The sequence below is a fragment of the Pangasianodon hypophthalmus genome, chromosome 1 (assembly GCF_027358585.1).
Source record: "Pangasianodon hypophthalmus isolate fPanHyp1 chromosome 1, fPanHyp1.pri, whole genome shotgun sequence".
Lineage (NCBI taxonomy): Eukaryota > Metazoa > Chordata > Actinopteri > Siluriformes > Pangasiidae > Pangasianodon > Pangasianodon hypophthalmus.
In genome coordinates this window covers 21634409-21756115 of record NC_069710.1, presented here as the reverse complement: position 1 = coordinate 21756115, position 121707 = coordinate 21634409, and the positions used below count along the sequence as shown (strand labels likewise).

At 38.7% G+C, this 121707-nt stretch overlaps 3 protein-coding genes and 1 long non-coding RNA gene across 9 annotated transcripts; 2 read left to right on the top strand and 2 right to left on the bottom strand.

Moving 5' to 3' along the window:
- Positions 1–14008: 14008 nt before the first annotated feature.
- Positions 14009–16376, top strand: twist1b (twist family bHLH transcription factor 1b). Its single transcript, XM_026939556.3, has 2 exons — positions 14009–15618; positions 15946–16376. The coding sequence occupies exon 1, from the start codon at positions 15038–15040 to the stop codon at positions 15569–15571; it is 534 nt and encodes a 177-aa protein (XP_026795357.1). The 5' UTR covers positions 14009–15037; the 3' UTR covers positions 15572–15618; positions 15946–16376.
- Positions 16377–16513: 137 nt separating this feature from the next.
- LOC113542610 (uncharacterized) lies at positions 16514–30645 on the top strand. 2 transcript variants are annotated; one of them, XR_008300625.1, is made up of 2 exons: positions 16514–18111; positions 21605–30645. It is a non-coding gene; the product is annotated as an uncharacterized LOC113542610 (long non-coding RNA). The 2 variants fall into 2 exon arrangements; XR_003404318.3 differs by lacking the exon at positions 21605–30645 and adding an exon at positions 18843–18955.
- Positions 30646–40010: 9365 nt separating this feature from the next.
- On the bottom strand, positions 40011–78447 carry hdac9b (histone deacetylase 9b). 5 transcript variants are annotated; one of them, XM_026940036.3, is made up of 12 exons: positions 78317–78445; positions 77371–77493; positions 53709–53950; positions 53387–53537; positions 52812–52935; positions 52381–52502; positions 47282–47413; positions 46666–46781; positions 45071–45193; positions 43882–44053; positions 43030–43247; positions 40011–41544 (listed from the first exon to the last, which is right to left on the bottom strand). In XM_026940036.3, the coding sequence occupies exons 1-12, from the start codon at positions 78330–78332 to the stop codon at positions 41200–41202; spliced, it is 1884 nt and encodes a 627-aa protein (XP_026795837.1). In that variant the 5' UTR covers positions 78333–78445; the 3' UTR covers positions 40011–41199. The 5 variants fall into 5 exon arrangements, with proteins under 5 accessions (XP_026795837.1, XP_053088737.1, XP_026795838.1 ...); XM_053232762.1 differs by lacking the exon at positions 45071–45193 and having other exon boundaries at positions 78317–78447; XM_026940037.3 differs by lacking the exons at positions 77371–77493; positions 78317–78445 and adding an exon at positions 61664–62248.
- Positions 78448–85486: 7039 nt separating this feature from the next.
- Positions 85487–119168, bottom strand: ahr1a (aryl hydrocarbon receptor 1a). Its single transcript, XM_026939547.3, has 11 exons — positions 118526–119168; positions 116022–116209; positions 102497–102588; positions 102052–102141; positions 101786–101909; positions 100669–100799; positions 95666–95868; positions 95080–95189; positions 94686–94827; positions 93174–94572; positions 85487–88136 (listed from the first exon to the last, which is right to left on the bottom strand). Exons 1-11 carry the CDS (start codon positions 118588–118590, stop codon positions 88008–88010), a joined length of 2673 nt encoding a protein of 890 aa, XP_026795348.3. The 5' UTR covers positions 118591–119168; the 3' UTR covers positions 85487–88007.
- Between the last annotated feature and the right edge of the window lie 2539 nt (positions 119169–121707).

Here is a 121707-nt window from a genome sequence, read left to right as displayed (position 1 = left end):
GAATATTGCTTATAGAAAAACAAATAGCTAATTCAATAAAATTACAAAAATGCAACAGAAAGCCTTTAACGACAGCAACAGTTTGTTGCTATAAAAAGATACAATGGTTTGTGGACAAATCTTTGTATCTAATTACATGACATGGTATAAACAAACAAACAAACAAGCAAACAAACAATAAATAAATACATAAATAAAATGCCATACAGACTGCAGGACGTCAACCCCAATTAAAACAATTAGAAAACTGCGCCTCTGACTGTTAAAAAATCTGTATAAACCTGTGTGTGTGTGTGTGTGTGTGTGTGTGAAGGAGACCCAGACTCTGTTTCTTTTATTTTTCTTTTCATTATTTCACTTTATTTCATGAAGCACAAAATCAAGCGGAAAACAAAACAGTGAACCTCCACGGCCTACTGCTAATTTTTGATGTTGGACTTGCAGTGTGAATCGTTTAGGCTATGTACGATGAAACCCACAAAAGTGTACGGATGAATGAGTGGCTAAAATGTCAAGAAAAAAATTATTCTCTTACTAGCTGTTTTTTTTTTTTTTAACAACGGGCTGGAAGCGATAGTTCTTCATTCCTCAAACACCAGAGACGCTAAGTCAAAAACTGAACAATTGTTTAATGTGACTTCAAATTCAATTTCCTGTTGAACAAGTATGTGTTCATACTTGAGGTGAGCAAAATTTTCTTATTTGAAAAGTAAAATAAAAAATTACACATTTTATGCAATAAAACGTCTATTTTATAGGACTAGTGAGTAGAGTTGAGAATAAAGTGTGTTTTGATGCATTCTTACTAGCACACGTTACATGTGACAAGGAACTGGTTTTCTGATAATTGTATAAAATGTTATTGTCAGCTGATTATCATATAATTGTACAGTACAGTGTATATAAAATGTCAACACCCATTATTGAAAATGCAAGTTTCTGTGATGTAAAGCCAGAAATCAAGATTAATCATGTCAGAACAGATGTATTCAAACCTTTTCCCCATGAGCCCCATTCCCCATTTTTCTGAGAACTATAATGTCCTTCCCCCCACCATGCCATGGCCAAAAAAAAAAAAAAAAAAAAAAAAACCTTGTGAAATTATTTCCCATTATTACCTGGAAAACAAGATTAAATAAAACAAAACCATAGTCTTATAGTACAGCAGAAGGGGCTGATAAACGCCGGGAACAGAAAGAAACATAACACAGTAGATTGTCAATATAATCTTTTTACAAAAACATTACTGTATAATGTCCCTCCTGAAACCACAATTTTCAGCCTTTTTAAAAATTTTGTTACTATTTTTGGCCAGAATATGTCAGTGGCATCCCTAATAAATATTATAGTAAACTGAAGTTGTATATTTATTTAATGAGAGTTAAGTCAGAAAACCCATTGATTTTATTTCACATTAATTAACCTGTTCAGAGGGCAAAATAGGGTAATTTGCTGGGTTTTTTGTTTGTTTGTTTTTACTAATTCTATTTAAGCCTTACTGTCCCCAAATTTAAACATGCTACCTAAAAAAATCTCCATTTGCTGTGACAAAAAGTGAGAGCACCACATCAGTGCATCTTTCAAACAGAAAGCTTAAAACACCTGCACAACTGTCAGTCTTTCCAGATTCACATGTGGAGTGAATCATCTGATGTTTTTATTAGGGTAAAAAATAAGATTGGCCTTTTGGCATATTTTGGGTGCCTTTTTTAAAATGTGAATATTATCAAATTATAAGGAAATTATCAAAAAATAAATATTTAAAAGACTGTTTCACACCTGCCAACCACATTTTGTGTAGGACAAAATGTGGTTGGCAGGTGTGAAACAGTCTTTTAAATATTTATTTTTTGATAATTTCCATCTTACCCACACCCCTCTTTGCAATTCCTTGGGATGCACCCCACAGCTTGAATACCTCTGTGTCAGAAGATTTCCCATTAATGGGACCTTGAAGCCAACAAAATTCAAGAGAAAAAAGATAATAATAAGAAAAAATGATTAAAATGTAAAAAAATCCTACAACACTCTGATTGCATAAGTGTGTACACCCTTTTATATTGGAGGCTGTCGTGATATTCAGCATTAACCAATCATGTTCAAAATCATGGCCAAAGGTAAGTAGCATAAATTTGCCATCAGTGAAAGAGATTTTGATTAACCCCAGATAAAAATCAGCTGTTTATAGCTGCATCTTCCTGCTGTTCCATCTGTTCCACAGATGTTTTGACAGCTGTTTATAGCTGGCAAAACATCTGTGGAAACTTATTGTTGAAGGGTACCAATCAGGTAGTGTGAAGACCGTCATCCATAAGTGGAGGGTCAAGTTGACTTTCCAAAGCTGAAGACAAGCAGAAAACTGTTCAGTGAGGCTAAGAAGAGGCCTACAGCACCCCATATTCTGCATGTATCTGGGCTATGAGGTTGCAAGAAGGATTCGGATGTCTTATGGTCTGATGAGACAAAAGTTAAATGTTTTGGCCATAATTCTAAAAGATCTGTTTGGCACAAATACTACGCATCTCATCATCCGAAGAAGACCACACCTACTGGTCTTCTTGGATCTGGTCTTCTTCTTGGTGGATGCGATACACAAAATATTTTAAAGACACTTCTATAATTATCTAGTAATATATTGAGTGAGGCACCATTTTCTCCACGTGCAAGTGATATTTATGATTTCTATGCACTTGGCAAAGGTTTGTTTACATTTTTACATTTTTTGCAATTTTATTTCTGAACAATGAATGAAGAAGTTTCACTCAAGTTTTCAGCCCTTAGCCAACATTAACAAGCATTTTCCATTTCAGTGCAAGTTATTTGCTGTATATAATTGTGTATGTGACAAATAAAAATCTTGAATCTTGAAATCTTCAATCTTGAAAGCAAAAGTATTAATTTCGCTCTGATTCAGACTCATCAACCAGACTAACAGGTTTGAAAGCACAGCAATCTTTAGGGCGTGCCTTGGTTGATCTAAAGATTGCTGTGCACATGAGATCCCCTGGCAGTTTGAAAGGGCTTACAATTTTTTGCAAGGTATAGTGGGATAAAATTCCATAAAAGTCAGTGTAAGCAAATATACAGATTAATTATTAAAAAAAAAAAAACCTAGTGCTGTAATACATGCAAAGGGTGCACAAAAACATGCAATTTAAATAAGATTGTCTAGGCTTTTTATATCCACAGTATATCATAATGTATATTATTTATGTTACATTATACACTCCTGGGCAAAAAAAAAAAAAAAAAAAAGGATCAAGCCCAAAATGGCAAATATTAAGCTTTTAATGGGTTTAACAACAAATAATTGGTCAGAAAATTAGCAAGAATTAAACAGATTCACTCCTGAGAGCTCCTGTGCCACCATTTGCTCATTTACTTTTGCTGTTTGGGGAAAAGCTAGAAACAGGGAAATTCACTTATATACTCTTTTTGTACGCAAAGGTAAAATCATGATAATGATTAAAATGTTTGATGGAAAATTCAAACTAACACATGTCTGGGTGTACAAAATTTTCCAAAAATATCTTCTGGGATGTTATTTTTTTCTTAAAAGATTAGTCATTATTTGATTATCTGCCACACCTGATGCAGCCCATCAAGCACCACAAGGCTTAAACATTTAGAGAAATCAATGGGAAAAGCTCTCTCATACTAAATTCCTTTATCTATTTGTTTAATTCTCGCTAGTTTCCTGACAAATGATGTGTTATTAGGACCACTAAAAGCTTAATATTTTGCTATTTTGGGCCTGACCCTTTTTTTTTTTGCCCCGGAGTGTATATTTACTAAGCATATGTGTACTACTAACACACAGATTCAGGCACTAGTGTGTAAAGCAGTATATCCACACAGCCATGAATGTAGTGTGTTATGAATTACTTTGTGGCTGCAAGGATATTAAGTAGGCATGATAAGCCTGTAATTGTAACTGTAATGAGTACTTCTGGTTTGAAGGAAGGAAGGAATGAAGGATAAAAGTGGTGGTGGTTTGAATGATAAAATAAAGACAGAAAGAAAGACAGAAAATGGCAGCATTTAATATTAGGTGGTGATTTGCTACCCACCAGGTCTGTGTGAAGATGCTTTAAGTAAGGGGTTGCCACAGTAAAAGTGTGACCTTTTTGATTGATTGATTGATTGATTGATTGATTGATTGATTGATTTATGGTGCAGCATAGGTACTTAGGGAAGCTGCAGCCCAGGTAGCCACGCCCCTGCTACCCAACCCTTCCGGATCTAGCCCCACTGGGTCATTGTAAGTTGTATTTGGTTTTAAATTTGAAATAAAAATTTCAGTATTCACAATGACTTGGTTGTGTCTTTATGTGTAGAAAAATCCACTTGACCCAGGTGGGCTCGGGCACTAACATCACTTACCCACTGACAGGGAAAACTATCACAACCCTCTACTGTCTATAACTGCACACTGAAATAGGTTATAAAATATAGTAAATACAAAATATGTGCATGAGACTTCGTTCTTTCACTTGGTGTGACATTTATTTCCCTGTGATATATGACGCCCAAGAAATCTAAGAAAGAGCGAAAAGTGTGACAACATGCCCCGCTCTCCCTTCTAAGCGGGGCAGGGATGCCGCGGTGCAGTCAGGGCAATTGCCCCGGGGGCGTGTCCCAGGTGCACCCGGGAGCTGACGCTGTGGTGCTGTGAAAGCGGAAGCGACCTCACCATGTTCCACTTAGTAAATGACTTCCGCTAACGGCTTTAACGCGTTCTGTCCGCTTAGTAGTAGAAGTAGATAAAGAATCTCCTTCATGGTTACTATTACTACTTTATTATATTTAATGCATTACACCTCTATATTCAACTGACGCTTTCCCCTCGTGAAATATTGCATTATTTTGAACTAATGTTGTGTAATTGGAAGATAATCTATAGTTTCACGATTTTGTAGAAGTTTAAGAAAAGCGCATTATATCCAATAGGATGCGTCTAATTTGATCATGTGATTAGAAGGCGCTAATGGACTGTCCAATTACGTCGCGTTGCTTTGCTTTGAAGTTATTTGTTTTTAACAGAGCAGCAGTCAACAGCAGGGCGCTCGTTTTCAAAACTAGGACTAGTTAAGAAGTGTGTGCGGAGCAGTATTTCTCAGGTTAGATTAAAGATAGATAGATATATAGATTACAGAAAGATAGATATGGTCTGGCAGTGAGTGTGTGAGAGCCTGGGGCTGTGAATTAAAAGAGCACCATCCACAACATTGCTGAAATCAAAGAGCATTAAATGTGTGAGTAAGCTGAGTGCTAATGTTGGGTCATGGCCGCCGTGCCAGCATTTGCATTCGTTTTAAATATTTATGTTCACATTTATGGTTTTCATAATCATTGATTTATCCTGTTTCATGTTTGGGGTTTGAGTTACCTCTTTGTATGAAAAAACAAAATGCTTTTGCTAGCACTGTACTGAATTACACTCCTTTGTGGGTATGTGACCAAAGCACCACATGGTGTCGCTAGAGTGCACAGAGTAGACTACAAGCTGCACCCTACAACTGCCCCTCTGGCATCTCTCTCACTTTCCCTACTCTATTCATTTCTATCTGATAGGGTTTGGATTCTTCCCATTAATCGACAAACTCGTATGGAGTCAGTATGAGCATTATGAGCTGCTGTATTTGCAAAATATTCCCACTATATACATATATGGTCTCATGTGCAAGTGCTTAAGAAAGTTAACTTTTCTTTGGATATACTGATGTGAAAACTTCTTACTGATCAGGTTCATGAGAATTCCCCAATGTGTTCATTTCTTTACTCAGAACACTGCAGTGACACATTAGGAAACCTGGTGTCATACCAAATGAATGAAACACAGTCTAAGTTATAGGTTTATGTTCCTGAAGATAATATAGGTTTATGTTTCTAGATAATTTTCCATTTTCCTGACAAATTCAGTTTAGTTTTAGTCATAAATTCCACTGAGAATTTGACTTCTACTTATTTTTTTAATTAGGTAATATTTCAGTAATTGTTTTTGATGGACTTTAAGCTTTTGTCTCTCGTCATCAACCGTAAAATAGCAACCATGCATTAGGATACTCATTCTCTGCAAATGAAACAATTATTTTCGTCTTGTTGTTGTTTTTTAATATTACCAATTATTAGATTTGAATTTTGTTTCAATTTCTAATGCATGGAAGTTTTTATTTCAGTTAAAACCTGGTTGTGCTGCACTGGGTTAGTGCTCATTAGCAGTGTATACTACAATTCGTCCAGTGGATTCGCAGCTCTGACAGCCAGCGAGCCATCCACAAATCACAGTTACGAACAGAAGCATTCCTGCGTCCTCCTGAATACAGAGGCCTTTATTTTTCTCACATGATGTATGCCAGGGCCAAGGAGTCATTTAGCTTGCAAATTTATTAGCTGTGTTATTTAAAAGCTCTTTGGTGTCTGCGTATCTCTTCTACCAAAGCACTCTAATAAATGTGTGACTAATGATGTGCCCATGGAGAAAGTACAACAATTAGAGAAATCAGAACAAACAGACGATTGCAGTTTCCTCAGCTAGATTTCATCTCACTTGTGGTTTAGTTTTCTCCTGAGGAAATAAGCACTGAGCACAGTTTCTTTAATTTTACCCTTGACTAAGAATCATTTTTCGACCCTTTTACCATAAACCCCATTTTAGTCAGTTAATGAGGTGTGACACTGAGGATTTCACTTTCGCTTTAGAAAAGTAAATGTACATCTAAGTGATTTATAATGTGTCACTGATGCTAAATACTTCTCAGCATTGATATTTTACGTGTTCTATCAGTAAAACTATAGATTGCACTTTATTTCAAAATGGTTAAGTGTGTTTTTACGAGCAAGCCATATTGATGACTTATGACATATTGCTCCTTCCAGCTTTTTTTTCTCATGTGCATTTCTGTGTTGTTGCAGAATCCCTGTTCTAGTGAATCATCTAAGAGAAACCTTTGTGACTCACTCTTGGCAGTGTGGGATAATGGGTGTAAATCATCTTACCATTTTTCCTCCCAGATACAGGGAGAGCTCTGGAAACCTCTGTGAAAGGGAAAAGTTTCCTCCTGAACCTCTTTTGCACACACAAGCATCACATGCACAAACCCATAGCTATGGCCTGCACTATGAGTGAGGCGAAGGGAATTTTAAGAGGCTTCCTTCACTGGGTCAGTTACTTTGTCCTTTACCTTTCAGAATTAAACCTCTGTGTAGTTATCACTAAACTGTTGACTTTTTCAAACTCGTAAGACTTGCATTATTTACATCTTAAAAAAAATATATATATATACATACATTTTTTGAAATTGGCATATAATAGTTCTTGTCTTTATTTTTAAGCGCTCATGTTGTTCACTGCTAAGATAATTGTTGGCGATATGTACAACATGTAAACCTGGACTTTTTTTTGAGACTCGGCTAGCTGTCAGATAACAAGCATTATCTAATGCTCTTTTAAATAAACTCAGATGATAACTATTCCCGTAATCCTTCACCATGATTGTGATTTCCAAATACTTTTCCTGGATTGCAAGTTTTCTCACTGCCATTGTATGGATTAGCATTTTTTTGCTAGCTAGGTGACTTTCCCAGAGTGTTTTATTCCTCTTATACCACAATTTTTATATCATTCACCCTTTCATGCATAGTGTCCACACTCATAGACAGTCAATTTAGGGCTCTTTTTTTTTATATTTTAGGAAAATATAAGATGTAAATCACCCCCAAATCACTTGAGATCATTACTGTAAATTACTACCGGAGATCATTACTGGAAACTTCTGTAGCTCTCTAGACTATTTATTATTCTCAATTTTTATTAGCTTTCTACATAAAATAAAAAAATTTAAATAACAAAAAATTTAAGTAAAATGTTTTTGTGCAAGACTACACTGAATGCCTAAAAATTGTTATTGTTTGTTTGTTTTAAACTAATGGGATTTTTTTTTACCTCTTTGCATCATGCAGTAGTCCCAAACTGTAAATTTTTATGTTCAGAAATATTTTCTAAAACAAATTTTACTTCATTACATATTTTGGACCTGAATGTTAAAATCTAAAGTATCTGGATATGCATATAAATAGTTTGTACATGAAAGGGTTAATGAGCAAACACGCCTTTTTAAATTAGTCTATTATTAGCCTTAGATTATGTGGAGTATCCTCAAGTCCCTGTGAATGTGCTGTTATTATAGAAATGATAACTATTACAATGAGTGCTTTGATATCACCCTGTGATTTGAATTACAGCCTGCACTACGGTCAGAGGTGTGCTGTTATAGAAAATTTATCAATGTCTCCTGACCAATCAGAATCCAGAATTCACCAGTTCTGTGGTATAAAAGTAATAAACCACTCTATGGCATATGGTACAGTGATTTTTTTTGCGTACAGTGATTGCGTTCTTAGGCACAATGTCAGGCGGTGTGCCCCTTACCTGTGATAAAAATCACAATAATGCAAATCCACAAGTAGTTCACTGCGTTTATAAAATAGCCACAAAAACTATGTGATAAAATACAGTGTTCAATAATTAATTTAATTCATTATTAATAATATTTGCTATAAACAAATTTTCTACCATGCAACTCTTATTAACAGTAAGCTTTAGTTGCTAAGCAACATAATGTACAAAGATTAGGGTATGCATGGACAGAAAAGTGGCTTAAGCATAACAGGTTTTTTGGTTTAAAACCTGGGACATTAGTACAGAATTCAGTTACTGTGATGTGGCGCTTATATAGATGATTTTACGACGGCTTTGAACGTGGCTCAGCCAATTAGATTTTAGAACTGAAACTATCCGTTTTATGGGAAATGTTTTGGCAGTTTTTTAAGGGACCTTGATAATCTGTGGCTAATAAGCTATTGTTTACTAGAGGTTGTTTGCTGTTTTGTTAGATACTGTTAAGTGGCTTACTGTTTTACTGTGTTGACCAACTGTTAAAAGTTCATGCTTTATCAGGTTAGCTGCAGAGTCAGTGTTTTACTTCAGCTTTGATTTCCAGGCAAAGCAGGTGATCAGTTTGTGGTGCTGTGTGTGATGGAAACTGGCTGAAGAAAGAGCCATGCCGGCATGTCTTGCTAACACTGCAGCTCCCCCACCCTGCCAGTTCATACTGTAATGGACAAAACACATGGGCAGAATGGTGAGAAACACACTGAGTGGTGTGGTGAGGGTTTTTTTTTAATGATTCACAGAATAGCTAAGAAGGTAGATGTTTCTCACAGGCAATTCTGAAAAACTGTGTGTGCACAGAAGCTTTTTGAATTGAATAAATTTTTTTAAAGAATAGAATATCATACAATAACACTGATACATTTTGTTCTGGCAGCAACATCTTTACTATTATAGCATATGTACTTGTTTGGTGTTTTACACATAATTATGTGTACATGAACGTTGATAAAATTTTCAGCACTGCCCTCACACCATGCTTTTGGGGGTCAAACATAGTTTTCAGGCCCTATCTTTATAATGTCAGCCTCTCTGACGATGTTCAGTAGACACTCTGACCTGGTGTCACCTCATTTAATGCCCAGCAGATGAGTGCTGATAGGCATGGCCTGCAGGTGCACACACTTGCACAAAACAAAAATACCTTTCTGTCTGGAAAAGCAATGACGGATACAGCAGACCTTTCCCCAGAACGATTTAGTAAATTTTACACTTGGCTTGATGGCATTAAAGGTGTTTTTATGGTTCATGACTTTCTAAAGCACCAGACTGATGGAGAGACGTTCAGGTTTATGGAGTTATTGGTATATATTATGGAAGTGATGGCAGAGAAAGCTTGTGCTCTAACCAAAAATCTGCTAACTCTACAAATTGAATGAGTATAGTAATTGGATAGTTACTTGGATAGACCGAAAACACACACACACAACCACTTTCTGAGTTATGGTGCTATAACATGATTTTGAATTGAGGTTTGGATGGAGAACATGAGACCAAACAGAGATATGGGACTTCTGGAGTTAGCAAATCAGGGCAAAATTGTTTACAGCTGCTTAAAATGTGCTTGAGAATACAATTGCCAAATTTAAATTTACTATTGTACAGCACAATGTCGCTTTACAGTAGCAGCCTGTAACATTCTCGAGTCTCCACATTGATGGCTCCTAAATATCCCCTTTCAACATGAGAGAGACGCTGCAGGCCTATATAAGTTCAAAGTCACGTTTCCAGGAACTGTGGAAAACGGTTGCTGTGAGATTAGTCCAGTCGGGGTTTAGCTTTCAGCGTCCTGCAGGGAAGGGCTGGAGGATGGTGGAGCTCTCACTTCTCTCTCCTTACTCAGCACATAGCACTCTCAGCCTGTCTCATGCTGCCCCAGACTTTGTGTGTGTCTCTCACACTCTCCTCCCACACACACCCTGTCTTACCTTTAGTCACTTTGTTAAAGTTTGACAAACAAACAGCCCATAGTTCTTAGTGCAGCATGATATTCAGCCCAAAATCTTAAACTCAGATTGTTATTCTTCACTTCACAGTTCTGTTAATGCATAAATAAAGGAACTGTGGCTGACTGCATATAGTTCCAAGAGCAACACAGTGAGGGGAGCCGGTGATCGTACGCTGACAGACAGGAGTTGCTCCTGAGGAGGGACGCACTCTGAAAGTGAATTTAGCAGTATGAGTGGTGGAAAAATCACACAGCTGCAGACAAAGGGAGATATATTGTTGTCACTCCCACATAGTTTCAAGATCATCTGCTCATGAATTTTTTTTTACTACTTAAAGCTGACCATATTAGAATATTCAGAGGACTACTATTCTGCTTTTCTCTCTCCCAGCTACAGAAAAGTGTTGGGTAGTGTCAGTGGGTTGGACACCACGACTGAGGTTCTCTCAAATGCCGACTGAGGAGACAGCAGGAGCATCCGTCCTTCTCCTCTGTTGTTTTTGGCCTGGGCTTAGAAGTTCCTCCCCTGCACATTATGCTCCCCCCACCCACACACATACACACACACACACACACACACACACCTCAGTCTGTCACACCACCCTTCTTCACTGTGTTCGACACACACACACAGCTGCAGCACTTTTAGTGACCCTGACTGATGCACATACACACACACAGTTACCCATACAGAAACATGCACAGGAAATCTAGTGCACTCTGTTGTGTAATTATCATCCAGATAGATCCTTGTGCAGAAAGAAGTCTGAGGAATTGTATATTCATCAATCCTTCTGAAGATCTTTTCTTTTCTGCACAGAAATGGAGTCTGACTCACTTGATTATCATGTAGTAATATCCAAAAAAGCATGGCTTCCTCTAACTCTGCTGAAACACTGCCAAATATCCGGCACTGCTTTATTTTGCTAAATGGCCTGAGCGATATCATTAGCATTTGGTCACTGATAAAAGTGATCAAGACTACCCCCCTACCCCAACCCCTAATTTTAGTGAATCCAGGAAATAGTATACTTTGGAATGCAAGAATATCATAAATTATGTAATGTAGCGACTACGAGGATTAACTCAGTGTTATTGTAATGTCCATTGTCTTTCAAATTATTATTCTATTACAGTTACAGTAATTATAGTTACTTAAAAAATGTGTGATGTTTTATGACTTTTTCTGGGGTGAAACGTTGAATCTCTGTGTTTGTAATGGCTTCATTTCTTGATTACATTAGTGACAGAGAACTGTACGCCCACCTACCAGGATATTGTTTGGCCAATAAAATTAGACAGAGTTAAAGCAACAGTGAGAATCCTGCTGATAATCACAGTACAGATAATGTGTTCTCTAGAAAAATGCATTCATAAATATGATTTTATATTGATGCACTTACAACAAACAAAACATTGATCTGAAAATTACCTGTTTTCTACAGCGTGGATGTATGCTGAGATATTTGACTATGAATGTGAGTCCGGACATGCACATACAATTACATGCTAACTTTAATTTGTGCTAAATAGATAGTTCAGTTTTTGCAATTAATTAACCAAGTCAGTAATATTAGGCCACATAGTTGTGAAGGAGAAGCTTAGTTTTTACATCAAACTCTGTACATGAACAACTCATGAACTTCAAGATGTCTTTAGACCTCAGTGTACTTTTACACCTAACAAATGTAATTTGTAGGCATTTTCACAATCCATTTTCACAAACTATTTCATGAATCATTCAGATATATCATAAGAATTGGCCAGATTTGAGCTTCCTGAAGAACACCAGGCTGCTATTACATTACTTAAATATCAATCTTTAAAGTGGACAGAACATAATTTTCCATTATTTATATATTTACAAGATTTATAAAGAACAGTGTGTTTTAAGAGGTTCTCTGTTATTTTTGTGGATTTGAGATATTGACATTCATATCAGCAAAGGCATGAGTAAATAAAACTATTATCTGTACGATTTTTGACTATACATTGGCCATTATTAACAGTTCTCAGTTATTTATTTTTTAGATCCTAAAAAAGGTTTAGGTATCAGTGACAACAAATTAATTTCTGTAAGAACCAATTCCTCTAAAGCAATTAGTTCAAAGATTATTGCCTTTATTCAGACAGTTCCACAGTTTATTTATTCAAACTTGTCTAATCTTTAGCAGTTTCCCCATTTCTCTTGGCAGAAGGCCTCTATCAGTACTGATATGGTGTCTGAGTGCAGTCTGTCTGAGAACTGCTCTTTCCATAGACTCAGGCTAAATGGTGCCAGCCACATCTGGATAGCTGTCACCTCTCCTGCCTGATAGAAGATACTGTAAGTGTTGCTGGTAGATGCTTCACATTGAGGATGTGTTCTTACAGTATTGGAATGTCATCCAGAACTGGAACTTGACCCTGTCTAACACCTAGGGCCTCCTGCCTTTCACTTCATTTAACAGCAGATTAGTCTTACTAATCAGCCATGTGTTTGAACAACTCACTAATTCAGTTACTTTCAGGGTGGGGTTTGTGTGGGAGAGTAAATGTTTATTAATTATCTTAAAAGCTTGCTGAAATGCCCTGTTATTTTTTCCCCTTCATATGTGAAATCGTCAACGGAGAAGCAGTTCTTTCCACAGCTCAGCTGATACATAATAAAGCAAATAGCGAGGCTTTCATTGATAGGCTCTGGCTCCAGTAGATTTGGCTGTGCACACACTGCTTAGGGAGAGGCTGTGAAATATTTGGCTCCTGAACTCCTCCTGGCTTTTGAGTCAGTACATGAATCATCATCACTAACTTAGTCGGAGTCAAAAAACCCTCTTGTTCACTCACAAGTCATAAACAGAGAAGTTGATCTTGTATGACATGTGGCGTTTAGCATACAGAATTTATCCAGCATACTTTGTGGCTTGTAAAAATCTACAAGTATTATCCTTAAAAATGAAGAGAGCCAAGGTCATTTTACAACTCCTCATCCATCTACACAGCCTCTGTGTGCAGTATAGCACTGCAGTTTGTTATGTAAAGGGGCAGACAATGTACTTTATCCACAATAATCTTGATTTCACTGGAACTGTATAAATCTCCATGGTATTGCAGCAGTCTGATGTAATGCCAGAAAAGGCTTTCTGCTTTGTGATGTACTGTATAAACATGCAACCATGTTAACACAAAGGCTTCTGCCCACAACACAACCTGTCTTCACCTATGACACAGAATGGACTCTAAGCTATTTCTTTATGTTGGGCTCAACCCTTCTACGTGATTATGAATTCATTTTGGATGTTTAATCTACCTTTTTTTTAAAAATTACTTTTCTTATCAGTATGGAGTGTCTTAGTAGCCACAGCACTGATCTCTTATGCATGAACTCTCACATTAAAAAAAAAACACTTGTTTGATGTTATTTTCCTCACACCATCTTGACACTTTTTAAATCTCATCTTTATATTAAGTTATGAAGCATAATAGAATTTTAGGTTTTAATTATATTATTATCTATTTGTAATGTAATTACATTTTTATATTGCATTTTATAACAAAAGAAAAGAAAATCATGACCTCTGGTGGGAAAAAAACATTTTACAAAGATATCTGATAACATTGCACAAGACAGTTTTAATATGTTTAAATCTTATACTCCAAGCAGGAACTTTTTTGTGCTAATCTGATGCTGTTTGTGCATTCGTAGTTAATCTAAATTCCCATGTTAAGTTATTGGATGAAATGATATCTACAGACAAACTAAATTTCATCTGACTATTTGATTGTACACAGACTCACAGCAACACACACACACCTCAGTTTTTGAGTGACCTCTATTTATATTTAAAAAATGAAAAAGGGCTGTATCTTGCCACAAGATAATTCAAAACATAAGGCAAACTGAACAGAAAAAAATAGTGAGGAAGTTTTGCCATGACCCTCTTCGTCTCCAGACCTGGTTTTGAGAAAGGCAGTGTGTTTCACCTGGAAGATTTATAGGATATGTCAAGAAGAATAGGCACAAACTGGCCAAACAGTCTGACAAAGTTAGAGTGAGGTGTCAGGGAGAATGCAGGCGAGTGTTACAGCTGAGAAGATCCAAAAGCTTTTCAGAGAATACAAAAGAGGCTGGAGGCAGTTATAAAGACAAGATATTAGAAAACATTTGTATCACATTTATATTGCATACAAAACTACTGACATATGCACTACTTGACCGTTTTTGTTGCTATGATATTGACATTAAAGAGACGTGAGAGCTAACGTGTGAATATATGCATTTATTTGCACTAAAATGTGCATTATAACAGAATACTAGGCTGCTAAATAGTACGCAGTGTATGGTGCACACTTTAGACACATGCCTACTACTGAGATGGATAGTATGAAGAGTATGTAGTTTTGGACGCTCGTTCTCTCACCCCTCCTTCTCACGTAGCGGCCTACGCTTCCTTGGCCAATCAACTTTCTCTCCTCCAGCTATAAGAGCGCCCCAACTTTTTGTCCCAAGTCAACTTTATTCTGGCGCCTGGAAATCTGGATACATTTTTTTTTTTTTTTGTTCTTCTTGTTTAAAATTTTCATCCAAAGCACATTATTCCAACGCAAGCCAATGACTGAATAAACGCGCCGTTCTGCCGCGCCTCGGAAGTAAAGAGATGCCCGACGAAGCTGTGCAAGACGGATCGAGCTGCCCTGTGTCTCCGGTGGACAGCGTCCCGAGCAGCATCGAAGGCGAGCTCGAGCGGGAAACCAAGAAGAGCGTGCGGAAAAGACGCTCGAGCCGCAAGGACGCCGAGGACTCGGACAGCTCTGTGCCGGGAAAGAGAGGGAAGAAGTCGTGCAGCGGAAGCGGCGGAAGCGGGGGAAGCAGCGGCAGCCCGCCGTCTTTCGAGGAGCTTCAGTCGCAGCGTGTCATGGCTAACGTGCGCGAGCGGCAGAGGACGCAGTCCCTGAACGAGGCCTTCGCCGCGCTGCGTAAGATCATCCCCACGCTCCCTTCTGACAAGCTGAGCAAGATCCAGACACTTAAGCTCGCCGCGCGCTACATCGACTTCCTGTGCCAGGTACTGCAGAGCGACGAGCTCGACTCAAAGATGGCAAGCTGCAGCTACGTGGCCCACGAGCGCCTCAGCTACGCGTTCTCCGTGTGGCGCATGGAGGGCGCGTGGTCCATGTCGGCGTCTCACTAGCGCGCGCCACAAACTCAACGCGCATGGGACGGCTCGCGCGCTGGACGGTACGCTTTTTCTTTTTTAAATAAAAATATCCAAAAGCACACCAGGCAGGATGTTCTCTTATTAGGCCATCTAGAGTAAATCACAAAAAAGCCCAAGCGCAGACAAGTTGGGTTTGTGTACACATAGGTTTCGCAGTTACTGATATCTGTGGCATTACTGCCCAAAAGATAACATGAACTGATGTACCTCATCCCTGGCCTAAGTCCTTCTGAGTTAAACAGGCTACGCTTTCTTTATTTTCTGAAGTGCTAATAATATGTGATGCACTGAATGTCGGCAGGAGCTGGAAGCTGTATGGTTAGTCTAATGCATTTTCTGATTTACAGGTGACAGTCGTCTTTGCTGACAAGGCAAACAGGAGCGATGTTTGAAAACAATGCTGGATACTTACATTACTTTCAGTAGTGCGGAAAAGACTGTTATGGACGCTTTAGCAGCGGAAAGCAGAGCTTTATGGAAAGGAGGCCGCAGATGATGTCTTCTGAAGCGCTTGGCCCAGAGTGATAGCGTTGACGCTGAATGTCTGAAGTGTGTGTGTGTGTGACGATGCGCACCTTTACACCAGAACAGCACAAACCGCAGCCTGCATCCAGGAGCTTGGTACTGAAGTAAACTAGGACATGTACTTCCAAATTTATTTATTTATTATTGACACGAGTTGTCAAATGTGCCAAATGTGTTTGTGTCAAAATGAATCCCTATTTTTATTACTTTTGTAAATAAATGTGCATTTCTGTAATAAAGGTGACGAATTTTAAAAGAACAGAATCATTTATTTTGACAAATGGAAATTCGTTTAGACCAATAGTCATATATATATATATATATATATATATATATATATATATATATATATATATATATTAGAGAGAGAGAGTTACTTAAGTTTGGTTGTGTTTCTAAAATAAATAGTATAAATACTAAGAAATAAAATAATAATAATCAGATCAATAAAAAAATAATCAGTATCAATAATACTAATTTTATAGGCTAACAGAAAATAATTTATTGACTACTTCAAGTACGTTTTATTTCGGGATGTATTTATAAGAGTTTGTTTTTCCTTATATATGCTATATAATTATTAGCAAAGCACAGTTTGCACTGTAACTCAAATAAATAACTGAGAAGGGGTTCATTTGTTATTTGCAGTAGGCAGTGAGGGAATCACTGTTGCAGCGGTTGTTTACTCTACAGCTAATCAGGACTGCACTGTGGTCCATTCAGCCTGTATTACAGCCACTCGGGATATTTGGACGCTATTTTAATTCTGGGACTCTTCAAAGATACAGACCACAAATGACATGTCCATATAGCAATACATTTTCCATTCTCGTCTCTTGAAGGCACTTACAGGGCAGTTTATTGGTAGTGTGTTTGTTTGTTTGTTAAGTTTAGTTTCACATATTATTTGAGTGTCATCATTACTTCCCCGGTTTTCGTATAATTTGCCTTTTGATATAAAAAAAAGACACGTACATTTTGAATATCCAAAAAAATATATAAATCATAATTATTCCCGTGCTTGCGAAACAAGTCAGTGTTCAGTAAATTAAACCTGAAATCAAACGCTAGGAGACTTTTCCCTTTGACAAGCTACACATTTTTGCTGTGTGTGTGTGTGTGTGTGTGTGTGTGTTTACACCACGCTGACGGCCTTCAGTCTGGTAAAGTGCTTTAGCTCAGCGCGCGCGTGCTGGAGTCGCTGGCCGAAAAGCGCGTGCGCGTTTGAAGGTGTGTAATTGGCCTTGGAGGCACGTACGGAATTTCCAGATGTGTATGAAACCGAAGCTGCCTTCAGCGGCCACTGGAAGGTGGACTATAGGTTAAACTCTCATGTACACACAGCTTGCTTTTACGACGGCAAGCCTAGGCCCAATATTAACATAAATACTATTACATTTCTCTTAAGGGAAAATCACCAAAAGAGCTCCAAATGTGTTTAATATAGTCCCATTACCCCGTTAGGTTCCTTGTCATAATAGCTTAACATAGCGTCTTATAAATATAAGCAGCATATTTAGAGCTCTTTTGGTCATTTTGTGATTTCCCCTAATATGATTTATTTTAATAATAAAATATATTAATATATAATTTTTTTCTCCAAAATATTTATTTATTTTAAAAAACTGGAGTGCGTTTCCAGTTGTAAAGGATTTGGCAGATGCACGTTAGAGGCACACGAACGAAGCTTATTTTGAACAGATGTTAGCATTTTCGTGTCACGTGAATGGAACAGATGTTCAGAGGCCGAGGACCGCCTTTGAATTCACTCCACACGAAAAATGAGCTTTGAAACAAAGCTTTTGCTTTCGCTCACGATGAGAAAGACTGCTCCGAGTGACTCCGGCTGTCTTCAGGGACTCCAGTGTGCAGAGATGAAACAGATTTGTGTTGCAGAAGGCTGCAGATTAACGGTGTGGAGGTGCGGAGCTGGAGACACAGAGAGAGTGGGATGAGCTGCTAGTAGAAAAAAAACCTCTGCTTTACAGGTACTGCTGCAAACAGACTTAATTCTGCTCATCGGTATACAATAACCCATAAAACAAGTATCAGTGTGAGATCCACAGTATTTTAATTCTGAAAATATGATTTAACATCAGTATAATGTGCTGTGGACAGTCTACTATATAGATATGCTGGCTAATGCCTGCTGGTAATTCATTTAAAGCTAGAAAGAAAGAAAGAAAGGCAACTAGCTTAGGCAGCTAATTCATATCAATGTCTTATTGTGTTAAATATAATATTGCCAAGGTAATCTCTGATGATTATAAACAAGCTGACTGATATCATATTAGATTGATACTAGACATAGATGCTAAAAAACATCATGGAAGAGTTGGAAAACAACACTGACAAGCTGATCAACATTCTACACCTGGACCAGAGACCTGACTCATGTGTAACATATAATTGGTCAAAATATTTGATGTATAATAATTATAGCTTAAGTTTAATTAATCGTAAAATTAAGTTTTAACCATTTAAAAATATTTATTCCAGTTAAGATGCATCGCTTTCCTGGTCGACTACATATACTCTTAGGAAAAAAATTGTTAAATATTCTGGAATATTTTTCCACTACATATTTGGTTTTCACAAAAGATATTTGGCAAACATCTGTACTCTCTAAATCTGCTTCAGTGTCAGGTTTTTAAATATACAGATGGATATATTTCAGTAAACAGGTCCTCACTGTCTTATTTCATGTGTTTAATTCCAGTTCTGGCTTGCTTGTACTCAGATGTCCTGAGAAGACTGATGTGTATTGCAATGATCATATATTAATTCAGCTTTGGTATTTATTACTTGGTATTAAAGGAACATTAAATAATGCTTTTTGTGTTTTTGTAAGTCATTTATATTGCTTGCTCTTAGTTAGATGTCATACCATAAAAGAAGAAAAGTCCGGGAATTTTTACTGTGTGAAAGAACAGCTGTGAGCCATTTTGTCATTTTGTAATGTCTAGATAACCAATAAAATAGTTTTGCTGATTCACTAATTTTTTTTATTAATGAAATAAAATTTGATCTTGTGCACTTTTAAATGAAACACTGTGCCTAGGACACCACTGATGAAATGTAATAAATGCACAGTTCATGAAGACACAGCAATGCAATAAAAATGGCTGAGAATAGCATAAGTATCACAGTTTAGCACAGTTTAGGAGTCAGAACAATGAACAATAAAGAAATAAACAGGCAGTGAATTATGTTGCACAAACCTGTCATTGTGAGCTAAACGATAAATGATTTTACAGGACGTTATACACCACTGACGGAAGGCTTGCCTAATACCAGATACCATAATCCAACCAAGATCTGGAAAATACATGCGTATGTTCTATTTGAAAGTTTATTCCAGTGGGTATCAGTAAACCCAGTGGCTTATTTCTCAGTTTAGCCCAATAGAACCAAAAAAAAAAAAAAAAAAAACATAAGTGCACAGTCATTAAGGTGGAAAAAAGTTTATCCAAAAGTCAGTGAGTGATTGCTTAGTCAGAGAGCTGGTCTGATTCAGAGAGTGTGCTGGTACTTGAATATGTCTTGATGAATAGCTATGGCACAGTCATCACTCATGTTACAGTTTGGCCTGGTGGAATAGCGCTGCTGAGGATTGAGGCTAACAGAGTGTCAGAGGTCCTCTTTCAAAGCCGTCCAAAAGAACAAGTGTAAGGAGGTTTGAACATTGTGTTTGCTCAGTGCTCTACGCTCGCCACCCAGGCAGCAGACAGCACACGCATCCCTCTGCCTTTGGGGCATACACAATGATGTCACACACAGGAAATGGATGGAGAGATTTGGCACCTCTCAGGTTTGGCTGAGCATCCACTGGCTCCGTACAGCACTGTAAAAATAAACGGGCAATCAGAATGCCGCACAAGAAGTACACAAAGCCGTTGTGGAGTTTCATGGATCATAAAAGTAGGGTTTTCACATCAAGAGGACTATTTATTTGTGCAGGCTGGTTGTCTGTAAATAACCTTGTGTTTCTCAAGATGGACTGTCTAAACATAAAGCTGAGATTAAAACAGTTTATATCCCAAGCTACGACCTCAAACCTTCCTGTTAATGTTTAGTCATATGACTGGATAATTAACTGAGAATAAATGAGAGAAAATTGGTTGAGAAAGGATTACAAGGAATACATCATGGTGTAGGTTAACCCTAGTCATAGCCCTTCTGTTATGACTGTATGCCCAAACATGCCCTTGCATTTTATCCAATATTTTGCTTAAAATGTAAGTATAATATATTATGTAAAGCATAATGAGGGATGTTTTTATTTTACGCACATATAAAACTGTTGGCAGCTTTCAATAAATATAAAAAATCACAATAAGCAAAATAGTTAAGCACTAAAATATTTTCCATATAAAACATAATAATTCAACTGAATGAACAAATGTGCTTTTATGGACATTCCACTTCAGATCACGTTGAGTATGAAATGGCCATGGCAAAAAGTTATGTTAAAAATTTCCCTTTGACCAAGACACTGCCTACTTGCCAAGACATTCAGGTTTTTTAAGTTTTAGAGAATGACATTTTTTCACTCTTTTATTCATCCCTCCTTTCATGCCAAACATACGAGTGATGACAAAAAGTCAAAAATATTTCAGGTTTGATCAAGCCACATCACATCACCTGCTGTAGTGTTCAGAATTTCTCTGAGACTAAATGACTGAAAGCGACACCTAGATCTTGTATTACTTAATGTAGACTTTGGAGTTGTCTTTGCCACTCATTATTCTTATGTGAGGAAAACATATTCCTATGTCCTCTTCCTGGCCGTTCAAATGTAAAACCTGTGGTGACATTTTAAAACTTTCTCCATAGGTATTTTTTTTTTTTTTTTTTTTTTTTCTTAAAAGATGTTATTTATTCCATTTTCTGGTATGTGAAGATCAGTGGTTTGCCCTATTTCTATTGGTAGTTCATTTGATTTTACTGAAAAGACTATGTATGACACAATGCTGTATACTCTGCTCAGCTTCTGCTGAAAGTTTCTAGGCCGGATTTAATAAGAAACAGTAAGACAGTAAGTAACGCATTATGCTATTCTGCTGTAACAAGTTTCTTTGGCCTTTTTGCTTGGCAGTGAGAGACTTCAGTCTGTGTAGGACAAAGTTGTGAAGTATCTGGTATTAATACTTTCTTTTATATCTATTTTAGTGCAACATAATGATAGAATTGCAGCCTCTAGTGTGTGTTTGTGTGTTATTAATACATACAGACTAAGCAGCTGAAAATCCATTAATATAAAGAGTTCAATATCACTAGTATAACTAATTCTATTTTAACATCCTTTTATTATAAGCAAGCCACCATAAGCTCGATATTTCATATGCAGCCTGACCAGTGCTTTGATTTCTGTCCTACAACACAGACATTAAAATTACCATTTTAATTAGCACTTTAACTGAATTTAAAGCTGCTCTAAGTATGACCAGTTTGGTCCATTAAATCACTTTTTTGTTTCAGAATCAGACCGTATACATCTAATGAGCTTACCAGTCGGATGGCCTGTGCCACCCTCGGTGGCCTGAGGGTAATTAGCCTAATGACGCTCTCAGCTCCCTCCCAGTGGGGTCGGCCCCACACCGGCCACTAATCTCCATGCACTCATTAACCTGGAGCCCACCGGAGCCCCTAAGACAGACCACCTCTTACTGCCATGAGGCCAAGATAAGTGACGTGTTGTTCTTGGGCATTACAATGATTCTCCTTTTCCTTCCTCTGCATGTCAAGAAGCTTAATCTGCACTCACAGGCTAAAGAGAGGCCTTGTGACAAAACTGAGTGATATTCTTTTAAGTAAAATGTTTTTAAGTAAAACACTGAATATCTTAATGATTCATTTGTTATAACACACATGAGCATCCTGGCCATTTGTGTAATTCACAGTGGACACTATTGTACTATATTCAGCATATCTGTTAAGTAAGTACATAAGTACATTAGGCCATAATTAGGCCATAATTTCATTTTAGATTATAATTTATCTTGCTTTTTACATAGACTAGTGTAATAGCTTTTTTTGGTCTAGGGTTGCATGACTAAAGTTTTGAAATATTTTTGTCTGGTTTTGATTGTGTGTAGGACCTTTGCATTTTTTTGAATAGCTAAGAGCATGAAACAAATATTAAGCGAAGCAATGACATATGATGATGACATATTCTTTCCTTCTTTGCAAACTTTTAACAAGGTTAAAGATGGCTTGTGATGGCACACCAGACATTAGAACATCTTTATTTCTGCACATTCATCATAACATTGCTAATAAGCATGTGCTGGCTTGACATTTTCAGGTATGTCACACAGCGAGTGAATGGAGGATCAATTACTTGTGTCGGATTGGGTCACTAAGTATGTTAAATGGATGTTAAGTGGATTGTCGGTATCTTGGTTTTAGGCATGGCCCCAGGCCACAGTCATCAAATGTCATTGTATTTTTAAGTGCCTTTATTCAGGATCCTGGTGCAAAAACTAAAGACTATTTTTGCTCAACATTTACCACTGTTCCTAGTCAATATACAGAATATGATAGTGTTACTATTCTCCTTTCTCCTTTTTGGTTTGAAATTTCACATTGTTTAAACAATGCCAAAAAGCAATACAAATGTAAAATGCACTGCTATTATAAGACCAATATAGAAAATGTTGTTGGATACATTTTAAATCTTTCTATATTTTCTCTCTTTAAAAAAAGAAGATACAGAGTTATGATTGTCTTTCTATAATGATGTATAAGTAGCAGTTAGTTCCAGGTTGTAAAGAGATTTATCTTCTAAGCACATTTCCCATCAGAATGACAAGGTCACCATTTTAAAAATTTGAAAATCACCTTTAATAAATAATAGAAGGCCACAATCAGATTGGGTAGCACTTATGCAGTAATAGTGTGCATTTACAATAACAACATTATATGCTATTTCAAAAGTTTATGTAATGAATTGGAGAAGCAATGTGCATTATGTGATGAATATATCAATGGTAATTTCAATATTACCAAAACTATGTTTTCAACATTCAATTACAGCTATTAATAAACTGCATAGCAACCATACACTTAATGAAAACCCAGCCCTGTTTATGTGGACTAATGTTACACATTTTGATTAGAAGCCACTGGATGTGTTCAAAATGTTTTGGTGTGCTGCTTTGCACATTGGGACTAAGGAAGAAATCAATCATTGTTGACTAGCCAACAGTCATGTTGTGTTCAACACTGGCATAGCACGGTAAAGAGCGTTCAAACTGTCCTCAGACGTTAAAGCATAGCAAAGCACATCTGTTCCACAGGTTACACTTTAAGGATTGCAAAGATAAATCAATATGAAACTGCTATGAAATGTACTTTACTCTCCAACCACCATAAAGAAGAACATTTGTGTTGAGTTTGTAGAACGCATTGCATGGGAAACAGTTTATTGGAAGACAGTACGATGATTGATGGGCACAATGGAAGCTTTTCACTGATCGAAGACTTGTATCAGATGTTTAATCTGAAGTTTATTTTTTTACTGATTGCTTTAGTTAAATATCAATCTTAAAATGCAGTTTTGGCAAAGAAGAAAATTGCATATGCTCATAGAATGATCCAACAGTGGGCTCTGCCAGAGAGACAAACTAAAGAATCTCTAGATTTAACCATTTTTTTTTGTAAGAGTGTACTTGTAGCCCTATAACACTTTTTTTCATTACAGGTTGCAAATACTCTAGTTTTCTTTTTTATAGTTTCTTTGTCCTGTGTCTTCCTCCAGGGTATCCAATGATATAAGCTAGCCACACTGTTTTCTTTCAAGAGTATTAACCTATCCATTTCCATCTAACCTAACCTATTCTCCGTTGGTTAAATCAGCGCTATATCCTGGGGCGACCATGGAGCTGTTTCAGCAATTCCTGATTGTGGCTTTAATAAGGCCCTGATAGCACTCATAATGCTGTAGTGTTCTTTGTCCAAGCCTCCAGTGATCTCTATGGGACACTTTCTGTGGAAACGTGCAGGATGACACCAACTTCTCACTTATCTCTATGCTGAAACACTGTGTCCCTGGAGCGCTGGCTCCGGCCCATGGTGTGGTGAACCTGGCTGCTGCTGACCTAGGTACTAAATCAAGTTCAAAGCAGAGCTCTGCGTGCTCGCCAGTATTGTGTTACATGTTTGCTGTTGGGAAGTGGACAGCCTGCCTGAAGTTTGGTCCACGTCTGGGCTCCCCTTTTGACTCCTCCTCACAGCATGAGCTCGGTTTGTGCGACACGACCTTAGGGCAGGATGTACTGCATTTCTCTCTTAACCCAATAACATTAATCTGGTCACGGTGGAGTTTTCCTTCCTTATTTTTTATGATTTTTATGGCTTTTTTTTTACATTTTGTTTTTTAACAACTAAAAAAGACCAGAGACTCATTTACTTAACCTTGAGAGATTGTATGGACAAAATGACGTATGTAAAAAACCTGGCTTAAAATGGTCCGTTAGGTTATTTTAAAAAAAAATTGTCTAATGTCTCAACCCAGACTGCTTTTATATTCCAACCGCACATACCACATGGCTGATAAGATAAAAGTATGCAGCGGTGCAGACTGGAGAATGGAGGCAAGGCAGAACATAACGCTATTTTAGAGTTCAATTGCCTGGTACTCTGATCATGTTGATAAGGCAGTCTGATAAACACGGACACTCACGCAAAGTGTAGTCTGTGCCACAGCACCTAGGGCCCCTAACGCTATGGTGGTATGGGAGAGTAATTACTGCCTCTTGCCCCATGCTACACCACATTAATTCTTGATGGGCTGCAGCTCAGTGCTAACTACCATCCTTGAAGGAAATTCATCTCCACTGCCATCTCACCCATAGCCCCTTTCAAAAAGATGACCAAAAAGTTACTAGTAGGGTTAAAGAGCTGAATCTGTATCTTCGTTTGAACTTAAATAAATGTAGACGATAATGTAGTGCTGGAGGGCTGTGTAAATGTGGCGTGTCAATATTGTTAAGCATTTGAAAGGTTTTCTTCAACCTTTAGTAAAAATAATGATGTTGCGTTTTCATTCAGAGACAAATTAGAGTGTAAACATGCAACACACATGTTACTTAGTAAGGATCAGAAATTAAAAACCATCACAGAAATGAAAGCTATTTTCTTTGTATATTCTTACTGTATATCCTATTTTCTCTTAAACCTTTATAAGAAGTTGGTAGATAAAAGTTACTTTTTATACAGCAGTCTGGTTATCTCCCAGAGGCAATGCAGATGCAAGCTAAGAAATTGCTAATCATCATGCCAGAAAGAAAGGGATAAAACTAAGACACGGTAAGGAAGAAGCATTGAGAGTGACTCTTAGCTAGACACTTTAGCTAGTTGAGTTTAGAAATATGTCATTATAAAATAGTAACAGTTTCATCATAAAAGAGTATTGAAGTATGTTCAGGTCAGTGACATGACAAAGTACTGTGTAGTTATTTTAGTGTGTTGAATACTTTTCCTTTCGTTTCACATCTGATGGGAAAACTCAACATTACCAACAGTCTCAAGGTGAAACAGTTGTGCTTTTCCTGCAGTGACCTTTGAACGAGGGCCTGAAATATGAAAAGGCCCACAGCACATAAAATAGCCGCGTTCCTCTGTAGTAAAGTCAGCAGTAAAGCTTACTAATTAGAGCTACCATGGTTACTGCGTCAAACAGCGGCAGCAGGGCTGAGAACACTTCTACGACATCAAACAGCCTCAGATCGACAGACTCCTGCACGGGCTGCACGGGACCTGGTTTGAATTAAGCGACTTCCACACTCGCCTCACAAATGCGTACTCCAGAGGGAGACAGGGGAAGAAAAAAGGGGGAGAAAGAGACAAAGTGAGAAAGGGCCCAAGCTGAACTTTGCTGGATTTCATTAGACTCAATTATCTTATCTGTTTCGTTTCAAAGGCTGACCTGAGGGACGGACAGCAGTTGGGCGAGCTCACTGGTATGTTGAGACTGTGTTCACTGAGAGTCTGCATCCCGCCAACTGGGTCATTACAACACTCAGACTCCCTGCCTGAGGTGCTCAAATATTTGTGTGCTTTTGTAAATAATTTTAAATTTTTTAACCTCCCTCAAGCAAACAAGTCTTTGGTTTATGTGCCTTTTCTTTTCTTTTTTTTTTTTTTTGGAAAACGTATACAATTTCTCCCTCTTAACCAATTCCATCTGACATTTCAGCTGCATTTGTATCTATTTTTAAACATTACAATCTATCCAAGATTTATTTTGACTCAGTCTGTCTACTTTAAATTTATCGCTGAGTAAGATAGAATCAGTTCACCTCTTATCTACTTCCTATCCAGCTTTGTTCGCCTAAAACACATGGGCCAATCTACTTTTATTTTAACACAACTTACACATTGAACATAATGTCTCATATTTTAAAAGTATTGCACACAAGGTGAAATTTGGCAAGCATTCATATGTTCTGTTCCTAGAATCTGTCTAGGGCTTCATCTGTAACTTCACTGTGACACAGGGAATGCTTTGGCAAATTGATATACTGTATTAGATGGCAGTTCAAAGCATCCACCCAGTAATTACATAACCATTTGCTCATTTAGACTGTGATTTTCCACACACATTATTCTTACTTCAGTACAAGGATACACATTTCTTTGCGTGGGCCAGTGGGAACATTTCTTTGTATATTCAGTGGATAAACATTCTGAACAAATGCCTTTAAAATAATTACATTTATATGTCTTATTACACACCCATGAACAAATACCTATTTAGTGGTTAAAACAGAGTCTGCATTATTTAGCTGGTCTCTAATTATATATTCCAGGAAATTATGCAATTAGCTATTATAGTCAGGAAAACATTGTTCTTGCAGGCTATGGGAATTCAGTGCATTTACAATACAAGTCAGTGTTCTCTAATGTACTCTTACTCTGCAAGCTGAGCTGTTCACTGTAAAGTAGCAGGCCAGCTGTCCAAGTAGTATGGGCGCTGTGTGCCTGCTCCCACACTGTGGTTCAGAGAAACACCAACCTAGAAATTACACAGCGTGGTCAAGCTCTCTAGAGAAGATCATCAAACACAATGTTAAGCAGGGGCCTCTTCATGAGCCCTGACAGTGCACCCACTCTTTCTTGATATCGACACCTGGGGCTTGCATGGTCCCACAGGCCAATTTGGGTAATCAAACAATGCAGCAACCCTGTCACACAACCTAGAGAAGGCAGAGCTAATCAGGCAGGAGCTCAGTGCTCTTAGATGGAGGGAACAGGAAAGGCTAGAGGACTTGGGGCTGAAATGGAGAAGCCACCTCATCAAGGGGCTCCTTTCCCCCCTCGGACGAGGTCGTCTTCATCATGGGTGCACCAGGAAATGCACAGGACGGCAAGGTCACCACCAATTGGCCTGCTATGTGTTGTTGCCATGGCAAACGTCCCAAGGGCCAATGAAAACAGATGACATGAACAATAATATGAGGTGTAATCAACAGGGTCTTGGCTTCCACATTTCATCTGCCCACCCCTTTTCATAAAAAAAAAAAAAAAACTTATCTTGGAAGTGCTTGCTAGCTTTGCTCAGACAACTTCATATAATTAATGGCTGAAAGAACCCAGGCCTCACTTTGCCAATACTAAAAATGGACTAAATACTAGGTAATGGGCAAACTGTGGTGAAGGCTCTGTTCCATTGTAGATCATTGATTGCAAAATGACACAAAACGAGGACTGCGCTCTCTCAGACAACCACATATGAGCAATTGCTGAGAGATCCCAGTCCTCACTTTGTGCCATTGCGTAATGGACACTCCACAATACAACTCTGCCTTCACCATTAATGACTTATTAACTGCCAGCAGTTCATAACCTCTATATAGCTATTACAATGGGTTCCATGGCCCCTGCAAATGGATCATGTTGAGAAAAGATAAGTGTCTTTTACATGTTTAAACAACACAGTGTATGTAATTACTCCAGTTCAACAACTCATAAACTAATGTGTTATCTGTTACAATCTCCCCTGCCTGCTCTATGCATTGTATTAGATAGAGAAATGAGATTGCCATGAAATGAAAGCACAGTCTCAAAGTTCCATACTCAGAGTAAAAAGACTGACCTCTGACCATTTAGTCAAACAATCCAAATGCAACCTCCTCCCAACTCTTAACACTCAACATTAAGGACGTATCAGTGTTGTTCTCTCCATGCGCTGGTATAGTGCCAAAGTATTTTGAATTACTGCACAGCTTATAAGCGCATTGTTTGGCCCCCTAGAAATTATGTCAGCATTGTACGCCAAAATCTTTTATCACTTGCCAAAAATAATGAGGGTAAATAATTGCATCCAGATGTGGCCCATTTCAGCTGATAGCAGCCTTCATTTCCTGCCTCTGCTGTCTCAGACGAAGTACTACACCTTAGAAGAAACTGCCACTAACACACCCCCTTTCTTTTATATCAACGCTAACTTCCTGTGTTTGCATGTGCACTCAGTTTGGATCATCTAAACATGTGAAGAAATCATATTTGTTTTTTTTATATGACAAAAACAACTCTGAGAATTAATGAACATTTCGCATAGTATCAATTACAGTGTCTACATCTCATTAAAATAGAACAATTGAGACGAATAAAGGAGAGGCATGATTTAAAAGGGCTGGGTTGTAATATTTGTTTGAGTTAGGGGGCGGGTAGTAGGCGGGGTTCCCCTAAGTGATGGATGAAAATGTGTGTATTATCTGCACAACCATATCAGTTTTCTCAGGTCTTCCAACTACATGAATTTCAATATTAAGTGAATGCTGCTAGGCCATTGATTTGGGTCATTTATAGTCCTCAGGCCTGGAGCACTGCCTGTGTTGTGGCTTTTTAGAAATCTGAAGTGAGTAGAGTTAAAAACAAATTATTTTATAGTGGATACTGAATTCTATGCTGGAATTCAAGCTGGCTTATTGTTGTCTGCTGATATGGTGCTGGTTTTCCTGTTTGCTTGGTTGAAAGAAATTAAACGTATTAAACATTTTTTTAAAATGATAACATCAATAAAATTGAATGTAAGATGGCAGGAAAGCAAGCATTTAGCATGTTTGCTCTCACTGCTCTGCTGTGCCTTGCCTGTTTCCTTTTTTTAATCCTTTTTTAATCCTTTTTTTTTTTAAATCCTTCACAAACTAATCTGATGCTGCCAAATTTAAAATGAGTCATCATGAGGTAATCACTTTTATATATATTTTATATATTTAATATATTTTTTACTTATCTCATTGCAATTAAAATAATGTTACAACTTGTACTAAAACACAACGGTGAAGTTGGCTACCTTGGTTTTCTATAATGAGACACCATTATACAGAAGTCAGATGCATCATGTTTTATATTAAGAGAAAAGGAAGTGTTTACTAGTGTAGAAACTGAATGAACAGCTCTATTTTAATGAGGCCTGTTAACATCTACAGATGCACAGTGTCTTATGGTAGTTTCACTAAAAGAAAAAAAATGATGAAACAGGGGCAGCTCTTTTTTAAGTCATAGTTTTTAGCATGAAATTAAAACTTGGCTTGCACAGTTCATTGCAGTTTGTATAAAGATTCCATGGCAACATTCTACTGAACACTGTGAGCCATGGAAATTACAAGTTTATCAATAGATCTTTGAACTATGTATTGTGGTAATAGGCAATGCCACAAAAATAGTGATTTCATGTATTGATTCATGGAAAGAACACAAATTTAATATTTAAAAAAACACTCAGAAAAGTAATAACTTTCAAACAGTATTTTGAGGAACTTGCTTGCAGTTGTTCTCCACTTTTGCTCATGAAAATAAATGATTTTGAGGCAAAGTTTGTCCACAGACAGTGGACTTGCCATTGACTAAAGGGCATTGTTTTGACAGTGATTAGTCTCATCAAAATGAGAATTCCTGACATTAGTTCTGAGGCTGTTGGGCTTGATGAAGTAGTCCCAGAGCTGCACTGTTTCATGACTAGTCCCACGGATCATAAACTTTGAAATCCATAACCAAGCCCCAATGCTCATTTTCAAAACGGGTGGTCAAACTTCTCTCCCACACGTTCATTCTATTTCTGTCTTTTTTCCATTTGCATCCTTGTGTCTCAATTTTGAATTCCCTCCTATTCATTTATAACTTTATTTTTTCCCAGTAAATCTTTTGCTTTGATCTCCTTGGCTTATTTTTTTTTTCTCTCTCTCTAACTGCATCCATTTTCCCTCCATCGTCTTCTTCCTGATATGTAGTTGTGTTACATCTTCCTGCTCCTTTATGCAGTGGAGCTGCATGAAGCTTAGATTCTCAGCACCGCATACACATGGAGGTGCAGGAGCATTCTTCATGCCAAACTGTATCCTGCTCCACCTGAGCAAGCACAGCTTGAGTAATAAGGATGGGGAAAGAGATAGATCGAGAGAGAAAAACTGGTGACAGTGTGTTGGAATTGTACCTCCAGTGTATAATAACATTAGTCTTCCGTCCTGGCCCGGCTGAGCCTTCCTTCTGGACGTGGCCCTGCATAAGCTTCATATTCCTTGTTATTTTTTTTCCTCCTTTGTATTTTCTTGTGCAGTTCCCTCCAATAGAAACACACTCGTGCAATGCCTCAGTGGTGTCCCAAGTTTAGATTTCTCCTTACAAACAGCGTTACATGCATGTCTTGGGACTGGCTGACACAGACAGCAGCCAGATTGGCGAGCCCAGTGGCAGATTCTGAGGGATCCAAGGAACCGTGGTTTCTATTTGGCTTGAGTGGGTGAGCTGAAAGACAAGGAGTATTGAGCTTCTCAAAGAGGATTATTAACCGTGCCAGAGTAGTATCTGTAGGACATTCTGCTATATTCTGATGTGATGTATGCTTCAATAATGTAGGTGCCCTTTGATGTGTTTTAAAAGCTAATATTTCAATTCAAATGCTTTGGAAATGTAGCCATTATGTGTATTTATGACTGTACAACATGGCTGTTACAAGGCTGTTAATCATATTTCCTTAACTACTGATGTGACACATCGAAGAAAGCAGATCTTTCCTGATGTTTAACCATTTTCAGCGGCTCTCTTTAAGGATACAAAAAGCTTTGAATGAAGTGCTTTGATTTTAAAAGCCGTCACTCCTTCTGTGATAGTGGATTTTTTTCCAATACTTCTTCAATTTAAAAGCGTTTTGGTCAAATGTTTTGCTGTGATGCTATAAAAAGGCCCATTGATCGCAGGCATCAAAAAGGATATATGCTGTCATACTCTGTCTTCAAGGATGCCAGAATTTTTTATTGAGAACAGCCAGTTATAGAGTTCTCTGGATTCCTCTTCATCTTTTGCCAGAACTTGAATGGAGTCTGTCACTTCCACCAGAAGAAAGGCAAGCATCTGTCAAAATATGACTGACTTGCCTAGATCACTTCACAGAAAAAGGAAATGATGGATTATGGAAATGATCTCAAATAGCAAAGCTCAAATCATGCATTTAATCAAAATGAAATGCAAACATTATTGATACCTACCCATTTATTCTGTTGTGTTCTGTCCTTAATTTTTATGTTATCATTTTTTTGATTATTCTAATCCTGACCCTCCCTTATTACCTTGGCTGGGCAGAGCTCTATTTCCTGTCATTTTACCCTCCAGCCTTAGACTCCCATCACACATTGAGGCAGTTCATTCCTCATTCAAACAAAAATCACTAGTGCATTTCAAGCACCTACTGACAACCCTACAATCCCCCCATCCCCGCCGCCCCTCCCCCTTTCTTAAAATGCCGTCCCAGCACCCTCCAATGCTGAGCACAGGAGAAGAGCCCAGGCAATCTGTTATCAATTTGAGGAAAAAGCACACAGTTCCTTCCAAGATGTAAACGATAACAAAACTAGCCTGGAGCTGTTTGAAGATGATGACAGCATTCTACGAAATATAAGCTGTGGTTCCTTCCAGGTTTCAGGTTTTTTTTTTTTCTTCAATAGACCCAGCAGGAAAATTATTTCAATATTTTCAGGCCTCTCTTTTTTTTCTGCAGGTGAAAGGTGGATCTATATAAAGTCTATTTTTAACCTGGAGATCCATGCTTCAGAGTTTTTCATCCTCTTCATGAAAAATCATGAAGAGAATAAAAAACAGACTGCTAGTGTGAGACTCTATAGGAATATTTTATCATGATACTCTATAATAAAGTTTGTAATTTATAAAACTCTTAAATATCTGTGTAATGTAGTTGGGTTTTGCATAGGTTGTTTTTTTTAAGGAATTATATTGGTTATATTATGAAGTGATGTCTGTGCTTTGTTCCATCGGGGTGAATTATCCTGCCTTTTCACCAGTGTTCTCAGTATAGGCTCTGGATCTGCCGTAACCCTGACCAGGAAAAAAAGTGTTCACTGATGAATGAATGAATGAATAAATATCAGTTTTGGACACAGCTGAGTCTAGGCTTTGTGGGCCAATTTTGTTTTGTAGACTGTATTGTGACTCAAATCATCACACCATTTAATTTGTTTGCATACACTTTACAACTAAAGGAACCAGAAATCAGAAATGTGTGAAATTGTAGGTATTTATATGGTATGCGGGTGCTGCCAGAGTGACAAAAAGGACATTCCAATCAGAAGAATGTAAGCAGCTCAGTTCCTGAGATCCACAGCCAGCTTGCTGCTCAAACCTTCTCCAGCACACAGACAGCAACTATATATCTAACCACCTGTTATCTTCCCAAGTCCACTAGCACTTGGGATTATTCATGGCAAATTAGCTACAGGCCAACTGAGACTCAAAACATAAATAAAGCTACTGTTAACACTGCTAGACTACAAACTGTTCCATTCTGTACAGTCAAATGACTTGATCCCAGGAAGAGGAACTGGGAACAAGTTCCCTCAAAATCATGAGTGAAGCACTCTCAACTCTCTCATCAGAAAGGCCATTGCTGCATTTTAGTCAGATGTGTCAGCTATGTTAGTATATGTATGAAAAAGGGATGGGCCAATGGATCATCAGAGAGGATCATCCAGACATTAGAAAATTTTAAGGTCAAACTGGGTGGGTCACGAATGGAACAAGCACAAAAGCCAACAAAACATTCAACAAGAGTTGAGTAATAGAACTAGTTTATTTGCTCTGTTTCTGAGACTACACTTCAGATTTTTAAAAATTTTCTAATGTTCTATCAATTTGTCCATAATGATCTCTGTCTACTGGAATGAAATGTAAGACGCTGATGGTCCTTGAATTACAAGGAACTTAAGAAATATGGTTTATAGTTTCCTACACTTACAAAAATTTCACAAACTTTAGTATATTTTATGGTGTGCGTTAAGTACATTTATCATAGTATCCTAAAACTTGTAGACCAGCCCTTTTAAATCATTCCTAAAAGACCATCTTTGCCAGCTGGTATGTTATTTTCCAGCTTCCTTATTACTTGACTAATGAATGTCTGACATTTTGTAATTTCCTCATTGTGTCATTTAAAAATACTTTTAACATTTAAAAATTTCACTTAAAAACAATCTGTCTATGTAGCATTAGCAGCAATAATTAAGGAACTATTTCCTTTCTACCAACACTTATCAGTTGACAAAGATGCACTACCAGTTTGACCAGTTCTGATGATGATGATAATAATAATAATAAGAATAGCTTCTATTTGTAATCCTTTGATTGAGGTTTTGAGAAAACCCATTTCTGAGCTCTTCAGGCAGAGCATTCAAAAAAGTCAGGGAACACTACATTATGATCAGCCTGCATGAACCTTTATGTAAGCATAACAATTGGTCGTTGTCACTTCAGCATTTGGACAAAGATATTTAAACCAGATTCACAGCAGATAAAAGCCAAAGAAGCCTAAAAGATTTGTCTAAAAAAAATCCTTTAGCCAGATAAACAATGAATCAATACGTGGTAATTGGCAACACAAGACTAAGAAGAAAGCTTTTAGAGTAAAGCTTTTCGCAAAGTACAGAGTACTTTGTGGATAGGTTATGTGGAAAGGTTAGTTCCTAGAATTTCATTTCCTGGAGAGAGAGAGAGAGAGAGATAGATAGATAGATAGATAGATAGATAGAGAGAGAGATGAGCAGCTTTTGATTGGGTGATTATCTAATCAGCCAATCATGTGGCAGCAGTGCAATGCATAAAATCATGCAGATACGGGCCAGCAGCTTCGGATAATGTTTACATCAACCATCAGAATGGGGAAAAATGTGATCTCAGTGATTTTGACCGTGGAATGATGGTTGGTGCCAGACAGGCTGGCTTGAGTATTTCTATAACTGTTCCTGGGAGTTTCACTCACAACAGTCTCTAGAGTTTACTCAGAATGGTGCAATAAAGAAAAAACATCCAGTGAGCAGCATTCGGTGGGTGGAAATGCCTTGTTGATGAGAAAGGTCAACAGAGAATGGCCAGACTGACAGAAAGGCTACTGTAACTCAGATAACCACTTTGTACAATTGTGGTGAGCAGAAAAGCATCTCAGAATGCATAACATGTCAAACCTTGAGGCGGATGGGCTACAACAACAGAAGACCACATTAGATTTCACTTCTGTCAGCCAAGAACAGAAAGCTGAGGCTGCAGTGGCTCACTAAAACTAGACTGGAAAAACATAGCCTGATCTGATGAATCTCAATTTCTGCTGAGGCGCACAGACAATAGGGTCAGAAATTGGTGCAAACAGCATGAATCCATGAACCCAACCTGCCTTGTGTCAACAGTCCAGGCTGGTGGAGGTGGTGTAATGGTGAGGGGAATGTTTTCTTGGCACACTTTGGGCCTGTTAATACTAATCAATCATCACTTGAATGCCACAGACTATTTGAGTATTGTTGCTGATCATGTGCATCCCTTCATGGCCACAATTTACCATCTTCTAATGGCTACGTCCAGCATGATAATGCACCATGTCACAAAGCGGAAGTCATCTCAAACTGGTTTCATGAACATGATAATGAGTTCAGTTTTCTTCAGTGACCTTACCAGATTCATAGCATGAAAGTTCACTTGAAAAATCTCCAGGAATTGCATGATGCAATCATGTCAACATGGACCTGAATCTCAAAGGAATGTTTCTAACATCTTGTGGAATCCATGCCATGAAGAATTGATGCTGTTTTGAGAACAAATGGAGGCCCTACCCAGTATTAGTACAGTGTTCCTAATAAAGTGCTCAGTGAGTGTATATTCCTAAGGTTATGCTATAAAGCAAACTTTTGCTGTTGCAATAAATGACCCAGGATTTTAAAATATTTTTTGATAAGACCTACAGGAAATAATTATTTGCAACTTAAGTGTCTCTTAAGTGAGTAACTTGAGTGAAGTGCTGCTAAGGGAGAAGAATTCAAGAATTGTAATGGAATTTTTGTGCTTTAGTTTTATGTCTTTCAAGTGAAGCATGAACCTGGCCAGTAGTTCTGTTCAACTCCTAAGTGTGATTAATCATTTACATGTAATATAAACTTCACACTGGGTTTGGGAAGCAACTTTTATGGTTGTTTTTACTGTTCCTCTGTTACATACACTGACATGACCTTGCAAAGTGGTATTTAAAATCCAAGGGCACCCTGTAGTTATATCTAGTGCTCATGGGTGACGCGATTTAAGCAGCGCACCGATGCATGGCAAGGAGCAACAGTAATGGAGTTTGAAGTCCTGCATTTCCTACTAGTTGTGTGCAGCTAAACAGCCACACACCTCTATTTTGCTTGCCCAGATGTTCTCTACTGAGGCTGCTTGATGACGTATACCAGAGAGAAAGATAGAAACTCTATTCTTCGTGGTGTACAAGCCTGAGGAAACCCCTTAGGATCAGTGACAGTGAAAAAGGCCAAGGTTGTGGCCAGATACTATAGCTCAAATGCAACAAAACATGACTCTTAGCTCATTCATCACTCTCCAAGCACAAGAGGTTTATAGCCAAAGCCATTTTCGTGCTTCGAGTCTGTAACAAACATTTTGAAGGCTTGTGTTTCTTTTCTGTTAGATGTTTTCATATTCTGTCAATTTCTGGAGGAGAAATGGCTATGACATCACCCCGGCTGTTTTCCTATCACTCAGAATGAAATATAGTGCATTGGAAAGCCTTTAGTATTAATGTCATTTTATCATTTTACCATTAAAAACACCAGAATGTGGTTCACACAAAAAACACAATTATGGATGAAGCCAGCATGGACTGATTTTTCAGTCTCATCAGAGTACAACCCCACACTGCTCCACGTATCATACACATTGCCAATGACATAGAGAGGATTGAATTGGAAGCAGGATGGAGCCATGGCTCCAGCGTGGAGCAGAAATCACAGGCTTACGAGCCCTCTGGGTGCAGTTTTAGCCTGGCAGTGCGTTCAGGCAACACTTTAAAAACAAGTCTCATCCAACTGTTTGAGAGCTCCATAGCCACGGAGATGCTTTATGAGAGCTGGAGCACACACATACTCGGACTGGGGAGGCAGGCACATAAAAAGTGCCTGGCCTCAGAAATCAAAGACCTGTAATCCTGAAGATGCCTGCCTTTCAGTCACTTTACTTTCTCTCTCACTCTTTCAGTAATATGATTTGTCTCAGACTGTTCGTCCTTCTCTTGCCTCCTCTATTGCTCCTCCTCTGTCTCCCTCTCACTTCCATTCTTTTTTTCTGTCACTCTGTTTTTAAAGTCCCTTTTTCAAACACTCACTATTTCTACATTTTTAAGTACTGTAGCATGGTCAGTTCCTCCCATAGGAGTCTTCATCCCTGGTCTGCTGCTCTTCCTCAGTATCACCTATCAGGCCAGGCCATCTGATTGTGAGACAAAGCAGGGCTTCTCGGCCTTTGAAAGTGGCAGGGCGGCTCTCTGCGTTACTCCCCTTTCTCATTAAACTTGAAAAGAGAGATCAATCCTACTAAGACCGAGATTACAGGTTTGATGGCACTGACCAGCTATACACGCAAAGCCTGTGTGTGACTAGAAGAGGCTTAGGGCCTTGTTTTTTTCTTCCTTGCTGCTTATGAGAAAGCTAGACTTCTTCTGGTGTTTTATAGTTCCAAGCCGGTTGCTCATAACACACTTACATCTACTGACAGGCTTCTTGAGTACACAGCATGAAACTTCCCGAAACCACAAACGGCCTTACATAATGGGTAGTGATAACCCAGTGAAAGCCTACACGTCCTCATCAAGCAGTTACCACTCCTTTATACTGCAGCTAAGATATATTATAGAGCTTGTGAGAAATCTGATGACAGTGTTTGCTCCATTGATGTAATGCCTGTGAGCCGTCAGCTAAGCAAAGCATGGTTTATTGCCAGTCAGTCAACCTCAGCCAGCATGGAACAGGCTGAACAACTGGACGGCATGGTTTGTACATTTGGTGTGACAGTTTGCAGAAATAATGTCGACAACAAACCCCGATGGTTCTGGGCAGGGGGATGGCTCCAGAATAAATGAGGCCGATCCAGAGAGGAACTGTCACAGTACACTCAATTTTCTCTTTATTCTGGCTTTGGGGTGGTCTTTTTAATAATAGTCACATTAAGAAATAAACAGTGTTTCCTTCAATTGCTGCCAGCAGCATCTTGACAGTCATGTCCTCCACATAGAGATTAGTCATAGCAAATGGAAAGAAAAGAGAAAGAGCGCAACGTGTTTTGCTGTTTCACTGGCATGTCAGCATACGTCCTGAAGTGCTGACAAAGTTTTGACGGGATGCTGAGTTCTGCTGTCAGGACATACTGCTTCTTCTGTTTACAGCTGTAGATTGCAAATTAAAAGTATACTTATTTCACTTTTTTAGTTGCTTGTTTGTTGCCTCCAAAGATGTTGAAGATGGATTGTTTACTGGGCTATTCAAAACATATTTATGTGTACATTTCTTTTCTTCTTGTTGATTGAGTTGTATCAAGTGTGAGTGGCTCAAACGAATAGTGTTCGCCCTCTCATCTGGAGATCACACGTTCAAATCCCACAGTGGCCAGGAGCCAAGGGTCAAAACTGGCTAACCTCTTAGGGTAGGAGGGGTGGCATACTCTCTCCCACCCAATCAATCAGAGCAACTCTAGCCAAGCTTTGGCATCTCTGAGCTCATGTATGCAGAAGAGGGTAGAGAGCGCTTTCTTCTAAGTGTGTTAAGCTGAGCAACTGTTCAGTTGGCTGGCCTCACATGTCTCAGAGGAAGCATGCGTTAACTGTTGTATGTTGAGGAGAGCTGCATGGTGGGTGGAAATTTGGCATCTGACCAATTTGGGGCGACAGTGGTGGAAATTCATGCTTGGAACCAGGTTACTGAACAGGTGTTTCACTGCATCATTGCAGTGATGGCTACATACTATCTACACTGTCTGACCTTGCGTTAAAAAATGAAAATAAGTTTTACTTTTTTTTTTCAGCAAATAAATATTGTGTTGGTCCTAGTCAGATGTGAAACTGAACTACTCTAACCACAGGTGTTCCGTGTACTCAGCCTAAAAGCACACTCATGACATAGTCCTTATCCAGTTACTATTTTCAAATTTAGCAAAATCTGAAAGAAAGTACTAGGGCAGAGGGTTTGAATTATATTTGTTTTGCATGGATGTAGTTGTGTAAGACAGAGATATAGTTTTGCAAGAGCATTGTATGGTGACAAATGTATTGTACATTTATACAGAATGAAAATGCACTTTGGAAAATGTTTCAAATGCAGCATATAGTTTTGTTGTTGTTGTTGTTATTTTAAAAGCACTACATTTTCCATGTGCATTCAGTTTCACCACACCATCATCTGTAGGTTGGTTGGGATTGACCAGGTCCTGACTAAGCCTACCTTGGATAATTGCTTAAAGTTTGCCTGGTCTCTTTAGCCCAGGTTGTATATCAATTCCTTGAAGCTCACTTTATCTTAAGTTCTCTTTTAGAGCCTGGGTGCCCCTCAAGTTCACTTCAAAGCCCTGCTCAGAAAGCTTGCAAAGCCAAGCTTTAAAGACCTGCATATCTCCTCACAGACTGAATGAGTGTGGGAAAGAATGTCAGGAACAACAGTCTTCATACCTTTGTACCTTATACCCTCAATGATTCTGGAGCAGGAGCTTCCAACGCCAAATTTTTAATATTTTTTTTGGGGTGGGTGGGATGGGTGAGGGGTGTTCCCTGATATTACAAGTTTGAGTCAAATAATCAGCTCAAGTAGCAGTCTGTTTAAGAAACTTGTTTCAGGACACTGTGAAAGTTAACCATATGACTAAAATTAACCCCTGCCAGAGAGCTGATATGTGTATTCAATTTTGGTTGGAAATTCATTGATATTGACTGGAGATGGCTAAAAGTGAACAGAGGGATAGAAGAGAGAAATAACTGGTGGCAGAACCTGGCATCAAAGTAACTCATTCTTAAAACTGCCCAGATTATATTTCTAACAAAATTTCCATTCAAATTCAACAACAGCAAAAATTGGTTTAGCAGAGGCACTCCTTTCTCAGTTATCAACATCTAATGGAGCAAGTCTGCTTGGTTGAATGCTTTTAACACAAAAGGAGTAAATTCTGTCACATTTTTTGTAGTGATTTGATTCTTTAGAACTAAATCACTGACTTGTATGGGAAAGATGCTCCATGCTTCAAGTAATGTCCAAAAGATTCACAAATTTATTCACTATGTAAACAGAAACCTCACTCAGAATTGAATGAAATGAGTATTATATAAAATGGGCAGACATTTCAGTACTAGTTCTAAAGTGGTAGAAAAAAACAAATATAAAATACTACATGATTTTAGAAAACACAAGAACAGACTGAATACTAATTCAGCAGTCCTTTTTAAAACTAGGTAAAAAAAAAAAAAACATTACAGTTTTGTCAAAATATTGCAGTTTAAAAACATTGCAGTTTTGTCAAAATGTTAGTCACAGGATACTAAGATTTATGCAGTGCCTAGTGAAAAGAAACACTTAGCCTATTATAGATCACAGGATGGAAACATACTTTATTTTTAAAAAGACAGTAACAAAGCGAGATGGTGATCCATCCAAACAGCTACGAAGTGAAGAAGAGCCTACTGTTACTGGACAGAGGAACAGGAGAACAGGACACAGGCAGACATGTCCAGAATGCTTTACTTTTAAAGACGTTATGGTGAGTCACATATAATGAACAGGTTTTCCTTTATGTGGCAGCATTGTGGCACAGGATCTCACACACATATTACTCTCACTAATGCTTTTACAATGACAGGGCTAAACAGGACAAATGATGGAAAGTTACAAGAAAGATGGTAGGTATGGAAATATGAGAGTTATGTTTATCTGGCCACTTTGAGAGGAGAAATAATCAGCAATAAGGAATCACAAAGAGGGAAAGGACATCAAAATCTTAATGTGGGAGGTGAACACATTACCCCAGTCTAAAGAGGAAATTATTGATTTTAAATAGGGACTCACTCCACTGTTTCCCTACTTGTTTTGTAATTTGCCCCGATAGTAAATCAGGGCTCATGACTGGCCTCTTGGACTTTGCTGAACGCTGAACTCGTCCTCTCCCAACATTCTTGTGCTCATGAATCACTCCGGTTCCTGGCTTCCACCAGGCATTTCCTGCTCAGCCCTCTCTCACTGTGAGTGAGCCGCCAAGCCGAGCACTACACTGGGCCCAGAGCACAACTTTGATACAGACCCCTGGGAGAACCCAGGACACAGAGCGCTGTTCTAAAGCTCTATTACACAATAACAGGGAGGATACTGATGCTATAGCTGTGCTCCTGTTGGAGTTTACACTGGAAACAGTAAAAGAATAAAATCATCCGAAATGAAAGCTATGCAAAGTTCAAAGTGTCCGAAAAAAGTCAGTGATTATTCTACATGAGCTCTAGCACAGTTCTTTTCCAGTGGGTGGATCGAAAGTAGAAAGGGCAAGTAATTACAATTCAAAAGTCTTCTTACAAACAGAGATGCTTCTTCGGCTTTAAAAGATATACCAATCTAGATTTTTCTTCTTCTTCAAATTATATACAGAACATTAGAGCATACAATACAGAGATCACATCACAAGGTCACAAGGTCACAAATGTCTACAGTCCAGAAGGGCTTACTGTGGCATAACCTGGCATGAGTTGTGTGTGTGTGTGTGTGTGTGTTTGCTCATGCCTAAGATCAGTTCATAGCCTGTATCACCAGCCTTCCTTCGACCTGGTGAAGGTAAGCACTCTTCTTCTCTGCTAGGCTCTCTTTGGCATGTGTTTCATCATCACTGTCAGCAGGCTCCTGTTTGATTCTAATAACCCTAGCGTGAGCATCCGCCTCTTCACTGAGCAAACTGGGACTGTGGATGCTGCTGTTGCTGCTCCTGCGGCTGGGGCTGCACTTGCGGATGACTCCAGAAGAGGGCGAGCTGTCCTCTTGCATGGTGTGATCATGCACATCCTCTCCCTCTTCCTCCTCTGACTCGTGCAGGTGCCCGTTCGGCTGCCTCAGCTGTTCGATCGACTTGGAAAACAGCTGCAGTTGAGAAATAGCAAATGATTTCTGTCAGCCAGATTGGAACATTGACTAGCATTTTAACATTATTGATCATGTTTCTTGATAGCTTTGTAAAATGAGTGGCTCACTTTCAGTAGGAATTTTATTTACTGTAACTAATGTAATGAAGATGCTCAGAAGCAGACACAAGAATGTGTCTGGAAAAGGGGTAAACTGGGTTTACTTCTTATCCTAATACCGGCTCAGGTAAAAATAGCATGTGGGTCAAGGCATTAGTAAAATGCTTTTTATACCTCTCTCTAAAGCCCATAAGCTCATGTAAAAATTCCATCATGGCTCATTCTAGTACGCGTAAACATTTCCACTGTGGAGTGTCTCCCATCATAATGTAGAGTACGTTGATGGTGAATTAGGGTAAGCTAAATCCTAATTACATAAAGTTTCTAAGTTTATCTTGTATTTTAATACAAGATATTTAAATTCATATTTAAATTGAGATAACTCACAGAAGGACTGCCTGAATGAACTTTCAATTTCAATTTCTGTTATTTCCTGGACATTTTTAAATAAAATAACTAAATTCAGAGTGTACCTATGTGAGATCCAGTAACATATGTTTATGAATAAATCTTTGTTTTCTAACTTCAGCATACAACAGAAATCAGTCCGACTACAAATCAACATCCATGCCTTAGAGTACACAGAGACTTTGCAAACCAGATGAATCATTAAAGCAGTTTTTTTTTTATTTATTTCATCCTTTCAACTGAGGCCATAACAATAAAACCTCAGAGAGCAAAACAAGAGCTCTGTGATCTTTGTTTCTGAGAATTGCACTTGTAGCCTTGAATTTCCCATCGTCCTTTCAGCACTAATAGTGCAGATCAATCTATGGGCTCCACATACAATGGGGCCTTTCAGTATGCTAGCCTTGCATGCTCAGCAGAATAATTGCACTCAAACGGATGGCCAGGGTCAGCGCTGCTAGTGCACAGAAATACAAACATTTCCTCAAGGGAACAAAAGTATGTATTCTCTCTACTTACGTGCTCATTTGAACTAATGCGTGTTATGGAGTATGTTTGCATGTCAGCACCACAGACGCCCCGAAGCTATGCTAACAACAGATACAGACTAGCATTTGAGCAATGAGAGGGTTCTTGTAAATGTAATAGTATGTTTTACTGTTTGAGCAAAATGTCCACCTTTCCACACTCACCAAAATAAACGTAACAAACTATGCATTTCCTTGCTATCTTTTTTCTGGGAAGCTGCATGTGGTTCACTTTTAAATAGCTTTTAGATTAAAGCTTTAAAGATATATCAGTGGCCTTTAAGGTCCAATTACATGCTTTACATTTTTTTACAAGGTGAAAGATATATACAAAAGATGTACCTTTGATGGTACTACCCCAGAAACCAATAAAAAAAGAGTTTATTTCTGATAGTGCATAACACTGCTAAAATAATTATTTGGGTCTACATTTAGCGACGTGGCTGTACCTTATTGATGTGGACCTGTTGTTGATACTGTTTCTGCTTCTCGAGGAAGTGTTGGTGCTGCTGCTGGATGACAAGCTGGGCTAGTATGCTCTGGGGCAGTGGTGCAGACTGCGTACGGTTCAGGGGCCGGTGACGCGGCAATCTGGGCCGCACACTGCCTGAGGAACGCTCCGTCATGGCCAGAGGAGAGGGAGGGTGCACAGATCCCGCACTTTGGCCTATAGGAAAGAAAACAGTAGCATTTACCACAGGAAAATGGCACTAATTCCATTCAATATCATCCTCAAAATCTATGTTCTAACTTGCTATTAATGATTCATATACTGTTTAAAAGGTTTTGAGTCATCTGGCAGAACTGGAGTGAAATCTTTAATGCAATTACTATATTGCTATAACTTTACTTCTCGTTGAGATGCATGCAAAAGGGAAATATGTTTCAGCTCAGGAGACAAAATATAGTACAAAATGTCAAACTTTCACCATGTGAAGGGTTTTCCCAGGATGCCACACATATACACTGTGCCCTCACGGTATTTCTCTATGAATTAAAGCTGCAAAGAAGTATTAGGATTTAAAATTTTGTCATGTTTGTCATGTTGTAAAGAAGTACATTTTCCTGTTGTATTAAGGTACAGTAACTTCTTAAACTCTCAGCTAATTGTGTAGCTGTTTAACTTAAAGAATATTATGCAAAAACTACTATGAAATATTTAGTAACTACAGTGAAACTTATAGGAAAGTGAATGAAGTTATGAGAGTGAGGAAGGTAAGTCTGGACCCATCAACCAGTCCTGGGAGTTTAAGGGGTTAGTGTTCCTGACAGTATGGACAGGACCACACTGAGGTTCTCACCAGTGGAGAAGATCTTCTGTTGGCGGAGCTGCTCCTTCTGCAGGAGGTGCTGTAGGAGTGCTTGCTGGCTGCTGCTCACTTTACTCTCCATGCTGACTGGTAGAGGCACAGGGCCCAGGAGCTGAGGGGGCAAACCCTGCCTGACAGGCAGCACTCCACTGCCCTCGCCAGCCTGAGGGGGAAACACACAGATTACATCAGACAGCCCCTCTGCCATTCGTGGTTAAACCAAATTGAACATCGCAACCACAGCAGAATTTTGTGCTTACTTACTACACACTATGATTTTTTTTTTCTTTTGCAATGAATAAACTGCTTGTTTTTTCGCTGCACTGCAGAAAAACCCTCTTCTCCCATTTGTTTGGTTAGATGGACTTAACCTTACACTTTTCCCAGGAATGATCACACAGGCATGCAAAGTGAGGTTAAAGACTGAACATTATCTAGAGCTGCACTTGATTATTCTGGCTTGGTCTCTTTAAACAGGAGTAATGGATGAGGTGACTGAGGAAGACTAGAGTGCAACTGACACCAGACACTTAAGCACAATATTTATCTAAGGCCTATAAAATCCCCCAAGGTCAGGGGTCAGTACCCTAAGGCTACACATATCATCCAGACAGCCACTGATGGCTAGTCTTTCAACAGGCACCACAATACACAGTTGAGCAGGGGCCCTAAATGACATTTCCCTTCATTTATCAGCCTAAACATTCACCTTACATTCAGAACATACATTCTCCAGCACACACAGAGTAGAATGTTAATCGTATGTGGGTAGAAATGAACTGTTCAACTGTGTCTCAGGGGAGGAATGCTACAAAAGGATACAAAAGCAAAAGTTCATGTAGTAAGATGATAGATATGATGCAACTTTTTACAGCAGGAATCAAAACACAATGGTGGTGTTTTACCCTGAAAATATAATAGATGTCTGTGATACATTTAGGCTACTAATTATTATTATTATTATTAATATTATTATTATTATTGTTGTTGTTGTTGAAAGATGCACTGACACTTTTGGAAATGGTATTAATACACATGGGTTGTCATATAGTCACTGGATAAAAAGGAAATGTGCAGCTAAACATTTACACATTTGTAAAAGCCTGTTTGTTTGAATTCCCTGAAATTAAACAACTGAATGGATGTAAAGAAAGTTAAAGCTAGTGCTCATTTAACTCACACTGATGGGGGAGGAGGCAGCGGAGAGGCCCAGCGTGATGTTAGGCAGAGACGGTGATGTGTAGAGACTCAATACGGACACTGAACCTTCAGAGCCAAGCAACTTCGGCTGTGAGGGCCAACGCTGACAGAAAGAAAGACAGATATTGAAGGAAACACCAAGCTATTTTGGAATCCCATTATGGACCATTGGAAAGAGCAATAGCAGCAGCAAAATAATCTTTAATGTACTAAGACGAATGACAGATTTGTTCCTGCCTCAGTGGAGCTGGATAAGTCCAAATGAAACCAGCAAACATCTGACAGTACCTATAATATCGAACTCTGAAGACAGAATGATGTATTGATATTTCTGAGGTATGGAGGAACCATGTCTGATGTTAGAGAAATGTTCTCCATTGGCCCTGGGTCATTCTTGCTGCACACAGCAGGATAGTCCAGCAGCATGTGGTCATGGAGCAGCCCTGTTTATTCTTCCAATCCCCCTGCATATTCACTGACCTGTATGTGGATATCCGGCCTTTATATGACCCAGGGGAGCAGTTTCTTCTGAAAGGGGATACCCAATGTAACAGATCACAAACACGGCTCGCTTTTGCACCTAGCCTGCTGTCTGCGGGTAGTCCCCAACCCACCGGTCTGATCCGTGAAGCTCTCGGCCTATGTCAATACAATAGCTGCACAACGTGTTTGTGTTGTTAGCATGTCATTGGCTACCAGCAGCTGGCGGATCAATTAAGCTCAACCTCCCGCCTCCTCCGCCCTGGATCATGGTGTAATAGGCATTCCTAGGCAGCCGTTGTACTGGAGGTCCATGGGAGTGTAAACAGTACAGTTAAAGAATAACACAGCTGCTAAGCTGATGCTGCACAGAGACTTGTCGTTTCTGCCACATGCCCCAGAATGCACTGCTTTGTGAGGAAGGTCTAGTGGGACCCAAAAGCACTGAGCCATGAAGCCATCAGGAAGTGACTCAGAGGACCTTCCAGAACTGATGAACTTCAACAAACAAAAACACTTCCGTGCTTATACTTACGGGCAAAAGACAGTCCAAACACACAGCAATGGTTAAAGTAAGAGAATGAGAGAGTAATATACTGTGTATGCTATGTGCATACTGTGTATTCCTGCAAGTCCATGAAGGTGGACTATTGGAAATATTTACATCACACTATTTAGAGGGCTTTTTGCCTTGGACTGGGAATTTCTAACAGTCCATCAGCTGATATTGTAGCTTCTTTTCAGGGTAGTAAGCAGCAGGCAAATGGAAGGCTGTGTCAGAGCCAGTAAAAGGGTCTGTGCTTTAGAGCATAGGCTTGTAGGAGGAAGTCAGCTGATTTTTTTATTGACTGTGTAGGGAGACATTTTCACTGAACTGTGACAGAAGCCTGCAAAGCCTACTCTGTTTTGATAGCTGCACAAGAGTAATATAGGGTCAGCGAGATGTATGTAGAAATTCGATTTTCTCTTTTTCAGAATACTTAATGCATATTTTACAACAAAGAAGTTTTAGGAAAGCTACTAACTGAAACTTCTTTGACCTATCTTCGTCCTTTTTATTGGAGGATGATTTGATGAAATTTTAAGGGGCTGTACCTCAGAGTGAGTGGTAGATGGTAGAGGAGATGGTCCATTTTCAGCCCCTGGAAAACTTGATGCTCTATTTGGAGAGCTGGGGCCTGAACCAGTGGAGCTACTACTGGCCGATGACTCTATAGATGATGAGAAAGTAGACATAAAAACAAAAATGTTGATAGTACATACTTATGTTTTAATGCTATTTTGCAGTAAATCAAATGTTTTTGGATTTAATGTTGATTTTATGTTATTTTTTATTAGCAATTATTCATTCTCTATTGCAAATCAGTGATGCTTCTTGAATAGATTTCACAATTTCAGCCTGAGTATTATGCCATTCTTTATATTTCTCAAGTACTGTGATAGCCAAAACCACAGGCAGATAAGCTTGAATGAACAACAGCATAGCTAATATTAACTCACAACAGTTGTTATTAGCACAATGACAAACTTGTGGCACGTAAAAACCAATAGAACCTGTGGTGTCTAATCTATCACTAGCCCAAGCAGCTGTTACATAATGAGATCGCTCAACAGCAGTCTTGGAGTGCTGCTGTGATTACTGGACTGAAGACAAACCAGCCAGAAAGCGCTCAAGCTAATTGGTAGCTAAATAGTGAGATGTATCTCCTACCCATTAGTTCCAGGGCTCGTTTTTTGAAGGGTGTCATGATGGTTCCTTCTTTTCTCCTCAGGAGAGGGCTGCTCCTCCTCTCTGCAACCTTCTGCTTCAACCTAGAGCGCACCTTCAGATTTGGCTCTGAGGCTGTGAAAACACAAAACACAACCATTTACACTTTAATTAGACATACATAGTTTAATAATAGGAAAAACAACTTTTAAAAGTATATAATGTACAGTATATCACACACCCAATAATGTCTTTCAGTGTTATTTCTAGAAAAGAGCAATATTCTTATGTGTTTGCAGCTGTGCATTATTGTAACCAAGACGAGGTAGATCAAAAATGTACGGAGAAAAGAATCTGTGAGTTGCATCAAAGGTGTTAGAAACCTCACAGCGCAGGCACTTCTCACAGGCTGCTCTGGGAGATTAAATGAGACAGGTTTGGAACTTACTTCCAATCATCTGGAGTAAATTAGATAGAGCAACATGAAGTGGAAAGGTCTGCTCCCTGACTTGACCAAAACCCAATACAGTAGTAGCACTTAATATAAAACAAAAACAAAGGCAGTATTTGGGGTAACATTCACACCATGCTCACATTCCTGTCCGTAAATCCTAAAGTCTCAAGATCTACATGCGTATTTTATTCACACCACATTCACCTAACATGAGGTTTATGTAACAAGATATGAAAAAAGAGTCCATTTTCCGTAACTGTCCTGTGCGTGAGATTATATGAGTAATACAGCATGAGTAATATGTTACTGTATAGTAAGTAAGCTCCTCCAGAGAACTGTGTCATAAGGCTGGGGAGCAGTATGGGGTGAGTCAGCGGAAAGTCATTCTCACCCACATGCACTGTAGTGTTACAGAGTAGTGAACTCCCCCGTACAGTCAGCAGCAAAAACACAGAGCCAAATTTGCACTTTTTTACTGTAGGCAAATCCTTCTCTTAGTCCCTTTTAGAATCTTGTAAGACAGGATGCTAAATAAGTCCAGATTAGTGTGGGCACCTGTTGCCATATTTGTACTAAATATATACTGCCTTTTTAGAACTATTTTTAATAAATGAACGTATTCTTCGTTGGTTTATGATAACAAGTTCTGTGCAAGGGTCTCAGAGTCTGAGATTTTTTTTTCTTTTAGCCTGTAAGGAGTCTCTCCTTCCTCTCCCCTTCTCTATTTTTAATTTAATTTAGCTTTTCTTTTTTTAAATGCTACCTTATCCATTTATTCTTTTACTTTGAACTGCTTTTTGTACGAAAGATGCTATATTACTGATTATTATTATTATTATTATTATGATTATTAATAATCATAATAATAATAATAATAATAATTAACTGCACATAATTTAAATTCATTTAAAAAGTGTCCCTAATCATTTGATAGGCAGCATAATCAATGATTATAGCTATAGCTCAGAATCTGCCAATTCAGTGTTACAATATTGAGCCTCTATTTTGGTGTAAAAATTCAAAAATTTATTCAGTGACGTAAATTATATATATATATATATATATATATATATATATATATATATATATATATATATATATATATATGATGAGAGCTGTCTAGCATTGCAGTTCGAGCATATCTACATATGTCGCTTTTTGTTAAAAATGCAGACTGAGAGTGTTTTTTTACATATAGGTAATCTGACACCTTGAAATTATGAGGTTTATATATATATATATATATATATATATATATATATATATATATATATATATATATATATATATAAACCTCATAATTTCAAGGTGTCAGATTATATATATATATATATATATATATATATATATATACATATATATATATATATATATAAACCTCATAATTTCAAGGTGTCAGATTATATATATATATATATATATATATATATATATACATATATATATATATATATATATATATATATATATATATATATATATATAAACCTCATAATTTCAAGGTGTCAGATTACCTATATGTAAAAAAACACTCTCAGTCTGCATTTTTAACAAGAAGCGACATATGTAGATATGCTCGAACTGCAATGCTAGACAGCTCTCATCATATGCTGTAGCAGCAGCATCAGCAGGTTGTGCCATCCAGTAGGGCAGTAATGGGATGTAAATCCTGAGCCTGAAGTGATCCACAGGGAGCTTTTGCCTATCCTCCTACTACCCCACGCTGCTCTTATTGCTGTCTATTTTTACCTAACATCACAAGCCGTCACCACGGGAACAGCTTCCCATCACCACAGAGATGGGGGCTTAGTTGTTGAGGTCACAGCAGGAGGCCGGGACTGTGATGCAAGAGGAAAATGCTTTACACAGTCTCAGTGACAGACACAACACCTGTGTGACTTTACCCAGAGTTGACACATCGCCTGGAGCCAAAGGCCAAGACAAACAGGAATATATGTATGAGGCAGGAGTTTAACAGGCCCATAAATCAATCACATTATTGCATTTGAAAGCACTGCCTGAGGGTATGCTGCACACACAGAGTGCCAAATTTATTATATTATCTCCACTCAACATGCAAGTTCCCTTTTCAAAGTGTGTTGGTTTGCTGTTAAAGTTTGAGTACATGCTGGCAGGTGGGCAGATTCTTACAACACGAACCTGATTTTAGAGCAAAACATTGCTCTATCATTATTATTCAGATTATACATATTGTGTGGGTTTGAGAACGTTTTACTTTGTGTACTCATTCTCCTGCTAGAACTGCCATCTTCTGCTTCACATTCTCCTATTACTAATCCCAACTACATAATTTTCATTAGGCAAAGAAAACAAACCCGTCCTCACCCAAGGGCTGTGAACCCTCTGATGCAACAGCTGTACTTTTATGAGCCATATTACTCCACCACTGCTACTCTGTTACTCTAAGTTTTTCCAGTTAGCATAACACACATTATGTCCCTCTGCATCCACAGAGGAATACTACAGCAACACAATAGGGAATAGTCTAGTGCAAAGCTCAGAAAATATCCACTGTTTCAGATGTACCAAGTCAAATCCTTTTCATCTCAGCTGCACCTGCTCCAAATCTTTGGTAATTGGGTCAAGACTAGAGAGGGTATTTCTTCTCTTTTCACTAAGCCAGGCTATTTCTGCGCACAACAGTGTCAGTGCTCCAAAACAGCATTACTGTAGTCCAGACACAGTAGGCGAAAAGTTGTAAAAATGCTGGCAATCTTCTTTTCCTTTTGTCAGTTGTAAGAACAAGGGAATCACTATGACATCAGTGTCTATTTATTATTGTTGTTTAACATTAGCATGATTTATTTAATTATTTGTTTGTTTGTTTGTTTACTTATTTATTGATTGATTGACACACAGGAAGAAAAAGAGACTAATAATATAGCCCTGTGTACAACTAATAGATCTAGTAAATTGGGTTAGCTCACAGGAAAGTACTAGAACCCTTCACTAAAAACAAGAGTAAATGTAATCCAGAAACTCAAAAACCAGTCCTTTTTGTTTCATATTAGTGTTCTTTCTAAAACACTAGTAAGTGTACTATATGTTAAGATATTAATAGTGGTAAGATTTGGCTTTTTTAAAACAACTTTACAAATTTTTCTGTTGATTCAAATAAAATATAATACATTTCTTAAAATATTTTTCAACTAAAATAAATGGGAAAATAAATGGGAAAATAGAGGTACTGTCTCATTTTTTGACACTGAAACCACTGGGGGTGGAAACATTTACACATAGCTGTATTTCTGAGACAGACATAGAACCAGTTACAACCTTGTTTCATGTCCCTAACATTTCCTAAATTCGGATTTAAGTGAGACATACAGGAAGAGATTTCAGTTGAACCACAGTAATGACTTCGCCTTGTGATGTATAACACTGATATTCACCAAAGGAGCAGTGGTAGATGTAAAGGGTAGGACTGTGCACTGGTACATTTGTACTGAACAGCAGTCACATTTGTCTGAAACAGATTCTGAAATTCAATTTTTTTCAGTTTTTCTGAATGTGGGATAAACATATTGAATGCCAACATATAAATATATTGAAGGGATAAACAGATTGAAAACAATAAACACCCTTCTTTCTTTTTGTGTTTATGACATAATTATCTCAGATTAGTTTCAATAACCTGCGCAACTTGGGATTATACCTCCATTGCCTGATCTCAAAATTGTGTACAAAAAGCTAGTCCATGTGGGAAAGTAATTTAACCAGTATAATTGTTTACCATCATAATTCAAATGGACACAAGGGGAAAGGAATGTAATGTCAGTTTGGTGACCTCATGGCACTGCTATGAACTGTTCGTCTTGGCGAGAGCTTACGACTGACCAAAACCAAGAGGGAGCCATAAGTCATGTTAATGCTGACTTCCCATGAGGCTTACTCCAAGGCTGGGTCAACAAACCTGAGCTGAATTCTGTGAAATGTTGGGGATTTTCTAAATAACTGAAGGCTTTCATACCTCAGGAGAAATTAAATACCTTTATTCTTTCTGTGAAGCAGTTATGTGATGTTACTGCTTATGGGCGGTAAGCAGGAAAACTGAACTCGGAGGAATTTAATTACTAAAGTAATGCACATACAGACCTCTGTGTCACGCCTCCTGGGTTCCAGGATAAAGGAGTAAAATATCCTTTCTACAATGTCTCAAGACTGAGCATTGATGTCAGTACATAGAGTTTAGAAATGAACTGGACTGCAATTTCAGAGGAAACTTAATAGAGAGGTCACATTAGAGCTTATCGTTCATTTTTTGGGGATGAAAGTAAAACCAAGGTTTAGAATGAAAAAGTAGCAAACCTAATATAGCAGAATTTCACTGGGATTCACATCAGAATGATTACTTTGTGATCCAATCTTCCAAAGAAAATGTTTCTGGGACAATATGTACTCACTGGTGAATTAGGTAAGTAATATATACTAGCATTCATATGCTGAAAATGTTTAGCTGTGGCAACTTGAGCTAGTGCCTTGGATAAAAGCATCTCTTAAAGGAATAAATTTAAATACTATATGTAACCTCATGCAACTATACTATATGTAACCTATCAACTAAATCTTGTCTAATTATGATTGTGAAGCATACACTATGCACATTTCAAACACTGTTTGGCCCTACCAGTCTTCCTCAGAGGGAAATCATCCCTGCAGTCCGGTAGGGAGGGCAAAGGGAACTTGTATGACGGTGACACTCCTCCCAGAGGAGGTGAACTCTGCTCCAGAGAGGTGTGATGGGAGGCCCTGAACAGAAAGGAGACACAAACTGAACTGTTTAACTAACCTTACAGGCATAAATCATTCTAATGTCCCACTGTGCCAAATTTCACATTAGAGTTAGACTATTTAGCCCTTAATATTAACACGATCCAAGACTCCATATTCTTTTTTGTAAATATAACATTATTTCGCTATTATCAACATGACATTCATAATACAATTTTTATGTGCATAAAATCAATAATAAAGATATCAATAATACATTAAAATAATAGACCACAATGAAATCATGGTGTTCCCCTGGATATTAGAAGTCAGGTTTTCTTTACTTACGTGAACCACAGTTTGGAGTTCTGTGTGAATGTATGGCAGGATCCATTGGATGCTGTGTCCTTTGTGGATTTACTCAACAAAAACTCCTGTAGTTTCTGCTTAACTTCTGTGCTGGCCACTGCACCTGTCACACCAAAGGATAGCACTGTATGATCCTGTGGCTTATACGCTCTGTTATTACGGTCTGGACATGCACTGATTTAGTAAAGCCATTTTTAGCAGGGAAAAAAGAAACTGCCATCACCTAAACAGGAAAACTCTTATTTGCTAATTATTTAATTGATTTTGGCTATTTAGCTATACATATACATAAATATACATATACATACATGTAAAATGACGTACATATAAATGACATGTCTTTCTAACCATTTAGATCTCAAATTTGTCATGCTGTCTTAAAACTCACATTATACAAATGAATAAACATCTCCCCCTACTGGAAAATGAAGATAGAGCACCAACAGAGAGATGATTAGGCTTTGGTGTTGTCTGAGTTAGAAAAAAGAGTCTTAACCTGTTCACTGCTAATTGACATGCTAGTGTAGTGTAATGAGAAGCAGTTGAACTCTTACTCTCTCGTGCCCGCTCTTTGCTCCTGAGGATTAGGACCTGCTGCTGGCGCCGATGTCTCTCCAGTTCCCTTTCCTGGTTTTGCTGCTCCAACTTTTTTTCCTTCTCCAGCTGCTCCTGCCGCTGCTTCATCACTTGCAGCTCCTGCTGCAGCTGAGAAATACACCAGTTATTAGTTACACACCTAATTTCTACAGGTTTTCTGTGTAACCAAAAGTATTTACAGCGAGATATGAAGAGATATGTCATAAGCCACAGGTTATTTCTAGGGCATATTTTTGGCTGGACAGGTCAACATCAGCATTCTCAGGGTCTTGTCCTTACCTTGAGGTGCTCCTGCAGCTGGACCTGGTGCTGGCGAATCAGGTTCTCATGCTGCTTCTGGAACTCGTTTATAAGGAGCTGTTTCTGGATCTGCTGCTGCTTCTGAATGAGGAGCAACTCCTGCTGCAGCTGCCGCTCCCACACATTGGGGTCTGAGCCCAGGGCTGGCATCCTCACTTCTGTCCGCAGATCTAGTGGAGACGCAGGCTCCAGAGCCAATGGTACTTCAGGCTTAATGTCCACTGAGAATATGGCACAGGAGAGATGAGGACAGTTAGAAGACTGTTATCTAAAATATTGCAGTTCAACATGCATCCTACATTTGTAAAGAAGGGAGGGTGGAATGGATACGCATAAATCTGGTTTTAAAACAATGGCAAGTGAAAAAAAGCTACTCCATATAAAGCACAAATGCACTAATGCCTGTACAGCACCAGTTCCTTACTATGAGCCGAAAGATGTACAGCTCAGGGTGTCTTCAAGCATCAGCCATCCCACTGACCCCTTTTGGCTCCGACACAAGACATAGTGTTATAACCTCGTTTGTCAGTTGGATGGCCTGTTTGTGTGTGCCTTGCCATTATTCCCCAGTCATAATCCCTCCTCCAAGCGTTCACCATTACGGAAAGATTGCTCCTATATTCTTCAACCTGTGGCTCATTACAAATAATAAGCTGGATACAAAGCAAGAGGGCATCCCTCAGGTCCCTGAAGCTCTATAAATAGCTGGCAAGGCAGTGGAAATCAATAGCAAGCTTGGATGACACACTCAGAAAGGATGAGGCAAACAAGCATCATAACCAACTGCGGCTGCGCGCCTCCTCTGCGGGGGAATAAGCAATTACCGAGATATGGGTCTTACAAAAAGAGCCCTAGAGCAAACAAAACCCTGGCTGCATAGCAAACTTGGACTGGGGCGTGTGCAAGACAGAAGAATACAAATAATGTCACACTCTCCTAGCTGTTTTTCATAGTTACCTGTAGTGCATCAACCCATAAAGTATAATTTTTTTGTGTAGCTCTATTATTTTAGACAGTACAGATGGTAGTTTCACAAACTCCAAACAAACAGGAGTCCCATATGGATGTTAAGTTGGCATCTAAACACGCTCGTGTGCATATATACAGTTTGGTCTTTATGCCAGTAAATGTCCCTTTTATCTACCCGCATCTGCATTCATTTGAAATGTCAAATGCAAAGCTGAAATCTAAAAGAATGACTCACTGATAACATTTTGAGTTTCACAACTGAAACTATGTAACCTTTGGTGAACTAGTTAGAGTTAATGGCTTATAATGCAAAGAATCAATAAGCAAGACACCAAAAACATTGTGCAATGAAGTAATGTGCATAAAACACTTAGATTTGAAAAACATTCCAGTACCATCTGAAATGTCAGATCTTTTAAATGCTTCCTTTAAATGTGCAGTGTCCAGTATGGATATTAAAAGACACACAAGACAGACACAAACACTGTCATCTGCTGTCGTCACTGAAAAATTGAGATTCTACAGTAGCCTATGTATAAGCCAGACTATTTGCAACACTCCAGTTTTTCCATGCGAGTTGTTAAGGTGAGACACTTGCAGTGACGCAAGCAGCAGCTCACTCATTATTGGCAAACTATTTCAGCACCCTGTTTTGTTGTTCAGAATGCCGCAGTCAAAAATGTCTGCATGCGGCAGTGACGAGTCAGGTATAAATAGCAACATAAAAGCAAGTGGTGCAAGCTAGGGCTATGACAAACCCACACACCCTATCCACCACCCTAAACCAGGCTGCTATGGCAACATGGACAACATAACGGCGACTACTCTTCCTGAAGATATTGAGCGGCACTGTGTGTCGTCTCCTCCTGGGGGTCGGTGTTATATTGATAAGACTCAAAACACAGGCACATGCAATCATTAAAACTGCATCCCCCCACACACTGCATACTCTCACTGCACAAATGCACACACAGGCTATGTGCTTGTTTTGGTTCTCATAGCATAAAAGTCTTTGAAAGGCCCTTTTCTTGGTGTTAAGCACTTAAATCATAGTTTCCTTCAGGAAACATGCCCTCCTTGAAGGGTCAAGAGCCCCGTTTAGTTCAGAAGGAAACAGTGCTCTGGTCCTGTAGGTATGATAGGGGAATGCTCGAGGCTGATCTGTGACAGCACTTTATAAACAGGCTCTTTAGTAGTACGGCCCTGCTGTGTCTTTTCATCCCTCCTGTATGTAACCAATGAGCAGCAGCTCTGAGTCACAGGCATCTGGCTCACTGCCCCTGCGGAGCTAAAAATAGCCACAGTTACCTGCTGTTTCCTGTTGCGTGCAGCTGTAATATCTCATTTATCTCCCGTCTCTCTGCATCTCCCCCCACCCCTGCTGCTGTCATTAAAAGATATGCACCTTCATTTAGTCATACCTGTATGCCTTCCTGCTCAACTAGTGGCATTAGTTGATAAAGTTTTTTTTTTATTTTCTAACTCATTACCACAAGCCCTCTGCCTCGTACCGTACCTGGACTGTGCCATTACAGAACAGATGAGTATGATGTGGAAGTCTGGCATCTATATTATGTAGATGCATTATGTCTGGAAACCATGCTGATGAGGTCATACTTTTAAAATAGAACGAGCTACTGATGTCATTGCCAGGTCTGCTTTTAAAAGAACACAAAAACAAGAATTTAGGTGTGCTATTCTGAGACCATCAAGCATGTAGAATACGGTAATGAACAGAATACATTACAAGCACAATGTTCTGCACAAGGCATATCCACGGGCAGTCACAGGGATCAGATAAAGCTCAGTGGATTAGGGTTCTACATTCAAATTCCAGCCAGAACATTGGGAACATTGTTTAAATTTAGCTGTTTTTGTGCCCTTGAGAAAGGCTCTAAACTCCATAATGCCGCAAACTACTGTTGTATTCCCACTACACTTTCCTTATCCAAGACCTTGAAAAAGTCAATCTGATTACTGGTTCTCCTATTATAATATAAAGATAAACACAAGCCTATGACAGTATGTCCTCTATTACAGCAGTGCTTTTTATATCGCCTGGTTTTGACACCCTCAGAAGGTGACGTATGTTTATCTTTTTTCAGCGGCGTGCGCATACACACACACTTTATTTTTTTGGCCTTAAGCCATTAGGGTGATGATTCCCTATGCAACAAATCTTAGAAGAGCTGTTGATGCAAATTGATGCTGGGAAAAAACCAAACAGAATTAGCAAGCAAGTAGGTTAAATATAACTGCTTTTCTGAGCACACCCTTAATATAGATAATGTGTGAAAGACTATCACACTTGCGAGGCCACCTAGCTATTTTAACTCAGGCAAAAATTAGAGTCCCCTGCTGAATTTATGTAATGCACTAGGCAGCCAATTTCTTCCTTACAACCCAATGTGTGAGTGTAATGTAACCTTCTGAGTTACTATTAGTTTGTTTGTATTGACTGATTTTTACTACTCACTATTTCAGATGCTTGGTTGACTAAAAAGGGTCACACCGAGGTAGCACTGTCAACTGGTAAACACTAGATTTATGAAAGGCAGCTTAAAATTTGTCTTTGGCACCAAGGACTGACATGCATCCCACACCGTGCCAAACCCTACTTCTCCCTAGTGGCTGCTAGGAAGGGTAGGGTGACTGCTGTAACCATGAGTCACTGGTCAGGGCTTTAATTGCACGCTGATCTGTCTCAAATTACTGTTGAGTACACTGATAAAAGGCTTGGGGCTCTGGTAAATCCAGACACACATTAGTAAGCCTCCCACACACCGCTAAATGAAAGCATGCTAATTTGTTGTGAGAGATTAACATATGCACTTCCAAGTCTTTTCAATTCTACATAAATGTGACACTCACCTGATTGTGTATGCTGAGGGAATGCAAGTCTAAAACAGACCATAACTGAAGCCTAATGTATCTGTAATTGATTTTGATCATATGGTGCACAGAATTCAGCCACCATGTTTTAGACAATGTGCTGTGGCTCTGCCCTGATGGGTTGACTGGCAGGCTGAAGGCCGTGAAATGTGCTGCATTTTCAAATCCATTTCGTCACAGATTCAGTGCAGCTTAGAATTTTGAATGTTTCTAATAGTAATGTAATTTTAAATGCTGTATTAAAGAGGGGGGGGCAAGTCAGGTAAGTGATATTTATCCTTTTTTTTCACCATTATTGCATCATGTTAAATATATTTATGCAGTTCAAGGAATTATTTTTAATTTGTCAGTGATTTTTTTGTTTAAATAAAGCTATTCATAAAGGTCCAAGTCTGTGTGCAAATTAAATGTCAATACTAGAATGGCAAATGGTAAGTGCAAATATGATTATTGAATTTTATATTGAATTCTTTTTGTGCCAAGCATATGAGTGGAAGATTCAAATACAGCAATACATCACCATTTAATATACTACAGTCTTTAGCTGTGTTGAATTTTGCCTGTAACTTTCCAGTGAAACTAAAATACTGCTACTGAACTAATATGTTGTATCCATTACAATAAAAATGAAAGATTAATTATATAAAGGTTGGAAACACTATGACACCATCTCACAAATTGCTATTCCATAATGTCTCCTTCAGAAAACAACTCTCTATGCATCTGTACACTCTTAGGGGAAAAAAAGGTTTTTTCAAGCTGTTCTTTGAATAGTTAAGGGTTCTTACCTTTCTAGGATTTGACTTGGAATCCTCTCTAAAACTCTCTATTGTAGAACATTTATGAGTTCACCCCAAGAGATAACAAAATAATCTTCTACATTTCTAGATTTGATCTTTTTTCTAGTAGTGTATGTGGAAAAGATTGCTCAGTAACGAATTACTCAGCGGTTTCCACTAGGTCAATCAAGTCTTGTATTATTTTTTCCATCCTCCAGTATGATCAAACCCTCCAAAACAGACAAAGCATACTCCAACAGCGTATACATCTTTAGAAACAGCACACAGTCGCATACCTAATCAAAATGCAATCTAAATCTACAGACCCAAGCCTCATTTAAGTGTGATGCTTCCCTCATATACGATGCAGGGCTGAAAAGTATTTTCTGCCTGTCTGAGATGGAAGCTGGAACACTTATTAAAGATGGCAATATGCTGTGCGATGAGCAGGTTTAAAACAGCATCACCACTACAATTTCAGCAGAGGCTTATATAGTAGCACTATTCTGAGATCAAAATATTTAGCATAATAGAGGAAAACACAAAATGTGAGGTTTAAAGTGCAAAATAATTGCTAAATGGTAGGCATTTGTGTATTCTGTTTACACACATACACTTGAGCTGGGCTGGTGACAAATTTAGGACCTATAACTTCAAAGTGAAAAAAGAAGGCTAAAGCCACACAAATAATTTTTGCTAGGATATAAGCACTAATGTTACATTTCCCATTAGTGGAACACAGATCAACTATTAATACCAAGGTACTGTTATGATGTCTGATTTAGAAAGAATCAAGGTTTTTGTCTTTACTGTCTATAAAAAGCTTTCCATTATAGTCATAGGATAATAATGAACCTTAGTAATTCAGAAGAAAACAAGTCACACCAGTTAAGCTGTCATTGACACCAGAAGGTAATGCGCAGGTATCACCAATCTATCAGCAGTGATGTGTGAACATCATGTGTCAAAGAACATCCAGTGCCATACATCTAATGTGAAGCCTGGAGAAGGGGGAGTGAAACAGACCGGTCCTGTCATCTCAAACAGCTCACAGGTACTTCAAGATGAAAGTGATATGTCATTATCAGTGGTCTGGGGAGAACAGAAAGTAATTTAACCAAAACAAAAACATGTCAAAACCAGCCTTTAGAGATGACATTGTTGTGATAAATTAAGAGGCCCTGCTTGCTTTTCTTTTTTTTGAGAACCCACTCTTGCCCAACATCAAATTACAGGAAGTCATAAATATAATAAGCTTCATTAGTAATTATCCTCTGACTATAATGGAGGGCTGTCAGAGCCATGTTTTTATTTTCTTCTCTTTGATGCAGCTGAGTGTCTTCAACTTATAGAGAGTGTTTTCATTAGAATATTAATTAGAGTGGTTTTGCTCCACATCCAACCGCGTGAGATTCACATAAGCTGAGTGGGAGAGATGGGTTCAAAATAAAGAATGACTGATTTTATTTTTTCAATCCAACACTGCATCCCAACTGACTATGCTTAAAAAGTGTTGCTATTTAAAGCTTTAGAAGGCTCAGAAAAGACTTTTTTTATGTGTGACCACTGAGTTTCTTTGTAATTTTACCTTATGCAGAGATCAGGCTGTTGCTTTCAGTATGACAGCATAATTACTACTAAAAATATTGAGCGGATGGACTGCTAGAAAGATAAAATGACCATCTTGGTGTATGTTTTAAGAGAATGAATGAAATGGCAGAGGGGAAACTGTCAAAATTCAGAGTCTCATGTCATTCTCAAGCAAAAAACACAAGATAGAAGGACACAAGGAAATAAATACAAGCACCTTTCTTGACAGCAACACATTCACATACCATATGAGAGCAAATGACAAGAAAAAAAAAAAAAAAAAAAAAACACTATTAATATATGTTCCAGTGTATGGTTATATTAGGAGCGGTTTGAGATGGAATGATAACAGATTGAAGTAGTGCCTAATCTTAGCACCCTAATGCCAGAAGTTGAAAATAACATGTCTAAGAATAGCTGACCCACAGACTAAGCAACAGCCTGCTGCATGCAAGAGCCTGTTAAACCACATACACATACAGTACACATGTATCACACTATACATGCTTCCTATCCAAAGCTTTTACTTAGCCTAAGCTAATGCTGAATTAGGCTACCTGAAGGATTTAAGGTTAATATCCTCAGGCTTTTTTGTGACCTATGTCTCATTTTAGAGTTCAGCCTTACTGCCCTAAATCATTTAGCTCTGTCCTACAACAGGATTCTTGGAGCCTCATTAAGGATGACAATTTGTTTCTCTGGCAAAAAAGTATTTGAAACTAGAGCCTAGTTTGTTGTTTTAGCCTAAATGTCTAATGTGCTACGTAACATAAACATTGCGATGCTCTGAAATGACTCAGGCTGCCGTGAAGTTGCACTTGACCTCCTGAATTAATTAAATAGATCGATAGATAGAGAAATAAATAAATAAACATACTGCAGGGTTATATTATGAATTTCCCAGAATTTTTTGTAATAACTTCAAATATTTTTTATGTATATACTTTTCTTTATATTTAATATTTTTCTATATTTTCTTATTTTATTTTGGAACAGTTGTATAAAGCATTTCACTGCAAGTCGTACTGTGTATGGTTATGCATGTGACAAATAAAATTTGAATTTGAATTTGAATTTGAACACGCTAGCAGCCCTCAAAATAGTAATAGGTTTGAGCCAACAACTGTATGTGAACTAACAACAAACCATAAATAACAAAAATAGAGAAATAAATAATGTTTAGAGTTTATCCAATAAAGCGATGAAAAACTTCATGCCATGATGTCTGCAAAAAGGCCCAGCTTGAAAATAGACCTGTATATTGTCTTTGACAAATATCAGAAGTTACAGGCTTTTCATGTCGACTGTATTTCTGTCAACCAGTTTCCTGTCTCTGCTTCAGCGCTCCTGTAAAAGCTGTAGTTCTTAATACAACTTACTGTTTACCACACTGCATGCCATTACAGTTCAGTGCTATTACTAGACAAGACTGCATGCCTCAGTTATTCTATTTATAACAAATCAGGGTTATATCTTAAATAGAGAGCCTATTTCCAGATACGAGTCAGACTCAGGACAGCTCCACGAGCAACACAGACACACAGTGCACATGTCATTAAGCACATGACAGGGGCAGTACCTGTTAATCCAGCAACTAGTCAGACTGCCCTGCTGTTGTTGACACAAGTTTAAAGAGCTCCACTAACAGGAAGTGCAGAAGTAGAGAGTGCACGCATTTCAGAGAGAGAGAAAATCAAGAGTCACCTGAGTTGTTAACGTTGTGCATGTCACTGTCGTGGGGTTCCTGAGGCAGCCGGAGTTTGCCAAAGCTGTCGCTGGAGAAGTAGGAGTCACCCTCGTAAATGGTCTGTAGCATACTCCAGTCAGCGGCACATTGCCTGCCCTACTCTTCCTGTCACACTAGCAGCCCTTCCTTGTCCTCTCTCTCTCTCTCTCTCTCTCTCTCTCAGGAGACCACAAGCACTCGCTTCTTCCTCCTCCTCACTGGTGACACTATGAGAGAAAGACAACTCCTCCCTCGATAACAAGAACAGTTCCTCCCCTGCTATCTTCTTCACTCCTTTTCACTTCTCCTCCACACGTCAGGGAATCAGCAGGGGGGCTACACCATCTCCTGCTGGAGCTCCTCAGAAAAGGGTTTATCCGTTTACTTTTTAGTGGTCTTCCCCTGTCCCTTTGTCAGCTTTTCCCTGCAAAATGGCTGAACACAGACAACTGTGGAGTTGTGTGTCAAGCAGTCATAGCTGTGTTCTGATTTTCATTTCTCTCTCTACTCCTCTCTTCCTGCTCTAAAGCTCTGTCTGGTTCAGAGCAGCTTACTGTGGAAAGGAGGAGGTTCATTTGCATGTGAATCAACAGTGGCATGGCCCACAGGTGACAGAAATAGAACAATGGCCAGCCCTGGCTATAAATAGATCAGGCGAGGCTCAGGGATTGGAGCGGCATTGATGCGTTTAAAAATACCACACCAAACACAGCTGTGGCCCCTCGTTCTCTGCCAGAAGGCATGTCTCTCTCCCTTTCACTCTCATATTCTATCACTCTCCTTTTTTCCATTTTCTTACCTCTCTTTACTTCCCTCTGGCCTCCTTAAAAAGACACACAACCCGCTTTCTTGAGAGATAAATATAATTTGTCTGCATTTTGCTTGACATTATGCAGCTGTGCTGTGACATTTTCATGGATTATGTGCAGAAACTCAGACCATATTGAGGGCAAAATATTTAGCATTGCAGAGAAAAATATTTTTGCAATTATTTTTGGCAAATTATGAACAATCCTTAAATTATTCTGTATATCTATTGTTTAAAATAATAATACAGCAGAAAAAATTATCTAATAATTGCCTAAAATCTAAAATAGGCTACAGAATGTCCAAAATAGTGATCTAAAAGTTCTGCAGAATTACATTTAAAAAGCCATGTAAAGCAATAATAGAGATTCTCCAGTCTTAATGCTCTTAACATAGTGTCGATCATTAAAACACTCAGATAAACTACATGCCAGCCTGGCCTTGTTGTTTGGTATGTTTGTTAACCCCTTAAACTACAAAGACCCATCAAGTCCAGACATACATTTCTCACTTTCAAAACTACGTATTGTCCCATTTGTTTTATTGTGTATTCATTGTGTAACTGAATATTATGAAGCAAGCTTTAAAACTGAATAATAAGTGTAAAATGTGTAAAAGAGTGTGACAATGGTATAAGCATGCGGCCTACATGAGGTCAGTGTTGCTGTTCAGAAGGGAGTCCCCATTTGGAGAAATATGTCTAAGAAGTCTGTTAAAAACAGCAAGATGGGCGTGGGGTCAAACTTTATTTAAACATCACTACCTTATACATCTAGGACCATGGTAAATAACAGACTTCTTAAACTGACCTCATGTAGACCTCATGCTTATACAACTGTCACACACATTTTACACTCCCAACTTATTATTCAGTTTCTTATTATTCAGTTTTATTCAGACAAATAGCCAAAATGTAGTGTTCTTGTAAAATTTACTATATAAATATAAAATTTGTGACAGTCATAACACATTCATTAATTAGTATTAGGTACAGCCCCCGAGACAACTCTGCAACCTTTTTCCATGCAAATCCACTGGACCTTTGAAATAAAGCTTCATGAAGGAGAAGTTTAAATGTAACTGAACACAAGGAGAACACCTCAGAAACGTGTATTTATTTAGTTTAGTTTAGTCAAACTAGAACTAGAATATAGGATCATACCATAATTAGAGAAGAATTTATGAGAGATGAGCATCTCCCAGCAGTCCTAAAAAAGATACAGGAAGCCGGATGTTAGCGCTGTAAGTTTAGCATTTTTTAGTCCTATTTTGGTACAAACAGCTCTGTCACATACCCAGCGATTGGGGTTAGAGGGGAATGATGCTATGTTTTTGTGTTGTTTCAGCTGGACAGTTTATGCTCTCTTCATTTTGCTACCCTAAAGAACACAAGGATACACTTGTCATATGTTGACAAATGAAGTTTCCTTCGGAACTAGTATTCCTATTTGTGCATTTCCTTGCTGAGTACAAATAGCAAAGTTGTTACCTTGTGACTATGACCCCACATTTGTAGCCTATCACACTTATCCACCATAGAACCATAGTTACACACAGTACGTAACCTTCCATTCTACTTCTTTTTGTTCTGGACTGCCAGGGTGGTTTCCTGAAGAACTAGTGAAGGCCATATCTCAAAGTTGTCACAAGGGATCGATGTTCTGATAGTACACTTCACCAGACAATAATAGCAACATGTCATACAGAAAGTAGTGCTGATACTATACTAGCATCACACAAAAAATTTGATACTGCCCTCATATTGAGGATGACAGAAAGCAAGACTGTGTTGTCACTTATACAAATACAGTACAGTGAAATTATTTGAACTGCTTATCCCTGCTGGGGTCTGAACAAAGGGTCTGCCATGATATGGTGCCTCTGGAGCAGAAAGCGTTTGCATGCTAGAGATTGAACTCATGACCTTGTAATCAGCAACCCAAAGCCTTAACCCCTAAGTCACCGCTAACATTCTAATACTGTGCTGTATTGAAAATGAAAATAATAGTGAGCAAAAATTGCTCGGATGTTTCTCAACTGAGATTAAGAATTGCTCTAGGTCTTGATATTGTGGATGAGAATAAATCAGTGTTCTGATACTGATTACAGGGGCAGTCATGCAAAAAAAAAAAAACCTCACCAAAATTATCTGCAAATGACACTTCTATTTTGAAGTACTGCCCAGGATATAGCCATAATGTGCAAAGAATGGCATTTAATAGAATAAGATGCCTACTAACCTGCGATGACTTCCTTTACCCAATGGGCTAACCTCATTATTGTGCTCACAAAAGCACACAAACAGCTGGAGGTCACTTCCACATAGTGCTCATCTACAAGGACGGATAGATTTTTAGGTTTATTAAAATACTGCAGAGATCTTTGCTAGGAATTTTGGATTCAACCACCGAGTGAAATATTTAAACTGCTGTCCCTGACATAAACGCCATTCTGACCAATAATGCGTGCAATTTGCAGACTCTTGGCCAGACTGATTTTATATCCACATCTTCCATTGGCGCATATGGCAATTGCACAATTGCACAGCAAGTCCAGGTTTAACAATGTAGGACCATTGTTTTGCGTGAATGTCGGAGATGAAAAATCAATTAGTACCCACTGTCACATGCAAAATGCTTCTACATACACCTTTAGCATCATAGCCTCCATCTTAGTGCTTTTTCATCTGCTATCACAGCCAGTAGGTTGCAGTTTCAACTGGCTTCAAGTGGAAGATCCTGCTTCAGTTTCTCTAAGGCAGCCTTAATATCAGTCTGCAGCAGTTTTGCTGCTGCTGCTGCTGCTGCTGCTGAGCCACATTTTGGCATTATACTCTGATCTTCAGACTGTCTGTGGCGGGCTATCCGCGCTCTCTGGCAGAGTTTTCAGGTTTAGAGAATGAGAAGCAGCCACTGAGAGTACATCAAGGTCTGCCTCTGTATGTGAGGCAGCTGTACTAAGCTCCTCTAAATTCTACATTTCACTGAGCTGTGGAGTAGTTACATGTTATGAATTCACAAAATTATGAAATTATGAAACACTGATACACACCAAAATAAACAACAGGCTTCAATGACCTGTTCTAAAGACACAGTGAACACAGTGACACAGTGAATGGCGGGAATAGTAATAAGTCAAACACTATGATTACTTTCACACAAGGTGTGCACCAACGACCATTCCTTTGACAGTGCAGATTTAACAATAAGAAAATTAGCAGGAAACAAATGATAGAATGCTATACTTAGCATCTTGAATCCACTTCTTCAACTCTTCAAAAAGATGAGATTGGAAAGTGAAGGAGTGTGATATATCAAGGACTTTTTATAGGCTATAATTGTGAAGTCACTGTCACACGTTGGCAATTTTGCTATTTGTACTCATCAAGGAAATGAGCAAACAGGAAAATTCCACTAGTGTCAAAGGAAATCAGCCTGGTATTCTGGGATGAAAAGCAGTGATCAGTTCACCAGTATCAAGCATGAAGTATCAAGTCTTTGCTGCATGCTGAATAAAATGGTATTATAATGACCACTACAGCCATATAAAGCTCGCTCTTTCTATTCAAATTTCCCATAATGTGATCATATCGCCAAGTCTGATAAAAATGGGGAAAGAAACCTGATATAAACTTGCTCAAGCTATGTTCATTTATAGCTATCTGGACACAAGTTTTATCAGTTATCACCCTGAGGAATGAAAGAAGAATGAATGAATGAGAATAGGTCTAAATTGATATTTTTTAAGTGATCAGTTCCTGCCAGAAGGTATTATATGAAACATGCATCCCCAGCTTATAAATGATGCCTGTGGTTGTATACAGACAACGGTGAATTAGGTCGATGAATGACAGTAAGGAATTCTGATGAGAGTCTTCAAAAAAGAAATGAGCAGTCCACTGAAGTGGCACGTAATATGTAAGTTTAAATCATACAGGTGGCAAATTAAAAGATTCAAGATATAGTATGTTGGAAGTAGTAATATGTAATATCCTATTTTTATGTTGAAATATATTATACTCTGTAGTATTATCATCATTCGTAAAACCAAACACAGACACATCCCTCATGTGACTAAGGCCAGCTTGATCGTGGTTAATGATTATTCAGCGCTAATGTCTCCAGCACCTGTTAGCATGTTGGAGCATCAGTAGCGTCAGTGCAGGCGGATTCAAGATCACGATTCTAGCAATTCTCACTAGTTGAGTGCCCAAAGCCTCCATCTGTCCAAACACTAGAACACTAGCTCACAAAGTGTGGAGCTCACACTGTGCATACTACCCAGCAATAACTTCATCAGGCTCCATTAATTTAGAGAAGCAAAGTATTTTGTGTTTTTTATGGACTTTTGTATTCTGATTTATCATTTAACTGGGGCATAGTTTAACAGTGCTTGGTTATATATGTAGACAAAAATTCCATGTGGGAAAACAAGCCCATAGAAAAGATGTGATACAGTTGAATAACAGCACAAATACATGTTTGAGTCTGAAATATTCCTGACCATGCTTCATAACAGCTGTCTAGACAAGATGCGCTGGAAAAGAACTAAAGGAGAAATAACCTTTATGTGAATGTCATAATGTAAGTATGAATATTTAAGATGTGTTTAACATTTTACTTAAGGGTAGTATCCCTATCCACATACTCTACTGCATATTAAAAATAATTTATTCTTGTGTGTGTTGTATGTTAGCTTGATCGCAATGAGGATTAAGGGTTTGTGTAAAATAGAAAATAGTTAACCATGATTAACCCCCAGGCCCAGTCAGCAAGTCCAGAATTACATTCCCTATTCTCATAACTACTATTATTCATAATAATTATTAAATAACATGCTTATTTAAATATCAATGACTGAACAACCAGGGGTTAAACATTGACAAAAATAGCACACCATCAAATGCATATCAGCTAATCAGACATGACAAAAGGTTGTGGCCTTTCATTTCAGGATTTACAGCCCTCTGTGTACCATTTTCAACCGAGGAATTGATTTGGCTACAGCACTGATTCTGCAACTCACTGTCACTGTTCTTAATCTTGATTAACTTTTGTATTTATATTGTCCTTCCAAATCTTGCTTGCTTTCCTAAAGCTAGGAAATTGTGTGTGTGCATGCATGCAAGCGTGTGTGTGTGTGTGTGTGTCTGTTTGTTTGAATAGCAAGCAGCCTTGATGGGCTGTAAAGGGGTTGAAGAGCCTGTTATAGCTTTCCTGCGTCAGAGGTGGCCTTTGTTCACTGTAGTCCTATTAAACAATTTAAGTGTGAGCGTCAGTGTGCCAGCTGGTGCTGCTCTCGCTCCCTCAGGTTAACTCATCACAGCCCCCAAGAGCCCCCCTCCATCCTTTCCAAATTTAAATACAAGACAATTGTAGGGTTATAAAGAGGGAGTGAGAGATATGTATCATGGAAAGGACGCTGTAGTGTGTCTTGTGCCTTATCACTCAAAACTAAAATGAAATCTTGCCTCAGTTTTTAATGTCATAGGTTACCACAAAATGTATCTACTATAAATCAGGATGTTGTTCTCACACATTCAGCACTCAGGCCATGCTATAGGATTAGTACTGCCAGTCTGATGCTCTTTGGTACACAATTACTCAGCAACACACACACACTTTCAGCGCATTAGAGATATTTTTCTTAGGAAACCAAATACCATGTATATTCACTCGATAAAAGCTCAGCACATTTTGTTTTCAGAAAATATCCTAATATCAACCCATTGAAAGGCCATGTTGCATTAGACATCCTCAGGGTGCTAAAATATTGCTTTTTTGCTAATTAGATCAGACTGGAGGGCGAGAATTTCTCTCCATTGTAGATGACCAAGCTGTGTGGGAGAGAATGTGTCAGCATCAAGGTCTGCTCACTTGTTTTTCTTCACATTACAGAGTCGCTCTAGCCATCTCTTTGGCTCTAATTCTACCCCAAAGTCTTTGTAGATAGAAATAATTGGAATAAGAACCTTTACATGAGGGACTGTGTAATGTACGTATGTCTGTTCTGTCTTTGTGTGGGTGTGCATACCTCTAATCATCTAGTTACATGTACATAAGTAAACGAGTGTATTGTTTCTGTTGAATTTCATCATTTGTCTTTGGGGTGGTGATTTGCAGCTGACAGCACAGATGGTGATAGCAAGGGAACTCAGTTCCATTTGGGTACCTGGTTACAGGTGCATCCCAGCTCTCTTTTTTGACATTAGCAAGGCTTATGATGCAGCAATTCTTACTGTGGCATCATTAAAATATTTTCCCTTGATACCTGGTGACACACAGGCTAGCAATTCCTCATGCCCCTCAACACACTTGCATCAGTTCTCCCTCACCCTTCCCCTGCATGTGTTAAATAATCCCCCTTCCCAAATCAGTTTCCTCTCTTTTTACGCAACCCCCCCCAACACAACCCCCACCCCCCCTTCCCCGCCATCCAACAGGTCCACACAGAGAGCAACCCAGGTCGTAGCCCATAGTGTAATTCTGCTATTTCAGCCCAGCATCACTCTCCATCGGCCACTCAGCCAGCCTCGTAAAAGCACAAAGGCACCAGTGCTGCAAACCGCACGTCCAAACCCAATTAGTGCCTCCATCTGGCTACATTATGGGAGTGGCTTTCCGCTCTAATGATTTAGCACTGGAGCTTTATTAGGTTACACTGTCTGGCCCCTGTCGGTATTTCCTGCAAGATGTTTGGGGTGAGTTGGAAAGCACTTTACAGGTCGGATCAAATAATGCACAGAAAGCACTTTTTTCAGATGCCGCACTAATGATCAGTTGGAATATTTGCAAAGATGTTATGGAAATGTAGGACAATTGTGTAACACAAAGAAAACTTCTTGATGCACCTGGGCTGTCTGATGTACCTAAGCTGAATAGATTGTTTTGCTTTATCTGAATCTAAGTCATTGACGTGCATCCATTAGATTTTAACACTTTTCAGCTTGCCAGCCAAATCATTATAAAAACACTCATGTCTGTTAATCGCATTGTGATCAGCGGTTGCGTTCTGACTTCACTGCATTTGGCTTGAGACAAGCCAAACCTATGCATTGTCTTTCTTTCCATTTTTCCTTTAGTCACTGTTCCCTGTAGGATGTTAGAGGCGAGTGGTGGTAGTAGCGGCTCAGCGATTAAAGGGCCTGGGCTACAGATCAGAAAGCTGTGAGAATTTAATTGAAATGTCCTCGTATATGTAACCCACTATCTTCCTCTTTGTGTGTGTGTGTGTGTGTGTGTGTGTGTGTGTGTGTTGATTAGCCTCTATAAATAGTACCAAAGTGATGCGTGTCACTGTGGGGATGGGCCCAGTTCACACAAATCTTTAGTGATCAATCTGCCCCACCACTGGAGCATATTGATCTGACGCCTAAAACCTAAAAATCATAACTTTGTATTCCCGTTCTACCAGATCTCTTTGGTGACATTTTAAAACAGAAACAGCATATTTCCAGGGTTCTAGAGGACTCGGTGGAGTTTCCAGTTCTCCTTAGCTCAAACCCACTGAGCTCAGTCACTCTGCTGATGGTAGTACATGATGGCATGCAGCCAAGCAAGCCAGCTGTGGATGTTTTGGAATGTCAACTCAGACACTCACCGGACAATGTGGCACATATTGATTTTTGTATCTGTTCATCAGGGCAGTTACCATGAACAGGAGTCTTTCAGGTTGCTAAAAGTTAATTTGACTCCAGTTCATTTTCACAGCTTAATACAGGAGGCTATAAATATGACCTGAGAATAAAAGTAGAGATTAGCATATCAATATAATTCAGTTCATTTCATTCAGCTCAGACCTCGTTCATGTGGCCTGAAGTCAACCTGCAGCACTGATTAAATAAGATCTCATTTCAATAGTTCAGTGCCAAGATAGCTCCCTAACTTAATCTGTAGTCTTATCACAGGATAATCTCAACATCCATCTATTGGCAACCATACACCCACCTCACACACACACGCACTTGTATTATTACCTTTTATATCTATTATCTGACATACTTCCATTGACATTTTTATTAACATAACTAAATAGTGTTATGCCTACACCTACCACTAACCCATTAAAATAGCCCATTAAAATCCTGGGTTATTATTCAGTTGTTGACCTTAAAGCATATTATTTAGGAACTAATATGAATTATTCACCAACTACAGTGAAACTAATAAGAACTAAGTAGTAACAAGAGTAAGTAATGTAATTCTGGTCTAGGAAGTTTAAGAGGATTTAATCTCAATAACCAAAAGGAAATCTTCTGGAGCTTTTTTATTTTAAAAAAGTCAAAATTGTCACATATTACTAGCATTATGCTATCCCATAGAGAGATATAAATAAATAAATAAACCCACATCTGACTAGCATGTCTTATTTTACTTGTGAGACATTCCACTGACATAATTATCCATCCATCCATCCATCCATTGTCTGTACCACTTATGCTACACAGGGTCGCAAGGGAGCCTGGAGCCTATCCCAAGGAATTTGGGGCACAAGGCGGGGGACATGCTGGTTGGGGTGCCAACCCATCACAGGGCACTGACATAATTATTAATGTAGTTAATTAATGCTATACTACACATAAATCTAAACCTAACCTAAACCCCAGTAACCAAAAGGAGACATTTTGTCTCTTTTAGTTTTTTTTAACTGTAAGTTGCTGCTTTTGTTTCGTTGTGGGAACCGGCCAAATGTGACACAAAAACCAAGAAAAACATGCTCTCTCTCTCTCTCTCTCTCTCTCTCTCTCTCTCTCTCTCTCACTCACACTCACACACACACACACACACACACACACACACAGGAACACAGAGGCCTCATAATGATATCTGATATGTTTCAGGTTAATTTCCCAGTAATGCTGTCCTGTATGAAAAGTCTAACTTAATATCTTTTTATCCTGGACCTCATCATAATTTGATAAGTTACTGTCTTGAAATGTGATTTTGTCTGTAATAGTAACTGTTTTAATTAATAAATCTTAATCTAACAAAATATTTGATTTAATAATAGTTCATTTGACTGATATCAAATCTCCTGATGTAACATAATATTTAATTAAATTCTCAATTAATAAAATGACTCTAGTATAAACCATATAATTGCTTACCCAAATGTAAGGGGAAAAACAACTGTTCTTAGGCCAGCAATATCATTTGTCTTATTATGGCTTGTGTACCGTAAGTGAAATTAAAGTATGGCCTACTACAATATATAGTACATTCCTTATACTTTTTTTATATATTATTTACTGCACAATGTCAGGCATGCCTTTACAAAACACAGTGTGTTCTTGCCCAGGGCTAGTTGAGTGTAGAGAACTAATCTTCAGTCAGGGATCATTAAAAGTTCTGTGCACGTGAAAGGATTTATGACTGCAGAACCTATAGATCACCACTTACCCTGCCTTAGAAATACGAAACCTGTATCAGAAAGCTGCAAAATATTTTATTTACTATTTTTTTAATTAGTCACTTCTCTCTAGTCAGTCCATCTCTCCCACTGTGGCTTTCCTCATAGCTGCAACAATGTCACAGGTAGAGAAGGTACAACCCAAAAATATGAAGGATGTGTTGAAGTGGAGTCTTATGTTTCTTTGTGCTTGACCATGAGGAGATCCAAGGCAGCACCAAGAAAGAATTATATCACTGGAAAATGATCCAGGAATTCCAGCTGATGTCCTCAGAGGATGTTGTAATCTGGTCTGTTCCTTCATCACTAGTGTATCCGTGAAAGGGCTAATGGTCATGCCAAATAGTACACACAAGCACCACACACACTCAAACACTGTAGCACACATCCACTCACTCTGTCTCTCTCTCTCTCTCTCTCTCTCTCTCTCACACACACACACACACACACACACACACAGAACCTTCGGTTACGTATCCTCCCCCATTTATACTGGCTCTTCCTCTTGGCCCCTAAACTCAGAGACATACCACGCTGAGCAAGCAGCCCTCTTGTGGGAGTTCCTGGTCATTTGTTTTAATTGCCGCTCCAGATCTCTCTGAAGAGCAGACCATAGATCATAGGTCAAGTCACTGAGATGTTCAAAAAACATTCTGTGCCTCAGTCTCCTGTGGTGAAGTCGTACCACAAGTCACTAGTGCACACTTGTTTATCAGCTATTCACCCCTCCTTTCGTCCTTTATGCCATTTGGCCTGCCAGAGTAACAGCCTGTAGACGAATGTCTCAGCTAAGCTCTTGGCAGTGAAGTGTTGAGAAAAGCCAGCAGATCTGTTACAAAGATGCAGGTTGTTGTGACATTCTTTAGCTTGTTAAGTGAGCCTTGATATACTTAAATTGTTTAAAGTAACTAAAATAGGAACTACTGAGATGACCTAAAGTACACTTCAGTTTATATTAACCTAGTTTTTAGATTCTGGTAAACCGCAAACTGGCTTGGTAACTCCAGCTAACCTCTTAATGATGGGAACAGTGCCTCTTTAATTCTCTCAAGTATCAAATGACCATTTATTAAGTTGCTCTATATAAACACATGTGCAGACATGCACACTGGCATTGCGCTGTGTTTAGGCACATCTTCAAAATGCCGACCTCTACTTTCATCCCAGATCCAGTTCCACCTTGGCCTTGCTACAGCTTATCTACAGTAATGTCCATCACATTACACCATAAACCCCTCTCTGTCTCCAGACCGCAAAATAAAAGGCAGACTACGCAAGGAAACAGTCTGACACTGATTATCCTGCCATTTCCAAATAAACAGTGTAAGAGATTCAAACCCTAAAGCGTGTACTAAATGCATCTGTGGCCAAGGCAATGGTGCCATGTCCAAGACTTAAATAGTACTCAGTGATCAGGGAGCGAGAGAGAGACAGAGAGAGAGAGAGAGAGAGAGAGACATGGCAGCAGCTTTTATCAGGCCTGTAATCAGCTTGCAGATGCTTCGTGAGAGAGCAAGGGATGCACGCTGGGTGGCTTTGTATTTACTTTCAAAGTACCATCATACAGTATATTTTTTATGAAACTGTATTGAAGCCATGTTTTTTTTTACACAGTTCTTCTGCTAAAGTACTAAAATGGTCCCATGTTCTAACATATATTAGAAATAAATAAATATATATATATATATATATATATATATATATACATATATATATATATATATATATATATATATATATATATATATATATATATATATATATATATGAGAATTAGAAGGTCCAGCACCACTTCACCTGTTAATCCACCACATTTTAATGATAACCACAGCCCACTTGCATTAAAAGCCTTTCTAGCTTACTTATTTGGTACTGATATTATTAATCCAACATCCAACTCTCAACTTGCTGATAAAAACAAATCATCCAGCAGCAACAAATTAAAAGTATCCTAATTCTGGAGGAAATCTTCTGACCTGGCAACTCTTAACCAACCACTTTACTTACTGTAATAATTGGGATTAGAAAGGTTTCTGTATAAAACTGTTTGATATCTTTAGATATGACAACAGAGGAATTTGAAAAATAATTTAGTGGTTCCACATGTAATATTACTGTTAGATAATTTAATCTAAATCCAATTTAAACATATAGATATGAAGAAGTTTTGCTTTTCTTTATATTAAAAAAAAACCCTGAAACATCACTAACAGACAGTAAAAGAATCCTTCCTAATTGCCTGTGTATCCTGCAGTTGTAATCTCACTTGATTCTCACTGGATTCCACAGAGCATAACTAATGTGGGTGTAATTCCTCTGCATGTTTGTTCTGCTCATTTCATGCCTATCCGTCCTCAGTCTATACCATAACTCACTGGGACAGCTTAACAGAAGAGCAGGGCAGGTGCACTGTAGATGAAAGACCAGAACAAACGTTTGTCCAGTCATTGAGCGTGATGACCTTGGCCCTAAAGACGATGGCACTCAGGCAGTCACACCTTCTGTGTCTGTTTCTGCCATCAGATGCCTAATAGCTGTACCTCCTGGCTCAGAAATGATGCCACAAAAGAGCGTCCTGTAAATGTGGCCTAGAGCAAAACATACCTATTTGGCCACCATTTTCTGTTTGTGGTGCATCTAATTAGTGTATGATACAATTCTGCTAGAGCAGTAAGGCATTAGTTAAAACCAAAAACTAAGCAAACCGGCAGTGAGATGGATGGCTTAAAATAAAAACCATCCAAGCCCAGGTAAATTACTCCAAACCATGTGGCAAAATGTGTTATGGTCTTATGAAACCAAGGTAGAACATTCTGGGCATAATTCTAAAAGATATATTTTGCACAAAACCAAGACCGCTTATCACTCAGTGAACACCATACTCATGGTGAAGCATGGTGGTGGCAGTATCATACTATGGGGCTACTTCTCTTCAGCTGGGACTGGGGCTCTGGTCAAGATAGAGGGAATTATGGATGGTTCCAAATACCACCCTATTTTGGCACTAAACCTGCAGGCCTCTGTTAGACAGCTGAAGATGAAAAAAAAATTCACCTTCCAGCACGATAATGACCCAAACCACAAACAAGTCAACAAAGGAATGGCTTCAGATGAAGAAGATCAGTGTTTCGGAATGGCTCAGTCAGAACCCAGATCTAAATCCTATTGAAAACCTGTGGAATAACTTGATGAGGACTATAGACAGAAGATCCCCCTCACCCTTTGGTAGCTCTGGAGCATTTTTGCAAGGAAAAGTGGAATAAAATTGCTAAATCAAGATAGACTCTTACCCAATTTGATAGACTCTTACCCAAAAACAATGTATTAAGTGCTGTATTAACAAAGTATTAGTTAAGGGGTGTGCATACTTGGGCAAACTGATTATTGCAAGTTTTTTCTTTTTCTTTTTTCCCTAAAATGTCTGTTTTTCAGATTAAAATTGGAAAAAGATCTGATTTGATTTATCTTGGTTTTATTTTTGTATAACCAATACATGCAATTTTAACAGGGGTGTATAGACATTTTAAATCCACTGTATATTCTGTAGAATTTCAATAGCTGTACTACATAAACATGGGAAACAAAAAGCCCTAATTGGAGCCATGAGAAATGCTATATAGCAAAGTAATTCCAAAGAACAAACCAAAATGTTTGAGGAAATATCAGAGAAAATGAACAGAATAGAAAATTGACATTTATGGCATTAAAGGAGCCTATGTGGTACAGCTGGGGTTGTCTTCTAACTAACAATACAAGCAATTGCATTTATTGAACGATGTACAAATCTGTACTTTCTGCTTTTTCATTGTTGAGCTAAAGAATTCTCTTTATGGTGTAAAAAGATGCCATTTTTATTGTTCACACATCTCCAAAATTTCTGCCATATGTTAGGATTTTCAAGTTGACAAGTAACTTTGTGAAAATTGTAAATTTGGTTTAAAAAAAAAAAAAAATAAATAAATAAATAAATAAATAAATAAGGGTGTATGGTGATTTCACTTAAAAAAAACATTTAAGTACCACTTAATTTTTTTCTTGTACAATAGACTTAATTTTAAGGAATACTTGAAACAAAATCAAACTTTGAGTATCTTTTGCAGTGATTCACTGAGAAGCCTTTTACAGCATAAAGTGTGTAAGTATGTAAGTAAGTTCTTTGATCAGCAAATGTTATAGTACCATGCCTATGGCTGAAAAATGTATCTTCTTAATATGCAGTTTTGTCATTTTCTCACTGTGTTGAATAGAAGATATTACTAAAAACAGAATTCATGGTGTGTATGTATCGCTCTACATTAAGACTGTGGCATGTCAATACAATAATCTGTTGTGGGATTTTTTTTGTTGTTGTTGTTTTGCCTGATTCCTTTCAGGGATTGAAGACAGTTGATGTACTGCTATTGAAATTCAGGTGGCTCCGAAGCATCTGAAGTGGTTGCTTAGAGACAACAGTGCTGCGTCACATCTAGGATGGCCCTCAGTAAGGAACACAATAATGTTCCCTCCATCTCAGCCTGCCTGATCTCCAAATGGGTTGGAGCTAAAATTAGACCACAGGGTCACAAGTTTTCCCGAGCTCATATAAAGAGTATTAGCCTCCTTTCTGTAGAAAATCCAAGGAAGGAGTCAATGAATTGAAAAGGGTCTTAAAGTAATTTTTTTTTCTTCACCGGAAAAATGTGTTTAAAAGGAGGACAGGGAAGGAAGAGTAGGAAATGCGCAGTAATGGTGAAACAGCTGATTTCCCAAACACCCCTCCATAAATTTCATATACTGCTCAATCATACATCTTAGTTTAAGCAACAGTGACTCATCACATCACTCTCTCCTCATTTCTGAGAAATCAGCTCAGGTCTTAAACACACTACAAAAGCAATCCTCTTTTTAGAGTCAAAAACAGGAAGCTCCCTAAAGCCACCTCATAAAAATACCATTTGGAAAGGCTTGCTCAGAAATGTCAGCATTTCCCCTTTTAGACTATCACACTTCCCTGTCCAAGTTTCCCTCTAAAAAGGAACACAACTTACTTTAAAGCTCGGCACTCTTTCAAACACCCGAAGAAAAGGGAAGTAGAGATTATTAATATGGTCTTCTGCACAGAATGTTTTGAAATCAAACTGTCACATCAGTTGAGGCCTATCATGCATAAAAACTGACAGAAATGGAACTCTAAAAATTAACAAATGAATGAATGAATTAATTAATTAATTGATTGATTAATCAATTCAACCGTTTAGTTAATTGATTAATCAGTTAATTTAACTCTAACTTTAACCACCAAAACCCACTGAAAACATTGTGATTGTGTTTATGCTAATATGTAACTGTAGCAATCTCATCTCAAAATCTATTTTTTTTCTTTCATTATGGATCTGTCAATGCGTAATGCATAATCAGTAACAATCTGAAGCATATCTCAGTATTAGTGGTATAATATGACTACTTCACTTGTGCTGTGTGGGACTCTTACTGTGGCTCCAGTGTGACTCAGCTGGCAGAGAAGGAGGGTAGACGTGTTTCCTCTGTATCACTGCTGCATGGGAGTGGATCCTTCGCAGAGGTCTGTGGGCCACATATTTCTGCTCTGCTTTACCTACACACACAATAGACCCATGTAACCAGTTTTAAGATCCTGTATACCAGGGGTTCTCAAACCTTTTGTAGCCACAGACCCCTGTAACTGGAAACTTAATTCCAGACTGCCTCAGCATAGATATATTTCATGAACATTATTAAAATATGTACAGTAATATTTTGTCTAGGTATTCGAGCCATAGAGCTTTCAATCCCTAACCTTTCTACTGACAGAACACATTAGGACATTATTTATAATCTTACTTGTTGTTGAGTTATTGGGGTTTGGTGTAAACCCATTCATGTGTGTAAACCCAGATTAATAGACCAGTAATTATAAGAACTCAAAAATAAACATAATAACTTTGCTAATTTCCACCACTGTAAATAAATTTTAAAAGATCACAGACCCCCTGGTTTCACAGAGACAGACCCCTGGGGGTCCCTGGACACCATTTTGAGAACCACTGATGTATATGGTCCATATTTCATTAATTTAATTTAATTTTATGATTTTTTTTTAATTAATTTTGTAAATTTATGATCGTATGATTGTATTAACTAAACGCAATATTTTGTTCATGTATTATATTATTTACATAATGCATAATTTTACATGAACATATTGCTGTGGATTACTATTTGTACTCTCTTTGACTTCTCTCTCTATCTACATATCTATTTATCTGACTATCTGTCTGTGTTATCTCAGGAATCTAAGTTTTCTATTTTAATATGTATTGTACAATTCACATTATCAATCACCGACAAGTAAGATCTTGTTTATATATACATAAATATCATGTAGAAGTCAAAAAGTCAAAATGCTGCGCACGACTTACCATCCTTCATCTTCATGGCAGCACTATACTGAGTCAGTGTCACTTCGAGTGAAATGGTTCACTTCTCACTTCAGCAAGATGAACTCAAAGGTCATGCTTTCAAACCCCACATACTCTGTCACAACTCAGCCACACAGTAAGTCACGCAGTAGATTCCAGAGGAAGTGACTATCCAGTGGGGATATGGTGGCCCTTTTTTTGTTGTTACGAAGGTTAGCATGCGAAAGCTTAGTAATTCCCTTTTTCCTCATCCTTATGGTGAGTTGACAGATCTGAAACACACTAGCCATGTGGGGAGTGAGTCATAATCTGCCTCTCACTCACTACACATTCACTAACTCACACTTCGAGTGTCACAGCCCACCATGCTAATGTGAGGATATTCAGAGATCATTTACCAAGGACTACTAGTATTACTAATGCTAGTCAACTTTAATTCCTTTTTAATCTGTTTCCTCGGAGAAGTTCGCTATATGGGCAAAAGTTTGTGGACACCTGATCATTACACTCATTTGTGCTTTTTGAACATCCCATTCCAGATTTAGTTTTCCTTTGTTGTTATAATAACCTCCACTCTTCTGGGAAGGCTTTCCACTAGATTTTGGAGTGGGGATTTGCCCATTCAGCCTCAAGAGCATAAGTGAGGTCAGGTATTGATGTTGGGTGAAGAGGCCTGGGGTGCAGTCTGCATTACAATTCATCCTAATGGTGTTCAGTGGGGTTGAAGTCGGGGCTCTGTGCAGATCACTCGAGTTCTTCCACTCCAACCTTGGCAAACCATGTCTTCATGGAGCTTGCTGTGTGCACAGGGGCACTGTCATGCTGGAAAAGGTTTGAGCCTCTTATAGCTCCAGTGAAGGGAAACTGTAATGCTACAGCATACAAAGACATCGTATACAATTGTGTGCTTCCAACTTTGTGGCAACAGTTTGGGGAAGAACCACATTTAGGTGTGATGGACAGGTGTCCACATACTTTTGGCCGTATAGTGTAGCTAGTCATTTGTTCATAATTAGCATATACATCATAAAAATAAACCGTTTAGTTAAAAAATAAAGGATTTTATTAAGCCAGAGTATTACCTACTAAGCAAAATATAGTTTAGTTTTTAGTTTGTACTGTGCACTGATTTAATGACAGTACACAGGCGATATATTAATTCCATTCGTGATGACATTTTATTGTTTATTGGGGATTGTTTTGACAATCATGTCTGAACATTGGTAATAAAAAGCATATCTGTAGGTTATTACTCTGTTGAGTACCAGGACAGAACAGCATGAAGGATATTTTCAGTCTAGATCAGCTTGGTAAAGATTTCTTGACCATGATTCACCTTGATTTTGTTTATCACTAACTTTAATAATTTCTGTGTCAGCTGAGTGTGTGTAATATCTTCTTCTTTCATAATTTTGTACATCCCTGACCTGCATGTTCTTCCCCTAGCTAGCGTAAGCAGGGTTTTGTTGCACCAAACATATAGCGTGAGACAATTAAGGCTACTAGTATCCATCGCAAGAGCAGCAAGAACCTGTACATAGTAGTGGTTAGTTGTAAGAAAATACAAGCCTGTAGAATTGATACGGGCACTGAAAGTCTTAAAGTTTGAAAACCGAGCTAGCTACTATTCTCTGACATTTTGATTATTTTACATAATTTTTCATGATTTACATGATTTTACCCCATTCTTTGTGATTTATTGCAGTTACAGCCCTCTCTTAGCTAATTGCTCAGATCACACTATAATAATGTCAGGAGACTTTAAATAGTCTAAAACACTCAAACAGTCATACTCTTTTTCCTGAGCTAACAGCTAGCAAGCTACAGATTAGCTAGGATTTACCGTATAACCATGATAACATAAAGGTGGATAAACCTGTTATATGTACTATTTATAATTGGTTCATTTCAAATGAAAAATTATGATTAAGTATATAGTGGATCTACAAAATTTCCAATGCATGTCTATACAAAAAAAAATTATACTGATTTGAATTACACACACAGCTCAGTTCATGTTTGTCAGTTTGTTACTCAAAAGGCTTGACTATCTGTCATATAAAAGACAGATGACTTACAGTTAGCCAGTTAGCTAGTTTAACTTAAAATATTCATTATGAAATAGTTTTTTGACAGGCTTGCCTGCTGATAAATAAACTGTTGAGGATATGATCATGCAAATTGATCCACTGATACAAAAAAACAACTCAAGCTCGTTTACTAGCTTGAATGTACCAGGCTAGAGAACACAGCTGTACAGACAACATCAACTTAAACCTGAAACATTAAAGACATTAAATTGTATTAAGGTGCTGAAAACTAAATAGCAATACTGTATTGTAATTTCTGCAACATTCCATTCCTGCACAAGCAAAAATAAGCAAATAACTAATATTTTACTACCATTACTAATGTGCTTTGTGTGCTTTTGTGATTATTGGCTAAGATTCAGGACTGATCTCTTGGCTCACTGCATGCGTCCCATTAATGTCTGGCGCAGTCGACTCAGGTCTGTACTTCATGTCTTTATCTCTAATCAAGAGCTTTTTGTGTCCATGTCACTGCTAGCTCCATTTCTCTCATGAAACTTTTACATTCCTGTCCCTCAGTCCCAAAGGTTACTCCTACTCCCTCTTTTGGTTTGATGTCTCAGTGGGTCCACAAGAAGCATAAATGAAATAAATCTCATCAGCACACATTCCATTCCATCCTCAATCATGCATCATTTTTGTCTCGCTGTAAAAAGAGCATGAGTGGTGTAATGAATGGTGTACTTTATTGTGTTGAGGACATGTTATAGGAGTGGGAGGGAGGGTGTGCTGGTTTGTGCAGGTGGAGGAATGCTGCAGTAATGTTTATTCTGGCTCTGCATTGTGTCTGGAGCAGAATCTCGGGCTGAGGCTAAACATCTCCCCACGGCTTTGCTGTGCACTGTGCCGAAAGGAAGGAGCTGCAACTCACTGTAGTAGTAGTAGTGGTGGTGGGTCAGTGCTGGTTCTACGCTAGTGCCAAGAAGTCATTGAGCTCAAATACCAGGCGTGCTAGAGGCAAAAAAAAAAAAAAAAAAAAAAAACACACACAAACACAAACAAACAAATAAAAAGCTGGATTTTTCCTTATTTTTAAATGAATTATCTGCCACTTCATGGAGTTATGAAACCAGCTTCTCTCTCTCTCTCTCTCTCTTTCTCACACACACACACACACACACACACACACACACACACACCTGTTGCTCAAATAAACTCCCAGGACATCGGGAAGAAAAATACTGCCACCTTCTGTCTGAAAAATGAACAGAGGTTTGTTTACATGTTGGTAATCGTCACAAATTGAAAGAAATTTAATTTTTTAGAGAAAATTTCACTGAAGTGAAACACACAGTTCAGTTCAGCATTATAAACTGCCAGTGAGGATTTTTCATCAGAGCAGCTGTGCCTAAGGCCAGGAGAATACCAGCCATTTCCCACTGCTCTTTGTCCAGCCACTGATGGCTACTGGGATAGCAGGAGCACAGGGATTCTTGTCTCTCTCCAGAAGGTGGATGGGCATACCATTAGGTCTGATTTTATGCAGATTTGTCATTGTCATAAAACCACAGCTGTTGGGGGTATTCACAATTTCATGTGTCACTTCAAAGGCATTCCTGTCTGTCTCGAGCGCCTCCACAGCTCCTGTTGGACTGCTTATGAATGTCTTCACACCGCCTCAGGACCAGCCTGCTAGTCACATTCTTCTCTGTGCTGCCTGAACGATGGTGGCCCTATGTTTTGCTTCACATGTGCAATGCGTTAGCTAAAGGTGGCTTCTGAATCACTTGTGGAATGTGTCATTAGTGTTCTGATTCTGATTCTCTTCTATTCAGAGTAGCTGAGAGGAACATCGTGGTCTGTGCTCAGTCAGTCAGAGAGAGAGAGAGAGAGAGAGAGAGAGAGTGAGAGAGTGTCCATGATGTCTTCTTGCCAGCTGTTTGCAATTTCTCATAATGACGGCCTGGGAATCTCCCAAGCTAAACTGACGAATGTGAGGCTGTAGCTTGTAAGTGGTTTAAAAACATTTCTCTACACAACACTTCAGACAGCAAGCAGGTGTCAAGTGTAGAGCAGCTACCTGATAGTTGCTTTGGGCAGGTGAAAATGAACCACCACTGAGAGAGAAAGATGATACAGATATTCTTGAGGTTATACACAACGACAGTTTCCTATTATTAACTGGACTTATGTTATAATCTAAAATAAAATTTTCCACTCAACTGATTTCATCATTCTGCTGAGTGGCACAAAAAAAATCCCAGCATTTAAACCCTGTGTGTGATTCATACCTTCATGGAATTTCTTGTGATTTAGCAGAATAATGGAAAGTATTCAGATAGCAACTTTCAAATGAGTTATAAATCTAGTCCTGTCGTCTGACTGGAAATATTTTTAAAAAATAATAATAAAAATAGCCAATACAGATCAGCATTGAGAGACATAAATATACACATAAGTTTCTAATAATAATAAATAAATAATAATAAATAGGTTTAAGCAATTTCCCCCTGGGATTAATAAAGTCCTTTGAATCTTGAATCTTGAGTAGGCCTAAATATGATGTAGTCAGTGGTGTTTCTATCACTCTCTCCCACTGCTGTCTATCTCTTCTTTCTATTTTCCCAGTGAGTATACAATCCATCTGGGCTCTACTTATGTTCAAATGCCTGCTCTCCCCCTTTAACCTCCTCGATGTCACTGTCACTGCCTACTCTCCAATTCTTCCTGAGTGTAACATGAGATCATATCATGTTTAAGAACAGTTTGAACCTTTTCTCAGTGCATTCTGATAAGAGTTATCACTGAACTCTGTGTTAATTCAGATAAAGTTACAGTTGGGAGTGTAGTGACAAATGAAAGAAAAGCTCAGGGCTTCTAGTCATGTGCAAAGAATAGGTAGTGCTGATTAATAGACCATGCTGCTCCTCTGGTCAAATCTTATAATTCATCTTAAATCATATTATTAACTGCTTTTAATTATTCAGTTACTACAGTGAAGAACTAGATAATGTATGTATGAGTGATGTAGATAAATCTAAACACACCAACAAGACCCTGAAGTTTTAATTAATGACTGAAAAGTTCAGATTATTTTGTGATTCTTCCTTCACTAAGACCATAATGAAGGCCATTAATGAAGAAGGCTTAAGAACTAAATCCCCCCAAGAATCCATTTAATAAGAGTAAAGTAATACTAGCTTGCAGTCAGTCATGGTTTCGGGCTGACACGAGTTGAACTTATGTAATAGTAGTTATCCAAGCTGATTGCTGACTCCGGTCTAGAGCAGCCTGTTTTAGTGTGGTTTGTGTTTCCTGTGGTTCCTCTTAGGCTGGTAGTAAGTCAGTCTGGTTTCTTCACTCGGATATTCCCAATAATCGCCACATTTAAATCCCCCGACATGTTCAGCTAAGGTAATGAGCTTCGGTTGACATTTGTTCCTCCAGACCTGCATAGCCATCCTGTGTGCAAGATGATTACTAGCAACTTTTTAAGTGCTTTGGCACCAAAATGTAGCCTCATATGTAACTTAGAAACATTACATATATGGCATATAATCATAACATTTATATATCATATGTAATAACACAGTGACTGTGCTTATGTACTGTGCTCCATAGTGACACTCACAGGGTGCACTTCAGTTCTGAAAAGTAGTGAAGCGTTATTTAGTTGCTCCCTTGAGCAAACCACATTCACATATCCTTCTTTCTTTCTGTTTCTCTTGTGTCTGCCTCGCCTGTATGTTTTCTCACAGGAAAAGCTGCTGCACTCACACCATTTATACAAGGCCATTGTTATTTAGAGCAGTAGTTTCTGGCACGTGGATAAGGATGTGTGGCTTCCTTCGACTGCATTTCCTAATCATTACCCCAGGGAAAGAGACAAGGTCTTAAAAAAAAACAGAAAAACGAAGGCACTTATCTACGTCAAGCTTGTCATTATGTGATTCTTTAATATGTCTAGTCACTTACATAGAGCACAATGGTTACATCTGTACACATAGCATAAAGCAACCAACTAGTCCAAGTTGTATCTAAGTGGAAAAACTACTATAACTAGATCTCATTTAGTGAGCATCCCTGCAGCCATTAGAGGGAGCCAATGCACTTTAACTTGTGGTTATTTTGAGGAAATGTTGGCTTTATAATCACAAATAGTGACAGACAGTATAACCACACAGCCAGACAGTCTTGACTGCAATAACCACATCCTTCATACATCTCTTTGGAGTAAAAATCAGACAGAATCACACGAGAAGCCTAATCAAATTACATTTGTCATGTGGTGGTCTCAGAAGCTCAGAAAGAGCTGTCAGCAGTGTTGGCATAGGAAACTCTGGTTCATAAGTCATAGGGGAAAGAGTAGACTGTGTGTAAGAGGCATTGTGAGGATGAACCATGTCTCAGAATGAACAAAAACCCTAATGTCTGAGGAGACGCAGTCACTGATCTCATTCTAGCCAGCACTCAATTTTAGTTTCCCCTTAAGATCAGCAAACACCTCTTTAATATATCAGAAAAACAGAGGTGTAGGTTACTGTATCAACTATCAGCACCAGTCTGTTCATCCACTGCATAATTTGCCTGTCAGTGAATATATCTATTGTATGGCCATAAAGTGTTTACATGCACGTGTAGTGGTTTTGGTGTAATGTTCTCCAAAAAAAAAAAAAGACCCAGATAATGCTCTCTCTTGTCCTAACAAACAGGTGTTGTAGTGATAACAGGAAGAGCAATGGCTTGCAGGATCATGTGAAATCCAAAACGTGCCAAATACATGAATAAGAGCATGGCTGCACACAATAAGAGCTCAGTCTTCTGTTACATGATCTTGTCAGCTGGTGATACCATGGTTCTGTGAAGGATTTCTGGAGGAGAATATTACCAGGACTAAATCAATAAAACTTCACTGCTACTGTAAAAAAAAGTGTTTTATGAAGTTGAAATGTTGTAAAACCTCCCAAACAAAAATTGTAGCCCATAGACTAATATTAATTAATCCAAATTAATATTCATTTTTAATATTTCATTAAATAGGAGAAATCAAAGATCATACCACACCCTGTACCTTCTTCTGATTTTTTAATCGATTTATTTGTGGAATACAGGTATATTTACTGGAGTAACAAAGAGTCAATATCTTTTCAGTCAGTTTTAATCTCAGTCATATGGAAAGTGCCGAGGTACAAGTAAAAATAATGATACATTATGTAACTGATAGAATACACATATACAAGAAAACAATTTTTGTTATCTGCCATAGAGGCGGATGGGTCAAAAGACACCTAAATGTTCTAAAGACATCCTTAAATCAAGAATTACTGAATGAGGAAAATTGCTGGGTGTTGTGGGAAAGTGTAGAATGTGGGAAGTAAGAGATTCATTGTGACAAACAGGGCCAGGCATACTGGGACTCAGGCACAAACATTCATATATAAATATTTACTTTGTAATACAAAGTATATATAACACACTCACCCATATTTGCACTCACACTTTTCTTTTTTTTTTTTAATTTCACTAAACTATTCCTCATCATCTTCCCCTTAGGTTTGTTTGGCCCTACAAAATTAGAAATCTAAATCATTTGGGTTAGCAGTAACATTCTTGTGTTTGACGGAAGAAATTTCAAGAGAAAAAATCCAAAGTGCAACACTGTGCACACACATTCTGAGGACATTTTAGTTGATGATAAAAATAATCAAATCGAACAATATAAAAACACAATAAATTAACATATTTACCAATATCTTCCAATAATCAATTTAAAGATTTGAATCAATATTACATATAGTGATCATGTACATATGTAATTTGTACAGAAATAAATTGTTCTAAACAACAGCATGGTGGAAAAATACAGTTTGCGAATGCATAAGTAATTTACTCCAAGATTTTTTATGATTCAATTAATTATCATTATTTAATTAATACAATAACAAATTAATACAATGGTCAGCCAACCAAATGCAGTACAAATGTTGTCTGTTCTTTAAAAGAATGTATAGAGGGGTGGCACGGTGGTGCAGCAGGCAGTGATGCTGCTTCACAGCTCCAGGGTCCCTGATTCGATCCTGAGCTCGGGTTAATGTCTGTGAGACAATTTGCATGTTCTCAATGTCCACCTGAGTTACCTCCCAAAAAACATGCCAGTGGAGTGGCTACTCTAAATTTCTCTTAGTTGCAATGTGTGCGTACATGCTGCCCTGCGATGGACAGGTGTCCTATCCAGGGTGTATTTCCACTTTGCGACGTGTTCCTGGGACAGCCTCCGGCCCAGGATAAAGTGGTTACTGAAGATGAATGTGTTAAGAACATTATGTTTCCTCTCATACTTACTGCAGACACAAGTCACTGGCTGAGCTCACAGATGCCTGTTTAGAAGTGCTACATGTGTTAGCATGTTTTAACAACAGGTTTATCCAAAGTCCAACAGATTACAAAGTGTTAAATTACTGTATAAAACAAACTGCTAAAATGATTGTCAAATACGTAGGATTCTCAGATTATCGTACTATTATCCTATATCCAACTGCCAATGCATATTCATATAAACAGTGCTGAGGAAATACCACAAATATACCTTGGTAAATAATTTCAAATTAACCTCCATTGTTCATGTTAATGACTTAGGAGAAGCAGCGTAATTCTGCCACTAACTGTACAATGCTCAAAACCTTTTTCTGCTTAAAATTACTACAATCCAAAATACTGCAGAAATTTGATTGTTGCTTGCTTTGTAAAAATATCACAGTTTACAGAAAGAAAAATTCACAATTTTATAATTAAGGTAAAATATTTGGCCTCGTCTATCTTAAAAACATTTAAACACAGCAGTCCACATCAGAAGTAAATTAATAACATCAAATCATATTCCATATTAAAAACGTAATTAGCTTCCATAGTATCATGGCTTATTCATCATTACAGCTATGAAAATGATGTGCTTTAGCCTTTTGTACCATAAGTGCAGTTTTACACACATAAACACACACACACACACACACGGGCAGTGCCCTGACCTGCACTGTTCTGTTATTTATTGTGCCATATTAATTTTTCCACTCATCTGACACAGTTGCACATTTTGCAGTGTATGTAATCCTGTGTACCACACTCTTGTGTTGTGTTGTATGTTTGCACCATGGTCCTGGAGGAATATTTCGGACCACTGTATACAGATGGGATGATAGAAATCAACTTGACAAAGGTTCAAATGAAAAGACAAGTGAAAGAGTGTGACTTGTTCACTCAGAAGAAGGCTTAGGACTATTCCACATTCTATGATACACCCACACACACACCTGACACACACACACACATGTGGGGTTAAAGCACAGCTCAGTCAATCTGACTCACAGGATAATATTTCACATATTCACTCAGGTATTTTCTTTGCCTTTTCCATTCAATATCTCTGCTCAGTTGCAGCACCCTTTTAGTTCTGTTCTTGTCTGCTGTTGTTCAGAACCTCTTACACACCCATCACATTTCCCACTCCTACTCCCTCTATCTCTATTCTTTCCTTTATTCTTTTTCTTTATTGGTCTGTGTAAAGTTCTGACTGAGCTTCTCATCCTCACATCTCCTAGCATGGGCACTGCTAGGCTGTGAGCTCCTCATGTTCTGCTCTACACCACAAGTATGTAGCTGTATGTTCACATGTATCCCAGGGAGACATCTGGGTAGGGCCTGCTGTCACTAGAATGCTGCTGAGGAGGCTGTGCTGCGAGGCCGCCAATACCCTCCTCTTCAAAGCTCCCCTGAAGACTTCCAAGCACACCATTCTGAAATAAGCAACAGGAGACTTGTTTTTAACTCTGTAATAGCAAATGTAAGTACATGCTTTTAGAAAAATCAGCAGTATTGGACTCCTGTGTAGCCCAACCTATTGGTATTGGCATGATTTCTCCAATGACAATTCACAAGGGCAACCAAGCTGTTCGTTTCCTCCCTTGAGGACATTAAGCCACAATTTGGGTAATCGCAACAGATTCCCACTGACCAGCCAGCACTCCCCTATCATACGACACCTACCATACGATGTCTCTTACAGTTCTGTGTTGTTTTATGTAGCACCATGGTCCTGGAGGAATGTTGTTTCTTTTCATTGTGTACTGTACCAGCTGTATATGGTTGAAATGACAATAAAGCCACTTGACGACCTACCAGCCAGGAAAGGTGAACACTTGGAGGGAAGTGCTATCTACCCTCTTCCACATACATGAGCTCACAGACATCCATGACTGACTAGTGTCACTGTGAAATAGCCGCTTGACAGGAGAGAGTATGGCCAATTTTCTTCCTTGGCTCCTGAAGATGAATGGCAATATCATCATGAGAATTTGAACGATCTCCTGACGCTAGGGCGAGTGCTTTTCTGGTGCACCACTTGGGAGCCCAACATGGACAATTTTATACAGATATGTTATGACATTGTAAAGTGAAATATCCAAATAAATGGTTCCAGTAAATTTCTCAGATAGATTCTGGAGCACCAAACTTTCAAAACAATAATATGAGTATGAGATAAAAGTGGACAATCTTGGGTACCAACCCAAATTTTGCAAAATATATCTACATTCATGCATGAGGGGTGTTGTATACAAACATATAATTATCAAAAATGCGGGGGGCGCTAGAGTGTGGACGTAAATTTAGAGTGCTCCCTCAAAGCCTCGTTAAATTTGTGGTTTTTTTTCTACTATTTTCGTCGTGAAGGTTTGTTCGCCATTATCTAGTAATGAAATGAAGAAGGCTAAACCCAAGAAAGGTGATTCACCAACTCGTGCAGGTGAACAGCTGGCCGAGAAGCCGTCGTCTAATGAATGAGTGGCTGATGGTGATATTCGTGCGGCCTCGGACTCAACTGTTATTCTATCGGCGATTCAAACAATGAGTAACAGTATGAACGACAGATTTAATTTGTTGGAAGCGACTTTATCTCAGCTGCAAACAACACTTTCTGAAACTACCTCCCGTATCGCGGATCTTGAGGGTGTTAAAGCTGAGCATGAAATTCGCATTTCATATCTCGAGGTCTCTTGTCAGGAAATTCTTGCAGTTAATAAGGCCCTGCGTGCTAAATTGGATGATCTCGAGGGTCGTTCTCGACGAGAGAATATCAAGATTCTCGGGTTACCTGAGAACGTGGAGGCCGGCTGCCCAACCGCGTTTGTGGAACAACTCATCCCGAAACTCCGGGGTACCGAGAACTTTCCCGAAGGAATTAAAGTTGACCGCGCACATCGCACCGGGCCCCTACCATCGAAAGGAGGACGTCCCCGAATCGTGATCGCAAAGATACATCATTATCCTGTCAAAGAGATGATACTCACGCGGCAGCAGGCGCCTTTAAAATATGACGGAGTACTCATTTCTATCTTCCTGGACTTCACGGCAGAGGTACTCGCACAGCGAAGGGCGTTTGAGGGAGTGAAAAAGAAGTTGAAGGAGGCCAGTATGTGATTCGGACTGCTCTTCCCCGCATGTCTTATTGTCACCCAGGGCAATAAAAAGAAAATCTTCGGCTCGGTGTCGGAGGCTGAAGAGTTTGTGAAGTCTGTCGTAGAGCAAGAGCCTTCTTGATCCGCAGTTCAGGACTGTTCCTCAAGCTCCTCAAGACTGCTGTGACCATGGCTGATCGACTTAAAATTTCTCGGTTTACAGGCCTTTATAAGAGGTTGTGAGTATATTCTCATACGGAAAAAAAAGACATTTGCAGATTGTTTATGATCATGTTATTCGATCAAGTTATACAGCTATAGGCCTATAAATATTAGTGCCTTGTTTGCATGGGAATGTTGAGATCGTCATGTTTGTTTAAATAGTTTTAAATAGTTTATTTTGATAGACAGGTTTTTCTTTCACTCCTTATGCTGCCCAGCAGCTCCACTGTTCGTATGGGGTTTTTTCCCAGCTTCATCTGGGGAAGCTGTTTAAAGGGGAGGGGTGGGTGGTGTCTTCTTTTTTCGTCGTGCATTTAGTGTTTTGTGTCTGTGTACCTCCTTCACTGGTTAGTATTCCTTCAAATTCCTTTGCAGCAGCCACTACATTATACATAGATATTATACATCATGACTTGTAGTAGGGAGTCTTTATCTAAAGTTGGCAGTGTCACCCTTGCCAGCTGGAATGTCCGGGGATTAAATAATCAGATTAGAGAGCCAAAGTTTTTTCTTATTTGAAGTCCATCGCTGCTGACATATTATTTTTACAAGAGACACATATAAGGCACTCTGAACAAAGGCGACTGAGAAGCAGTTGGATCTCTCAGGTATTCCAATCTTCTTTCTCATCTAAGGCCAGAGGAGTAGCTATTTTGATTCGTAAATCAGTCCCTTTCAAGCATATATCTACTATCAGTGATCCTAATGGTCGCTATGTAATTGTTTTGGGCCTACTTTCCTCATTCCATGTCACATTGCTGAATGTGTACGGACCTAATTTTGATGATCCCGCTTTTTTTTTGCAGAGTTTTTAATCTTTTACCAACCACTAGACATATCCTTGGCTAATTCTACCATTGTTCTCAATAATCTGATGGCTTCCTTGACCTTGTTGATATCTGGAGATTAAAATATCCAATGGACAAGCAGTACACTTTTTTCTCGCAGGTTCACAAATCATACTCTAGGATAGATTTCTTTTTAGTTGACTCTAAAATAATTCCATGTGTTAAATCAGTGAAACATCATAACAGAATCATCTCTGACCATTCAGCAGTGACACTCTCTCCAGATCTACCAGAAATTAAGCCCAGCTATAATTGGCGGTTTAATCCTACCCTGCTTTTGGACTCCAGATTTTGTGAGCATTTAACAGAGTTAGTTGCTGAGTTTCTCAAATTTAAAAGTCTGTCCTGAGGGGACATATTATTTCTTATGAATCCAGTCTTAAAAAACAAAGAGAGAAACGTCTCCTAGAAATTGATAATCGTCTCACTCAGCTAGAAAATGCATACAGAGATTCTACAGATTCGGATTTGCTTAACAAAATTGCAGCACTCAAATTGGAATATAATTCAATTCTTTCGAACCAAGTTAATAATTTGTTGTTAAAAGTTAAGCAAAAACAATTTGAACTTTTGAAACCAGATAAATTGCTCTCTTGCCAGCTAAGGGGGCTGCAAACCAGTAGAGCAATCTGTAAAATCAAAAACAAGGTGGGTGTCTTTCTAACAAATCCCACTGAAATCAATGACACATTTAAAGAATTTTATGAAGAATTATACAAATCAAAGGGCTGCTCTGACCCCTCAGCATTAGCTAATTTTCTTCATTCATTACACCTTCCAAAGTTGGGGTGCGCAGAGCAGGCAGCTTTGAATGCAGACATAACAATAGCAGAAATACTAGATGCTATTAAATCTTTCCCTGGTGGAAAGGCACCTGGCTCAGATGGGTTTGGAATTGAATTTTACAAAAAATTGCACTGGCCCTTTCTCCTTTGCTGTTGAGAATGTTTAATCACTCATTTGGTAATCACCAGCTCCCCCAGTCCCTGTATGAGGCAAATATCTCTCTAATTATAAAAAACGGTAAAGAAGAAGAAACAAATCCATCGTCATATCGACCCATATCTCTTTTGAACTCCGATCTTAAAATCTTCACTAAGATCCTTGCTAACAGACTAAATAATTGTATTGGGAAAATTGTTCATCATGACCAGTCTGGTTTCATTCCTGGCCGTTTCACTTTCTTTAATGTTAGGTGACTAATGAATATCTTATATACCAGGTTTGAGTCCCAAACTAGTATAGCAGTTCTTGCCTTGGACGCAGAAAAGGCATTTGACCAAACTGAATAGGACTATGTTCTAGCTGTGATTAGAGAATTTGAATTGGGGATACATTCGCCTTTTGGGTGAAAATGTTATATGCCCCACCTAGAGCTTCGGTCTTAACCAATTTCAATAGATCATCTCAATTTTTATTACATAGAGGCACCCGGGAGGGCTGTCCTCTCTCGCCCTTGCTTTTTGCAATTGCAGTTGTACCGCTCACCCTTGCCATTAAAAAGAACCCTTTAATATTGCCCCCAAATTTAGGTCAAATCAATCATCATATTTCTCTCTATGCAGACCACATTATTCTACATCTTCGCAACCCAGAACAGTCTATACCACCCTTGCTAAATTTATTGGAAACATTCGGTAAACTATCAGGTTATTCAGTAAACTGGCAAAAAAGTGAATTTTTGGCGGTGACTAACAATATTGACTCAAATTTTATGCGCAGTCTTCCTTTTAAAATAGCCACAAATAGTTTGAAATACCTTGGAGTTAATGTACCTAGAGACCCTAAGGATATACATAAACTTAACTTTTTACCTATGTTAGAAAATCTGAAAAGCAATATAAAAAAACTGGAGGACCCTACCACTTTCAACGATGGGGCGTGTGAATGCCATTAAGACGGTGATATTACCTAGATTTTTGTATCTTTTTCAGAATTTACCAATTTATTTGCCCAAAAAGTTCTTCAACACTTTAGATTCTACTGTACTGCCCTTCATCTGGGGCTTTAAAGCACATAGAATATCTAAACTGCATGTGTGTATGCCTAGGTCTTTGGGGGGGTTAAGTTTGCCAAATTTTCAACTCTGCCTCTACCCGGTGTTGTGGTTAACTGCTAAATTGAATCTGAAGGAGATGTTTTTTTGGGGGTTTTTTTTTTCCTTTCATTTTATACCTGTGTAGCTGTGTTTTGTCTTGTTTTGTGACTGTTTTTTGTATGTCTGAAAATCTAAAAATACCTCAATAAATATAATATTAATTATCAAATTATCAAAAATGCATATTAGTAAAATAGATGATAGTCTTACCTGGCCTATGTATGGCTGCTGAAGCATGCTATGATCGAGGCTAGACTGTGCACAGAGTGCATGACTTCCTCCATGGAGCTCTGCAGACTGCCCATGCTTCTCATGATCCACAGAATCCAAGCAGGTTAGCACCTCCTCCAGATACTCACCCATATGTGAGTGTCCTGTAGGAATGTAAGAGGGGGCAAGTTCTTGGTTGCAGTTAACAGACACAGTGTTTAACTGGTTCATATAGGGACATCCCTGAGGCAAATGGTTGGTTTCAAGGTAAAAGCTTCCAGGTTGTTGCAATCCAGACTGTAAGACAACTGGCAGCCGCTGGTCAATGGAGCTGCTCTCAGTAACAGAAACACTGTCACTGCCATTCACCTCAGGATGATTCAGTGTATGATACACTTCCTTCTCAGGGCAAAAGAAGCATGAAAGCTCAGGTTGGTATACATGCTTGTGGTTCACTGCTGACTGCTGTTGTGGATTCAACTGAAGTCCAGGTGGTGTTATGCTTGGCTGTTTGTATAGATGAGCCTGTGCTTGAAGAGACCCCTGATGATTTTGCTGCCTATCTTGCATAGAAGGGGATTGCTGAGGTTGTGAATAGGATTGCTTTGGTATAAACTGTTGCATCTTTGGCTCTGAAGGCTCAACAAGAAAAGAAGAGTGTTGCTGCTGGGACTGTGACATTAAAGGACTATGTAAAAATAGCTGCTGACTCTGTGACCATGGGATCATTGATGGCTGTGATGGAGGCTGTGGCTGAGGTGCAATACTAGGGAGACACCTCTCCTCCAGATTGGCCTGAATGCTGCTGGGAAGTGCAAAGTCCACCTTATTCCTAAGAGACTCTTGCACATAGGAGAGAACATCATCAGTAAAGTCTTCGAAGCCATATTGACCATCCAGCTCTATGTTAAGGAACAGCTCTTCTTGTTGTAGAAGGTCTAAATCTTCTGGAGTGATCCCCAGACTGCCCATGAAGCTCATGAGCTCACAGCTGCTCTCTTCTCCTCCAGAGCTGATGGCAGGATCTGGTTTAAAGAGAGAGGTCTCAGGGAGAGAAAGAATGTTCTTTTGCCAGTTACTGGAAAAGATCCCACCAAGCTCCTCCTCCTCTTCCTCAGGGTCCCGAGTTCTCATCGGCTCATCTGAACCTGAAGGGCTCACATAGATAGACTCATCTTGTTTCAGCATAGAGCCCAAGAGAGAGTTGGGATCTAGTCCACTAGGGAGTTTCAGTTGGTTACTGTCTCCTGGAGCAACAGATGGAATAGATTCTGGGCCAGAGGGAGTTCCACTAAGGGACTTGGTCAGGTTCATGTCATACAGTACAGCCTCTCCTGTGGTGAAGCTGAAGGGGAGCATGAGGCTACGCTTCTTTAGGGTTTCTTCTCCTTCTTCGTCCCTGCAAGAGGACAATAAGTGACTATGTATGTATCTAAGTGCAACTGGATTTGTTGTCTCTTTGGTATAAAATATCTTTACATTGAGATTAAAAAAAAGATGAATGGGACCTACGTAAGTACTCTTTGAGAGGCAATGATAAAGTCAGGTCGGCCGTTTTTGTAGATGAGTCTGGCATTAGCCTGCACCCAAACCCAGCCACTCTGTTTGGTAAGCAGCCTAAATACAGTCAACCCACTCTCACCCGTCTTTATCACTGCAGAGGAGAACAGAAGGGAGATTGTACATATTATTAACCTGGTATTACTGTTTTTTTAAGTATATCAAGACAATGAAATGAGTTACACAGGTGCTGACATACTGTACAAAAGAATACTACTCTATATGCTACTCAAAGTAAAACAATTCAAAACACATCACAAGACAAGTGACCTTCATATCCTTGACTGATATTATATGAGGTGTATGACAATGACTGAATGTCTGCAACAGCAACCCAGGAACTTACTGCGTATGTGATTCTCAGCACAGTATAGCATGTCTGCTGCATGAATAAATTGGTAGCCTGAGCCACGGTAGCACAGCTCTGCCTCTGTGTAGCCCAGCACAATCTTCCCTCTGTGTAGAGACAAACAGAAACAAATAAATGGCCTAATAAAAGATACTTAAAAACTACAACTCCAAGGGCAAAAGAATAATCATCTGGATAAGTCAGGGTGTTGTAGATAGTATGACTGCTGTACTGTTGTAGATAGTAGAAAGCTGCTAGCAGCCAGTACAAAAAGCACCTGATAGGACTGAGGTGATAAATGACATTTTTATCATGTGGTGGCTCACATTTTCTCTTTAAATAGAAAAGTTTAAAGTCAGTGAACACTAGAGTAAATGTGACAAATAATAAGCCTGATGTTTTTGTTTAGTAAAGGGAATATCTAACCGCAAAATCTCTTCTTACACATTCAAAATAATAAAAATGTAAAGAAAAATGTAAAAATAAATAAAAAAATAGAAGACTAAAATAAAGATCAAGCAAAAAGGAATCAAATATATCCACTAAAAACAGTAATAACTGCTAAATGAAGTGTGTCACTCACTTGGCATCGCATGCAGTTGGGGTAAAGTCCAGTTTGTGTTTGGTCCTGAAGATGAAGTTTTTGGCACGGATCTCCAGAATGGAGGGTGGCTGGAGTGGACAGGCCAGGGCAAATAAGGCCAGCTGAGGTGGAATGGGTTTGCCCTCTGGAGTCTTTTCATTCTGACCATGCAAGAACTTTAAACGGCCCTGAAAGTTCATGGCCTGGAGATATCAAGGCCAACAGACAGTGCGTCAGCCATGTTAGCCACCAAAAGAGCATATAGTAGTGATTAGAGGGAAAGATCAACACTACTGCTAATTTAAAACCAGTAACTACACATTACAGTAAACTATCATGGAAAACTGATGGGTTTTCCAATCTAAAATCTTTTATGTGGCAATACATTGGAAATAAATTTCAAGAGCTCAAAATTCACATTTAAGTATATAAACATTGGCAAAATTTTTGAATATTCTTGTGATGCAGAAGTTTTAGGTGTAAATTAAAAAGTTGTAATCTGTAGCCCCTTAAAGTAAAACTCTAATATTGCAGTTACACTGAAAAGTTTTATATCTGCAACAGGCAGTCATAGTGACTATCTTGCTCTGTGGCACTACATCAAAATTATGGTTTGGTAACTGTGGTTTGGAGAATTTATAAATAAATGACTCAGCTTCAACTTTTGCCCACACACAACTGGCAGTGGAAAAGGATGATAATTAATAGGCTAAAACTCAAGAACCAGAAAAGCTTGCAAGGAAAATCCAAGTTCATAATTAGTTAAGTACTCTCTGACCTCTCATTGAACCCAAAATATGTACAGTATTAGAGGAAATACAAACTAAATTCCACCTTACTTAACCACTTGCTTTATCACCTAAAATATAAAGGGCTACTTTCCTGGCCATGACTCTAAAATCAAACGTCAACTACAAAAGTGCATGCAGGAATAATTAAATTAATGTTTTAATGTCAATCCTGGGTACCATCAATTCAAATGTACTGGCTAAAAAAACCACTGAAGTTCTTGTAGCCATCATTAAGCCTTAATCACCTTTTGATTTAATATAAATACGTTATTTATTGAGCATAAAGCATATAAAGCATATAAAGCAGTAACTATTTAGAGCGGCATTCAGAGCTGGCAACTTGAGTCCAAAACATATGTCAATATTTACATGAGTAAAGTTCTCCTTTAGTTTATGCGGGTGTTTATTTTGATTTTCTGGATGACCTATTCAGATTATTAAAAGTACCTGCGTGTAGTTGATAGGTTCTAGATTTTTCTTGGAGTAGAGATGTCTAAGACAAGGTTTTTCAATGATGACTATACCATCACCGTTAAACATAAGCATTTGCCTTTAAGCCAAAAAATGAGTGTGTATAAAATGTGATTGAAAAATGATGCAACACAAAGGCAAGACACAATTTAAAAGAAAACAATTAAAAAGAAAGACTAATATGATGACGTGATATGAAGCCAGAAAGCACTCAAATAAACATCTAATAGGAGTCTAGTTTATTGCCAATATATTGCTGGACGAATAGTCCTAGTTGTACTGCAAATTTGTTTAGCAAATGGATTACTCAAGCAACAGAAATTATTCAATGGATGAGGATTTTTTTGAGTTGCTGTTGCACAGTGACATCCAACCATTCATTTTAGAGCTAGAATCTACAGAAGAATTGCACCAGCAAGAAGAGTAACAGGAGGCAAGCAAAGAGCAACTGCAGGTCATTTCAAATTACACTGAGCCAAATAAACGAAGTTAGCAACAACACAAATAGCTACCATGATGTTAGCTAGAAAAATCTACCTTTGTGTTAGCAACCTTACGATCCATGTTACTAGTAGTTACATGGATGATGACCAGCATTCGGTAGCAGACATTAACTAGTTGTCCTACCTCAGTTTGGCTTCTTTTGTCAGGTTGACCAGGCATTCAATTCTCCTCTCGGCTCCATTTTATACTAAATACAGATGGAACTGCTGTTTTCTTCAGTATCTTATTCAGTGTAAGACCCAGTAACTGTGCTTAAAGTGCTGTCTGCACATTCGTAAAAATATCCATAATTTTCCAGTGGGGTATAGACCCCTTTAGTGTTTGTACACAAAAAATTATGCACATGCAACCTGACTGGAAACAGACCCACGTAGACTAGCAGCCTGACAATACTTTCTTGTAATCTGACTGAACAATCTATCAAGAATTTTATTTAGGAACTGGGATTGACATTAGCTAAAAATGTTATTATCACTAAAAGACAGGGGGTGCTCTTCAGCTGAACTAACACTTTCAGAAAGCCTAACAGCTGTGTGGCGTCCTGTCAGTGGCTAGGTGGTAGCCTAGCCTGCAATGACTGGACATATAAACATATCTCATAGAAACTTCGAACCTTTATACTAGAGAGAAACTGATGGCATACTTTTGATGCTCTCAAGTCTCTTGATGCTTACAACTTTGTTCTTTGTGGTTTTCAGGTTCAAGACAAAGTGTTCTACAATTACAACCTTAAGGATTCATTTGTAAACTGAACAAAATTAGCTAGTTAACCCTGTCCATTATAGTTTTTAGAAATGGAATGCTCCTTTAATGCACAGATACTTTATTTCCGATGAACCTAAAAAAAAAATAAAATAAAATAGCAATTGTGGCATGTGCAACAGTTTGGACACCTTTCCTGTTGCAAAGTCTGAGAACTTATTTAATTCATTAGACCTTAACTGACTCATTAGCACTCATTAGGAAGGTCAAGAATTGTCATTAGGAATTACAATTCCAGAGCATACTAAATCCTCTGACACTTCAAACCTTGCACTAACAGTCAACATCCATGGGCAACTCTACACAGCTGACTGAGGGCGTGAAAACGATTTTTGATCACTGATGCCTACAAAACAATGCTATAAAAAGGAATGCTACAAAATGATATCAGTGCTTCCAGCTCACAATTTCCACTGTCAAATGTCATGAACTGTGGAAGTCAAGGCAAAATCTAAAAGACCAAGAAAACTTTCACATAGAACTGCCTATATGATAGGCAGAAAGGCAAAGCAAACTCGTTGCTTGCACAAACCTGATCTGCAATGTAAGAGTCATCAGAAGGAAGTGCTACCTGTGACCTCATCACAAATGTGAATGTCTGATACATGCAAAACAACATATAAATAAGCCAGAGGAATACTGAAATCAAGTGCTGTGGACTGATTGAAAATGGAACTATTTAGCCACAATCACTAAAGGTATGTGTGGAGAAAATAGCACATGATGAAAAGAACACCTTGTCAACTGTTAAGTATGAAGGTGGATCTATTATGCTTTGGGGTTGTGTGACAGCAGTGGCATAGGAAAATTTGCACAGATGGAAGAATGGATTCCAGTAAATATCAGCAAATTCTGGAAGCAAATGTGACACAGTCAATCAAGAAACTGAAACTGAAAAGAGGCTGGCTTCTACAACAGGACAATGGTCCCAAACATACATTAAAAACCACCATGAACTACTTCAAGTAATGCAAGCTGAAGCTTTTGGAAGCTTTTGGTCTTCACAAACCCTGACTTGAACATCACTGAAAATATGTAGGTAACCCAATGATATCTCAGAACTTGACACATTCTGCAAGTAATAGTGGTTGAATATTCATTAAACAAAAAAGAGAAAGACTCCTAGCCAAGTATTTCTGCAAGGTGTGATATCTTTCAAAGGGGGTGTTACTAAGTACTGACTTAGAAGGGTGTCCAAACTTTTGCACTTACTATTTTTTGCTATTTTTAAAATTCTTCAAACATAAAGTAACTATTCATTCATTTCTGCAAAAAAAAAAATGTTATTTTTAAAAACAATAGATTGCTGCAGAGATTGTGTTTACTTTTTCACTTCAAAAATTAAAAAAAAATGTAATTTGGCCAGGGGTGTCCAAACTTTTGCATAAAACTGTACCTTTATGCAATTTTAGTATCAACTCCTCACTATGCACACCTACTTCAACTCTGAATACAGCCCTTAGTATAAAGATTTAATTTGCTAAAGAGATAAGAGTACATTTTTATTCAAAATGTTAACATGTATAAAGCAGTACCCACCTTTTACATGATTTTAACATCTAAGGAGTCTGTTTATGTCCTTAAAGTAGCAAACTATGCTCTCATTTAATGTTAATGTTGCATTAAAATATATTTTAAGAATATATTAGCTAATAAATGATAGGTGTTGGGTGAACCCCTTGAAAATAAGTGGGCAGGGAAAGTTTAGGCCTTATGTCCAGCCATGTGAATGGCAGTGAGTGTTATTATAACATGCAATTTATTACTTAAAAGAGCCTTAAAAAATACTGTTTTCAATTTCATACCACATGTGTAATGGTTTGAAATTTCCATGTAATATGGTTAAAATTAGGACTGGGCTGTAATATTTCACAAAAACATATTGTGTGAATGTATTTGATTTGTCAGAATCCTCAGAGGGTATCAAGAAGAATGCTGAACAAGCACAGAGTATGCTAAATAAAAGTTCTGGCATTTGTCAGAGCACATTTGTTTTGCACATGTTACAGTTAAGAAGCTCTGTTTTAAAAACACCAAGCATTCCGTTGATTCACTTACACAGCCATTCTGTGTAACAAATTAAAGCAAAAAAAAAAAAAGTGACAGTGGCTCTATTACGTTGTAATGGTTTGGGTCCCCTAGTGCTGTAGAGGGACCAATTAAATTGCTTTCATTTGTCTTTATATACTATATGTGTTGCTGAATCCTACATTTAAATATCAGGCTCAAAGGTTGGAGAATTTTTTTTCCCAATGAAGAAAGAATTAGCTGGAGTGTGAGTGTTTTAACTTCATAGTTTTGTGGAAGCTATTTAATTCCAAGGATGCCTGCTTCATTTCTCATTTATTTGTGATTGTGGAAGACAAAGAATGATTCAGAGGACAGAAATCGCTAGGTCACACTTTTAAAGTGCTCTTCATTTGTATATTTATGTTATCTTATTTTCCTTTTTATTTCTGACCTTCTCCAACTTACCAGAAAGCCAGATGAGTTGTTCAGTAGACATCTTAACCTGCACATGAAATTTCGTTCCAGAAAGGCAGAGTTCTCTGGTGGTAACTGCTCAGGGTTGTAATATGTATGGGGTAACTGTGAATCTTGGGTAGCTGTAGGGAAAAAAAACATCATGCTTTTGATATTTAAGCAGTGACTGATATATTATATATTAAAATCACATGCTAATCAATGCAATATGGCAATATGAAGCTATTTGGTGTAATTTATAATGTACTGTATACAATTCAATGCAGGAAGCATGTTTGCTGTTCGGAATATCCACTATCTGCATGCAGCTATTATCTGTATAAATACAAAACAGCAGACAGCCATTCTGTCAGCAGGCTCTGGTCCTCTGCTGAACAACACAGTATTTGTGGGTTGGAAAATCCATTTCCAATTTCCAGCCATTTCACAAAAATACATGGACTGGCACTGTATTTCAAGCAGTGACCTGGAAGGATGCATCACTTGCCTCAGTGTAATTACATCTCTGAGGCATCACAAAAGGATCAATCAAAAAAAGGAGCATGTGAACAATTCACACATATAAACATCTATTAACTGCATACACAGCCTACATTACCACAACGCCACACCCTTATGAAAAGCTCTAAGGTCATAGTTTACAAAGTGCGTAAACAGGGACCCTAAGGGGGATATGAAGTAATTTATTTTAATGCACAATTATCAAAGTTATTATATTTATTTCTGAGTTATTAGCCCACATAACTGGTCATGTGAATTGAATGGGTTTAATCCAACCCCAAATACAATGAAGACTATACATAAATTGGAATCTTATGTTAATAAAAATGTGTTATGTGAGTATATAGTTCAGAAATCGATATTTTACTAAATAAATTTAAATAACAAACCTAATATTTTTTAACAGTAATTAGGTAAATACTAGGTATTCTTCTTGACAGTTAAAAGGCTCCGCGACTGCAAAAAGACCCCTGAAGAAGAACCCCTTAGAACGCAGTGGATCTGTTTCCCTTGTCTCTGTTTTTTTCACTGTATAAAAGGGGTCTCAGCATGGCACTGGCCTTGCTGCTACTTATTAATTGAAAAGCCCTATTAATCTTACTTTTACCTTGCACTAGTTGCCCAGTGTCTGGAGAGTTACTGGGGTTGAGAGCCCAGTGGAGTTGCCTGTGAAACTCAGCCCTGTCTTCTGTGTGAATAAGGTCATAAACACTCTGATGGATGATATCTGTCTGTGAAAAGCAAAAATACACACAACCAACTGAAACAGGTGCATAAATAAATGTGTCCAGCAGTTAAGTGACATGATAGCAAAAATACATGCACTGAACTAAGTAGAGAAGTTCTGAGCTTTAGAGCATAATTGAAACCAACCTGCTGGAACCCGAGATAGTCCTGAACAGTTGAAGAGACATAAAAAACTGTACCATTAGAGGTGACCACCAATACAAATCCATTTATGACCTACAAGAAGAAAAGAGGTTGAGCATGGATAGCCGTTTTAAGATATACTGTAACAAGTACAGTGACAGATATCAAGGTAGACATTAACAAAATTAACAATGTACAAATGAGAGTAATTAAGTTAAAACAAATAAAATTACATTTACCAGATTTCCTTTATCTGACAGGCACATTTCTCAAAAGAAACCTTTGATGTTTGAAAGGATATAATACAAGCATATAACAATTAAAGTGTAATGGCCTTGTTTAAGGGACCAATCTCCGGTGGGCCTGAGGTTCTAATCAGTCTCCATTCTCTTTTTTTGGCAGTGAAGTGCCATAAAATGATATTAGTTAGAGCAGAGGCACAGATTACCTGTAACAGTAGTTCACCTTCTGGCAACTCCTGAACATGTGTTTTTGCATCATTGTTTGCTGGTTGATTAGAGCTGCTGGTTTTCAGGACAGCTAGAAAACAGAACACAAGTGATAAGATGAGTATCTCTGTATCTAAGATAATGGCTCCTCCTAATGAAAAAAACACATAATGAAGTTTGGTGAGGACAAAAATCTTGAAAATGTGTTACAATATATTCTATTTATTATTTGAAACATTGGACAACGTAGTCCATTTTCAAATGGCATATACTGTAGATTTATACAAACTGATTGTATCATTTTGATTAAATCACTGGCATAATGAACTATGAAACCATGTCTGTTCTGCCTGAAGGCATGGTACAAGATCCCTGTAACTCCCTGTGTAACTGCTCTTAGACATTACAGAATGAGCCTCAGTGCTGTTATTCTCTTGTCAATTATTAATTGTGCCTTACCAAATAATTAATGTGCTGTTGTTAAAATGAAAGTATGCAGTGTCCTCAAATGTTTAAGCTCAAAACATTACTCTGCATGTATAGCTGCATGTGTTATTCATGTTATAAGTTAATACATACTTGTTCATGAAGAATGCCGATAATTCTGGGGCTGATGTTCACTATATTGTGCTAGTCTAATCAGACTATTTGTTCCCAAAATAAAATATAAAAATAATACACTTTTTGGCTTCCCACTTAGTAGTCCCCTTTGTGCTTAATGGTTCAATACTACATAGTGAAGGTTAAACAGCAACTTGGTTGATGCTTTGTTTACCTATGGTGTGGTGTTGAAAGCAGAAAGTTCAACATCTACAGAAGCTCTAGCACACTCACATAGTGCTATACAGAATCATGAAAACCAGTTACAAACCCTGGAACTGGAAAAATGTTACTTTCACTATCAAAATGAATTGACTGTCATAATTACTCAGTTAAATAAACTTGGTTAATTTGAAAAAATGATCAATTACAATTTAACTTCTTTATGAATCTGCAGTATGGTAAAAGAGAGAATCCATGAATGGGGGTCTAAGCAAAACCTGTTAGTGGAATGAGTTCATTTAAATGAAAAAATATGCTGCTGTCATAGCATCAAAGCACAGCAACAACACAACATTTAAAAAGACTATCTAAATCCAAGTTCCCACTGAAACAATGCATACTGTGTAGTAACCTATCACTACATAGGTGTGCTGTCTTGCTACTGCTGCATTTAAAGCGAAGTTGCAACTTGTAATTCCCCACCTACAACTAGTACAAACCACCAAAAATGCCCCCTCAACTTGAAATTTCAGCTTCTCAACTTGGAGTAGTCTTCTCAACTACCAGTTCCTTCCCCGTATACAGAGTGACGTCAAGTCAACATGGCCATGCATACGGTGAACAGTGTAAAGTGCCCCTTCTCTATTTTTAAATTAGTTTAAATCAGTATTGCTTTACATAAAGTAATATAATTGATACAATACTAATCTCTGTTTTAAGAAGGTAATAGTCAACGTTAGAGTCACTAATGTTAACCGGCTAGCTTGTTGCTAATGCTATTCGCTATTGTCCTCTGGCTAGCTTGTTGCTAATTGTTATGGTCCGCTGTTGTGGCTGTACTGCAATTTCATTCCAAAATGCTGCATGAATGTTCGAAGTTCATTATGGTACAACAGTACCAATAGCCACGCAGGCTTGTAACTGTAAGTGTGGTTAAAGTAGATTTTTATGAGGTTTACATGCTCTGACCGATCAAACAAAGACATATTTTCAAACACATATTTTCGAGGAGGTGTCCAAGTTTTTTCAACTTCGCACATCGAACGTGCCAAGGTGGTAAATCACATCAGTACAGCTTGCAAAATACCACTTACAAAGCAGCACAAATGCAGCATTCTGCAGGGACAGAATTTGACTATACTTACTTAGCTTGGCTACTTGTTGTTGACTGTGGATATTATCATATTCAATTAAATGGCAAACAAACTCTTTTAATGTGCTGATGCTTTCAAATAAAAAGTCCTAAACATGTACAGGTCTCATAATAATTGTATATTTTGAATAGTGCCTTAAATATGGAGTCTGAATATTTCAAGTCAAAATATTTTTTTAATATTTGGTGAAGTTTTCCTGATATGCAGCAGCTGCTTCAAAACTTGAAGAAAAAAAAATGCATCCAGGCTAGTTGTTTTTAGTTGTTTTGTTCTCATGTCAACACTGGAAACCGCGTTCAGCTACACTACCCAGAGTACTATACGGCCTACAAATATGGCCGCTGCAGACTATAACTCCCAGTGCCAACAGAGACTGTATGTTGAAATTCACCATCTTACTGATTACACACACCTGTGCATAATTACAGACAACAGTATAAAAGGAATCTCATTCCACATTCACCTTGCAAAGTATACACTCTTTGATTCTCTCCATTTGTTACCAAGCCTTTGTATTGTTATAGTCTTCCTGGTTGCAGATCTTGTTTTGTGCTTTACGTTTTTGCCTTAGCCATGCCTAGTTCACGTTGTTTGCTAATTGTCTGACCTTTGCGTGTTTGCTGACTACGCTCTTGCCTTACGTTTTGGAATTGTCTGCCTGTATCTTCAATAAGGCTGCTGTTTACCTGCACTTGCATCTGCTTCTGCCTCAGACAGAATACTTCGCCAACCACAGATGCAGCAAAATAGCATCAGACGTTAGAGGCATAGAGCCGCATCATCGAGGAACAGCAACAGCAGATTGCAATGCTCAGTGCAGCAGATTGCCCGTGCTGTGGATCCTGCAGGATGCAGGGGCTTCGTGCTCCAGTGCTCTCTCTACTTCGCGGGTCAAGAGTCAATGTCCGAGCGCACCAAGATCGCCCAGTTCATCAATCTGCTGACCGACAAAGTGCTCGTCTGGGCGACCATGGTGTGGTCTCAAGAAGGCGAACACATGGCTTCTTACAAGCACTTCCTCCAGCTCTTCCAGAGGGTCTTTGACCACTCTCCAGAAGGCAAGGAAATCAGCAAGAAACTCCTCAGCCTGAAACAAGGGAACCAAAGTGCTGCAGAATTCGCCTTAAACTTCCGCATGTTGGCCGTGGGAAGCGGCTGGATGAACCGGCGCGCAAGGCAGCATATTGTGAAGGGTTGAACACCGATATCCTAACCGAGCTGGCCTCCCAGGATGACCAAGCTACCCTCAATTCCCTTATTGACATGTCCTTCTGTCTCAATGTCATGAAGAATCAAGGAGGAATTAAAGCCACATCCGTCCCAGTTCCCCACAGAATCCATGTAACTTGACAACCCAAGGGGAATGAGTGGAAGACGGCCTTTAGCACCACCTCTGATCACTCCCAATACTGCCATACGGGCTACTTCAGCGCCCGCAGTGTTACACTGCCTGATAAACGATGTGCTACGTGACGTGCTGGGGTGGTTCGTCATCACTTACATTGACGAAATCCTAATCTACTCCCCAGACAAAGAAACACACATTGTCCATATCAAGCAGGTTTTAGCCAAACTGCCCACTAACCAACTCTATGTTAAAGGAGAGAAATGTGAGTTTCACATGACGAGAGTGGCTTTCCTCAGCTACATCATCGGACCAGCGGGGGTGCTCATAGACGATCATAGAAGATAAGGTTCTGGCTGTCGCCATGTGTCCTCTCGCGCAGACCATCAAGGAACTGCAACTTTTCCTGGGGTTTGCAAATTTCTACCAGAGGTTCACAAGAGGAGGATTCAGCATCATAGCATCACCCCTAACAGTCCTGTTGAAGAAGGGATCCAAGAAGCTGCAATGGAATGTGGCAGCCGACCAGACTTTTGCACCTCTCAAGGTAGCCTTTACCTTGGCCCCCATTCTGAAGCACCCTGATCCTTCAAAGCTGTTCATAGTGGAGGTGGATGCCTCTGAGACAGGGGTGGGGACCATCCTGTCACAGCGGATTGGAGAGAAGCCTAAACTCCATTCAGTGGCCTTATTCTCCTGGAAGCTATCACCAGCAGAGCACAATTATGACAGCAGCAACCGGGACCTTCTTGTACTGAAGCTTGCGCTTGAGGAATGGCATCACTGGTTGGAAAGAGGTAACCACCCCTTCATAATCTTCACCAATGACAAGAACCAAGTACATCAAGACCATGTAAAGGCTAAACTCACGCCAAGCTTGCTGGGCCCTGTTCTTCACCAGGTTCGATTTTACCATCTCTAATCTTCAACAATGTCTTCAGGTACTTTGGCATCCCAGAGGTCATTGTGAGTGACAGGGGAGCTCAGTTCACCTCATGCGTCTGGGGGGATTCATGGAGAAACTCGGTGTCACTGTGAGCTTAACATCAGGTTATCACCCCCAAGCTAACGGACACGTAGAATGAGCCAACCAGGAGATCGAGTATTTTCTGCAAACGTTCTGTGCAAACAACCAGGAGGACTTGGCACAGTTCCTCCCCTGGGCTGAGTATGCGCAGAACTCCCACCAGCACATAGCACCCAAGCTAACCCCCATGCAGTGTGTTTTAGGATACCAGCCGTTGCTGTTCACATAGAATACCAACCCAATCGACTCACCTGCAGTGAACGAATGGTTTAGGCGCAGTGAGCAGGTATGGGAATAAGTCCACCAACAGCTTGAACACACAGCCCAGGTAACCAAGGAGCTCGTAGATTGGCACAGAGGAGAAACTTCCCACAATGAACCCGACGACCGAGTCTGGCTGTCCACCAGGGACATCCGCATCACAGAGGGGTGTAGAAAACTAGCTCATCGCTACATCAGCCTGTTCAAGATCCTAAAACATATCAACAAAGTCACATATAAACTAGACCTGCCATATTACAGCCGCCTAGCCCCCTCATTTCAGGTTTCACACCTTAAACCAGTAATACCAGGCCCCCTCGTTGAACCCCCCCCCCAACACCACCTGCACCCCTTGACACTGAAGGCGAACCAGTTTACACCATTAAAGAAATCCTGGACTCACGCCGAAGGGACGGTAAGCTGCAATATCTCATTGAGTGGGAGAGCTGTGGACCTGAGGAAAGGAGCTGGATCCTGGCCCAACACCACAACTCAAAGCCAAACAATGGCCAACAATTTGCTAACTTATTGTCAAGGCTGCAAATATGATTGTCACCCCTGACCACCAACATCTAACCAATTAGACCAAGGAGGCGTATGTATTTTCCACAGTGCACACTAATGCACTTTCCCACCAGACATGGCAGAAGGTGATGAATATGAAACGTAACCAAAATGAGAGTGTCTGTAGCACTCAGTGTTGGATCCCTAATAAGGGCAATGTTCTCAGCTGTTGTCTGGAAACTACTGCATATTTTACATGCACAATAGATCTTGGAAATCAAAGCCACAGTGTATTGTGAGATTACTCCACCATACTGTTGGCCCAGGCTCCTTGTCTGCATTCAAAGTTTAGATGGAGCAGATAATGTGAACAGTTTATTTTGGTTTAGCTGTGATAGATATCACTGCATGACAAGCTGAAGGAGAGCTTCAAATATAAACAACTTTATATGGATAAACTTTGTAAGGAACCAAAAGCATGACTAATTAGTCTAATTAACAATTCCTATCCCTATAAAATTCCAAACAATAAGTAGACTAATTATACAGAAGCACTAACTAATCTTATCTAATTTTCTATTTTGGATATGGCTTCAAATGCTTTTTAAAAACATTTAAAAATTGACTCAAAGCACATGTAGAATTCAACTACAGGACCTCATTTAATTACACACTTTCAAACTGTGTCAGAAAGTATTCCAAATAAATTAGGTTAGCTGTGTACTGAATATTTAGGTCTTTCTTGGATCTTCAGCCACTCTGACTGTCACACTTGCTTCTTTTTCTTTGCATGCAAAACCCAGGAGCCTTCATGTTTTTTGTCTGAAAATTGGTTTCTTATGTAATATGTTGCTTTCTTTAATGATTCAATAATGCAGAATTCATAAAATAAATATCTATAAAAAAATTGTACTAAAAAAATAGGGTGCTTAAGTTAAGATTTTTGCACAGTACTGTATATTGGACTGTTTTCAGTCTATCCAGTTGTCACTGTTATAAAGAAATATATCATTAAACACTGTTAAGATTTCTTGACTCTTTTTAATAGACTCAGGAAACAGACCAACTGATTTCACTTACAACATTTTACAACTTACTACTATTAAACCTCATGAGGTCAAAACAAATCAGGAACAAAAAGGGTTACACCCCGAGCTCAGGCTTCAGTTGACACAACTTCAGTTGATCCCTTGAAAGTATGAACGGTAGAAAACAAAAGGTTAAGCCATGCTCTCTTATTCCTTTAATAAATAACAAAAAATTTATTAAGCAATATCATGCAAGCAAGAGTGCTGTTATACTACATAGCAGAATGGCTTTGATTGTGATAATCACAGCCATGGTGATGTTCAGTACAACAGCAATGGCAATACCTGAAACATTAGAAATGGGGAAGTTTTTCACTCAAATGTACAAGTGCAAAGTAGAGATGCCTTTTATAGCAGCATATCAATGATGGCTGGACATTTAAAAGGAAAACACCAGAATGGTCCTGCTTGGTAAGTAAAACTGACTATACAGATGATGTTATTATTACATAATGAAAACGGCTAGATATATTTATGAGGGTTTAGAAGATACGTAAAAAATTCAAGATTTAAAATTTAATTTAATTTCAAAATTTAAATTTCAAGTTAATTTTTATCATTATTTAATTTTAAATTAGTTGCTATAATTGGAACAAAGAATAACTGTTAGATTAGTGATTATCCAAAAAAATAATTGACAGATTATAAAAAAATAATTTGTTGCAGCCTTAAACCCAATAGAATGGCAGACCACTGCGGTATAATGACACATTCTCAAGCCTTATATTATTTGTGAAAAAAACAGGGCACTCTCCAATTTTGCAAAAAAAAAAAAAAAAAAAAAAAAAAAAAAATCATTCATTTACAGAGATGACAAAGCTATTTGTAACAAGACCCCAGTTTGCTGTTTGATATGACAAAGTGCTTTTAGGCTCTTTAGTAAACAGACTTGTATAAAAGAGGAAATGTGTGCTAGTAAAACATTAAGATCATATCTCAGCAGGCTTCTCTGCACCGTTCGCATGCAATAGGTTTCGAGCCGGGACCTAAAGAATTCCTCTCGCTCCACCACTGGCTCACATCAAGACTTGGCAGGGTCCCTGATGTTCAGTGAAATGGGTCAAAGTTTGGAGTTAGAGACAGTGAATATCAAACTCTTTCATAATTCTCCTCTGCAATGTCAAGAGTTCACAGAGTCTGTTCAAGATTACTCACGCAAGCTCTCTAGGCCAACCCTCATGAGACCAGGCATAATGGTGCATATACAACACACAACAATAATCAGTGGCTCTCAGGGCCCATGAAGGAAACTCAGGCATGAATGGGCAATCCTGCTGGGCCATTTTCTCATGCCATTTGCCAGCCACCTCTGGTTTCAGCCTGACTCAACAGTGACCTGCTGAGATTCGACAAGACCTGATGAATTGCAGCACTTCTTTTTCTTTGTGTCTCACTTTCGGTTACTTATTTCTTGTAATATTTTCCCTTGTGTTTCTCCTGTGGTTATGTGCCACTAGTGTGGTTGAATGGTTTTTCCAAAGTTATACCACTTGCTGTTTATTGCTGAGTCTGACAAGTTAAGCTGCAGGCTAGCAGACCTGTGGCTAAGTGGCTCTAGTGTAGCTGAGTAGTTTTTCTTTGCCTTATCACATGTTGTTTGAGTATCAAAGGAAGTCTGCTAATATAGCTGGGTTTGCCACGAATGTACAGCTCTGGGTCTGGAGTTTCCCCTTCATACAATAGACCCCTCATTCTCTTTGCTTTGTGTCAGATTTCTCCTATTTGGCATTTTTGTCTACTATACACTAAGTAATTAGGCTAATGACCCATACTCCACAACTCATGTTTGTGCAGAATCCTTTTGAGAGCCAAAGACAGGCACCAGCTAGGTGCTCATTGCCTCTGAACTGGCCATATATAACAGAATGTAGAGTTTGACTCATACATCGCACTGACGGTACTACATCGCCCATGAGGACATATGCACTCGGCTGATAGATTTAGACCCTGATTCAGAGTTTAATCTGACTCCAGCCCTGCTGACCAAACACTAGTAGCAAGGTAGCCCACATCCAGTGTTGACTGATAAACATAATAATAATCCCAGAAAACAGTCTGAGCTCTTTTTTAAGTGAATTAACACTTGGCAGCAGACAACACCAACAACTGAGGAGCTGAGACTGTGCATCATGGAGACTCATGCCATTCAGCAAAACCCTCCTTATAGCCTAATAACTAGTTATCTTCCACAGAGGAGGAGCACAAGGATACTATGTCTGCTGCCATGTCCGAGAGATTTTTCCAAGCTGACACTGAACTAGCAGGTAACATGTCATGTTCAACCAGCATGTTCAGTGGGTCTGGGTCAATTGCTGCTACCTTGCTGACGCCACTCTCACCAGGACATATCAGGCACATCAACCCTACGTAATCTGCCCTGTGTACTGGGGCAGCACTTTGCGCTTGCCACCAAGACCACAGGTTTCAGAAGCATAAAACCAGGATGTCCACAGGACATTGGGTTCAGGTTCCAGTGCCTACAGGGTCTTGCCTGCCTCACACAATTCTTAGGCTAAGAGTCACACCCTCAGTCATCAACATGCATCTGAGTGCCCCACCCCCATCTCATGGGACATGCCCTAAACTATTAAAGAGTCCCATGGAGCATGCCCCTGCAGGGGCTGACAACAGGAAGCTTTACAGCCAAAAACATTGCCCACTGGGCAGCAGCTACATCAGATCATTGGGCCCTAATGACAGCATTGCAGAGATTACACTATAGTTCCACTGCTGGCTCCCAACCTTGTCAGGACTCAGGGACTAGTTGATATCAGACGCCAACAAAATGACTGCTGACACAAAATGTTTGTTCTCTAATTCCTGCACAAGGGGTTTTTGTTTGAACACATACAGTACTTGTTTGTTGTTGTTCAAACCTTGCAACCTCAAGACTGGATTACATCAGTGGAACTGTGCAACGCTCATTTTCATGGGAGTCCCCCAGGGCTTGCTGGAGCTACAAGCTTTTCAGAAGTGGGTCATCAGCCTACAACTGAAACCCAAACACTAGAAATGGAAACATATCCTTGTCTCAGAAAAAGGAGCCCAGGCTCTAGTTTGCTGGGGATGCAAAGCTTTTTTAATGAAAGGGATCTGCTTAGGGGAGTCCCCCATCAGAGAGGCTGTCATTGCAGATGCTTGGCTTACATCCTAGGGAGCAGTGTGGTGACACAGGGACATGGAGGTTGTGGGGCCCCCTGGTGTAAGAACCAAACAAATCAATCAACTAGAATGTTGGTTCACTCAAACAACATTGCGTCGATTGGCTACATTAGTCATCAGGATAGCACGACGACAAATGGACCACGGTTGGCTTGTCCATCTCCTACACACTTTTCTATTTCTACCTCTGATGCTTTCCACACTGTGTAAAATTCAGCAATTAGGCCAAAGTGTCCTGTATCCTTTGCACTACTGTTTCCGCTAGTGGTTAGAACACCCTGGCAATTTCCTCTGAAAGCAGATCTCCTGTCTCAAATGGACAAAAGGTTTTGGCACCCTCAGCCAGACCACCAGTGCCTGGAGTATGAATAAACAACTGAAGACTGCAACCCAGCAGTCCAGGAAACACTCCTGAATGCAAAAGCCACCAGTACACATCTTGTACGGCCTTAAGTGGAAAATGTTCTATGAATGGTGTGCACCCCACATGCTGAAGTCGGTGCATTTCCAGATTTCTAAAATGCAAAATGCAAATCCCTATTTACACTAAAGGTGTATGTGGCTGCCATTTCTCTGGGGTAACCATGTAGCAGAATACTGGAAAGACACAAGAGGCTTCCTTGTCTAAGCAGAGGCTGGCCCATGGAGGGGTGGACGCCATCACCATGGCCTACAAATGTTCTGGACACCCAGCTCCTACAATGACATGCCACTCTGCAAGAAGCATATACTCTAGAGGTGAGACACTGTCACTTGGACATCACAGAGGTGTGTGGGTGACAAACAAAGCAAAATGCACTATTTATTGATATTATTTATTTAGTTTAATAAAAACTATATAATCTGTCAAAACATGCTGCTTGTAAAACTAAGCAGACATTACATCATAACCATCATATATACCAAAACCATGATGATTTTAAACTATATCGCAAAACATATGGCCACACTGCCCACCACTACCACATCCTACATACAGTAGTTACAATGTTCAAATAAAAAAATTATGTATGTACCAACAACTAGGCTGCCAAAGAAGACCAATACAACAAAAGTTTTGACTGCTATATCTCATACGGATACCTCTGTCCAACAACCAGAAAAAAACTATACCCCCTATTGACTTTCGCAGATAAATCTTCTCATTTGATATGTTTGTTTAAACACAACATGCTCCGAGTGGTTCCTGTATTTCTCAGTAGCACAAAGCCCACCCACCCCCACCCCCCGTGGTGTGCAGTACTTTTTTTCCCGAATCCCGCAGTCTGCGAACTGAGGCTGTGCACTGGCTGTGGGTAGGCACTATTTTTTACTTGGCATATTAATTAGCTTAAATAATAGATAATATTTCCAGAATCATAATGTAGAAACAGCCGTGGAAGATGCAGTCGCCTCAAACTTTAAACATTTCATCAAGCAAAATTGAAGACAGACTCAAATATCATCTTTATGGGAAACAAGAGAACACCACAGCACATAGCCAAAACATTAGTTAAAACACTTTCTGCCTTGGTGAAGACACAAACATGATCTGTTTCATTAGCAGTGATATTATCATGAGAGAATAAATACTATGACTACATAAAGAAGCCCCTCCCAGGGATTAGAGTACTCATTTTTTTCCCATAGTCTGTAATACATATAATTAACACATCGTGCTTTTGGGTTAAGTTACTTTAACACTTTTAGCCTAGTTAATGGGACTTCCGGGCAACCAAATCATGGGACTGGACAGGGACATTGGAGCTTTGGTTTGCCTTGTGGGCTAGGTAATAAATTTATGCGATGTTCACCCCTGAAACTGCACACACTACTAGTGGTTGACCAATACATCGCCAAGGCCAATATTTGGCATTTTTTTAATTATCTGCATCAGTCAGTAAATCTTCCCGTTCGGCATATGTGACAAGCCGGACTTTTGACGCCATATAGCACATACGTGCATTCTTCCTTATTCTGGCCAAAAACACCCGCTCAGACAGAAGCAAGCGTCTGACATTCATTAAAATGACCAGTTACTTTTGTGACATTACGTAATGTTACACATAACAACACTCTGGCGTGCAAGAAAGTCTTATTCAAACAGTACTGTGAGATGTCAGATCCGCAGCCCAGCAGTAGTAGTAGTAGTTCCTCAGACATGTGAATGAAAGCTGAGACCAGGAAATTGCAAGCGACATAATGCGAGATGGTAAGTCTGAATTCCTAGATTTTAAATCCACGTGTGCCATATTTAATTGTCCACAGTTATTGTAATATCATGTGTAGTGTACCTTTTCATGTGTTCCGGTCTTTTTTGATGCTGAGCTACATGCTGCTAACTAAGCATTTTAACTAATGGTAAAAAACATATGCCTTTTGTCATCCAGGCTTGTATTATTTTTACGACAGACATAAATCTTTATTATTCAAATAATATCCAATACTTTGACTTAAGTTAAGAAAGTAAAACAACCTGTTAGTGGCTAAAATAACTATATGAGATTTATGAGTAACTACGAATAGTAAATAAAGATACATAGTAATTACACATACTATTTTTGTCTTTAATTAATGACTATTGGTCAGATTTGTTCACTAAATTAATTATAAATGTTATCTATAATTTGCTACTGGATTAAAGCAGTGCTAATTTATGTTACTGGAAAATCAAATTATACATGTACAAGTTTTTAACAAAATTTTTTTTTTATTATTCTGCTAGATGTTTGGACAGAAAATAAATCCTCTATCGGAGGACAGTACGTTACAGAGCCAACACCAGGGAATGAACTGTTACCTTGTTACATTTGTTTACATTTAGTTTGTTTAGGTTTTTCATTATTTCATTTTTGTAGTTGTTTCAACAGACACAAGGAGAAGTGCACTAAAACATTTATTTTTATTTGTACAAATTTCTTATTGCTGAAGTTCTTCAATGAATATTACATAAATATTATGTACAATAAAAGTTGATTTAGTTTCAACAATTTCCTGTATGTCTCATTAATGTAATTAAATTTCTGTTATATCTCAAATCAGCCAATCGGCCACAATGCTTGGCATCAGCATCAGCCATTAAAAAACCCATATCGGTCAACCACCACACACTACTTAAAAATAAATACAATAGCTTCATTCATTACGGTGCAATACAAACATGCATTACTGCACCAACTGAGTACTGACTTTCTCTGAAAGGGAGACTAGTTTGACTGTACATTTATTTTCTACTTTCCGCAGGACCTCACACTCCCAGGTGACATCCTGTTATTTGAGAGATTTTTGGTTCTTCCCTTTTCAGTGAGGTACTGCTGAGACCTAACAGAGGAAACACACTGGTAAACAGTGTGGTTCCTTTATTGGTAGCTTATGATGGGTTAATTACCATTTTGAAATGAGTCACGTTTTTATTATGGATAGATACTCGCAGTATCAAAAACAGTAAAATAATTATAGAAGCTATCTTGAAAAGAAAAATGTGTGAGAGATTAATTTCCAGGACAAACACTTTTTTGGAAGGGTGTGGATATTATCTGAGAAGTGTGCTTTGGTTTCAGTTTGGACAATATCAAAATCCTCACCGCTGGAAATAGAAGATTTTCATAGTTCTGAAGTAAATAGCAAAACCCAGGAATATGTTGTCAGTGAACTGCCTGTACAGTGTTCTAAATTTTAACATACAAGTTCAGCTTTTCAGCTTTTTACTACAGTGGCAAAACTGTTTAATTTGCAAGTTAAGCGCTAAATAAATAAAGTTAAGAAATTTAGCCTTGTTTAACGTAACTTGTTAAACACTTCCCAGAAGACAAATTTAATACCTGCTATTGCACTCGATCTTACAACAAGACCAATGGACAAGTTGTGAGAACTCAAATTAAAGGAGTGTTTTGTGCATGATGCATAAACCAAATAACGTACAGAAACATGAACTAGAACTGAACTACTACCCTACCATAAAACCATCTAGGATATGGAAATTGCAATATTCCCTAGTGACAGTAAACATAATACTCTGGTAACAATTCCAAATCCCCTTCTAATGTCTTTCTTGTATCATGTCCAATTTTAGCATATAGTGCCTCCAATTAAGACCCTTAATTCAGTAATACCTCATTAATCTTTTCTTGGGGAAGTGAAAATGAGAAAATGTGCTTCTGACATGCACTGACTTGGACAGGAGCAAAATAAATCTGATGCAGCTGAATGACTAACTGTCAGGTGTGAGCAGCTTAAACTTACTTCTGAAATGACTCTTGGCTCGCAGACAGCCAACGCTCAGCCTGAGAACTGTTAGTTTGTCCAGTTTAGTGATGACATCCTGTTGAAAAGGCAGCAGGCTGGCCAGCCGGTCCAGTTCTCCATTCAGTCGATCACGGTGCCTCTTAGAGGGATTTGACTTTGCAGCTTCAGCTGAAGACTCCTTCACACTGCAGGAAAGTAATGGGAGAAAATAAAATGAGCTTTATATACTTATTAACACTGCATAGTCAAATTCATGTACAGATTGACCTCACACAATGTGCACACAGGACAGTCATGTAGATTATATACCAGACAATATTTGTGTAAGATCTCAATTGTGTTGCATTTATGTGAAAAAAAGTAATGCCATACTCTGTGTAGGATTTCTCAATGCTAGTTTGCCCACTGGTGCAACAAGCTAGCCAGTTAACTGTGATACGTGATGAATATTTACCTCCTCAAAAGAGTATACTAAATAATGATATACACCAATCAGCCATAGCATTAAAAGCACTGATAGGTGAACTGAATAACATTGATTATCTCAAAGGCACCCATCAAGGGGTGAGATATATTAGGCAGCAAGTGAACAGTCAGTTCTCGAAGTTATTGTGTTGGAAGCAGGAAAAATGGGAAAGTGTAAGGATCTGAGCGACTTTGACACGGGCCAAATTGTGAAGGCTAGACGACTGAGTCAGTGCATCTCCAAAACGGCAGGTGTTGTGGGGTGTTCCCAGTATGCAGTGGTTAGTACATACCAAAGGTGGCCCAAGGAAGGACAACCAGTGAAACGGCAACAGGGTGCCCAAGGCTCACTGATGTGTGTGGGGAGCAAAGGCTATCCCATCTGGTCCGATCTCACAGAAGAGCTGAAAAAGTTAATGCTGGCTATGATAGAAAGGTGTCAGAACAGACAGTTTAGTGTACACAGTTTCAGCTTGCTGTATATGGGGCTACATAGCTGCAGACCGGTCAGAGAGCCCATGCTGACCCCTGTCCACCGCCACAAGCGCCTACAATGGACACGTGAGCATCAGAACTGGACCATGTAGCAATGGAAGAAGGTGGCCTGGTCTGATGAATCACGTTTACTTTTACATCATGTGGACGGCCAGGTGTGTGTGTGTTGCTTACCTGGGGAAAAGATGGCACCAGGATGCACTATGGGAAGAGGGCAAGCCGGTGGAAGCAGTGTGATGCTCTGGGCAATGTTCTGCTGGGAAACCTTGGGTCCTGGCATTCATGTGGATGTTACTTTAACACGTACCACCTACCTAAACACTGTTGTAGACCAAGTACACTCCTTCATGGCAATGGATAATGCCAACGGCCTCTTTCTTCAGGATAATACACCCTGCCACACTGCAAAAGTTGTTCAGGAATGGTTTGAGGAACATGACAAAGAGTTCAAGGTTGACTTGACCTCCAAATTCCCCAGATCTCTATCTGATCAGGCATCTGTAGGATGTTCTGGACAAACACGTAAGCATGTTAGCATAGTCCAGCTAACATTGCAAGCTCAGTGGTGGAGAGCATGGGACTGAGAGGTGTGTGCTGTACTGAGCAACAGAACAGATAGTAGTTAAGTCACAGACAGCACAGGACTTATAGATAACAAGTTGATAAGGAAACCCAACTTAAGCAAGTAGCCACGAATGGCTCCAAAAAATATGACATACCCTCACCACAGCCATGAAGTTATGAAAGGAGATAATATGAGTCTATCACCAATTTTGGAACACCTGTAGCTCAAACCGTAGTCACAAGCTATCTTTACACAGACAGCTCCAAGGTGGAACTGAAGTCCGGCATGTGCACAAGGCAAGAAGAAGAAAAGCGACAATGGCCATATGATAATGGTATTTATATCAAATTCTGCATCACACAGTCACTTTGTCACTTTATTGAAGGTCTCAGCACGTGTATCCTGGTGATTCTCGTTACCAGTGGTGGTTAGAAGGGCTGAAATAGAGCTGTAAGAGATACTTTCTCAACTGTCACAAGGAAATAGCTGCAAATGGACTACTGAATGTTATTAAATGCGCTGTCAGAGATAAGACTATTTTCTTGTTAAGCCTGCGAGCTACTAAATGTTTGTTATTTTAATAGATAAAAGTTTTTGCTTGGTAATAAACTTTAATAATAAAAAAAAAAATACATATTTTTTATTAGCTAGCTAACCAAGACTTAGCATACAAAGAAGTATTAAGGATCCGCTATTGAGATAGCTAGTGGTATGATATGCTTATTACGACGTTGTAACGCATTATATAATTTTTATGTAATATTATTCGTTACAAATATTCGTAATATTCGAATATTCGCAATATTCGTTGTAAAACAAAAAAAGATGTATAACAGCACGTATAACTCTTACTAATACGCTTCTACTGACAGGAAAGTTAGCAGACTAACCTCAGTGAGGCTGGATGTCAGTGAACCAAACTTCCCATGATAAGGCTATTATATTAGCTTTTCTGAAGAGTAAAGTATTTGTTTACCTTTTCAGGGCGGGCTTCCTCCGTTTGCGACTTGCATAAATATTTTTTGTGCTCGTGGTTTCCATTGTTTTAGTCCCTGATTGACTCTTGCCCTGTAGTAGTTTCAAAACAATCCCCCGGGCGTTGAAAGCAGCTTTGGTTAGCTGGAGTGTCGTTACTCTTAGCTAGCTACATACTCAAGCGGCTAACAGTTCAGCCAAAGAACTCATATTAGAGAGTTAGCGCAAATACACTGCGGCCAAACGGGTAGTTGGGCTACAATACGATGGCTTTCGATGCACGTAGACTTCTTCTTTTGCCCTACTCATACACAGCGCTTTGCATAATTTCAAACAGCCGTCTCAAAAGTCCAACAAGTCCCAAGACGCCTACCTAGCTCACTAACACTACTCAACTCTAGCATTAGCTAGCTACTAAATTTTAACTAACCTTTAGTTAGTCAGGTAACTGCCCCCTAGCATTTTGCTTCACAAATGAATCACAAACGACTATCTATACATTAGCCAAGCTCGTTTGTTAAATATTACTGCAAATATAAGCTGGTTGCCAACAAGCTTGGAAAAGAAGTCGCGTCAGCTTCAGATAATTCCCCTGTCAGTCTTGAGACTGCGACATCATGCGTTCACGCCGCCTATGTGTCGGTCGCGAGCGAGTCGACTCTTAGATCCGACTCTTTAAGGTGAGCTTTAGGGGCGCCGACTCGCATGTCTAAATCCTTTAGCTGGGAATTGAAATGACATTTATAGTGCAACAAGCGAATCTTAGCAACATCTTAGTTGTTTGGCACAACATAATAATTCAGAAAAAACAGCACGATCATTTTAATGCAGGACCACGTACTGTATATGTGAATGCAGATATGCATTCTAGCAATCTCGTGCATATTTCAATGTATTTTACAGCAAACGCAATGCAAATGTAATGTTATTGTATTAATCAGATGGTAAAGTAAGCTTTTGTTGAACATTTAAAGCCATCGATAGGCAACAACTTTGGCTCGTTTAAAAGGAAAAGGTAATGAGCCGTTAGGGAGTCGACAGAGTCGGTTCTTATTGGTGAATTGAGCCGAGTGCTCCGACTCAGTGCAAAGATCCGGAATTCTCATCACAAGTTCGCACCACAGCACAAACTTCATCAGGGTGAAACTGCTCTCTTACTTCTATTCGCACTCTTACTCCCAAAATGTGTGTGTGTGTGTGTGTGTGTGTGTGTTTTCAATAACAATAATAGGTTACAAAGTCAAAATGAAACATAAAATCAGGCAGGTTACCATATCATCAAGCACAATAGCACAGTAAAAACTTGTGCAATATAACAGTTCCCAGCATTGTTCCTTGTTCCCACCCACGTCTTTCACTCAGGCCTGACTGACCTGATAAATCTCATAGTAAACACAAACATCCTTGAAATTTCAGCTTCTTGGCATGAGAACCAACTGGCTAAATGCATATTTGTGAAAAAAGGTATACTTCTGTGCTGTCGAAGAAGAGCACAAGAAGCAATCACCTCTGTGAACAGCTACCCATAAAGAGTTACCTAAGCGAGTTTGTGTGTATAGTGTCAATATTCGGCGGTACAGCACCCTTGGTGACCCTTGTGTGTTTGGATCTAACAGAACCTAACCCAACAGGAGTACAGTTCAAAGCCAGCCTGTGTTTGTGTCTGAATTGATCTTTATCAGGAGATAGATAGGGAGCTGGGGAGCCAAAAATGTCACAACAGTTTATGTTATTACATGGGTTTTTCAGTGTAAAATGATATCCTGAAAATGTCATTAAAACAAGTTCCTAGCTTGTTGTTACCTAATTGTGTAGCACGGCCTTAAGTTTACAGTAGGCTCTTCCTTGTTTAATTGTTTGGCGTCAAAGAAATAGACTAACAAAAATATGCTCTGATTGATTTCTGGCAAATGTACAGTACGTAATGTAGTAAGGCAGGCACAGTGGCACAGCAGGTAGTTTTGCTGTGTCACAGCTCCAGGTCCTGAACTGATTAGATCTGAGCTCAGGTTACTGTCTGTGAACATGTTCTCCCCTCGTTCATGTGGGTTTCCTCATTAGGATATAGTGAGCAATGCCTTTAAATAGCAAAAATAAACATATTTCACTTTAATGATTAAATGTATATACATCCCAGTATATGCATTTGCCTTGCCTAAAGAAACACATGTTATAATTTTGTAATTAAAGTATTACTCTATAAGGCAACATTAGAAAAAGGTTTCCTCTGGAGAAACACTTCAAGGTTCTATGTAGAACCCTACAGCAGACATTTCCCTTTAGAAAGCTAGAACTGGTAACCATCTAAAGAAATGAGAAAGCATTTTTCTAAAAGTTGCATAACAAAAAATAAATATATTGATTTAAATATTTACTCCCAGAGTTCTGAGAAAAAAGCTTACAGTGCTGAAGGAAACATTACTTTTTCAGTATTTCAGTTCTCACAGTTTTCTTGAAGTATAAAGGTTTGTTGATCCACTTTGCCAGTAAAATTACGATTTATCAGTGGGAAAAGGAAGTCAACGTTCCAGCCTAATCTAATCCTGTATTGGCAGGCAGCACCTTTGTTTTTGGGTCTAAAAGGACCTCAAATCCAACATGCTTGTATCACATTATTTTACACTGACCATGATCATTCATAAAGCTGTTTGAAAGGGTTGGTAGGTTTTTGCAAGTTTTTTATATATATATATATATATATATATATATATATATATATATATATATATTCAACTTTTGTAATGATGAAGAATATACAACAATTTGACAAAACATAATATGTGAGATGGAATTTAGCAATAAGGATTTTTTAACCAAAAAAGAGTGTCCAGTAATTAAGTCAGTTTTTTTTTTCCTTATTCATTTGTGTTCATTCATTTGGTTCAGTAGGCTAATATGAATCATACAGCGCCAATGTATTGTACATCCCAGTTGAGAAAAGGCTAATCACTTGATATAATTAGAGGTAGTAATTTTCAGTGTGTATGTGTCGACTAATAAAAGCACAGCAATAGATAATGATACAGTGTGTTGTATCTATGTAGTTACAGGATAATGGTTACAGATTGCATTAGATTTTAGTTTTTATGTGCTCTGGAGCTTATTCTGTCATAAACTAATAGTGAGTTTTAGCTGGCAACTAGACGGTCTATGCCTGAAGGATTTTTCTGTTTGTTTTTTCAT

Coding starts and splice junctions, on each gene's coding strand:
- ahr1a (XM_026939547.3), bottom strand. CDS start 118,590: ATGGAAACCACGAGCACAAAAAATATTTATGCAAGTCGCAAACGGAGG. Junction 101,910..102,051: donor ACTATCTCGGGTTCCAGCAG/GTTGGTTTCAAT, acceptor TGCTTTTCACAG/ACAGATATCATCCATCAGAG. Junction 94,828..95,079: donor TGCTGAGAATCACATACGCA/GTAAGTTCCTGG, acceptor TCTCCTCTGCAG/TGATAAAGACGGGTGAGAGT.
- twist1b (XM_026939556.3), top strand. CDS start 15,038: ATGCCCGACGAAGCTGTGCAAGACGGATCGAGCTGCCCTGTGTCTCCG.
- hdac9b (XM_026940036.3), bottom strand. Junction 45,194..46,665: donor CATCTACCACTCACTCTGAG/GTACAGCCCCTT, acceptor TCTTTCTGTCAG/CGTTGGCCCTCACAGCCGAA. Junction 41,545..43,029: donor AACAGGTCCACATCAATAAG/GTACAGCCACGT, acceptor TCTCAACTGCAG/CTGTTTTCCAAGTCGATCGA.